At 42.1% G+C, this 144,179-nt stretch overlaps 4 protein-coding genes across 4 annotated transcripts in view; 2 read left to right on the top strand and 2 right to left on the bottom strand.

Annotated features, from left to right (window-relative positions):
- Positions 1-30,077, bottom strand: part of mdn1 (midasin AAA ATPase 1) — a 1,030,807-nt gene extending 1,000,730 nt beyond the window's left edge. The window contains exons 1-36 of the mRNA XM_032542336.1: positions 29,982-30,077; positions 29,536-29,762; positions 28,025-28,249; positions 26,726-26,833; positions 26,340-26,532; positions 26,058-26,267; positions 24,779-24,910; positions 24,414-24,517; positions 23,751-23,865; positions 23,307-23,479; positions 21,482-21,563; positions 18,558-18,653; positions 18,279-18,391; positions 17,118-17,266; positions 16,942-17,002; positions 16,040-16,251; positions 15,833-15,936; positions 15,540-15,684; positions 13,900-14,110; positions 12,051-12,198; positions 11,739-11,846; positions 10,624-10,775; positions 9,257-9,435; positions 8,410-8,618; positions 7,812-7,958; positions 7,584-7,725; positions 7,362-7,496; positions 6,159-6,297; positions 5,864-5,996; positions 5,366-5,496; positions 4,315-4,453; positions 3,978-4,092; positions 1,932-2,192; positions 1,643-1,840; positions 617-825; positions 410-532 (exon numbers count right to left, since the gene is read on the bottom strand). Of these exons, the coding sequence (XP_032398227.1) occupies positions 410-532; positions 617-825; positions 1,643-1,840; positions 1,932-2,192; positions 3,978-4,092; positions 4,315-4,453; positions 5,366-5,496; positions 5,864-5,996; positions 6,159-6,297; positions 7,362-7,496; positions 7,584-7,725; positions 7,812-7,958; positions 8,410-8,618; positions 9,257-9,435; positions 10,624-10,775; positions 11,739-11,846; positions 12,051-12,198; positions 13,900-14,110; positions 15,540-15,684; positions 15,833-15,936; positions 16,040-16,251; positions 16,942-17,002; positions 17,118-17,266; positions 18,279-18,391; positions 18,558-18,653; positions 21,482-21,563; positions 23,307-23,479; positions 23,751-23,865; positions 24,414-24,517; positions 24,779-24,910; positions 26,058-26,267; positions 26,340-26,532; positions 26,726-26,833; positions 28,025-28,249; positions 29,536-29,762; positions 29,982-30,077 (5,424 nt within the window). The remainder of the gene's footprint in view (positions 1-409; positions 533-616; positions 826-1,642; positions 1,841-1,931; positions 2,193-3,977; positions 4,093-4,314; positions 4,454-5,365; positions 5,497-5,863; positions 5,997-6,158; positions 6,298-7,361; positions 7,497-7,583; positions 7,726-7,811; positions 7,959-8,409; positions 8,619-9,256; positions 9,436-10,623; positions 10,776-11,738; positions 11,847-12,050; positions 12,199-13,899; positions 14,111-15,539; positions 15,685-15,832; positions 15,937-16,039; positions 16,252-16,941; positions 17,003-17,117; positions 17,267-18,278; positions 18,392-18,557; positions 18,654-21,481; positions 21,564-23,306; positions 23,480-23,750; positions 23,866-24,413; positions 24,518-24,778; positions 24,911-26,057; positions 26,268-26,339; positions 26,533-26,725; positions 26,834-28,024; positions 28,250-29,535; positions 29,763-29,981) is intronic.
- Positions 30,078-30,275: 198 nt separating this feature from the next.
- casp8ap2 (caspase 8 associated protein 2) lies at positions 30,276-43,422 on the top strand. Its single transcript, XM_032542337.1, has 10 exons — positions 30,276-30,642; positions 31,825-31,897; positions 32,260-32,334; positions 32,458-32,558; positions 33,697-33,771; positions 34,174-34,289; positions 34,534-36,878; positions 39,114-41,838; positions 42,487-42,586; positions 42,669-43,422. The coding sequence occupies exons 2-10, from the start codon at positions 31,864-31,866 to the stop codon at positions 42,729-42,731; spliced, it is 5,634 nt and encodes a 1,877-aa protein (XP_032398228.1). The 5' UTR covers positions 30,276-30,642; positions 31,825-31,863; the 3' UTR covers positions 42,732-43,422.
- Positions 43,423-47,325: 3,903 nt separating this feature from the next.
- Positions 47,326-54,164, top strand: gja10b (gap junction protein alpha 10 b). The gene is made up of 3 exons (XM_032543579.1): positions 47,326-47,476; positions 47,562-48,998; positions 53,587-54,164. The coding sequence occupies exons 2-3, from the start codon at positions 47,595-47,597 to the stop codon at positions 53,623-53,625; spliced, it is 1,443 nt and encodes a 480-aa protein (XP_032399470.1). The 5' UTR covers positions 47,326-47,476; positions 47,562-47,594; the 3' UTR covers positions 53,626-54,164.
- Positions 54,165-64,217: 10,053 nt separating this feature from the next.
- bach2b (BTB and CNC homology 1, basic leucine zipper transcription factor 2b) lies at positions 64,218-133,304 on the bottom strand. Its single transcript, XM_032542924.1, is given in 6 exon segments — positions 64,218-65,991; positions 65,994-66,090; positions 67,527-67,733; positions 75,054-76,562; positions 92,076-92,330; positions 133,213-133,304. Coding segments are annotated over 6 exon segments (2,505 nt in total). The 5' UTR covers positions 133,252-133,304; the 3' UTR covers positions 64,218-65,593.
- Positions 133,305-144,179: the final 10,875 nt, after the last annotated feature.

The following is a 144,179-nucleotide window of genomic DNA, read 5'->3' as shown; positions in this document are numbered from 1 at the left end:
CCAGTTAAGCCCAGTTACACTGTGCGTGAGCACACTGGACCCTAGCTAGTGCCCTGGCCCGCCTCTTTCAAACGTGCCCGGGCATGGCTCGGTTGGGCTCAGTGTGATTGCTGAACATGCCCGGGTCTGGTTCTTACCTTAGAGATAAACGGAAATTGCAGTCAGCGAGTCCTGCAAGGTACAGATGACAGCGTGCTCTGGCCCTAATTGTTTTACTTCACTGTGAGTGCAGACCAGCAGTGGAGTGGGAAGGGGGACCTTCGTGCTCGAACACGGTTCAAGGCAATAGGGCCAAGTTTGAGTACACCCTTAATTCAGCATCATCACATTACAAGTGGCTTTCTTAGGGTTTGCAAACAGAAAACAGGCTTCGAGCCGTTAAAAGTGGTGTACAACCAGTGTTCCTCACCTCGTCTAGGACCACCCAGTGGCCAGCCTTCAGAGCAGCCAGAAGGGGCCCGTCGCGCCACGCAAACTCTCCTCCTTTCCCCCCCTCCACAGGGAGATCTGTTCCAAACAAATCAGTGACATCCTGCCAGAGAGTGCAAGTAATCAGCGTCAGAGCCAGGTGGTATTTGAGTTCATTCAGAAGCATTATTAAATAAAAAAGGCTTACCGTTTGCTCTGAGAGGTTGATTCGGACCAGATGATTCCCAGAAGCTTTGGCCAGCGCTGCCACCAGACTGGTCTTCCCCACGCCCGGGGAGCCCTCCAGCAGCACCGGCCTCTGCAGCTTCAGCGCCCGCAGGAGCCTCTGGGCGTTCACGGCGGTAGTGCCCGCTGCCATGGCGTAGTCCGACAGGTCCCGGCTCTCAGTGTTAGGCCCTGGGTGGATACAGAGACGAAACAGCCGTTAAGGGTTACTGCATGTAAAAATGACTGAAGAACTTACACTTACACTGCTGTGCTAAAATAAAACATTTAAAAAGTGATGGGGGACAAATCTAGAGTCCTCGTTCTGTGCATATATTTATTCCAAAGTGTATCTTAAGTTAATGTGAGGCTTTAATGGTCTAAGTTACACATATCAAGTGAAGTCAGATAAACTTTGACATATGTCTTTGGTCTTTTTGTGGACTTTGTCCCCCATCTCTTACATTGAAATCTCATTAGGACAGGATCTTTTGACGGCCGGGAGGAAGGATTACAGCAAGATTGTTCTGTAAATGTGGGCACAAGACGATTGCTTTAAAACGGGCTTGAAAAAATGTCAACCCATCCACTAAACTAAAAGGAAAGGTAAATAATTTGTTTGGACAATACTTGAGGACGTAGTGGTTTCGATAACAATTGTGTTGATATTTGGAGACAACTGAACAATGTGAGCCTGAGATAATAGGAAAATAATCAGGTAATTTGGAAAAATAGTATCATAAAAAAGTACAAAAAAGAAGGATAAGAATCTGTCGCTGATCAGGTCCCAAAGAACAACAATTTTGTCTTGTTGAGAGTAACAGAAAAAAAAAAAAAAAAACTTTTGTGAAATGGTAAAAAAAAACTTTACCCGACAGATGTAGGCGGGGCATACAGTTTGCCAGTAGATGCAGCTCTATGTTAGGAATGTGTTGATGTAAAACATTCCAACATATAGGACATGAACACACCATCATATGAATCTGTAAGGAATCCGTAAGGTTCCTACCTAAAGCAATGTAGAAGGGGTCAATGCCAAAGAAGTCTTCGCCCCACTGGGGTTCCCGCGGCAGTCTGCTGTCATACACTCTGAGGGCGTCCAGCATCTCCTGGTCCAGCTTGGTCATCTTGCTCAGCCGCTGTTGCAGGTAGCCCAGGCACAGCCTGCGGGCCAGGAGGGCGCTGTCTGCAGATGACACTGTGGTTCCTGCAGGAGAAGGGAACCCAAATCACATTTCCTAAACACCTCCTTTGGGAGACAAACTCTCAGTGGAACTAAACATCAGCTGTCAGCTCACCGGAGCCGATGCCGTCCACGTAGACCAGACATGCAGCGTGGATAAAGGCGGTAACAGTGTCCAGTCTGAGGTCCCACTCTGCCTCTTCTTCGTCGTCCAAGGCTCCCATGGTCATGAAGCCGTCCTCGTCCCGCTCGCACACTGTGTTGAGGAAGAATACCCACGACAGGACGTCTCTGACGCTCAGGATGCAGCGGCGGCCAAAATCCTGCTGGGTCAGCCACTCGATGAAGTCCAGCATCAGCTCGGCGATGTCGCTGCCTGCCACATCAGGAACACCTTTCACATTAGGTAACTATACGTCACGTGCTTTGCATTAAAGTGAATAAAGCAACAACACTGAGGTCTGCAGTGTAGCTAACAACACCAAGCCCCTCTACACATCACTGGTGTTTGGTTTGCGGTGGTGAGGTGATCCATTCTGTTCCTCGGGAGACAGCAATGACTTTAAACTTCAGGGCAGTACTACCTTGGTTGCTGTGCATCACTCAGATCTTATGCCTTACCTTACTGTTGTGCTCTAAGGTCAATCAATTCAACCGTGGCTTTGTTTGGTGTGACTTCTTAATTTGCAACCAATGAGAGGACAACTGTCAAACTGACCTGTGACACTTTGTCCACCTGGGGGCAGTGAAACAAGCTGGAAACACATTGGGCCCTATCTTGTACCCGGTGCAGCGCGGCACAAGTGTCTTTGCTAGTTTAAGACCGACGCAGTTTTCATTTTTCTGTCCCGCACCCGCGTCGTTAAAATAGCAAAATTTACCTGCGCCCACCTTTGTGCCCGTGGGCGTGCTGGTCTTACAGGGAGGTGTGTTCAGGTGCATTCTGGGCGTGCTGGTCTTACAGGGGAGGTGTGTTCAGGTGCATTCTAAGCGTATTGCTATCTTGAGGTAGCGGGAAGGGATCGCGCCATTGACCAACAAAAACCTGGTCTAAAGTTAGTAACGCAGCATTTCATTGTTATTTTAACAGCACATTAGTGAAATGCTCCTAGGCTTGTGCACAGTGCGCACACACTATGCTTGTTACACACACGGGTACACACACTATGCTTGTTCCACACACAGGGACACACACTATGCTTGTTCCACACACAGGGACATGCAGCAGCAAAACGCACATGCAAAAGATTACTAATAAAAATATTAAGTGCAAATCCTCTATCATAACAGCAATAATCCAAGGTCTTGCTGTCTTTTAAAGGGAATGGGAGAGGACCTCTGATTGGTTGATTGAATGTTACGCCCAGAACACACCTATTATTAATGAAGACACTAAGCACAACCCTTTTGAACCATGTACCCAGCGCATGGACCCTTTTTTCTGCCGTCAAACAAAATTTGGACACGGCTCAAACGCACATGCGCTATGCACTTCCTGCAGTCCGCTGCAAACGTTAAAATAGGTCCCATTAAGTTGTTGTGGTGTTGCTGTTAGCAAACAGTTGCCTATACACACATCCAGCAGACAGAGACACGTACACATTCATTTGGAAAAAAATAAATATCTGTCTCTTTAGCTGCTAAATGCTCCACTATGTTCACCAGCTACAGTCTCTAACTGTGTCTGTCTGCTGCTGAGCAGGTAGAGCACAACCCTTAACCCTAGTCCTAACCCCTCCTCTGAGCAAGGCTGCTAGCGTGGCTAAAAACAATTAATTAGAAAAAGAACAGATCAACAGGCCTGACTGCAACAGCCATGAAGACCAACTTGGACTCACTGCATTAGTACTAGAGCTTTGATTTCAGATTGAATTATCTTAATTATCTAGCTTAATAAATTATATTTTAGGAAAAATGTTCGGTCACATTTTGATGATCTACCATTATTTTAACAGAAATAATTTAGACTCTAAAACATAAATGACTATGATGCAACGATTATGTAATAATGGTTACTGGAGAGCAAAGTGTCTCATAACGAGTTAGCCGATCTGTTCAGCAACCAAACTATTTAAATATTGAATGTATCATACAGTATGTATGTGAAGTGTAACTGAGTGACTGTAACTAAAAGGTGTTCCAGCACCATATGCTGGTTTACCATCGAGCGAGAGGCCTGAGCGCAGGTTGTGTTGGATGATCTGGACCAGGTCAGCGCGGCTGTTGCTCTGAGGACACCAGATCTCTGTGAAGCGGTTCCTCAGGGCCGGAGACAGCTGTCCCAAAGCACACAAGCACAGAGTCAGACACCACGCCTACATACAGGTATGGTTGGTTAGTCTGAAAGCACATTCTGACATTTGGAAAAGCAAGGTCAATCCTACCTTCAATCTCAGTGGAATCAATTACAGAAAAATGCAACACTGTCTTTTTAATAAGTCATCAAGTAGGACTTCATCCTAAGACCCACTGACAACACAGTTTGGTTTTTCATCTACCTCCTTCTTGCCAAAGTCTCCTCCAGGATTCATGGTGGCAACCAGCCGGAAATCTGCAGCTGCTCGGATCAGTTCCACATCGTCGTTGTCTCCGCTGCCCTTCTCTGCCAGCACCAGGGACTTCTCCGTCTCCAGAACACTGACAGAAAACACCACGCATGGTCAAGGGCTCTTCTTGGCGTCAACAACATGCAAAATGTCATATGTCATGTCATACCTAGTGTACCTAAAGTACACTTTGAGGCACTACTGGTCACAAGTGTTGTAAATGTGAAATCCGTTTAATATTCGTCTTACTGTCCTCTCGAGGTGCACAAGACGCTTGACAAGGGTCAGCCAATTGCAAGGACTACTTTCTGGAGAGGATTTACGGAACAAGAAGCCAACTTTGAATTGTGGACCTCTTTAAAAATGTAAGACTGCTAAAACCTTGTGGAGAGCATCTTTCCGCTCGTCTTCTGCATATACAGTATGGGTAACATAACGGTTTGCGCATCCACACACACACACACACACACACACACACACACACACACACACACACACACACACACACACACACACACACACACACACACACACACACACACACACACACACACACACACACACACAACCCCTGCCTCCGTGTGCGTGCGTGTGTGTGTGTGTGAGAGAGAGAGTGAGAGTGGTGTGCATGTGTTGGTGAGTATAAAGTTAGCAGTACACTATAGCTGTGAACGTAGCAGTGCAGTCTGTGTTCAGTTTATCTGTCATTGAATAAAATACTACTCCTCAGACCCAAGCCAGGTTCCCGTGTCCTGCTGCAAGCTGCTTAGTCAAGGGATACAGCAACCTCAGCATAGGCTCACTGACTTAAGGTGGGCTGGCTTTAAGGTGGACCAGATATTCTCAATTTATTGACAAGTCGCTCCCCCAAGCTTTGCTTTAGTGATTGCTCCCTCACTACAACCGGCAATAAGTTAATGCTAATAACTGTGCAATGACGTCACCAAAATGCAAATTATGTAATTTGCACCTAAGTGCTCCACAAAACTGTATGAGTGTCTACCTGTTGAGTCTCTCCAGCACAGAGTCGTCTGCCAGGGAGATCTCATCCAGAAGAAACACTCCTCCCTCCTTCATGGCCAGCACCAAGGGACCGTCATGCCACTGAAACAGCCTGCTGTCCTCTCCATCAGTCTGTCAGTCAGTCAGAAAGAACAGGCTCAGCTGATTACAGAATCTTTTTTTCTAAGTTTTCTTAATGGCTCCATTCAAATGTAACAATGGTGTTCCTTGTATTCTTATTCCCTCCAATTATTAAACTTCATCAACATCTCCACTCTACGGAACCTTTGAAGGGGTGAAAGATACTGTTGAGTATTATTAAGAGGTCGTGGTCACCTTACTACTACCTGAACCGGATAGAAATGATTTTGCAATGCATACACACATGCATTCTAATCCAGAAGCGTCTGGTAAGACAGAAATGGAAGTGGGAATGAAAGTGGAATATTAATCAATTAATGGATTTGTAGCATACTAGTTTGTTACGTATCATAGATACCTGATGTGTGTGTCTGACAGGCCGCAGGCCTCCCAGGAAGTCAGACGTCTCCATGTGTAGGTGACAGTTGACTGAGAAAAACTTCTGTGCAGCCAGAGCAGCAAACAGCTGGCAGATTGTAGTCTTTCCACATCTGGGGAGGGAACAGGAGAAGAGCTAAGCAGGATTTAAAGCCCCAGAAACTCATACTTTTCAAGCTGCTTCCATGACTCTGTGGTCATTTTACTAGGGTAGAGTCATAACTCTACCCTTCCTAAAGACAGAATGATTTGGGCCTTCCACATAGGAATCTTACCCAGTGTCTCCTACGAGAAGGACAGACTCCCCAAACCGCAGAGCCCGTCCTACCAGCACAGCCAGTCTTCTCATACTGTGAGTCCACACCACATGGCGAAACTCCTCTGGGACCCCGGCAATGCTGTCGATGAAGGGACCTGCCAATCACAGCACCAAGCCAACATGAGTTTGTGGCCTCTTACTCTCCTCATAGTTTCCTTATGTCCCCTTTTCTTTACCTTTACATCAACATTTAAAAGAGCTCAGAAGCAACCTTCAGGATTATGGAGTTTACCAGGCAACCTTTCACTCAGACGTGATAAATACAAACTGATCAGGAAGGCTGGCTCCGTTAATGGCTGCAAACAGGACACATTTGTAGCTGTGGGGGAGAGGAGGTCACTGATACCCCTGACACCCCCCACCCCGGCCCTACAGAGGAGCACCTTCTCTAAGAGGCTCCGACAACTTTGGCGATGTTTTTTGAATAGTGGTTCTTGTATTTTATGCTACTTATTATTTCTTGTATATTTTGTATGTGTGCTGTGTGTCTAATATTTTACTGCTGTAGCACTGACATTTCCCAATTTGGAATCAATGAAGTCTGTCTAATCTGATCTAATCTAATTTAAAAATCTTTTGATGGGGTAATTCTTTGAAGAAAGACTTTTGCTGAACAGTGGCCATAAAGACACCAAGTGTTACACAATTATGTCCCGTTGGATTTCCTGTACTGATTACTCCTTGTTGGACTTCTGAGTAGAGTCATCCAATCAGTGAGCTGACTCAGTAGTGTCTGTTACACAGTAACACAAACGCATTGCACATGAATTTAACATTATATTTGTAGGAGGAAGAATGTCACTCCTTCTTTCATAAGTGACTTAGTCTGACGTCAAAGTATTGCGCAGGAGAGTGATTCTAAACCGGGTAAGGCACAGATAGACATCAACATGGTGTTCTTAAGGAAAGAAATGTGGATTCTACAATGTACTGTGTATTTTGAGCGCTCACAGTCATCTCTCTACATTTGTATCTGAATAGCATAGGTTGACTCTTTGAGATAATCTAAACCTCTAGTTTGATTAAAACAATGACAGATTTTGATGAAAGACTACATGATGAAAACAGTTAAAATATTCTGCATAGTTCAACCAAACTTCAAGTACAGTGTGACAGCATGAGGTGTCCCTGGACCAGCGTGTGCTAGTGTTCCACTTACTGAACTGGCCTGTGACCTGTTTCTGAGAGAACAGGCTTTCAGGGTTCACCGTCCTCTTGAAGTGCTTCTCCAGGATGGACACAATAGTAGCCTCTTCCTCGGGCTTCCTCACACGTCCTGCCAGCAGCATGTACCCTGGTGAAGACCACAATAACTTTATTTCAGTTTTCAGTGGAACACGGTATCGGTTAGAGACTCAACAGACAGCGTGACGAGCCTCACCATCGTCAGCCAAATGCTGCAGCCAGTCTTGGGAGGTGTCGGCCTGCTCCTCCAGCCTGTAGCGATCTGCCCAACGGAACAGATCTCGGAGGGTGATGAAGCCTTGTTTCCCCGCAAACACAGAAGATCCCCTGCGTAAGGACTGAAAACACATGTCACACATCAACTTAGGATCACCTAGAACAGGTAGGTTCATACATAACACAACATACACGAGTGTCCAGTTACCTGAAGCTCTTGCATGACTTTGACCAGCCGGGTGCAGTAGGACGGAGGCAGACTGCATCTCTGGTGGAGGATGGTCTCCAGCTCTCCACTGGGCAGCTCATCAAAGTGCAGCTCCACAAAGCGATTCCTGAAAGCCCTGGACAGCACCTGGAGATCAGTCAGGAAAGATTACCAAAACAACCTCTAGATTATATTGGACAGGTAGAAGTGGAGTAAGTGTATTAGTCTCCACCCAGAGATGGGGGCTCAAGTTTTAAGACTCAGACTAAGCAAATAATGTATTTTGCATCATATCTCTTGAACCAAACAAGATAACACAGAATATGTGGTGTCTACCCCTATGTTTTGATGGTCAAGGATTACAATGATATCTTACCACTACCCCTACACGTGAACGTGCAAAACAGAGTGGTAGGGCTAAGTGGTAGGGGCAAGGGCCTAGATGAGTCACCAGGACATTAGAATTCATCGTGTGGGGGCCATGAATATCTGTATCAAATTCCATGGCAATCTAACCAGTCGTTATCGAGCGATCTCGATCTGAACCTCACTGTGACCACGTCATCCATAAATCTCTCAGACTTAATGAATGCTATACCTTTCTACCGCCGTAGAGACCAGGGGGATTCTGGGTAGCAAACAGCAGGAATCTAGGGTGCGCCTTGATGACTTCCTGCGTCTCGGCCACAAAGAGCTCTCTGTTGTCGTCCAGCAGCCTGTTGAGAGCCTCCAGGACGTCGGTGGGGGCGAGGTTCAGCTCGTCCAGGATGATCCAGTAGCCTTTCCTCATGGCGTCTATCAGAACACCTGCAACACATAGTGGGTGGCGTTAGTCTGGGGGCGGGTCCTAGCCCAGTCCAGGAAACTGTCCCAGTCCAATGGATACAGTTTCTCTACATAACGCTCAAAAGGCTGATTTCTGAGCCTATGAATGCTGCAATCTTATGCTTTATTACTCAGATTTAGTCCGTCATGAACACTATATCAGAATAAATATTTAAGCTTCACGTCTTTGTTCTGCAAAATATGCCATAGTTTATAAATATAGCTGGTTGCACTTTTGGTTCTATATTTGTTTGAGTACCTTCTTTGAAGTCTGTAACAATAGTTCCTCCATTTTCAATTTGTTTCATTAAAGATAATTTTTGAGGCATTTTAGGCCTTTATTTGTAGGACAGCTGAAGACATGAAAGGGGAGAGAGAGACATGCAGCAAAGGGGCACAGGTCAGACTTGAACCTTAGGCTGCTGCATCGAGGAATGAGCCTCTATGTATGGGCGCACGCTCTACCAACTGTGCTACCCAGGCCCCCAATATTTTCCTCCTTAGACTGAAATTTTCTGGTTGTTACTCTATACTGCTTTTGTGTTAAATCTTGTTTCAGATAATGTACAAATACATGTGAATCTGGGTCTTTTTCAACATGTCAACATGAGTATCCACACCTTCTTTGAACACCAGCATGCCCCGGGCGTCTGATGAGTAGCAGCCTATGTACTCCTGGATGTCAGTGTGCTCGTGGTTGTTGATTCTCAAACACTGGTTGCCCGTGGCTGCAGCCAGCCAGCGGATCAGGCTGGTCTTCCCCACAGACGTCTCTCCCTGGATCAGCACCGGGTGAGTCCTGCGAGGCCCAAACATTTAGAGAGAGAATGATGTGGGGTGGGGGGCTATCGACTGGTGAGGCGGGGCCACTGAGTCATACAGCAGCCACAAATAAAGCCAGAACAATGGGTATGCTAACATTGTGACAAGAGAATTAAATACAATTAAACAATCCATTACTTAAAGCTGCACTATCAATAATTTTATTACTTTATTTTTTTAACACAATAATCACTTACTGCAGCTTTAACTAAAGAGAATACTGTTTGCAGTCATTACAGAATGTTGTTCTAATGTTTTTTCATGCCCCTCTGCTGAGCAAAAAGTGACTATAGATGTATTTTAACATTAAACTGTCGGCCCAAAACACTAACTCAATTAATGCAGCTTTAAGAAATGAATGGCAATCCAAAACCTCAAATTAAATGTCTTCATTTTGTATACCACATTGTAAACTTTTGCAACATTGTGGCTAAGTGGTTAGCACTCCTGCCTCACAGCAAGAAGGTTCCTGGGTCGAATCCAGGTCGTTCCGTGGAGTTTGTGTGTTCTCCCCATGTTTAATTGGGTTGCTTCCCACCAGAAAGACATGTATGATAGGTAGAAAAATAGCCAATTGGTGCATTCACAGAAATTTTGATTAATGTGCATTGTCCTAATCAAATAAATCTATACAGGCAATCAAATAGTATTTTTTTTCCTAATATGTCAACAAACTTCTGTGTAGATTTGGTCTCAACTTGTTTTAGATTAATTGGGACCATTTAGGGGAAAGCTTTATGCTGCACCATGCAATGATGTTCTGCACAAAGCCCGCTCCATTAAGAAATGCTTTTGCCAGTTTGCTGTAGAAGAATTTGACTGAACTGCACAAAGTCCTGACATCATCCCATCCCACACCTTTGTGATGAGCTAGAGCGCTGACTGAGAGCTAGATCTGACCCCCACAGCAGCAGCTTAAATTGTACAAATATTAGTTAGGAGTTCAGGAGGTCGGCTGTCCTTAACACAGGCCACACAGGCAGAAAAGCTGATGGCAGATCACTGACTGTGGGGGAAATTTAGTCCAACCACATTTCCTGATGCACTCTTTTCTTGAAAAGGCCAGAATTAGCTCTGACAAAGTGAACGTCTGGACATTTAGATGAACCCATTGGTTTGGGGGAAATCCGGGGCAAGAAGTCAGGCTGGGAAACAGTTTTCCTACCCTGCAGATACCACTCTGGCGAGGTCGCGGAGGTTGAGTTTGACTGAGGCGGTGAGGATGTAACTGGGGTCCAGAGCCGGCTCCATCTCCCCCTGGGACACCCAGTAGCCCTCCACATCCACGCAGCGGCGATCTGAGGGCGCCGGGATGGGCTGCAGGACACATAAAAAAAAAAACACAAAAAGCTTTGTTCTTCTGTTCACAAATACCCTTTTGTACATAAAGGGCGACATTTAACACGTTTATGAACTATTTATCTAATAGTTCATAAAATTGCTACAGCTAAGGACATATTACACCCAAAACAGTAACTGTTATGTTCGACACCCTTTAGTGAAGTCAAGTAAATTTCCTTCTTACAAAATCAGAAAATTTGTCTATCGTATCACTTAACCCTAGATTTGGAAAAGAAAATAGTCCTAAAAACGTTTGTATCACCCAAAATAGCATGTCTACATAAATATATATACATACATTAATAGAATGTATCCGACTTAAAATGATCACTTGAGTCTTCTTTTCTTACGGTAAATTGTCAAATAGCTTAGCAAAGGAAACAATGGCAGAGTCTATTTTAATAGCAGAAACGTGAATATTGTTGTCTTCACTAATTATTTCTAGTTCTTAAACATGCTGTTAAGCAGCTGTCATTAAAAGCAAGACTTCCTGCACATGTTCCACATTAAAAGCCGGCCTAGTGGTTTAGGGCTCCTGGGATTTGCCCCAGGTTGACTGGCTTGGTTTGAATTGACAAAAAAAGGGTTGAACACGGGTCAGATAACCCCGCTCTACCCCGGGTCATTGGTGAGAGAGAGGTATGAGTGAATGAAAACTGAGAACACCAGAGTGGTGAGTATGCCATCACTCTGCTTTTTTACTGATTAAATTAGTGCTGTGGAAATGTTCATTATGTTGGATTTATCGAAACAGCAGGTAAACACAGAGAAAGTGTTGATTTCCACCGAAAAAAGAAAGGGAAAGGGACAAGGCCGGAAGCTCTCTGCAGCTGACGTAAATAAAGTAGAGTAACTGTTTGAGTGCACTTCACCATCAAACACATACAACACTTAGCATAAACATTTGGAAAGACAGGAACTAGGTGTCTAACGTCTTACTTGTTTGAGACACTTGGTGTTCCCCATCAGGATGTGCTGACACACCAATTTCTGGACCACAGGGTGGGAACTTCTATCCAGCTGAGTGAGAAAGCTCAGGCAGAACCCCTGCAACCAGGAGACAGAAACAAGGTCAACGCCATGCAGCTGATCTAAACTTCCTTCATACACCAGGTGTCACTCACCCCAAACCGCTGGCATGTCTCAGTATCACCAGCAAGACATGAGTAAATGGTTTTCTTTTGAATTTCAGTGAACGGACACTTTACGGAGATCACTGTATTATTGAGATCTTTATGTTCTGGCTCCTACCTCGTAGAGTGAGCGCTGCACACTGTTACAGGGGTTTGCTGCCACGTACTTCAGAGCCCTGCACAGAGTACGCAGACTGTAGTGGGGTCTGTGGCCCGTCCCATCCACCAGATGGGAGGTGGCCTCCTTTCGTACGGACAGGTAAAAACTGCACACAAACACAATTAAGGAGTGAATTAGCTTGAGCCTTCTACAGGATTCTGAAAACTGCAACAAACGGGAGTATAAAGTGAGCAGACACGCCACATTGTTTCCCTGGGGCACAGTTTAGGACACCACTTAAGACAATTGAATGTAAAATTAATGTAACTTTTAAACTAAATAACTTTTCTCAGATCTAATGATTGCAGTCTTCTTGAGTTTTGTCTTTAAGCTTTTAGAGTGTAATTTACTTATATCTGCTCTAGCTTTTCTAAAGTTTTAGACAAAGATATGTTAATAATAATGCTCCAAAATTATGTCCAATTGTTTGTTTGTGTGATTCACATTTCCTTGAGTAGGTGACCCCTAAATATATACAAGAACTTAAATTTTTCAAAAACTTTCTGATTTTATTCTGTAAAATTCTTCACAACCTTTAAAGAGATGATAAAATGCAAAACCGAGTGGACCTTGTCATAGTTGAATAACGACAGATCGGTGGGTAAAATAGGCATACATAGTACCTCAAAATACCATTGACACCTCTGTCCACTGAAAAGCTCACAATTTGAAACCGCCTCTGAAAATGGGGGGATCTCAAGGAGGAGCCACGTAGCTGACGTCAACTTTGTGACTCGTTATTTGGCTATGGTCTCTCGTCTTTGTCACGCCCCAAAATTTTACGTAGGCTACACCACTGATCTGAGACCAGCTAGTCTTCTGAACAGCTTGTGCAGATCTCAGACATTTAATATATTATTTGTCTGCTATTTCATCACTAAATTCACTTCTGAGACTTTTTTTTATGCAATATAACTGTAGAGTACAAATATAGGCTGTTTTACAAGAATTGATGGCTAATGGCAAATTTGGTAAGACTGTGTTGGACTTCAGGATCTCCACAGTCTGACGAGACTGGGCTACTGGACTACCAAATGCTGCTGCCCCGACGGAGCTCCAAATTCAGATCAAAGCTCTGTGGTGCTGCTGTCCCTCTCTTCTTCCTGCTAAATGGGCAATGTGTGTGTGTGTGTGGTGTGTGTGTGTGTGTGTGAGAGCGTGGTCAGTGAGCTTGTGGAGCATTTATGACTTCGAAAAACCACAGGTTCCAGTAAATATAATAATGGATATGTGTGTTGAGTTATTTAAACAAACAATCAGGGTAATAAATGCCTCTTTGATTACAGCAAGGAAGTCTGACACAGACTTACCAAATTTGCAATTAGCCATCATTTTTCATAAAACGGCACATATTTGACCTCTACATAGTTGATTTCTCACATCAAAAAGTCTCAGAAGTGAATTTAGTAAGAAATAGCAAACAACAATGTATAAAATGTCTGTTTAGTGTGTGTGACGTGGTATCCTTGGAGCGACACTGAGGGAATAGGTTGTGTGTGTGTGTGTGTGTGTGTGTGTGTGTGTGTGTGTGTGTGTGTGTGTGTGTGTGTTTCAATCAACCAATCAGTGCACAGCTGATCTAAATATTCATGAACATACCATATTTGGGAGAAAAGCTCTTGTTGCTTCCAGGGCTTATTCACAGGGTAGCATCAGGGCCCATAGAATAGCACCTGGGCCAATACATAACCTTAAGGACCTTAAGAAACAGTGTGAATTACTCTATATAATCATTATATCACCCCTTTAAAATGACCTGTGGGAGCCATTTTAACTGCACCAGATGTAACATTATGTAAAGGCTGACCTGATGATGCCACTGATAACACTCCTGGGGGGCTTCAGGAACCTGAGGTAGTCTGAAACCAAAATCTGCAGGTCCCCCTCATTCTCCAGCTCCTCCACATACAGTTCAGTAAACCTGTTCCTGAGGCCCAGCGGCAGGTTTCTCTTGCCCACATCAGTAGCTGGGTTCATGCAGGCAAAGAGACGGAAGTCTGGGTGGCGGAGCAGAGGCTCTGGGAAAACAAAAACAACTATATTAGCAACAATCCCAGGAATATAGAAAAATCCATGCAAAATGGCTAAATATCTTTGATTCTCCTTTGATTTAGCAGAACTAGTTGATGATTGATAGATTGATAGACTGATTGATCAGTGATTTATTTAGTGCTGTGTTGCCTCACCCCTAGATTTCACCAGAGGCGCCTGGGCTACATTCTGACTACTCAAGACAATGCTCACGGTTCCACCAGCCGTGACGCAGCATGTCGTAGAAGCTTTCCCCAAGCAGCTCTCCGCTCCACTCTGCTAAGAATACGCGCCAGATCTATTTCTGACGGAGCCGGAACGACTAGAACATCCGCTCACTTTTCAAAATAAACTCCCTTTCTATCTCCCTACACTTTTATCATCTCTACACTATTTTAAGCCTCAAATCTTAGCAAAACAACTACATTTGTCAGGTATAACACTGTGCTTCTGAAGACGCTCTCGTTGTAGGACGCACGGCGGAAGACGGAATGAAACAACAGCACAGCGGGAACGCAGCGCATCCACGCAGCTCCGCGGTTAGAAGTAGTATTCTACACCACAGCTTTTTTATATATATATATATATATATATATCTTTAGGGTGCCTCAGTATGGCTGAACTCTCTTCAGTGTGTGTTTGGGAAATGCAGTCTGTCAGTTTCTGGTATAATAAAAACATCAACTCTGAGGCTCTTTCTTATTAACAGCGTACAAAGATTGTTATTTTAAGCCGCTGCTGACCGTTTCTGGGTTAGATGATAAACGTCGGCGGCAACAGATCATATGAGCTGTAGCTGATTAACATTATGGCTGGAAATGAGCAGCTAATGGTTAATGTGGTCTGACATCTGTGCTGTTCCAAAGATCATTGGGTAAAAAACATGACTCTGTTGTGGCCAGGTTGGAACAGTGGTAGAGCAGGCGCACATGTACTTTGAGGTGTATGCCTCGACGTAGAAGTCCAGGGTTCAAATGCGACCTTTGACAATTTCCTGCATGTCTTCCGCCTCTCTACCCTTTCTCACCTAACTGTCCTGTTAAAAACTAAAGGCGGAAAAGCCCAAAAAATAACCTTAAAAGAAAACATCACTCTGTTACAACATTAACCAACCTGTTCAGAGTCAAAATCTCATGACTTTTGGTGCTCATCTCTACAGGTTGTTGTGAACATTTATAAACTGCAACTACAAAAAGAGTTTCTACCAACATAAGGTAAAGAGCTCAACTGAATCTATTTTCTTTTTTTAACTGTGGTTACAAATGTTGAAAGCTGAATCTAAAATGTATTCAATAAGGGATTCAGACATGGATTTCATCAATTCCAGCGGCCTCGGTCGTGTGGCCAATAAACAACCAATTAATCTTTTGATAAAACGCTATGAAGCCCAACCCTATGAGTAGCAGCAGGGCTTACCGGTGTCTCCCCGGTCCAGCAGCACCAGAGATCCGGCGCTGCCCTCCAGCAGTCCACTCAAACACTCAAGAGTCTCGGCCGCCGCCAGGTTGATCTCATCCAGCAGGATCCACTGGCCCTTCTTCACTGCCTGAGCTAATGTTCCCTACACACCAACACAAAAAGGAGGGCCATTCACTTTTGGGGCATTTAGCCGTTATTTGACAGTTGACAGTACAGAGAGTGACAGGACACCAGGGGAGAGAGAGGGCTACCAGGGTTCCCCGATACAAGAAATGTAATACGCTCTTTACCTCTACAAAGGCGAAGACCATGGCTGCCTCACAGGCTCGGATCTGCTGCTGGGTCTGGTTCAGCCTGGCAGCCAACGCTTCCCACTGCTCCTGCAGCAAGGCAGCTGCACGCACACACACACACACACACACACACACGAGAAATGAGTCTTTCATTGTGTACAGTAGCCAGTTTACTAACTTATCATTGTGTATTCCTGTGCACACCGTTTGCTTTCTCTTGCAGCTCCTTAGTGAGCGCAGACTTGCACACGTGGTCCATGAGTTTGAGCAGATCCTGCCAGCGCTTCCCCCTGAAGCAGGTCTGCACATGACCCAGGAAGGTCAGGTTCTGCTTCCTCGAGTAAGTCTGGGAGAACAGGTCCTCAAAGGCCTCCCGCAGAGGGAGCAGGATCTGGTGGTGGTCTACTGGCTTGTACCTGCATTAGACAGAAAAAGAAACAATGTGTGTCATCCACCAGAAATGACACAGAAACCCTTTCTTGTCATTTGGAAAATGAATGCTGGAGTGTGGAGACACAGCTGGTGTTTGGACAGAGGAGGTGAGATCTGGACCTGTTCAGTGCTTTAAGTACACTGTGGAGATTTCATTGAGCCTTTCTCAGCCAATAATGTGTGTTTTCTCAAAACCTAATTTAAGTGTTTAATGAATTTTAATTAGTAGAATAGTGTAAAACTGAGTGACTTGCATGCATTTATACATTTATAAGAGATACAGTTCAATGCTCTTTGCTCTGCTGCTGTCCTTTTTGCGTAGTGTGTGATCCTTTTGCAGGATTAGACGTTGCTCCTGGTTGTCACTGGTTGCTTAGCTCTACACTGTCCCCATGGAGAGACAAAGACTCTGTAATCACAGGACTGCTTCTTATTCAGCAGCTGTTTTCCCTAATTCTCTTGACTGTCAATCTGCTCATTGTTTTAACCCTTTGTTTGAATGTTGATATGTGTTGCTCTGTAACCTCTCAGCTAGTCTGCAGGCGCTCTGCACAAACATCTTCTATCCATCATAACGACAGATGGTACTTGACATTACCAAGACATGGAATGGGTGTGTGTGATGGGAAATGTTATGGTAATGTTATTAAAGGTGCAGTGTGCGTGTCACTCACCCTCCGAGCAGGTCGGCAGTGTCACTCTGCTGGTTCATGTTCACAACCCGCAGCCTGTGTCCTGGATTCAACAAACAATAAGGAAGACTTGAATCAGGAGTGCTGTCAGACCACGTAAAGGTATTTATGGACCCTTTAGCCTGTGGACAGGAGCCGAGCCGGGCTCTCGGGCTCACCTGTGACTCTGGCCAGGTGTTGGACGGTGGAAGTCTTTCCAGTCCCCGTCTCTCCCACCAGGAGAACAGGCTCTGCTTTGGCCACACACACGGCCAGCTGCTCCAGCAGCACAGCAGCGGGACGCGTGGCAGCAAAGGTCTGCACGTCCCTGTTCACAGGGAATACACAACACGCTGAATGATTACATATTCCTTGGTATGCTTTTATGTAGATATACTGGTGTCACAAACCCCTCAGCCATAATATACTTATTTCTTTTCTTTTTTAAATCAGTGTCAACACATTTAATTAACTGAAAGATGACAGATTTTGGAGAATATACAGTGACTATTGTGTTTCCCATCTAATTAAACTTAATTTAGAAACATTTCTAAGGAGGCCTTGTGACACAATTATTGTTGTGAGCCTGTTATCTCGAGATCACAGGTTGCTATTAAAATATTAATCACATTTGCATTTTCACAACATATGTCAAAGATTGTACTTAAAAACTATCCACACACCAGACTATCCACACACCAGACAAGTTTACAACTGTGTGAAAAATGTACAAATAATCAAAGAAACAACAGCATAGAAACACATAAAAATAGGACTTTGGCACTTTAGATTTTAACCAAAGTGCCAAAATTCACATCCTGTCCAGTGTACTAAAGAACAAAAAGTGGCTTAGCCCCCACAAATTACTGCTCATACCAGAGCAAGAGTGCGTCACATTTCTTATGAACTTAACTTTCATTTTGCAAGAGAAATGTGTATTTTCGTTTTTTTAAAGTTACTTCTCACTGGCTTTAAATCCCTCAATCAGATGGAGAAATAAGACAAACGTTTACAATATGTAAAACATCTAAGTCAATCAGATCCTTATATTCCTGTTAATATGGCTTACTGGACACACATATGCCAGTTTCTGCATGCTGCTTGCTTTGTTGTTAAAGTCTGACACCCGGCTTTGGAAAGAATCAATGTGAACATTTGTGCATGTCCTGATGGGTTTGTTTACCATAATGCAGTTTTAAATCAATCCTATTTTTTTTCAATTTACCAGCAGGGGATCTATTTGGCCCTATCAGTAAGGGGATGTTGGCACAGCAACAAGCTGATGCATATTTGGGGTAAACAGAGGTTAAAGGGGGCATCCGGCAGGATGTCCCACTTACACACTCAGCTGCACCGCTTCAGTCTGTTTCCGACTCAGAGTCACTCTGCCCACCGTTGCCTCCAGCTCGCTCAGCGAGATGCCCGGCTGGTACATCTGGCAGAAGTGTTGCGCCTGCATACATACAGCAGCCAGGAGTTAGACTTAGGACATGTTTTATACATTCTGTATACAATGTAGATTATAAATAATACTTGCTTCTTTAACTAATCAACGCTGTAGGGGGGTACTTTGCATAAACCCATTCCTTATGTTTTGCCAAAGACGGCTGGTCACGTACCTTCTCTTTGGAGATGTTGAGCTTGCTTCCGATGATCTCGGCCATTCGCAGTCGACTGTCAGGCCGAGACAGCATGGCTGTGAAGCAGTCCAGAGCCTGGCAACCACAAGCACCACCACAAGGCATCAGTCAGTAAAAGTCATGCAACCTGAATCACCCACCACTTGTTTGATTAGAAGTTGTACACCCTGGCTCCAATCAAAACATATCCCAGTGCAATATAATAATATATCCATCCATCTATCCATCCTTTTCCGCTTATCCGGTATCGTGTCGCGGGAGAAGCAGCTCCAGCAGGGGACCCCAAACTTCCCTTTCCCGAGCCACATTAACCAGCTCCAACTGGGGAATTCCGAAGCTTTCCCAGGCCAGGTTGGAGTTATAATCCCTCCACCTAGTCCTGGGTCTTCCCCCAGGCCTCCTCCCAGCTGGAGGTGTCTGGAACACCCCCCTAGGAGGCATTCTTACCAGATGCTTGAACCACTTCAACTGGCTCCTCTCGACGCAAAGGAGCTGCGGCTCTACTCTGAGCTCCCCACGAATGACTGTGCTTCTCACCCTATCTCTAAGGGAGACGCCAGCCACCTTCCTGAGGAAACCCATTTTGTCCTCTTGTAACCTGGATCTCATTCTTTCGGTCATGACCCAGCTTTCATGACCATAGGTTATACCACACCCGCTGCTTGGGTAAATAAATAAATTCTACAAACAGGATTGGTGACAAAGCGCAGCCCTGGCGGAGGCCAACCCTCACCTGAAACGATTCCGACTTACTGCCGAGAACCCGGACACAGCTCTCGCTTTGGTCATATAGAGATTGGATGGCCCTGAGAAGGGACCCCCTCACCCCATACTCCCGCAGCACCTCCTGGGGGACCCGGTCATACGCCTTCTCCAGAGCCACAAAACACATAGAGTAGACCAGATGGGCATCCTCCCAGGCTCCCTCCTGGATCCTTGCGAGAGTGAAGATCTGATACGTTGTTCCAGGACCAGGACGGAATCCACATCGTTCCTCTTCAGCCTGAGACTTTACCAGTGAGGCTGAAAAGTGTGATATCCCTGTAATTGGCACACACCCTCTGGTCCCCCTTTTTGAAGTGGGACCAGTCTGCCACTCCCTAGGCACCGTCCCAGACCTCTACGCAATTTTGAAACGGCGTGTCAACCAAGACAGCACCTCCACACCCAGAGCTTTCAGAATGTCTGGACGGATCTCATCAATCCCTGGGGCTTTGCCACTGTGGAGTTGCGTAACTACCTCAGCGGCTTCCACCAAGGAAATTAACAATCCCCCATCATCCTCCAGCTCTGCCTCTACCATAGAGGGCGTATTAGCTGGATTTAGGAGTTCTTCAAAATATCCCAGAAAGACTCCTTCAGTCGAACGGCTTTCCTTACCACCGGTGTCCACCAGTGTGTTTGTGGGTTACCGCCTATTGAGGCACCTAAGACCCTGACCACAGCTCTCCACCGCAGCTTTAGCAATGGAAACTTTGAACATTGTCCACTCAGGTTCAATGCCCCCAGCCTCCACAGGGATGCACAAAAAGCTCCGACGTAGGTGTGAGTTGAAAGTCGGTCTGACAGGGGCCTCCTCCAAACGTTCCCAATTTACCCGCACTACCCGTTTGGGCTTACCAACTCTGTCTAGTGTCTTCCCCCACCCGCTGACCCAACTCACCACCAGACGGCTCTGTCCCTCTCTTCACCAGAGTGTCCAAAACATACGGCCTAAGATCAGATGAAACAATTATAAAGCCGATAATTGACCTTCGGCCTAGGGTGCTCTGGTGCCACGTACACTAATGAGCATCCCTATGTTCAAACATGGTGTTTAATTGACAGGACAGATGAAGATATGAAAGGGGAGAGAGAGGGGGAGTGACATGCAGCAAAGGGCCACAGGCCGGACTCAAACCCGGGCCCGCTGCGTTGAGGAGTAAACCTCTATATATGGGCACCCGCTCTACCAACTGAGCTATCTGGGTGCCCCGAACATGGTGTTTGTTATGGACAATCCATGACTAGCACAGAAGTCCAACAACAGACAACCCCTCTGGTTTAGATCAGGGAGGCCGTTCCTCCCAATCACGGCTCTTGATGTATCTCCATCATTGTCCACGTGTGTGTTGAAATCCCCCAGCAGAACTATGGAGTCCACCACTGGAGCCCCAAACAGAACTCAGTTCAAGGTCTCCAAGAAGGCTGAGTACTCCGAACTCTTGTTTGGTGCATATGCAGAGTTTTCCCCCACACCACCCGCAGGAGTAGCGAGGCAACCCGCTTGTCCACCGGAGTAAATTCCAACGTAGCGGCGCTCAGCCGGGGGCTGGTGAGTATCCCCACACCCGCCCGGCGCATCACACCCTGGGCAACTCCAGAGTAGAAGAGAGTCCAGTGGTTCCAGAACCAAGACTGTGGGTAAGGCAAGTCCCACTAGATCTAACTGGTAGCGCTCCATGTCCCGCACAAGTTCCGGCTCCTTCCCCCACAGAGAGGTGACATTTCACGTCCCCAGAGCCAGCCTCTGCCGCCCGGGTTTGGTCTGTCAAGGCCCCTAACCTTCACTGCCACCCATGTGGCAGCACACCCGTCCTCAGCGGTTCCTCCCACAGTTGGTGGGCCCATGGGACGGAGAGATAGGTACCATGTAGCTTTATCGGGCTATGCCAGCCACCAGGCGCTCGCTGACGAGCCCTCCATCTGGGCCTGGCTCCAGACAGGGGCCCCGGACTTCCTCCGGGTAGGGTCACTCTATTTCCCTCTCAATGATTCATGCAGGGTTTTTGAATTATTATTACAACAATTATTATAATAATATAATAATATAAAATAATATGAGCAGCACTCAATACAACTAAACCCAATGCTATTTTCTGGCTGTTTATTTGCTGACTTTTGAAGCAATCAAAACCACTAACCTCTTGGAAGACATGTTGTGCTGTGGCTGAGGATGTGCTGTCAAAGTTAACACTGATCCGCTCACACCACTTCAGCAGGTCCCTGCCAAGTCACAATGAAGAAAACAGAAATAATCATGAATGAGGAACATGAACCCTAATGACCGAGAACAACACATATGATGAGCTTTGCAGTTAATGACACTGATCAATGAAGTCCATTTGTGCTATTGAAGTGCAGATCATGGAAACTAGAGAAACATTGATTTAACGGCTGAACCTCGGCCAGCACATACATCACACTGATGAAACTTCCAAAAGCAGCCGGGCAGATAATGTCTCTAAGTGAGGAGGTGTTACCTAACGGCTAAGCCTTGGTTTGACCAGCAGAATGTGGGATTCCAGCCTAGCGTACAGAGGACAGTCCAATCAATACTCTATCGAACACAGCAGCAGCTAGTGGAAAGCTAATTAAAGACTGGCTGGTGGTTTGGATTTGGGGGGGGGAGGCGGTCTGACAGATAGAAGGCCAAGGGACACAATAAATATCACAATATAGAATCATTTAAAAGGCAACCACGACTACATTGTGCATCTGCCCTATTGCTGATAACGTGGCAGCAGAAACTGTGCCATGGTGGGCCACCACTACCAAATACACATATAGGAAACACTGTGTGTGTGTGTGTGTGTGTGTGTGTGTGTGTGTGTGTGTGTGTGTATAAATATAAATATAATATATATATATATATATATATATATATATACACACACACACATACATATACATACACACACACACTCACTCTATCTCTCTGGGGGCATGGCCTTTTAACCCTTGTGTTGTCTTCCTGTCAAAATTGAAAATCAACAGTTTTGTTGACACTTTTTATTGATGTTTTTAACTTTTTCTCGGGTTTTTGTCTCTTTTACCATCACTTTTGATGCTTTTTTCCCATTTTTGAAGTTTTTAACACTACGTAAGTCTAACTTATTAACTTCAGTTTTACAGTAATTTTTGGAATTTATGGTCAATAAACCTCATTTATAGGAAATTATACCTAATGTTTGAGTTAGAAAAGCAGAAATTAGGAATTATTTAGACCAAAATTAAAGGAAAGTATGTTGATGGATAATAACCACTGGACTGGAATATGTCAATTTTTACTCAATACTTCAAAACCACTTCAATTTGTTTTTCAGATGCTATAAAATTCAATAAGACCCCCAAAATTAATGAAAGTAGAGATTTGTACTTTCCAAAGAGTTTTGTGTGGAATCAATCATGTTATTTTGGGTAATTAAAAAGAATATTGATATAGAAAAAAAGGTCAATTTGACCCGAGGACAACATGAGGGTTATTGGGGGCATTTTCAGAAAGGGAAGTTATACAATTGTCAAGCTAATTATGAGCAAACTTCTCAAATGTTGCAAAAAACGATCGAGCTACAGAGTAGTTTGGTCTGAAGTTATAGAAGCGCCATAGGCTACTGTACTCCTCCAGGAAACCGAGGAGAAGTAGAGGCTGCTAACAGAAAACTAAAGCCTACGAGAGAAACATGGAGAGACATGGAGAAAAGTGAGTGAGTGACTACATCAGAACTTATTCATATTCAATATCCCATTTAGAGCATCAACTCTTCTTCCACAAAGACGAACAACAACAACCTCAAGAGAGCAGGAACACTTTATTGCCCAATTACGAAGGTTTTACTGAGTTTTATTTAATTGTTTCCCTTTTAATGTGAAGATACTTACCAAATACAGATTAGCATCACTTGATTTAATTACATACCAGAAAGTAAGTAAAGGAGGAGCAGAGAAAAGTAGTACGCTGGGCCTCACCTCAGTGACAGTGCCCTCCCCTCCAGCAGGGGGCTGTTGTCCTGCTGGCTGTCCACGGGGGGTTGGAGGCAGCTTGTGTCCAGGTCTGAGTGTTTGTCCCCAGTCAGCTGGCAGAAGATATCCAGGAGACGGTCTGATACCACCGTCAGCTGTGGATACCTGCTAATGAGCACCTACACACAGAGACAGGGCTAAGTTAGTAATGTACGAGGGCCATTCTGGAAGGTTTCTGTCTAATATAAAAAAAATGTGTGAAAAGATTAACCCATTGACCAGAAATATCATGGACTACGATATTAAGTGTCCTATTTTCCATTACTCTGACTGATTAGACCCCTGTCAATTTAAAGTTTGCTGGAGCTATGCAAGGAATTACGTGAAGTCAAGTACTAAACTGTTGGGGGGCTGTAGCGGAGTGGTGGCTCCAAAGCCGTTAACACTCACCTTCTTCAGCTCTTCTCGTGTCATGTTGCCCATTTGCAGCTTGGTCCAGTACTTGTCCAGCAGCGCTGCATGAGAGTTCTGTGGTTTGTGCCAGCTGCCACCACTGAGGTACATTCTGCAACAAGAAGTAACAGCCATACTGATGTCAAATCATGCCCACTGTATGCAGAGACTGGCTGGGTACGTGAAGGTGTTACAGCAGGATGGGTCATTTCTTTTTTTTCTTTTTTTTAAACTACTTCCATCATTGTGTGTGGACAGCTGTGTGCATGCAGGGACTGTTTCATATTCTTATCCTAAACCTCTCTTGAATGTTGCAAGTCGGATTCACAAAACTTTCTTAACTGCAGAAATTGTGTGTGAAACGTGAATTTCTTGTTTCAACTTGATAAATGAGAGCGGTGAGCAGATTTGGATGAACGGTGTGCGCCTTCCCTCCGTGGCATATGCTGCAGACCACGGTGTTTAGGCTACATGGACAGTCAGTGGGAAATCCATGGAGCCAAAAGGTCAAAAGCAGTGTGCACTTTGTTTACATAGGACTTTATGTTCTGACACTGGGACACATCCAAATTGTAAAAGATATTCAGGTTACCACAAAGAAATGATATCAGTACAAGCTGCTGTTCCAAAAGTGCATTTACAACGTAATGACATTGTTACCTTCTTGTTGCAAAAAACTGAAATCCAGGAGCAACATCAATACAATCCTCCCGCCCTGGAATCATCAGCTTTTTATTCTCCATCAAAGGCAGGAGCACAGATATCTGAAAAAGGACATTTCACTTCAGTTATGGGTTGTTGCAATGATACATTTACATTAAGCAGATTATTAAGATTATATGCAGAAAATGTGTAGGCATATTGAATATATGTTTGAACTGACAATATGTGCCCTGTTCCTTTAAGTTGTTTTTTTTTTTAACTTATTTTTTATTTACTTCACATAAAATGACAAGTATACATGTAACAATATATACTTTAGAAACACACATTAGGAGATTGAGTTCCTTCAAGTTTTAACTCACCACATCCAAAGGCGCATGGTCAATGTCTTCCAAGAGGATCCACTGGCCTTTAGATACAGCCTGCGTCAGCGTCCCTGGCTGCCACACAAACTTCCCTGGTATATCAGTACACCGGTACATCCCGAGCAGCATCTGTGAAACAAACAAAAACACATTCGCAAATGCTCAGCCTTTCACCTAACCTGCATTGAAGGGGCACTCCAGGGATTTAGTAGTTAAACTTCCAAAAAGTTAAGGCAAACATAGGAGACATATTTAAATGGTGAAAATCAAAGCAGCAGAGGCCAAGATACCCGGACCTTTTTAGTCCCTTGTATGGGCCTGGCTACAAAAACTAAAAATGATTTTCCATAACGCAACTAATAATAAGAACCTGCCTGCCACCTTAATACCCACTTCTTCCTAACCTCACATATCCAGTTCATCATGCTTTCTGGTGCTTCGTGTCAGCTAGTGTCGCCATTTTGTTTTTTTCCCCAGGTTTATTTATTAATTATAAAATGGCAATACAAAAGCATTTCAGAAATATACATATAAAAGAAGTTTCCTTTTGTGCTTACATATACAAAATAAAATAAGCAACAAATCAAAGCAAACCGAAACACAACAACCCCCCACAGTCAGTAATGAGGATTAAATACAACAATACAGACACATATACGGCATCCAAATTCAGAGAAACAAGATAGGACGTATTGCCAGGTTTAGGCCACTCTAGTCTAAGTCAAGAATATGTGAGAAACTAGTATTCTCAAAATATAGAAAACCGGGCCCCATACCTTCTAACATTTCTGAGAAGAACTCCTCGTAGAAAGTCTAATTTGTTCTAATTGAAGGAGCATGACGGGGGGGGGGGTTCTTAATTTCCTTTTAGTTAAAATTGTCTTCTCGCGAGAGTCGCCATGTTTCATGTACGGAAACAAGACATTATGTGAATATCCAGGAAGGCGCTGACAGGAAACAGCGGATTAGTCCTGGGAATTACGTTCACTGTATGTGTGTGTGTGTGTTTGTGTGTGTGTGTGTGTGTGTGTGTGTGTGTGTGTGTGTGTGTGTGTGTGTGTGTGTGTGTGTGTGTGTGTGTGTGTGTGTGTGTGTGTGTGTGTGTGTGTGTGTGTGTGTGTGTGTGTGTGTGTGTTGGTGTTTCCAGTGTTTCTCCATTTCCAGTTCGTAATGCTTTCTGTTAAGACTACGTAACGTTCAGCCCTCAGAAACTGAATCTTATGTGTAAATTGGTGGCGTGCCCCTTTAAATATAGAATGACTCCATGCACTCTCACCTTGCTGTCAGTTTGATCCCCGAGCTGGACCTTGAGGATCTCTGTAGCTTTTGTATGTCCAGTGACGGCAGCCATGAACTCAACCAGGGCAGTTTTACCGCATCCAATGGGACCCTCCAGCAGAACAGGCGTCTGGGAAGCCACAGCCAACGCCAGTCTTCTCAGATTGCGGCAGGTCGAGTCCACCAGCACCAGATCTTTCTGGTTCCTCTGTAAATTAGGATTGATATTAGGACCCGAAAGATCAACAGCAGACTGTTTGATGGGGCAAGGGGAACATACCTGTTCCGCCTGTCTAGGAACGATCCTGGGTAGGACAACACCACACACTGCTACCACATTCTGGGACAGGTCCTCCGATACCACCATGCCCCTGGTAAACTTATTAGCTTTCTCCTGGCGCCACATCACAGAGCCCTGATTGGCTAGCACCAGGGCCTTTTCTACCTCCAGCTGCTGAGTTTCTTCCAAAGCTCTAAAAGAACCAGGAAAAAGTGAGGACTCTGACATGATACTTCTGTACTTTTAGTGAAATCTTTTGAGTGCAGTACCGTAACCTTTTAGTTAGGATTCAGAATACCTCTTCTACCTCTGATTGAGACTAAACGTGTTCCCCAAAACGTTGACATATTATGACAATAGATTAAGGAAAAACAAAAGGTACATACTTAATTTTCATGTGCAGGATCTCATCACTCGTCAGTACCTTCCTCAGGAAGATGCTTTTCTGATTATCAGTCATATGAGAGACCAGCGCTAAACAATGGGCAGTGTACCTGTTGGAGACAATGAGAAAATACAGTGCTTTTAGTTTGATGAGCACACAGGTAAACACTAAAGACTCTACCGCTGTTGGGAGGCTACAGAAAGGCATACAACAGTATTAACAATATAACTGCTGAATGTAAACAGCTATGGATGAAAATAACTACTGGCGTCATCATTTGGTTTCTGAAGGGATGTTTTGAGCTTGGGCATTGGATCACTGCCCATTACCATCTTGGCAATTAGCAGAGCAAGAAGACCAGAGAAAGACCTGCATGCGATTGAAGCAAATCTCTAAATTCTTTAATCCCTAAAGCGTTCCACATCACGCATGTTGGCTTCCGCATGGAGCAGCGCTAGTTACCGCTTGGACTCAACACACTCTGAATGTGTTGTTAACAGCAGACATTGTGGCCGGTTTTCAGTAGGAAAAGCTGTTACTGATAACGCTGCTTCTGATCTATTCAAGTGTGCAAGTACCATGACACTGAGCCAGCATGAACATGTCATTTTATCATTTACATATGTGCTATTAATATTGTGACATGTCAAAATATCTGTAAAAAAAAAAAAAAGGCCCACTGTAGCAACTTTAATATTTTTTTAAATGATAAATATCATTACTTTGACATGAATTGATTGAATTTGAATGATAAATGTAGACGTAATTTTGTGGATTGTCCTTTTTCAAGTTTCTGTAAGCTGACTTTCAAAACAACATGAAGAAAATACAAAAAGGAGTCTGAGAGCGCAGACCTCCGCCAAGCCATGTCCTCTCACAATGTTAATGCACGGTGAATTTTAACTCACAACTAATTTTTCTAATTATTCTGACACCACACCCTCTCTGACAATGTTAACGAAACAGAAAAATAATTTGTGTGTAATCCTGCTGACAGACAGACAGACAATGGGCAAAGCAAAGCCAAAATATGACCTCCTTGGTGGAGGTAATATTGGTTGAAGGAAACAAGGATGGCATGCTTTGGAAATGCAGTTAGCAGTAACGTGCAGGAAATGAGCTGAACAATCCAAACACACCCACATAGTCTTTTCATTTAGAAATGCTTCAAACATTACTGAGCTGACCTCACAGAGACATCAAGCACACTCATTGGGATTTCAAAAGAAACCAGCTGAGGTTATTTGTCCTAAAAGGCCCATGACGCCTCTTTAGGGCAGAAGAGAAAGCAGGTACATACCCTCGCACCATCACATCACTAGTGAGCAGCTGGGACACGCAGGGACTCCAGTCCCAGAGCATTCGAAACTTGGCACAATCACTCTGGAGGAAACGGAGGGTGGCACCCATGAGGTCACGCAGCTTCATCCTCCTGGGGCCGTACTGAACAGCTGAGGACTCTTCACTGGTGAAGAACAGCCTCTGAAATACTGGAGGGGCATCATTGAAGTACCTCGCAGCAAACCTTATGGAGAGAAGTAGAGCAATGGTCAGGGTGACGTAGCCTGCAGAAAGGCATGCATCAGTGTTTGAGTGCCAGAGGATTCAGCATTTTTGGAGCTTGAGTGCTACTAGGAACTTAAAGCCAGGATATTTCAGACTTCTTTCACTAGTTTATACCATGCTTTTATTTCGGTCTCTGTCAAGTCAAAACACTGTGATGTCCCTCCCCTTCCTCCCTCTGTGTGTTGCCGTTCTCAAACCCCATTCTCTTGGCAAATAACTAACTTTGAGCTAGCGAGCTACACGCTGAAAATGTCAACTTTTGAAGAAGATGTGGACTGTGCAACAAGGTAGGCCCGCTTGATTCTTTCAGGGAATGATTGTACATATTTACAAAGAATATGTATAGGACATCTATCTAAATGGGATGTTTTGGAACTGATTGGTGGGATTACTGTGGACAAAGTACACGCGGAGATACTCTGATAAGAGATAATGAAGTTAAACCATGATTGATTGATTTTATTTGACCACTTACATATGAAATATGAAACAATACTCTGTGTCATACATTAAAATACATAAATAGTCAGGGATGACACAATAAAGCCTTAAGACTTATTTCCATTGTGGTCCTTATTAATCCAGCTAATTTAAATAGCTCACATTACTGTATTGGGTCAACAGTTAACTTCTTTAATATTGGATGTTGTTCCACCAGAACAAGTTCCATCCTGAGACTATTTAGCAGAGCCACAGTCGCTGCATCTGAAGCTTGGCGCCGCCTAAGACCATTGTGATTGGTTTAAAGAAATGTAAACAACCCAGAGTTTTTTTTCCCCCCTTTCCCAGAATGCATCTGTGATGAAGCCAAACATTACTCCACAGCACTGTGGACATAAAACTGGAAATGCCAGACTACATGAGGTGACTACTGATGTGTCCATTTTTGCCCAACTCTGATCAAAGCATGGCGGCTATAGTCAAAGTTGGATTACCAACTTGGCAAAGACCCCAGACCCTCAGGGCCCCTGGAGCCCCAGTTTTACTGTGTCTGGTTCGTACTGGATAATGGTGATATTAACTGAATAAACCTTAAAACTAGGTGTAATACCTTTGATATTTCAAATGATATTGTGCCAAAAGGGTGCAAATACATCTGGTTACTTGAAGGCAACACAATACATGGAGAGAAAAAGAGGTGGTGGAAGGTACCAACAGGGGCCCACGCCTCATTTTTGCCATCTGAGTAAATCCAGCCATGTGTCCTGGTGCAGCCTCTCTAGTGGCTTGTGTGAGAGCACTTACGCCTGAGCATCAGGACTGATGCCGAGGAGCTTGCTGAGGGCGACACACAGGCGCTCGTGGAGGTCATGGTTGATCTTGCCTCCAGCTCTGACCCTCTCTGCGTTGCGCTCCAACAGATCCAGGACCAGCGGCCGCAGGTGGCGAGCAATAAGCAGTGTGTACTCCTTCTCCAACAGCAGCTGAGCCACACACTCCAGAATGCACTGCCTGTCCTGCTGGCTCCATATCTGAGGACAACATGTCATTATGGGACATTTAAATAGTGACTGCTTGACAGCAAAGCCACACAGGTTCAATAAGTCTTCACAATATTTACATCCCAGGGTTTAACATGCAGGACAGTTGTTTTAGTGAAACAAAATACCCTAAAATGATCATTAGTACAGTGACCGGTGCCATGCGAAGGGCCACACAGCCACACATCCTCCAGCACATGTATGTCTCACCTGCTTGGACAGATACTGGCTCAGCTCGCTGTGACTTCTGTCAACATGTCTGGATATGGTGGCCAGTGACGACAGGCTCAGCTCTAAATGCTCCATCTTCTCCCTCCGCAGGGCCGGTCCGCAGCCGAAACCAGCTCGCGCACTCTATGAACAGGTATTTACAGTTTTAAAGCAAACTGTGAGCTTCATCACGCGCTTATCTGTATCACAACACACGCGCACGTTCCCGTCACTGGTGTTAAAATCCTGTCCACATGTGAGTGAAGTACAAATCCTTCCGGGTTGGAGGTTGGACTACTTTGAGTCGCACTGTGATGACGCGTCGGGCAGCATCGCGAGCTGTGTCCAACTCTCTCCCAGCGAGTGGAACAGCTGTCGCTCGAGCCTAAAGTGCTGCTATTTCCCGCTTTGGTTCCAGTGTCAGCGGGCTGTGGGGCAGCGGGAACCCCTGTGGCAGAACCCCGCTGCTCTCCGGTAGTCCTACAGGGGTTCACTGCTGTTTAACCAGAGGCTGTGTTTAACAGGCTTGCTGCGACAACATAGCCACGAAGAAGAAGAGTGACAGACCGCGGGAAAATGATGTCGTTACTTCCTGTGCAATGAAGTCTTGGCGCGACAATACAGTTGTAAACAACAGGAGGACACAACAACACGCAAACACGTAAGTTAACCAACTCCTAGCTATTTAGCTTAAGTTACTGTGATAGCATTTTATGAACGTGTGGCCGGTGCACATTAGCGTCCCTACTGACCCTCTGAGCACTTTCTCCGGCCGGCCGCAGTTACCTTCAGTCCTAGAGAAGGCAGAACTTATACGGCTATAACGTAATGTTACACACCATTACACTGGAAGCAGTGGAGCTAAATATGCAGCCAACAAGATAGCTAATGATGTAATTGGTTATGTTAACCACAATACCATACTCAGCGATGTAAAGTTCTATCTTTTGTATCACCTGATTGAAATGTAACTGTCAAGAGAACTCTTCAAGAGGACGGTCGCAACTCAAGTAATGTTAATGTTAGCCTGAGGTCAGTGTCACATATCAGATTGATGTTCTAAATAAAGCAATACTTAGGCAGAACAGTTAACATTCAGAAGAAACTCTTCACTAACATTAAAAACTAACGTTACCTCTCCCTTATTCTGCCCGATTGTGCTGTTCTTTGCTGCCGTCTGTTGTTTGGCAGTAGAGAACAAAGAGCCATAACGTTAGCTAGACTAGCTAGAGCACTATGTAGATCAGTCTAACAGCCGCAGTTTGTCTTCAGTAACTGATAACTTTATAGTAAATGATCTGAAGGTGTGGGTGAAATGGGTCACTCCTCTATCGCAGTGTTCGTTACATACTTGCATATTGCATTATGGAAATAAATGGTGACATAGTAAGTCATAGTAAATGCTGTGGGGAAATCCATTGAGACATTGTTTAGTGATAGGGCAACCCAACCGAAATGTCTATTTTCGACAAGTCCAGCAATGTGAAGGCCTAATCAAAGTGCTAATTGATTTCAAATGTATATTACATCCACTAATGCATTTCTGCTCATTGATATCCAACACTGCCTACATTTACCCAACGCAAGCAGAGATGATAAAGTGACCTACCAGTAAGGGTATGAACTGTATGTCCCGTTAGTTGATATATAGTCAAATGGCGAGCACACTGACCTTATATGTAACACTTCAGGATTGCTATATAAACTCTAGAATCAATTATTGGATTGATGAAATGTGTCCAACCAGGGGTTTGAGGGTCATCTTCAGCCTGTGTTAGGTGTGTTCTGACTGATATTTGTAGACGGGGAATAACTATTTATCATCCTTTTGCATTGTGGTCAGGAACTCTGTACGGAACTGAGCCACAGAGATACTAGAAGAATGGAGAACATTGACACCAAGGATGCATCTGGTCGTAAGTTAAACATGACATTTACACACACTTACATTTAGATTGATTTAGTGTGTTTTATGAGGAATACTGGTTTGTAGTAAGGCTATTTTATCATATAAAATATAGTACTGTGGATGTCTCTACCAGTACGGGTTCACTTCAATTCTCAGTCTCAGCAATTCCATTCCAGCAATTTTCTTTTCTTAATTCTACGGCCAAGGGAATGCACTAAATTTTATCTTTTAAAAAAATCCCCAAACAGTAGGTATATTTTAGAATTTGTGGCATGCCTAGCATTTGGGGTATAACGTAGGAGTGATTTTGGATACAGCCATAACTTTGGGTAAAGACAAACATTTATAATACATGATAATTATCCACAGTCTTGGTACCTGATGTCAGTGAAGATTCTGTGGATATCTATGAAGGCCTGGATATCGGTTTTAGCAGCGATGCAGGTAAAATTCCTTTCTTTTGAATAGTTTATTCAAGTTTATAGTTTTCTCGTGTTAGGAAAATAGTCCAGCAAAGCAACATTGAGACTTCATAATTGCAGTTTGTCTTATTTTGGTTCATTACAGAGAAGTCATCTCCAAAGGCTTCTCAGCTTAAGGACTCTATGGATCTTTATGAAGAACTAGTCACAGAAGAACAGCAGAGCAAAGAGGCATCGTACTTGGAGGTGAGTTTCTATTCATCCTTTCTTTCTGTTGACCTGTTATTTTTATACACACACACACACACAGTCACACACAGTATAGGATGTTAAGTTTTATTTATTTGAGGCAAGGTGACCTCAGACATGCTTGAAAGGGATCACTTAATTACACCATGGTTTATAATGCTTTATTACACAGCCTTGTTGAATGCTCGATTCTGATTGGTCAATCGGGGCATTCTACAGTCTGTTAAATCTGTATACCAGACTGCTACTATGTTTGCTCTGTTCGCAAACACCTGTCTGCTCTGAACTACATTTTTTATATTTCTTCATTTTTTTTCTCACTTTATTTCCCTTAACCCAGCTGATAAAACACCTATTCACTTTCTATTTACTGCCATTTGCAACATTGTAAAAATCTAAGGATTATGCAAAATGATCAAGATCAGTTTAGGGTTTGGCAATATATTATATTTATATATGAGGCTATATAGCATCTTTTTGGATACCCTAATATGGTAATATGACACAAGTGTTGCCTTTTCCTGGTTTTAGAGGCTGCATTACAGTAAAGTGATGTCATTTTCTGACCTTACCAGACTGTTTTAGCTGTTCTATTATTTCCCTTTACCCACTTAGTCATTATATCCACATTATTGGGGATTATTTATTAAAACTCTGATGTTAATATTTGTGAAAGCACCAAAAGTCAACCCTACTATATCGATATTGCTGTACTTTCTCCAAATCTCTCAGCTTTAGGTAAGCTCAAATAAACCCAATCAGGAGATGATGTCATACTCCCAGTAATGTTTGATTGGATGACGGGGCATTGTGTTGAGCCCACTGATCCCTGCTGAGTCAACGCATTAGCGGCTGTATTTTACAAATGCAGACCTTGTGTTGCAGAGTCTGGCTGTATTGTTTGCTTCCAAAGTGATGTGTGAGGAACTGCAGTGACCAATAGTCTGATGGGAATCGTCAAGTAACCGGGTTAACCTTTGTTGGTTATTCGGCGTCATGCACAGCATTTGTGTGTTAAACTGTGTGTTAACAGTTGCATGCTGTGATGGAGGCTCTGCAGAGATCACCATGCTCTGAGATGCTGCTGTCAGATGACCAAGTCTCTCACAAGCCTTTTCTTGTTGTTTGTGTGCAGTTGAAATCCAGATTCCAGGCAGCTCAACTCCAAATTAAAGAGTTGCGCAGGAGAGTGGAGCAGATGGAGATCCAGGTTTGTTATATTTATTTATAGCTGTTTGTTGTGTATTAAAGTATTTTTATTTTTTATTTTTTTATTTTACTAATATTCAATTTTAGTAGTTAATTACTGTCAATCCCATATTGGTTTTAAAATAATTTTGTGAAGAATTATCGTCAGCCGTAGAGAGTTCTTCTTGTTAGTAGAAATGTTGACCAGCTACAAGCTTCCAAACTGTTTTGTCAGGTCAAAACATAGCTATAAAATATATCTAATGCTGAAAAAGGAAAATGAGTAGAAAGCAGCCCTTAAAGGAGTGTGCCTTTCTGTCCACGGAGAAGAGAGATCCTCCTCAGTGGCAGTAAAACTTGTCAAAACCCAGCGCTAAAGATTCAGCAGTACTAACAGGTTTTTCCCTCTCTCTCTCTCTCACAGAATACAGGGTTGAACACTGAGAACTACCATCTCAAAAAGAACATCTCTGCACTTTTACAAACAGCTCGACAGGAGGTGACTCGAAAAGATGCCGAGATTCAGAGGTTGATCCAACAGTAAGTGCTTTTTTGACGAACTAGTGTCTCATGATGACTGTTTTATCTGTTGACCAATGACCTGTAGGACTGTAGGTTAATGTAATGTATGAAATACTCCATAATGTGATCATCTTACACAGGTAGCTTATTTTTTTATCATTGCCTAACTACTATATGATTATATATCTATGACAAGAAACTACTACTGCTGATTGCATTTATGTTAAATGATTAGTCACATGTAAAACTTTGTTTTCCCCAGGTCACACAAAGGTTTCCACCATCCCCAATCTCACATCAATAATCGGCGGAATCCAAGTTCCTTGAGTCGGATCTCGGCAGGCAGCTCCATGAGTAGGCCACCTCCTCCACCTCCCCCCAGTCTTCCGCTTCCTTCTTTACCATCCAGCCCTCCTCCACCTCGACCGGCTTCGCCTCCCAGGGAGGATGCCCTTCCCAGGGTTCCTCCTCCATCCTCCAAAAGAGAAAGCAATAGTTGCACCTCTCAGCCCAAGGCATCCAGCAGGAAATCCAGCAGCAGTTCATCAACACGACACAGTGAGCCAGGCAAACACAAGTCCACACACAGGGAAGAAAAATATCAAAGTCAAAACCTCTCTGAACCTCCAGATAGAAGACATAGAAGCTGTTCAGATCTTGACATGTCTCACAAAGTTGACAAGGACACAGGACGAAGACATGACTCCAGATCATGTAAAAGCAGGGACTACCTAAATGTTGAGGGGCGCCACAGATCAGACGAGTCAAGAACCCCTCCACCAGAGATTCCACATGCTGCCGTTTTCTTTGATGACAAGAATGGGAGAAGTCGAGAACGGAGACCGGATGCAGCCAAAATGTCCACACCAGACTGTGAACACAGTGCAGCTCACAGCTCTAAACAGAGCCATGGCCGAGATCATAGAAAAATTCAGACTAGTGACAAACATTTTGGGAGGAAAAAGGACGGGAAAGATTCCTCTTCACATCACCGCGCTGAGCGCTGCAGTGAGTCCTCCAAAGAGAGGGGAGGGAAAAGACTGTCAAAGGATTATCAAAGAAAGGAGGATAGACGACGTGAAGAGGACGTCAGCAGAAAGCATAAGAGGAGCACTTTGTCAGAGACGAGCAGAGAACGTGAGAAAGCCAGAGCAAAAGAATCAGACCAGGGTAGAGTGGATGCCAGTAGTAAGGAAAAACAAAAAAAGACACATGAGGCCTCAAAAAGGTCATCTGAAGAACCAAATATCACAGAGAAGAGCTTGGTGGAGGACAATAGTCCAAACAGAAAATTGTGTTTCATGGAAACATTGAATCTAACCCTTTCACCAATTAAGAAGCAAGTGTTGCCTGCCAATACCACCCAGGCTGAGCTACCACCAGTAGACAAGGTAGTGGAAAATTGGGCAGATGATGAAAGTTCACAACCTAACGTTGAGGACATGTGTGTGATTGATGAACTAAACAGCAGTGAATTAGAACCTCTGTTAGAAGATGTTACAGATGCCCCCAAAAAGCCAAGCTCTGAAACGACACACAAGAGTTGTGACGATGGGAAAGATGTCCAGGAGGAAGACAAAACTCCGAGTAAAAGTCCTGCTGCTGATAAGCATTGTGAAGACCGCTCAGTCCAATCTACCTCATCTCACATCCTACACCCAGGTGCTGCAGATAATCCAATGGCTGTGCATCTCACAGCAACATCAGCAGAGATTAGTTCTCTAAAAGCGAGAAATTATGAAGACAAAATCCAGCAGGCCTCAGACAGCCAGGGAAATGATTGTGGATCTATGGAGGCTACAGATGGTGACAGTGACACATCCAGATGCAATTATGAACAGCACACAGGCAATTCTTCACACAAGGTACATCCTAGAAATGATATTGATCAGTCTGTCCCTATTGCAGACCCTGTTATGCTTGATTCAAGTGTAGAACGTAAGTGTACAAATCCTAAACCTGCAGTACAGAAAAGCCTCCCTGTGGATTCAGAAGATGCAGCTGCTTCCCCCTTAGGAGGAAATCCGGTAGCTGAAGATATTACGGACAAGGCCAACCATGAAAGTCCACAAATGTCTACCACTATTCTGCCTCAGGACTGTCAGCAAGGACTCCTGGTTTCCAATTCCATTCACAAGAAAGATGCTGGTCATACGCAAGATGGTCCTAAAGATGCAGTATCCAGTACAATAAGCCTGGAATCCCTTCCACAAGAAGGGCTGAGTCTAGATGAGGCTATTTATGTTTTAACACAGACAAATGAAGACATCAATGACAGGAGTAGCATCTGCACTAAGCCGAGCTCCTCCACTGGCTGCATTGCCGTGTCCAAAGTCAGCAGTACCACCGAGGAGACGGCGCTGCCAGAGAAGTACAGGAACCTAACTTTCACACCAAAGAAGATCTTCACCCCTCGCAAGAGTCATAGCGTTGAGCCTTCCAGTTCTGTGCCTTTACTCCATGATGAGGACTCCATGATGCTCACACTGAGCAATCTGAAGAGAATCCCTGATGCCATAAGCCCTCTGAGGAGCCCCATACGGATAACCAAGAGGAGTCTTCTCCATGTTCACGGCAAGCCAGGTCATGTCAAGAGCCTTCAAAAAGGTAATGTTGGCTTGATTAAAAACCGGTCATATGTAATCTTACGCACACATAGATTCAGAAAACAATTGTGGTTGCTCTTCATTTTTTTAGACATCATTATTTCTTAGAAATACACTCTGTGTTTTTATGGTGCTCCCATTTGTTTTTAAGATGGTTATCCTGGCAAATAGAGGTCTTAACTCTGCTGATTTCATATATCCACAAGTGCTGTCACTTAGCCAGTATTGGAGTGGGCTGAAGACTACACATTTGAAAATGAAAGAAATCTGAAGGTGTGAATTTTGAATAAAAGGTCACAGCCTAAATTTGGATTGTTCAGCATCGGCAGGGAGGGAGATTAGGTATTATGGGATGTTGTGGCTCACTTCAGAAAGGGCACCCTGACTTTTAGCTGCAGGATTGCGGCTATGGTTTAGTGTTAAATGGAATGTGAAGAACAGTTCCAAACACACTCACACACCTAACTGACTAGAGTACAGGGCTTTGTAAAAAGTAAAAAGTAAGTAAAAATTTATTTGTATAGCACTTTTCTCAGATAAAGATCACAAAGTGCTTCACAACAAAAGGAAGCATTAACAACTCTCATACATACAGTGCATTACAAAAAACAAAAACAAAAGAATAACACGTACACATAAGACCAGCCTAACCACCCTACAATCTAGTTAAAAGCCTCTTTAAAAAGCAGAGTTTTCAACTGAGTTTTAAAATTTTCCACACAATCTAAGCAGCGCATGGAAGGAGGCAAAGCGTTCCACAACCTCGGTGCAACAACCTGAAAAGAACGGTCCCCCTAGTTTTAAAATGTGTAAGGGGGCAACTAATAGTCTCTGACCTGTTGATCTCAGACTGCGTGAGGATGTACGCAGCTGTATCAGGTCTGAGATGTATGGGGGGGCCTGTCCTTGTAGGGCTCTAAAAGTTAAGACCAAAATTTGAAGTGCATTCTAAAAATCACTGGTAACCAATGAAGTGAAGCTAAAACTGGAGTAATATGTGCCCTCTTACTCGTGTGGGTTAAAAGCCTAGCAGCAGAATTTTGGACGCTCTGGAGACGACAAAGATCCTTCTTATTAAGGCAAATAAAAAGACTGTTACAATAGTCTAAGCGAGACGAGATAAAAGCATGAATAATCATCTCCAACTCGGCTTTTGACACCAAGGCTCTTATCTTTGAAATGTTCCTTAATTGAAAGAAACAGTTTTTAATAAGTTGTTTCGAGTGTTTCTCCAGAGACATGGCCGCATCGAAAACAACACCTAAGCTCCTGAGACTGGGCTGAACAGACGAGCCTAAGTCACCAATGTGTTTCTTAATCTGAGGGATGCTCTGCTCCGGAGCAATGATTAAAGTTTCAGTCTTGGCTGAGTTCAACATTAAAAAGTTGTCATTTAGCCACTGCTTGATCCTACTCAGACAATTCATTAAATTCATTAAAGATGTGTCCTGAACAACCCCAACAGATGCCTAAACGCTGTTGTTATACGACTGAAAGAGCTGTTCTATGATGTAACTGGCCTCAGTATATACCAGTGCCTCAAATCAATAAATGCAAATAACATCAGGTACTGTCATCAAAGCAATGGCTTCTCACTTAGCAGTAACAGTTAATAGTGTTAAGAGTGCTGCACTTCAGAGATATGAGATGCACATCCTTTACAAGATAGGGACCTTATTCTTTATTCCTGTAACAATTATTGCATAATTGACTAATAGCCAATTATTTTACAAAATCACGGTTTAACTTCAATGAATTGCTACCATCAGCTAAGGTCTTTAAGGCAAATGACTGGTAGTTGTTGATGTTGTTTGTGTATGACAAATTGTAATTATATGTGATTATAGTCAGACTATATATTTTTATTATTTTCACTTGAACCTATAAACGTTCATAGCAACAGAATGACGGTGGGGTACAGTTAAAAACAATGTTTTATGGTAATAAAGAGGCGCTGTTGTACCTGTGTTATCATATTATGTGGATCACATGGCAGTGATATTTAACCAGAAGATCCTGGGATTCATTCAAAACTTTGTTTTAAAAAGTAATACATAGAATAATATTTTTTTATTTGACTGAAAGAGACAATTATATTGTTAAACACAATTATGTCTGAGACAATTAATTGTACACCAACATTTGGAATTGTTCTAGCTCTACTGATAAGATGTTTTAATCGTAGTTATAACATGCTGAATGTCTAACCTTGCTTTGCTTTCCCACTCCTGTGCAGAGTTCTCCACCACAGCTGTTGATGCCAACACAAAGAAGTTGGACGTTAACAAAGAAAACAAATATCCAGGTTCTCCTGCAAACCATGACGCACAACACTTGGTGGATGAGGTATCCGACCTGCCTTCAAGTCTCTCTGACACTGAACTGGAGGAAGGGGAAATTTTCAGCGAAAGTGATGGGGAGGCTGCAGATTCTCCTCTTCCTGCGAACAAGAAGGCCAAGTTAGTACAGCCAATCAAACATAAACCAAGTCCTAAGTCTGTGCTAAAGAGGAAATCTAAAGAAAGGTTGGTTGCATCAAAAGACACTCATGAAACAGCAGGTGTAGCGACACCAAGTCCGAAGAGTCGTTTTAAAACCGTTTGTCCTGCAGCAACCAAAGAGTCCTTTTCCACCATAGAGGAAGTAATGGAGACATTCAAGATGGTTCGTACTGAGATCCGAAAAAAGTACATGAAGCTTCATAAAACCTTTCCTAAGAAGAGCTTCTATGGTGTGATGTTCAATTACCAGGAGTCTTTCTTAGAATTTGTAGACGGTGCTCATTTTGGTCAAATATGCAGTCAGTCAAGGGAGCTGAAATCCACGCTAAAGAAATTGATTGTTTCTGTGTTTGGCAAAGTATCAAATAATGGTATTGTGAAACGCATTTTTGAACAGCAAGCAGTCAATCTGAAGCAAAGGTTGTGGGACTTTGTAGATGTCCAAGTCGACTACTTGTTCAAGGACATTTACACGACACTAAAGAGCCTTTGCAAACCAGCGAGAGCTCAGGCTGAGGATGCCATGCCCCGTGGAAATGAAAAAGTATCCAGACAGCCTTCCGCAAAGAGAACACCGTGTCAAACACCGGATGCACAATCGCCTCCGTCCAGCCTGAAGCAAATCAAGCCATGCGCTGTGGCACCTTACAAAACAGGCCTTGGAAGCAGAGGAAAGGATATCAGAATCACACATGTGGAGAAAGACAGGAGTGTTAATCCGCATCCAACAAGTTGCTCACATACACAAATAGTGGCCAACCACCTTCCTTCAAAAAGTATTCCTTCAACTCCAGAGAAAAGTAACAAATCTTCTTTGGTTGTCCCTCAAAATGTGTCTTTGCTTGAGAAAACGGACTTTGAGCTTCTCACAGAACAGCAAGCTTCCAGTTTAACATTCAACCTGGTGAGAGACACTCAAATGGGAGAAATCTTCAAGTGCCTCCTGCAAGGATCCGACTTGTTAGAAAGCAACGGCATCACTGGAGACAGCACAGCCTGGTCCCTCAGTACACCCAGGAAGGATGGAGAGAGGCTCCTCAGCATTACCACTCCCACTAAATTTAACTCTCCGTCCAAACTGTTCTCGCCAACAAAATTTGCTACACCCTCAAAACTTATCGCGACATGGTCTAGCATTTCCCCTCGCAAGATGGCGTCTCCGCAGACCAAAGATCAGATCCCGCTGAATCCAGCTTTATTCGATGAGAGTTGTTTGTTAGAAGTGCCATCAGAGAGTAGCACAATGCTGCAGTCCAGCTTGGCTTCACAGAGGTCGTATTCCATTCTAGCTGAAGATCTGGCAGTGTCCCTCACCATTCCATCACCTCTCAAGTCCGACGGCCACCTTAGCTTCCTACAGCCGTCGGGCATGCACCACATATCCACGCCAGACAGCGTCATCAGCGCTCACATAAGTGAGGACGCTCTGCTGGACGAGGAAGATGCTTCAGAGCAGGACATTCACCTGGCCCTCGACACCGACAACTCCAGCTGTGGCTCCAGCAGCAGCCAAGTACTCGCCACACCTTTTTTGTTCAAGCCTGACCTGCCCATGCACGCGCTTGTGATGGAGAAGTCCAATGATCATTTCATTGTAAAGATTCGCCAGGCGGCCACAGGAGCAGATGCCAGGCTCACTGCCGAGGAAAGCTCAGGTCAAATACTAACCGAAGAAAATGACGTGGACACTAAAGACAGTCGAGCAAAAGCTGTTTTGTCGGACAAATCGTGGAATGAGACTCCTTTAAATGCTGTACCGTCAGAGAAAAGTATACCTGGGACCAATGCAGACATCCATCTCACTCCGGATGAGAGCTTAACACTAACAAAACATCCATCCCACAAAAAAGATTTGTCAACTCAGCAACATACCTCAAAAGTTTGTTCTCCTAAGGATTCACAGAAACTGTCAGAGTCTCTGAAAACTACTCCTTCAGACAAGAGTTTACCCAACGGTGCTCATTTCTTTGGACAGATCAGCCCGGCAACCAGCAGAGAAGATATCCCAGCCACAGCCGATGAAAAGGCAAGTGAATCACCCCACAGAGCAGAAGAGGGGACGGCTCTTTCTAAAGCTCAGGAAAGGATCAGTTGCTCTGAAACCGTGGTATCAGATACCAGTCCACATCAGCCTGCTGACAGCTCCAAAACTAATCAGAGGAGCCAAGTGTCGGCGTCACATGATTCAGATGAAATGCAGGTGTCAGAGAGAAGTCTCGTCATTGCAGAGGACGCCATTAACAGCACACCAGAGAGAGAGCAAAAGGATTGTGACAAAGGTCGAAAACGGAAGAAGCACCAGAAATCAAAAGCCAAGCGGTTCAGAAAGGAGTATGAGGAGAGTAGAGAAGAGGACGGTGAACGTGAATCCAAATCCTCCCCAGCATCTCTCTCCCCCAACAGTCTCTACGCCAAGAACGTGATCAGGAAGAAGGGCGAGGTGGTGCTGGCGTGGACCAGGTCAGTACTTGGTTCTGTATTCTCCATCCTCTCTGGGTAGATATCATACTGCAGTTATGTAAGTTTGTCTTTGTGTCCAAGTGCTTAACTTTGGTTTCCAAGTCTTAAACAAGTTCTAATGTCCTTTGACATTAGTGTTTGGGATCCAGATTTCAGGACACTCTACAGAGTCACTGCACCCAGCTAATCTGTAAAGAGCATTTCACCTTTCTGTTTCTTTCTGGTTACTGATGTTCTGCATAAATGAAGTGTATAACGGATCAATAAAGTTCAGTGAATTATATTGAGTTAAACATAGCAGATACAGCATGTTCATTGGTACAGGTTGTGTTTGGAGAGAGCCCGGCTAGCTATTAGCCTGTTGGCTGAGCTAGGTTAGTCCAACTACCAGCTTGTAACTGCTGTTGACCTTCCAGCCAACTTCTGCAGAAAGGGTTATCACCTTTTTGTAGTGAAATGTAATAAAGATTCAGTTTTTTGTCTTTTGGAAATGTCCCTGCTTAATCAAAACAAATCTTTAATGGCAGTCTTTGAATATTATTATTTGTGTAGCAAGAAGTGTATGCAGTTACATGTAAAGACCTGGTGATGGTAGTCATGGCAACCCAATGTCCCTAACGCTCAACACCTGTGTTCTGCTTCTTCCAGAGATGAAGATCGAGCTATTCTGATTGACCTGAAGACAAAAGGGGCTTCACGGGACACTTTCTCTGCCTTGTCAGAGAAACTTGATAAGCCGTCAGAGCAGGTGAGTTTATCCCTTCTCTCTTCTTTGTTATGACGTACATGTACTGGCATATTTGAACTCTTAACTGATTTTCTTTGATCAGATTGCTGACAGATTCTACCAGCTGATGAAGCTTTTTAAGAAGCAGGAGAAGATGGACACTTGATCCCTGTGACTGTGTTATTGCAAGTGGTTCTTGTCTTAGAGCATTTCCACACACATGCTGTGGCAGCAACACTAGTATGTTGGCTCCTGTTCATGTGACATGTTGCTGGAAGAAGTGACCGCAGGGTGTCCCCGTGGGTCACAGGATGGAGCCCCGCTCTGCCTATCCAGTTCCCTGAACGGAGCCCTGCATAGTCCAGACAAGACAAATATGAGTGGCCGTTTTAGCCCAGCTTTTTTACTCAACAAAAAGTCGTAAACCCAGTCAATGCCCGCGAAGGTGTTTGGTTCTGGATACTGAGCTGGACCTGTTCATACTGGTCATGTGGAAAATAAGGAAAATAAGGACAATAAGGACATTTTCAGTTCCTAAAAGTAGTGGAGGGAAACAACTGAAAGCAGGAGCCATCAGAGACCATGAGCTCGGCGTCTGATAGGTTGGGCCATTTTAGTAGAATTCTGTGTGAAATATTTTGGATTTTATTTTAATGTATTTCTATGGGGGGGGTGCTTGAAATGTTTGAAGGTTGTTAAAATGTTTACATACCCATTTTATTTACAGGACAGTCCATTTATCTCAAATACAAATGAAATGTATCTGTGGACGTACATGGAATTGATTTATCAAACATAAACAGAATGGAATGCAATATTGTGAATATCTTTACTAAAAATAAAGTTTTATTTATTTATTCTGGTGTCTGTTTCCACTAATCAGCCAAAGATAATAATATGTCACTGTCAATCTCTTTTAAACAAAGCGAGGGGTACTACTGACAGGGACCATTCGCCAGTTAGTGTGATGTGTGTTTGTGATCATGTGAAGAATAAATATGTTTATGGGATTAGATACAACAGAGTAAGAACAGAATACACGTAGAAATGAATTACTAAAACAACTTAGAATACAGTTTAGGGTGAGATTGATACCATCAAAGCGTTTAATACATTCCTGAAATTTAAATCTTATGATGAACACTCCTTGAAAACAATACAACAAAAAGAAAAAGATTATAATAAAAATGATATCAAGGGCATATAAAATGTGTTAAATAATAAGGAATGGATCAATGAATGTAAACTACCCTCAGCATGGCATCATCATGACAGGACTGTACGCAATATGGATGATGTGGTTAAAAGTGTGGCAGAAGAAATGAATAATCCAGTTAGGGTTAGGATTATTGACATTGGCTTGTATAAAGTACTTGAAAGCAAAACTTGAATAAAAGTACAAGTATCTTACCAGGAAATAACTGTGGAAGAAGTTAAAATCACTTTTTAGGATATCACTTCAGAAAGATGTCAGTCATCAGTCTATCAGTCATTATGCTTCCTCCTCTTCTTCTTTAGTTTTGGACTACGGTTGTTTTTTTGCTGCTTAGCAACAAACAGGCATCACGTCACCAACTGGAATGGAGAGTGCATTATCTTCCGTTCTAGGAGAAATGATTGACCAAACTTGTTTTTTTCCAGTGTAACACATTTCTTCAGATTTTAGTTTATAGTAACGAGTAACTAAGATGCTCAGGGGAAATGTAGTGGAGTAAAAGTATACATTTTATTTAGGAACTGTAATAGAATAAAAGTATACATTTCATTTAGGAAATTAAGCAAATGTTGTGGATGCTGGTTATAGTGCATTTCACACTGAAACACTCAGCAAAACCTTTACAACAAGTTACCTGTGTTGCAATCAGAAGAAGGCTATGTGAAGCAAAAATTGTTCTCTTTGGCTCTAGGGGCCACATGCACTAAATTCATGCCACAGTACACTGTGAAGACCGTAAAGCATGGTGGTGCATTAATCATGTTATGGGAATGTTTCTCATACTGTGGTGTTGGGCCTATTTATCTCATACCAGGGATCATGGAACAGTTTCATCCATCCATCATCCATCTTCATCCGCTTATCCGGTATCGGGTCACGGGGGCAGCAGCTCCAGTAGGGGACCCCAAACTTCCCTTTCCCGAGCCACATCAACCAGCTCCGACTGGGGGATCCCGAGGCGTTCCCAGGCCAGGTTGGAGATATAATCTCTCCACCTTGTCCTGGGTCTTCCCCGAGGCCTCCTCCCAGCTGGACGTGCCTGGAACACCTCCCTAGGGAGGCGCCCAGGAGGCATCCTTACCAGATGCCTGAACCACCTCAACTGGCTCCTTTCGACGCAAAGGAGCAGCGGCTCTACTCCGAGCTCCTCTCGGATGACTGTGCTTCTCACCCTATCTCTAAGGGAGACGCCAGTCACCCTCCTGAGGAAACTTATTTCAGCTGCTTGTACCCTGGATCTCGTTCTTTCGGTCATGACCCAGCCTTCAAGACCATAGGTGAGGATAGGATCAGTGGATCATGGATCAGTTTCAATACATCAAAATACTGTATATTGTGTACTGTGTAACACTGTGTTTGTGTGTACCCGTCTTATAATATGTCATGTGTACCTTTTTATCTGGACATTGAGTCTGTAAATAAAGTATATATATATATATATATATATATATATATATATATACTGTATATATATATAATGTAGTGTATAAATAAAATCTACTCTCTCACTTTTCTAAAATATCAGAAAAAGTGTATGCCAATAGATTGGATAATTTATTGAGAAGCATGAATTGTTAGTTGATAGTATGGATTTAGGTTGAAATGATCTACATCCATGGCATTAATGGAGTTAAATAAAGACATTACCAGTTCTATAGCTTAAAAAAAATAGGACTGGACACGCTAAACTCATGTAGATACTTAGAAAGCTTTGAAGGCTGGGTATTGGATCCTAAAAGTCAGTCATAAATAAAGCTACTAGGAGAGGACTTCAATTTGACAGTTTATTCCTACACAACAGACGTTTGGGGCGGCGCCCCTCCTCAGTGTGTGCAACTAATACTCCTCACACAGGTGGTTTAATAATACAACTAATACTCCTGACACGGGTGGTTTAATTATACAACTAATACTCCTCACACAGGTGGTTTAATAATACAACTAATACTCCTCACACAGGTGGTTTAATAATACAACTAATACTCCTCACACAGGTGGTTTAATAATACAACTAATACTCCTCACACAGGTGGTTTAATAATACAACTAACACTCCTCACACAGGTGGTTTAATAATACAACTAATACTCCTCACACAGGTGGTTTAATAATACAACTAATACTCCTCACACAGGTGGTTTAATAATACAACTAATACTCCTCACACAGGTGGTTTAATAATACAACTAATACTCCTCACACAGGTGGTTTAATAATACAACTAACACTCCTCACACAGGTGGGTTTAATTATATACAGCACAGGTGGAGTTAATCATCCACTAGCACATTAATCCCAACAGATGGAGCTACAACCAGTCCAGATCAGGATTAAACATTACACTAATAGGCAGTGAAAAATAATTAAAATCTCATTTTTATTATAGAATTAAGAAATGTCCATTGTGTGGCAATAAACTATCAACTTAGAGTGAAGTCCTACCAGTTCTATAGATACCAAGGAATATACAGTGGTGGTATTTATAGTTTTGAAAAAAGCATTTGACACAATTGATCATCATTAATGAATCAATAAACTAGAAATGTAGGGTATTTGACAGGCTATACTCAACTGGATGAAAAGCTACATACACAGATAGGGGACCACAAAGCAAAGTACCGTACATAAATATCACTTGTGGAGACCACAAGGGGCAATTTTGGGACCAAAATGATTTATTCTTCACATAAATGACATATGACACTAATATTTATAATACATTAAGGTTGTCACAGCAGAAATTAGTTAAAAATGGGGGTTTGACTTAGATAATTTATCTTTCTGTTTAGACAAATCCAAGGCATGTTTTGAATAAGAAAGCACTTTATATTCTGAGTAGTTCACTTGTGATACCGTATATAAATGACAAAAATAAAATCTACATCTACAAAACCACCTTACACCTTATCACTAAGCACACTTAGACACGCCTCAAAGTTTAAAGATCTGGTCGAATTTAGGACTGCACAAACAATTCATAAAGCAAAAAATAAAACATAAAAACTGTTCACAAACAGAGAAGTGAGAAAGGAGAGGGACTGTCTCACTGGTGTTAACAGTGTTTGTTTTTGTTCCGTCACTTTCATTTTATTTATGGTGTCAATTCACAACAAGAGTTATCTCAAGACACTTTACAGATAGCTAAACCACACTATTTATTATTACTTTACAAGAGCTTTATTATTATTAATTTGAAATAGCTGGAACAGTGACTTTCCTCCAGCTCTTCCCAGAGGTGTTGAGCTCAGGGCTTTGTGCAGGCCTCTAATGTTCCTCCACACCAAACTGGGAAAGCCATTCCTCTACAGAGACGGCTGCATGTTGGAAAACAACAAACACAAAGGGTTGATAGAAAGCTGGAAGAATGGTATTTTTCTTTATGAGCAAGGAAAACAAAACCAAATTGTGCATGGTTGTGCATTGACCTCTCATTTGGTGCTATTTTCAGTGCACTGTCCTGTTGAAAGTGTCAGGGTGAAACTAACCTCGGGGCATTATAGGGGCATGAGTTGGATCAATGGCTTCAAACTGGAGTCCTAGTTTGCAACTGCACTGAAATGTGTCAGCTTCACTGGCAGTGGGGTCTCGTCTGTCTTCAACTGAGGACAAAAGAGTCCCGATGCCTCCACAAATGAGTCTGTTCTATTATAAAGGCTTTATGCTGAAGCATTTGAGACAAGGGCCGTAGAAAACATGTAAGTAATACAATTTTTATTGCATTTCTGACTTCCATTTCATGAATAACCTACAAACTACTTGTGCTTTTTTATTCATTGACAGAAAATAATAAAAATAATAATAATGTGACAGAAGATGGGGGATTGGAACTTACTAGGGAGCATTTTAGAAGAAGTCCATATTCATTCCACCATCGTGGGAAAGATCTGGCTCACCATCCTCTTCATTTTCCGCATGCTTGTGCTCGGCGTTGCAACTGAGGACGTCTGGGATGATGAGCAGAGTGAGTTTGTTTGCAACACGGAGCAGCCTGGCTGCAAAAATGTCTGCTATGACCAGGCTTTCCCCATCTCCCTCATCCGCTACTGGGTGCTGCAGATCATCTTCGTATCCTCTCCGTCTCTGGTCTACATGGGGCATGCACTGTACCGTCTGAGGACCCTTGAAAAGGAGAGGCACAAGAAGAAAGCCTGTCTGAAAGCTGAGCTGGAGGGGACAGACCCCGTCCAGGAGGACCACAAGAGAATTGAGCGAGAGCTCAGGAAACTAGATGAACAGAAGAAAGTAAGGAAAGCTCCCCTTAGAGGCTCTTTGCTGCGCACTTATGTTTTCCATATCTTAACTAGATCTGTGGTGGAGGTAGGGTTCATTATAGGCCAGTGTGCTCTGTACGGCATCGGACTGGCTCCTCTGTACAAATGTGAGAGGTTGCCTTGCCCCAACAGTGTTGATTGTTTTGTGTCACGGCCAACAGAGAAGAACATTTTCATGGTTTTCATGTTGGTTATTGCTGGGGTTTCTTTATTCCTCAACCTCCTGGAGATTTTCCATCTGGGAGTGAAGAAGATCAAACAGAGCTTGTATGGATACAAATATGGAGATGATGAGAGTGTGTGCAGGTCAAAGAAGAACTCCATGGTGCAGCAGGTGTGCGTGCTCACTAACTCCTCGCCAGAGAGGTTGATGCAGCTCACACAGATGTCCCGCTCGGCCATGTCGGATGCTCATAGGGAGACGGTGCCTTTGAATTTGGCCCTTGTGTCCCCTCAGAATAAAGAGGGGTCCAACAGCTCCAACCAGCAGCTTGCACAACAGTACCTGCCGAGTCAAGCGGACATCCAGGGTCTCCAGCTGCTGGGGGTGGTGGAGCGCCGCTACACTCTGGACAACAGAAAGCCCTCATGCAGCAGCGAGGAGTCAAATGAACCTCAGGTGTCGGGCCGGCCGCAGTACGCAGGACCTCGGCCTACACTGATGGCCAGCCACATGGAGATCCCAGCTGCCCTGAGGAACCCCCAGAGGATGCAGAGCAGAGTGAGTGTTTGTAAGGAGCTCAGTGACATGAGCGACTCTACAGAGAGTGACCACCACCCCACAGCCAGAAAGTGCAGTTTTATGTCCCGAGAACTGTCAGAGGCCACTCAGTCTGACAGCACTGATTCCCAGAGTGGACCTGACGTCGAGGCCCAGCATCTGAACCAGGGAGAGAGTCCTGCGGTAACCCCGCCGCCTCCAGCAAGCGGGAGGAGGATGTCTATGGTGAGAACAAAAAAATCTGTCTTCTTATGTTTTATCTGGGGCCCCTTAAGCGACACACGTCTGATCGTATGTATGTATAGTTTAACTGAATATACTATTGAAGCAGCACAGCCCATTTAAAGTGTGACTTCACACTGGGCTGAAAATGCCTAAACAAATAAAAAACATCTCCATGTTGTCACATGTATTTCCTTTTGACATATAGCTGCCATCCAGTGTGTCAGTGACACTAAGCCCTGCCAGTTCATTGTTTTTCATTTTGGCATGGACATTTCCTCATAGAAACTACAATGCTTTGCATTTAGTATTGATAGGTCTGTGCTGCCCTCTGCTGGACAGAACTGAAATATATTGATCAGAATCAGAATACTTTATTGATTTCCTCAGGGAAATTATTTAGTTTAACACGTTTTTGTCTGGTAATTTGTAAATTTATGTCACAACGAAAAACTGCATTCAGTTATTTAAGACATTTTAACATGACAGTAAAGTCAAATATAAAAAGGTAATTTTGTTTTTATGATTTATTTTCATTTAGTAATTTTAAAGCTTCCATATTGGCTGAAAACTTTCTGTCTGTTTGATTGGGGGTTATTTTCCATTTCCAAGGGGCGCACACCATTGCTTGGCCAACGCAACGCAGCACCAAATGCCTCTGCACTCATTCAAATAGACCTACAGCCAATCAGAGCAAGCAGGGTGCTTGGTCTGTTTTAAACAAGAAAGAAATGGCTGCCACCCCAAAAACCTTTCTAGTTTTTATGAAAACATTTGATGCAATATACTGTAGGAACAGGATCTTGATTCATGTTTAATGTATTATAGCATATATATTTAATTCAATTTTATTCATAGTATCAAAACATAACGAGTTTTCTCAAGACCCTTTACAGATAGTCTAGACCAGTGGTCCCCAACCTTTTTATCACCGCGGACCGGTCAACGCTTGACAATTTTACTGCGGCCCCCCGCTAAGCTCTACTCCTCTCGACAACTGCCCTAACGCTCTCTGACGCGCTCTGACTCTGGTCGCTATGGTAACGTTTAAACATCCCTTCAAAATAAAATACAGCTACGCAACAAAAACGAATATAAGGAACATTTTATTTTCATGAAAGTTTTAACTCACAATAACGACAAATCAATGGGAGCCCTGAGCTTGTTTCTCTGCAACGAGACGGTCCCATCTGGGAGTGATGGGAGACAACGACACCCGAAGTGTGTTGCTAATGTCCAGTCTGCTCCGTTGTTTGGTTTTGGTTGCTGTCACTGCAGAAAACCCCGCTTCACACAGATAGGATGTCGGAAATGGCAAAAGGGTTTTCAGTGCTGTCGTGGCGATCTCAGGGTATTCTGCCTTGACTTTAATCCAGAACACCGGCAGAGTGGCTGTCTCAAACAGACTTTTAAGGCCGCCGTCATTTGCGATCTCCAGCAGCTGATCTTCTTCTTGTACAGACATGGTAGATTCTCCTGGTTTGTTGACAAATGGGTCGCGGATCCATTCCTTGCCAGTTCGTGGGTCTTTTGTGGTTGGGAAGTAGCGCTCAAACTGCTTTAAAAGCAAAGACAGGTGATCGTGCACCAGCTGGGAGAATGACGGATCAGGCTCCGTCTCACCCAAAATCTCCGCTAATGTTTGAAACATGTCCAATACGCCTCTGTTCACGCGCCGTCCCCACAAATCCAGTTTGGCTTTAAATGCAGCTACTTTATCTGCCAACTTGAAGACAGTTGTCATTTTCCCCTGAAGTGACAGATTGAGTTCATTGAGCAGGTTGAATATGTCGCACAGGTATGCCAGTTTTGCGACCCATTCCTCGTCACTGAAATGTGCTGCCAGCGGGGACTTCTTCTCTGAGAGAAATCTTTGCAGCGGCTCACGTAACTCAAACACTCTGGTCAGCGATTTCCCTCGGGATAACCATCTTATTTCGGTGTATAAGAGGAGGCGTCGGTGCTCTGCGTCCATCTCCTCACAAAGTTGCTCAAACAGGCGCGAGTTAAGGGCGTGTGCTTTGACGTGGTTAATAACTTTAACAACATCATTCAATACACTGTTCAATTCTGGTGGCATTTTTCGGCTTGCCAGCATTTCCCTGTGAATGATACAATGTGTAGATTCACATTCAGGGGCGACTTCTTTAACCCGAGCAGTTAAACCAGACAGCCGTCCGGTCATCGCAGCAGCTCCGTCTGTGCATATGCCGACACAGGAGGACCATTTCAGTTTTCCTGATATGTAACCATCCAGCGACTTGAACAGTTCTGCGGCCGTGGTGTTGGTTGGCAACGACAGTGCACATAACATATCCTCATGCACATCCTCCTGATAAAGATATCGCACATACATAAGTAGTATTGCCTTGTTGTCAACATCTGTAGATTCATCAACCTGGAGTGCGTACCACGGTGATGTGTTAATCCTCTCCAACAATTGTGTCTCAATGTCTTCGGCTATGTCTTCAATGCGCCGAGTCACGGTGCTAGCCGACAGAGGCACCTGAGCGATCTTTTTAACAGCAGCCTCTCCTAGAAGTTCACGGCAGATGTCTTCAGTGGAGGGCAGGATCAGTTCTTCCCCAATAGTGAATGGCTTTTTAGCCTTAGCAATACGGTTAGCCACCAAGTACGATGCTCTCAGCGCATTAGCATTTACTGATGTGGTGGCCCTCAGTGATTTCTTCTGTCCGTCGTGTTCCTGTTTTTTTCTTTCAAAATACTCCAGGGGCTTGTCTTTTAATCCTGGGTGCTTGGTCTCCAAGTGGCGAAGCAGCTTTGAAGGCTTCATCGCCTCATTAGCGAGCCGGTCGCAGCATACTATACAGAGCGGGCTCGGTTTGTGTGAATCACCCACCGGGATAAATCCATATTTCAAATAGGACTCCTGGTATTGTCTGTTAAAAACTTTCTTTTTCTTGGAAGTGGGCTCTTCTCCTGTCTCTTCACTGGGCCTTTTCCCCTTCGCAAAGAAACTTTCCAAAGACATTTGTTTCTTACTCATTTTGTCCGATTGTGGGTTCAATATTGGCGCGAAAGACGTGACCGAGAGAATAAATAAAAGGTTTTTCAAAATAAAAGATCGTTCAGACTCAGACAATACATAAAAAGGAAATATTTAATTACTTATTGTAAGGCCCGGTACCAATTGGTCGGGGTTGGGGACCACTGGTCTAGACCACATTCTATTATTTACAAAGACCCAACAATTCCCCCAAGAGCTGCAGCGCCTAGTTTGGCAGTTTGATCTGAGTTTGGCTGTGCTGGACGAACCAATAGGGGATGATGCTCCTCTGTTAGTCATCCTCTCAAACCCGCCCCATGTGAGATAAACTGTTGTGATTGGTCTGCTAAAGGCCAGGTCAGCTGGAAGTCTGTCTGAATGGGACGGGGCCTGACGTACGTATTTGAACTGGCTCTCAGCCTACCTGTAACTACACCCACGTGAAGTAAAACAAACTATGAGAAATATGTTTCTCTCTTCTCTTTAGTATCCAGCACCATAGACAAATATCCATTCACATTTATTCTATTAGAGTAGAGGCACAAATCTACAGGAGACCTAAAAGCTAAACAATGTGTATGCTAGATTCCCCTCGTGGTAAGGAAGATATGTTTCAATGATTGACATACAGTAGTTGGGCCGACCTCTAGCTGCGCCTTGGCCCCATGCTGGCAGCGCCGTGGGTTCCAGTCATCCCCTATTTCTCCTTACGATCACCTTTCCTGTCTAATTATCTAATAATATATTATATATATAATTTTTTTTTTTTTAACACTGTCATACAGTGTTTTGCCGCCAGTCTTTGTAGACTCCTTGGGCTATCCCTTAATATTCATGACTACATGATCAACAATTTCAAGTTACAAACCACCATTATTTATCTGTTTAATGCCATTTGATCGACAGTGGTCTGGCAACATGAGCAGCCATTGTCATCACATTTTGATTCAAGTATTGCTAAATGGTGATTAGTGCATTGAAGTAGGCTCAGTGACAAAACACGTAAAAGCACACAGACAAAACAAAAATAGAGACATCACCTAATCTGCAGAAAATTTGCTTTGCAATTTCCACTCACTGTATAGGAGTCTATAAGAAAATGAGTCTCAATCGCTGGTTTCAAGTCTTCTTCAATACAGCATGACGCTCATTTGGAAAATGATGGTCCCATTTATTTCAAAATAGAGGATAAAACAGGGGATGCTTTAAGGTGGGGCCACCTTGTGATTGACAGGTATATAGTGTCCTTCAGATCCACCCCTCGTTCCTCCCCTATCATCCAAACATGAACCCCAAGATGGCGACGGCCAATAGCCAAACCCGAGGCTTCCGAACCAATGGGTGACGTCACCCCGGCTAGGTCCACTTCTTTTAGTCTATGGGTGTACCTCTGCTCTAGTTGGGTGCTTTTAGAAGTGTGCTTTGTTGCACCTGTAACCACACCCACCAGTGATGTCATGGGGGGGTGGTGACCACTGTGGAGTACACCTCTACATCCCTGCAGCAAGGGGACAGGTCAGCGCATCTGTACATAATAATAACCATGCATTTTCTTTCTTTCTTTCTTTCTTTCTTTCTTTCCAGAGCATGATTCTGGAGCTGTCTTCAATCATGAAAAAGTAAAAAGGAGCGTTTTGTGACGAGGCTAGATGCATTGGGAGTAGAGAAGGGCCTGAGGGACGCTGTCTCCCAGCTGTAACTTTATATTCTACAGTGTGCTTATTCAGTGGGTGTATGGTACATGAACAAGAGCTTCAGTTCAAAATGTGTTGAGATAAAATTTCAGAGAAAAGACCCTTTTGACAAAAGACAAATTTGCTTCCTGTACTATACAAATGATATCTCCAGGATTTGATTATTTTATATTGATAGTTTGCAAGCCACTTGCTGAATCAAATATGAATCAAAATTACATACGGCTCAAAGCTTATCTGTGACTGCTCATATGAGACCAAAACTGCAGATTGTAATTAAAGATTGTGGATTTGGCAACCACAAAAAAGATGAGTCTATTAAGTGTTTGTAGTTTATTATACGGAATGAGCATTTTTGTTTTGATTGAGAGGAGACTAATATTGTTTATGAATATATCTGACAACTTTAAGATTTGATTGTGAATGTTCTTTTTTAATTTTTATTAAAGAGGTTTCCCTCTTCAGTAGAACAGATGTGTTTTGTCTGCCTCAGCCCAGGTGAAGATGCTCTGCCTCTGTCCTCTGGCCAAAACCTTACCCACAGCAAGACACCTCCACAGCCATTCTGTCCAGATTGTCCCACGACCTGAGATGGCAAAAGTACTCACTTTCCGTACTTAAGTAGAAGTACAGATACTTGTGTTAAAAAATACTCCGGTAAAAGTGGAAGTACTGATTAAACTTCTTTACTTAAGTAAAAGTAGCAAAGTACAGGCTTGGAAATTTACTTAAAGTATGAAAGTAAAAGTAGCCTTGCGAATCTTTTATGCAAAGCTATCTGGAACACTCAAATGTTACTAGAGAGACGCTGAGAAACTTCAGTGGACTTGGAGGACACGTTCTTTATATGGCAAAGGCTACATTTTAAATGGATGTCTGCCAATAGGCCTAAAACATAACATATATGATTATTATGACAGAAACTGCACTCCAGGTTAGTAAGATTCTGACTTATTAGCAAGAAATGAATTCAGTTGTGATTCTGTGAGAATTCACAGATCCAGTTTCTATTTTGAATCTTTCCCCCTAACATGTTCAAGGTTCAAGAGTCTTTATTATCCCCAAGGGGCAATTTGTTGTGCAGCAGCATGTAACACACAGGTTATACAAAACAACAGCCGTACATCTAAAAATAAAATACAAAGACAACAAAAACAAAGACCACACCTCACATTGACTTGTTGAAAAAGCCTATAGCAGCTGGGACAAAAGAGTTTTTATGTCTGTTTGTCCTACATTTAGGCAGACTGAATCTCCGGCCAGACGGCAACAAGATGAAACAGCTGTTCAGGGGGTGACTCGGGTCGGCTAGGACTGACTGGGCCTTCTTGAGGGACCTTGTCTCATAGACAGAGTTTAAATCAGTCAGAGGGTTGAGGGAAATCTTGCCACACACTTTAACTATATATTGAAGCCTGTTCTTGTTTTTAAGTGTGAGGGACCCAAACCAACTCACAATAGCAAAAGAAAGAATAGATTCAATAAAACAACAATAAAACATCCTCATAAAAGTCTTATCAACATTAAAATTGCGAAGCTTACGATAAAAAAACATGCGTTGATGTGACTTCTTACAAACAGCGTCAACCTGTGGCTCGAAGGTGAATTTGTCATCGATTATAATACCGAGGTATTTGTATTGCTTCACCACTTCGATGGCTTGATCGTTAATGAGAGTAGGAGAGAGGGTGGGGGGGTTCTTTCTAAAATCGATTAGCATTTCTTTAGTTTTTGCCACATTAATGTTAATAAAATGCTTCATGTAAATGAATCTACGTGTGTGTGTGTGCTCAAATATGGCTTCTGGAAATAAAATAAAGGATTAAAATATGAATGACTAAACAGACATTAATGAAGAAGTTCCCCAGCACATTGGCCAGGAGTCCTTCTTGATGCCTACTGTCTCAAACATCTCTTTCAGATCAGGTTGAGGATGATGGGAATGTCTTGCTGTTTTCTTCATTTTCAATCATGTCGCCCTCCATGCTACTATGTGCTAACGTTAGCGCAATCCATGCTACTATGTGCTAACGTTAGCGCCATCAAGCCTCAATGATTTGCTGTGAATTAATGCAGAATGCTGAATCTGTTGAGTTTTCTTAGTCGTGCATCAAATGCAACATACAGTAGATATGTTCCCATCCATTTAGATTGAATATGGTATTGATGACGTAAACATTAATAAGGATAACTCCAGTGAAATTATGTGAAACTTGAGGACTAGATTAGGACTGGATTAAAGCTGATTCTGGTGTCCAACTTCACCCCAGGTGTGTCTGTTAAAACACGGACGGAGACAACTTCTGTCCACTTGTCAATTGAATTATGGTATCTAAAGTTCGGTCAAAAAAAAAAAAAACTCATACGAATAAAGTGTTTATGCTTCATTAAGACCGACGTGCAAAGCTAACAGGTGAAGAACACACCAAAATCACTAGCTAACTTACTCTAAATGTGAAGAACTACAGACCATTGACAGGCTTAAGTGAACTGACAACATGAGTTATACGACTTACAGTTCTCAAAGACTCTCACACACAATCTCAGCTGGTTATCCTCCGGACAGCTTGTCTCCTTTTCATTTCTCTCACTTTTTTCTCCGTGTGGCGCGCGCACCCGCTCGCGGTGTGTGGCGCGTGTCCGCGCTCTTTTTCGACATGTCAACGTCTTGTACAAAACGAAAGTAACGAGCCAATTTTGTAAAATGTAAGGAGTAGAAAGTACCGATATTTGTGTTAAAAGGTAAGGAGTAGAAGTAAAAAGTCGCCACAAAAATAAGTAGTAAAGTAAAGTAAAAATATCAGAAAAATTCTACTTGAGTACAGTAACGAAGTATTTGTACTTCGTTATTTCCCATCTCTGTATGTAACAAATTACACAGATCAACAAAAGGAAAAATATCCTCTATATATGGCATCATCAATGGAAAGTTTATGATAAAACATCAACAAAAGGGACATGGGAGAAAGACCTGGGCTGTATCTGTGAGGAGACAGATTGGCGTCATCTAATGGAACACGTGCAGATTGTGCTAACCTCCACAAAACACATGCCAATTCAATTTAAAATATTCCATAGGACACACTGCACCCCCTACAGGTTGCATAAAATAGACAGCAACATCCCCTCCAAATGTCAGAGGTGTAATGTGGCCGATGGTGATCTTACACACATGCAATGGAGTTGCCCAGTGATAGAAGAATTTGGGAAACATGTCATTGAATCAACCTCAAGGTTAAGTTAAGTTGGATCCTGGGGGAAACAAGCTCTATTAATGTGAACTACTACAAGAAATACTTTATCTTACTTGCGAGCACTGCAGTAAAAAATGTATTCTGATCTACTGGAGAAGTCTGAGAATCCACCATCAGGATGACAATGGGTTAATGAGCTTGTGTCTTACTGCACACCTGATAAGATGTTATATAATGTGAGCGGAAAGCATGCAGCCTTTGGAGAAACCCGGGGGCCCTTCACAGCCAGTCTGCCTTCTCTGGACTTGGCTGACCCCGCTAGTGTGAGCCCTCCTGGACCGGCTTCAAATCAGCCCCCTGCAGCCTCGTCTTGTATAACGCCCTCATTGATGCATTTGTTGTGAGTAATGTGTAGACTCATGTACATGTGTATGCATGTATACAGATGGATACATGTATAAATCGTGTACAGATTGTGTAGATACAAAAATGAAAGGAAACTGAGAACCATACAAGAGATGAGGGTGGGGGGGTACTTAGTTTTTTCTTGTTTTCTCTTGATGTTCAAAAATCCAAAATCATCATCCTGGTTTGATGTGTCTGTAAGATCATACATTGTGTATGTTCCTTTTGTAAAACACAACTCAATGCATCAAACTGTGGACCCTTGCTACACACCATTAACATCTTGTAAAAGCTTCTCTTACTTAAAACAAATCTTAAAAATAAGAATGTACAAAAAAAGGTATAATTAAGTCATAGTATAGTGTGCCGAAAAGATTGATAAAAAGTCATAGAATAGTAGGTTGAAAAAAGTCATAGTATAGTGTGTCAAAACAAGTTATAAAATTAATTAATATAGTAATCACATAGAAAGTTGCAAAAAGCCAGACAAAAGTTAGGATGTTGCAAAGAGTCATAGCATAGTATGTCAAAAAAGGGAAAAAAGGTGTTAGTATAGTACGTCAAAAAAAGAAAGAAAAAGTCATAACATATTGTGTCAAAACAATTCTTAAAAAGTCATAGTATGTCGCAAAAAATCCTAAACAGTAGATAGTATGTTGAAAAAAGTCCCAGTATGGTTTGTAGAAAAGGGATAAAGTGTGCCGAAAAAAAACTGATTAAAAAGTCATAGTATAGTATGTCAGAAAAAGTCTTAGTATTCAATGTCAGACAAACTGATAAAAAAGTCATTATATAGTATTTTCTGTGAACTTTGTGTCAGATCGGTAATTGGATGGAAAAGTACTAGAATATTTTCTCGAGTAAAAGTAGTGTTACTTTAAAGACATTATGTTAAAATGACATAGACATAGATTCAATTTTGCACCTATACCAAGATACAACAATGTTAACGTAACCATTCCCTATGATGATGTTTTCCGGCATTTTATTGCGTTGTTGTGCATGTTTCAACATTTTTTTCACACGCCGCTTGGCCCGGCACAGGTGCAACCACAATCCGGACAGAGACGTCGTCTCTCAACACATTTCTCCATACTATAATAATAGTATAATAATAATACAATTATTTATGTGGTTAACACATTTCCAAACGTCAAAGCTGAAACTCTCATCGCCTGGCAAATACGTCACTGTGATCAGCCCTTGTTGTCAGGTTGACAGTTCAAGCCCCAAGTGTCACAAGGGGATTATGGTACATCTAATCAGCTGTTGTGGACCCCTTGTGTTTCTGACATCTGATTCAGATCACAGTTTGGGACAGCCATGTTATTAACTTTACTTCGACATGCTGCACGATGAACTGTCTAACCATACTCTACGTTATTTGTTAATGATTCAAATTGTTAATCTGAATCAAGTGTGTGGATGCAGACACATCTTTAAAATATGCAGGGAATTTGTCCACAGCACAGCTGACTGATTAGATATATGTATGATCATCTTGCAACGCCAGGGGCTCAAACTCAGAACACAGACTAATGAGCTGATCACTCAGACAGGTGTGTAGGTGCTAATACATGTCTAAAATATGCAGGATGAAGTATAAGATGGTCATTTAGTATCCCGGAGGGGTTGAACTTACAACCTTTAGGTCTGATCTCATTGAGCCGTCGGCCACATGGTAATGCTACTAGTAGTTTAACACTATTTTATGGAGGAAAAGGAAAAAGCAACAAATATAGAAGAAAAAAAGGAGAAAAATGGCAAATACATGAGCGTTCTGTCAGCAGAAGTGCCAAACATTCGCCATACTATCATGACTTTTTATTACATAACACACCATTACTTTTTCAAATACTGTACATCTTTCGAATTAATATACAATGACTTTTTTATTACTTTGTATGACATACGTCACTATGCTATGACATTTTTGTCAGACATTCTATACTATTACTTCTCAGAATATCTACAGGTGCTGGGTCGCTGTCAGACTCTACAACGCCTGCACTGCCTGATGATGTTGTAGTTTCTGTTCCTGTTTTCTCCCATCTACACCACACACTTTCTGTTAATCTTATTATCGGTATTTGTATTATTTTATTACAAGTACTTACTTTTCAATATTTATGGTCACAGGTTAATATAATTTATTTTATGCTATCAACTCTTGCTTCATTACTCTAATTACACTTTCAATTTAATTTTAACGTCCCTTACAACGCAATATTGTTTCTTGTATCATGGCAACAGCACTTTAAAATACCTTTTATTTGACGCCATTTTGCTTACTTCCAGTCTACCTTATATTCATTGTCTATTGTTTGCCTGTATTTCTTGTGTGTTTACTTGTTTGTGTGTTCTTGTTTTTTGCTGTTATTGAAGAACATGCTGCTGCTGTAATAAGGAAATTCCCCCCGTTGTGGGATGAATAAAGTATTATCTAATCTAAAAACATCTCCAGATTTAGTAACTGCAGAAATAACAAAGTCTCCTCCGCTGCCCCAGAATGGCCAAACAGACCAGTTAATGCAGCTTTCATACCGACCAACGAGGTTTTTAAAAAAAACATCCACAAAACACAACAATGATATGCATATTTCTTTATTTCATAAAGAGAAATGGTGTCTAGACAAAAGAGTCATTTATTTAACACTATTGAAATGAATGAAAATGGGGTTTGCACAATACCGTATTTACAATGGTTATTAAGTAATTTTAATTAATTAGGGTCATGTAGCATTTAAAAATGATAAAAGGTAAGAACTCTTAGTAGAGAATAAGCAAATAACAGCTATTTCCAATTGACACTATTAACACAAAACAGTCATCTAGAAAAATGAAAGAAAAAAACAACAACTTGAACTACAGGCTTAAGAGCTATTACATTAAAAAGGATGCACCAAAATCTACTAATACAATAATCCATAATCTGTGTAAAAAGCATGTAGAAAAAACACCTGATGCAGTTTGCTGATACAGTCATTGACCAGTTATGAGAGGTATGAAGGATTTCACAGGTAGATAAGTGTGAGAAAGTCCGCACTGGTGACTCAGGGATGGGGGCCCAGGCCCCTGCATACACTCACTTCACTTGAATGTGAACTATGGCCTCTGCAAGTTCTAAGGCAAATATCGGAGGTGCACTTATATCCATGTAATGCTGACCCATCCCAAAAGCTGGATTAAAGACAAGGTGTCTCTTTAAACAACATAAGAACAAGTACAATTGAACCGAGTGATTTTCACATGGCAAAATCTGATCAAACATGACTTGACATCCATTTGTAAACATTTTCCATTTTTTTTAAATTTTACTCAATGATCTAAGCCTGCGCATTCCACCAGGATACCAGATTTCCTTTATCAATAAAGTTGAGCAATCTGTGAGAAAGGCATGTTTTTGTTCATATTTTTTTTCAAAAAGAACAACCTTTGGAGTTGAAAAGCCAGTGTTTGTTTCAGAGAAGCAGCAACAAAAATGTTTAACTGAACAAGACAAATACACAGCAACAAGGTAGGAGCAGTTCCAGCAACAGCAACAACCCAAACCGTAACCCGGAGGAGTCCTCATATCTAAAATCATTTTAGGTGCTCATGCTTATTATTACTCTTACATCACTTAAAGTAATTCTGATCAATATTTTATATGAACACTGTGTGTAATGTTCATCTTTTTAGCCTCGTTTAGCTTATGAAACCAGCAATCTCTGTTCTCGCCAATCTCTTTTCCAGCAGCAGACAGCTGTTTTCAAAAAACAATATTTGTGTGCTAGCTGCTGATGACACATATCCAAAGTTAGAGACTAGCAGGTGAACATAGTGGAACCAAATCAATGATGTTGCTCTGTGTCTGCTCCATGCGCTAACATTGTAACATGATAATACATCAATGTTTTGTTTAATGGTTGTTCTGCAGCTCTAAGTTGTATTATCTAATCATTTTTAAGGGACGTTTGATTTGTCTCTCAAACAAAGCAAGTGAAAAAAAAAATCTGCTTTGGTTGTGATATAGAGAGCAGGTTCAAATGTTTGGGTTGGTTCACCCAAATGGTAAAAGCAATATGTTTTCACTTCCCTTCAGTGGTATCTAGCCATGCACATAGTTTGGGTTTTATTTACCAAAGTTTTGAGATTGTCTAAAAACAAAATACTGTTTACAGCAATGCGATTATCCGAGTAACAGATAAATAAGAATAACAAATAAGTGTTGCATTTCTTTAGTTTCCACCACAAAGGAAATCCTCCACTGTCTAGAGAGGAGAAAACAATCTCAACAGACCTGGACCAATAAAACACAGCTATCTGCATGACTAGATCCCACAAGACACAAGTGAGATTTTTTTTTTTTTTACTTGAACTGACCCCTTAAACAACAATAGAAATGTTGAAGATGCTGACGTGAACTCATCTCTCCTACCCCTACTTACTCTACTCCGACCAAACAGAGAGTCGATAGGTATAAAAACTGCTATGCAAAAACAAGAATGTGATCATTGTGGGATTATTGGGACATCTGAGGAGACACCCAGGGGCCTTTGTAAATCAGTATTACCCATGTGCATACTCTGCTGCAGGAAATATGGAAGAAAGAATGAAAAGAGGATAAAGGGCCGCACAAACATGAAAAACCACACCGGTCTACTGCTGTGTGTTGTATGAATGTGTGTGTATATATATATATATATATTTGTGTGTGTGTGTGTGTGTGTGTGCATGTATGGGTCTATGTACCAGTCTTTTAAAAGTTTAAAGACAGGTTTGTAAAATACACTTACTCTGTCTCATATTTTAAACTACATTTAAAATTTACATCAGTTAAAGTCAGGGAGAGAACATTTCACCAAACTTTAAAGCCCCAATTCCAGACGTATTTGGCCAAAAGTAGATTTTTTTAAGAATTAAAATGTAGCCATCTTAAAAGAGTTAAACACTGTGTTGAAACATGAGCCATATGTCAGGTTCACTGTCACTGTAGATTAAAGAGTATTCACTACAGCACAAAGTACATGGTCTTCATCAAAGGCAATACGGTTAAGTTGCTGGTCTGCATTTGTTTTCCAACACATGCATACATTATTGCAAATGTTATGTGTGATTTTAAATTGTGTTTTTTAAATTTCACATATGGTGGCCGACAGGGGCCAACGCACTGCGACTTAATGAAACTCACGCAAATAGACAAAACACGAGCAAGAAAACTTCTTCATTAATTTGACAACAAATGTGCAGCATTTAGCAAACGCACTGCAAATACACACAACACGACCAAATACAAACAACTCGACCAAATACACCCAACTCAACCAAATACACACAACTCAACCAAATACACCCAACTCAACCAAATACCCAAACGATGCAAAAAGAAAAGCACACAAACTCCGAAAACAAGGGCCACAAAAGCCTCTGCATCTAGAATACACAGCAGAAGTTCTCCAGGCCTCTAGGGGGAGCACTAAGTGGATTTTCTACCCCACGAGGAGAGAAACAGAGGAACAGAACACCTGTAAATATAAAGTCTATGTTTGAGATATGTTTTCTCTTGTTTGGTGGGTGTGTCTCTAGTTTACTGACTCAGGTCCCAGGTGTTACCCAATCAGCAGAGTCTGTAAACCCGTGGTAATAAAAAGGCAGAGTGCTCTCTCCCCGTGGGGGTTAAAATCAAGCTGTTGCACTTAGTGCTCCCCCTAGAGGCCGGGAGAACGTCTGCTGTGTGATCTGGATGCAGCGTTTTTTGTTGCATTTGTTTTCAGAGTTTGTGTGCTTTTCTTTTTGCATCGTTTCTGTATTTGCAGAGTTTTGGGCACTTGTCTGAGTTGTGTGTATTTGGTCGTGTTGTGTGTATTTGCAGTGCGTTTGCTAAATGCTGCTTGTGTTGTCAAATTAATGAAGAAGTTTTCTTGATTAGCTCGTGTTTTGTCTATTTGCGTGAGTTTCAGTAAGTCGCAGTGCGTTGGCCCCTGTCGGCCACCGTATTCACTGAACCGCCCTTAAACATGGCTGTAAGTATTTTGTCAGACTACCTTTAAAGTATGATGTCATCAAAAGGGGTAGGAGCTTTGAAACAGCAGTTCCATTATTAAACCAGGAAGGGGTGTCCAACTCACGTTTTAACCCCCAAAATAACATTTCTTTAACTTTATAATTCCCCATATACTATACGTATGAAAGCCTTTTTTTTAATACAGAAGGGTTTTCTTTTTCATAGCATGTACTGTAGTGAGATGGTAAGCTGCCTACTGGAAACATCAGCTTCAGCTCTTTATTAAGCTAAGAGGGATCTTGGATTGGGGCTTTAAAGAATCAACGAATAAAGCTTCACATTTCAATTAAACTCAACCTTTGTGCTAGAGCTCGACTCTGCCTCTAGTGAGCGTTGAGATAATTCAGCTTGCCTGTTCACACGTACAAAAATATCATTTGAAAATCAGACTGCTCCAGAGAGAACGCTACGAGGAAAACAGAAGCTAAACAAACTAACTTGGCCTAAAGCTGTCGACAGCATGCATGCACATCACAGGAGGATGTTCAAACCGTTAGGGCAAACAGGTTACTATCTTATATGATTGTTACTCAATTATTTGGACAACACAAACACTGCTTTCACGTCAAATGAACTCTGAATTAGCTTATTCAATTCTTAAAGAAATACAAACATAAGGTGTGAACACTCTCAAACAGTAGCTTCTTTTATGTGAAGGTTTCAGATACACTTTCTTCATGGACATATTTGTAATTGTATATTTATATAATCACATCAATGAGATTGTTTTCTCTTTAAGTGCCAATTTAAGTGCTCCAGTCTGAGACATTCGAGGGCTCTGAAGCATGAAGTGCTAAATGGCTTGAGCGCTTGGGGCTGGAAACAAAGAGCCTCATTTAAGTGAATATTTTTTCTTCTTTTTCTCAATATCTGTTAATTGCTTTCAGGATCAATTAGAAAACAAATGAAGGTATCTGTCTCTTATATACGTCGGCTGTGCTTTTTGCTATCTCTGAATACGGAAGAAACCAAAAGCATGTCTGCCACATTGGACACAAATATCATCGTCAAATACTAATATAAAATAGCATTTCCTCCAAAAAAACACAAGGCAGAACTCTTTTTTCACATTTAGAGAGGAGAGAAGCTGGCCTGAGCCTCGCGTTAAAACGCGTCTTGAATGTCTAACTTTTATACATGCATGGGGCTCAATATTTTACACGTGTGTTGACGCATGTGTCTGTATGTACTGTGTGTGTGTTACATGTGTATCGAGCTGATTTCCTGAGTTTAAGAACACTCACTGTGATGGGGAGCATTCGTTAGGCAGGACAGGAAACAGCAAAGCAAAGATTTTCCCTTAGCAAAAAGGTGCTTGATATAACCCCGTCAAAAAGAAACATCTAAGCCTCTACCTGTACAAAATCACTGTTACAGTCATCATGCTCTGTACTATATACATTTTTGCCAAACAAGCACTTGAAAGTCACCTTTACAACATCCAAATACAATGGTATTGCTGATGAGTGGGAAATAAAAATAGCCATTTAACCGCCTGTAAAAACCTTTCTTTCCTTTCAGTTCAGTGCTGAGGAAGGCAAAGGAGGAATGTTTTTCGGTAACAGCCTGTACAAAGTTCTCCTTTACAGAAATACAAATGCCAGACGCTTGAAGACATTTTTTGCATATGAACATTTTACAGTCTAACTGCATCGTAACTTCCCCGTGTACAGAAGCTGTATTCTCATTTTTCATGAATTATGTTGAACATTCAGAGGATTTCTTTTCCTGAGTTTGAACTGCTGTGACGAAAAGGGCCACTGCCATTTAGCGAGAGGAGAACCACAGACAGACAGACAGACAGACAGACAGACAGAGAGTGAGACAGAAAGAGGTAGAGAAGATTGATAGAGACAGAGTGGGAGGAAGAGAAGAGCCAATGTGAGAGGGAAAGGCAGGAACAGAGACACAGAGAGCTGCTGTTTAGGTCCGATGAGGTTCAGCTTGGAGTTGTGATGTGTGACACATGGAGATCAGAGTCTCCAGTGCAGAGGTTGCTGTTGGGGTGAGAATAGCACCATCAAAGTGTTTGGTGTTCCCACTCTGTCATGGTAAGAGGAGAATACCTGGAGAACAGTATTGCTGCTGTTAAGACAACTTTAGTGTCAACCGATCGAAAAAACAAAAAGACATAAATACAAACAAAGCTTGTTTTTCAGTGAACACTGGGGGAGGCTGAACATCTCAGACACCCCGAGGGAGGGTTTGTCAGAAGAGTAACATTAAATAATAAAAAAAAAACAACAACAAGACTACTGAGGACAGTCCTTCCTCGGCTGCTCGTCAGTCGTACATTTGTCAGTCATTTCCTGGCAGAAATCCACCGTTACCGTCTGGTTGGACTTCTCCAGCCCTGACTTTGTGTACAAGCTGGTGTCTTGGCCGTCCATATCTCTGTCTGCCCCGTTCCTGACGGCCGAGTCGGGCTCGCTCTCCGAGGGGCCGGGGGAGCCGTGGAAGCTGGGCTCGGGCGTGGCCGATCCGGAGAGGGCGGTGAGGTCGATGCTGGTGGTGGTGTTAATTGTGGCGGGGCTGGGGGGGGGCCTGGTCTCGTGGTCAGCGGTGATGCTGGCAGTGGAGTTGGGGGGCCGCTGCACGGGGCAGTAGTGGTGTAGAGACTTGACCTGCTCGGGGCTCAGCTGGACGTCCGGCACACCTCCTGGGACAGGCAGGAGAAGTTCTCCCACAGCTCGCCCATACACGCCTTCAGCTGGTTCCTCTCCGTCAGCAGCTTCTCCTTCTCACACACCTGCACACACACACACACACACACACACACACACACACACACACACACACACACACACACACACACACCACACACACACACACACACACACACACACACACACACACACCACACAATTTTTATCACCCATCACTTTGCATTGGGATTGCATCTTTTAAAGGCCAATATAAACGGGGGAATGAATACAGCAGGAAAACTGTTCCAATGTTCATATGGGCACCTGACTGTTGTTCAAGACACAGAAAATATCAATTCATACTTTAATGTCTCTTTCTTAAACTGTGCTGACATCTCATGTTATTATGAAAATGTCAGGTTGGTGCTGATTGTCCTCCTTGTACACAGCTGGAGCCGGCCAGTCCGTGAGGGCTTTTTTGAAATTGTAATTTCTGAAGGCTGACACAACAAATCAAACAATTTAAGTTTCGAACCCATCACAGTTTCCTCCAGATTGAACCTGAGCTTCACCACCCACCACACTGCTCTGTTCACCTAGCATGGCCAGCAGAGGGCACTGTGACGCGTGGCGGTGCTGAGAGAATGGAGCCAGGGTGTTTCATGGTCGATCCTACATCAGAATCCCAGGGAAAACCAATATGAGGCAGAATAATGCAAAACTATAATAACAGAGAAAGGTTATTATAGTTTTGCATTTTTCATTAGTTTTTATTATTTCGTTTTGACTTTTTGTTTTTCAAATTCAGTTTAGTTTGAATTAGTTTTCAAAGCAGGTTTGCTAGTTTATTTTTTATTTTTAGAAAAGGCTTAGTTTTAGTTTAGTTTTTATTAGTTTTAGTCTTTCTTTGTAATATAGGTTATTCAAAAAGGTCAGAAAAAGTATGGTTTAATAATAACAACAAAAACATCATACAATTTTAGAAATATGTATCCACAATGTATTCAACAATAACACCAGTACATAAAATGTAGCCAACATATGGTTATGAATATGTGAACAGTCTACACAAGCCGCAGCAGTGAGTGCGGAATGTGTTTGACGATTGACCAATCGAGCGTCTTCGTAGGGCGGGACTTGGCGTGGCCACAGTGGGATGGTATAGTGGGCCATATGGGAAAAATTTTCAGAAAGATATAACGTTACTTGCTCTATGAAAGACATTGACAAAGACGAAAAATAAGGACATTTACTCAATAATTTTATTTCATTTTAGTTGGTTTTGCAAACAGACGGTTATGGTTTTAGTTCCGTTATCGTTTTTTTTGTAATTCCTCGTTTTTCTTTTTTCTTTCAGTTAACGACAAAGTTTTTTCCCACCTAGTTTTGGTTATTTTGTTCATTTCGTTGACTATTATAACCTCGGCCTCGAGGCCCCTCCTGTGACTTCAACAGGTCTAGCAGATCCAATCTAGCATCCGTGTTTGATGGAGAGACAGGAGACAGCTGGGGGGGGTGTGGGTGAAAACAGCCGACTCACCAGTTTTCTGATCTCACACTCCAGGTTCATGATGCAGTCGAGCTTCCTCTTGCGGCAGCGCTGCGCTGCGATGCGGTTCTTGCTCCGCCGCCTCACGTCATGGATAAACTCCAGCTGCTCCGAGGTCAGTTTGTGCATTTTCACCAACATTTGGAAGTCGTTCCGTGGAAGATTCGTGATTTGATCTACAGGGAAAGGCAGCTTCACCTGGGGCAGGAGGAAAAGAAAACAGACATTATGTATAAAACAAATACATTTCATTTATATTTAACATTAATTAAGGTGGACAAAAGTTGCCCAAAATCTACAAATTGTGTGCCGCTTTTCACGTTTAATCCATTAACTTAATTTATTTCAATTTATAAACACAATTGATCAATTAAGTTAAGGATGCATTGTTGAACTCAAGGAAAAGAAAATGATTACATTTGCCAACTAAATGACACAGAAACGGAAAAAGGCAAATTAACTAAAAGCCTTTGTAAAACCAGTTTTGCCATTTTAAAATGTAAAGGTGTTCCCAGTTATTTTGGCTGGTTAGACCTGTGCTCAGGTTGAAAGAGTGAATCAGAATGATAGGGATGAATGTTGGGTAGAGTCAATCAAACTGCCACACAGACCTGAGGGAGCGGCTAATGTAATATTTTACATTTAAATAAATGACAATGGGTGTGCAAGACAAGGTTTTATCAATTTTATGTTGGGTTTATAAAATCACAATTTAAAGAGCAACTTAACACCCCATCTGTCATTGTGCCGCCTTCAGTAGCTGCCACCCGGTCGTGTTTTGGGAATGTTGTGGAGGTTGCATTATAAATATGCACAGAAATTACACATGGTGGGTTTTCAAGAGATGACTAGGTTATTTTTTAAGACCCAATATACACAGGATTTAGTATTTCTGCAGAGATATAAGTGGATGTGTGGAGAGGTTTTTTTTTAAAACAACGTATGACACTAACAGCATAATGTGTCTGGGTAGGGGCGGAGCCTTGAACTTTGGGGCAGAAATACTGGATTTTCTGTTTTTCAACGAATGTTGCCTGTTGTCATGAACACTACTATACTACTACTACTAATAATAAAGTAAAATAAGGAGAATGTAAATATAATTTACTAAGTCAAAAGAGTGGACTTATTAGTATTCAATCTTAGACTTGTTTTATTAGTTCATTAATTGATCATATTCAAACACTTTGGAAGTCTGGGTTTAATTCTCTATATTTTGGAGCTGCAGTCTCTTTAACATGATTAATATCTTAATTTAAAAAAACACAAGAACAAAAACATCAGTAAATTATCTGACTGGCCCAATAAACATCCCTTGTGTGATTTAATGAGGGAGATTAATGATGAGTTATGGCTAAATCTACCAGGTACACAGAGGAGAATCTACAAGGTGAGTCAATGAATCATGCCTTCTAACTGACTGTAGGGCACTTACTACACTTGACCACTAGATGGCAGAAGAGCCCTGCGTCCCAGCCTCCTAGAGCAGGACTCTGTGAGACTTCAGGGCTCCCCGCCTCCCATTTAACATGTAGCACATTCTCAAGCAGAGGGGAAAAGGTGATCCAAGAGAAGAGTCCCTTTCCATCTGTCCCTTAGTGCCTGGAAAGTAGCCAGTATGACAGATTGAGGGGAACAGTGACTTGTCAACCTGATCCAAATCAGTGTCAGGTGATTTCTGGGGGCATGAATATATACACCGTCTTCACAGGCTGCAGAACAAAAGAATTAGTGGAATAAATGCAGTGGTGATTTGGTGGTGCAGACCAAAATAGAACGAAAGCTGTGTGGCATTTCTTCACTGATGTGACACCATATCAATGGTGAATGTATGTGTTTATTCTCTTGTTCTCAGTTGTTCTCAGAGAGCCTCTCTCCCTCAGGTGATGGCAAACCTTACGATAAGCTCATCATAGGCAGATCCACCCCAGCGGTATCTGTGTGCACCAGGGATCTGTAGCTGTAGGCGGCGAGGGAAGCAGTTCAGGCATAACAAAGAACCAGAGGAAGACAGCCAGCTCTCCTTCTCCCCTCACTTTCCTTTCCTTTCCTTTCCTGTGGCTGCCTCTTAGGAGAGCAGGAAGTCAAACAATGGAGGAAGAGAGGAGAAAGAGAAGCACTTCCACAGTACGGTAGCAGAGGTGGCTCAGCTCTGTTTCCCAGCATCACCTGGTCTGTGACCCCCCCCCCCCCTCTTCTGGGGGATAAAGCAATATGCCTACTCATGACAGAATCAAAATGACTCCTCATTGAAGAGCACATCTACATGTCAATCTATCCTGGAGAGAGAAAATGGCTTGAGTTTCCTCATTAGAAGTGGAGCCCTCTGCGCCGCCAGGAGCCCCGTTTTCATCTCAGCGTGACATCTGCATGCAGACACATGAATAAATAATGAGCCGGGCTTTCAAGGCCACACTTTCGTCTCGCTCCTTTTCCAGGGCATGACAACTCCAGCCTCAAAGAGGAGCAGGAAAGCCATCAAACATCAGTATGAGCTGCCAGTTTGATTTAAAGCAGAGGGAGATGACTCTGTTTGGGATAGATACTTTGTGTACCATCATGCACTGCGCTCACAGAGGTGGGAGCTTTCCCCCGACAGGGTCTGATGGAGTCTTTGTCCAAACCAGGCTAGAAAAACAAGGGGAAGGAGACGCTGCGACCTTGTGATGGTTTCTTTCTCCCCCTCATCCACCAGTAACCAGTACGCAGGGGACGGTTAAATATAGCTGCTTCACCACGAGACCCAGTTCAGCAGCAAGGCTGATGACCGAGTACGCTTCAACACTGGTCATAAATTCAGACCAAAATGTTCTGGATTCACATTTCTTTCTCTCTTCATTCCTCATCTGTATCCTCAGTCACTGTCTTTCTCTGGGTCATTAGGCTGCAGATGGGGGTGAGGGGGAGGGGGGACCAGCACTGTGCTGGACCTCAGCCTTGACACCAACCACTGTTAAAAAATAAAGGATGGATAGAAAGGACAGGGAAAAAGACGGGTGAGATAATCATTTCCTCAGTATTTCCTAAAAGGATAGCTGCTTGACACCTCTGCTCCAGGTCTGTGTAGTTCTAACCCTGAACACTCAGATCCTGATGAAGGTAATGTGGAGAGGTTCAGTAGGAACTGTTGTGCCCCGGGGGTTAGAGTAATAATCTGCAACATTTCCACATAAATAAAAGACTGTTTTACTGCTCTCTTGTTGCGATGATATAGTCACGAATACTATCAATCTGTACTAGGTTCATAAAAAGCTTTCCTTACTGTATGTAAGAAGCATTCAGTGTGATGCAGAGATTGTCATGGAAAAATCATCTGATGCTTGTTACTTTACTGGCTGAAGAAACTGCAGTTTGTTTTGTATATTCACAAGAAGAAATGTGTAGTTGTAAAAAAAACACCAAACCTGTAGTACTGGACGCACTGTTTGAATGCCAAGTTATTTCTGGGAATTTGAGTGCAAAAACACCACAGCACTAGCTGTTGCAAAGACGTTGCCAAAATCAACACAACAAGAATCTTGCATATTACCACTGTAAGGTGGACGCTAAATGTCTCAGTTCTTCCAGGATGGAAGGTCCTCGGGGACTCGTTTCTGAGCTCCAGCTGGCCCTGAGAGCCCGCGTACTGTAACTCCGCTGCAGGAGCATCCTGATCCCCCTACACACTATCCTCTTCTCTGCAGACACGACAAATAAGAGCACAAAAATATCTCCTCTTTGGTCTCTATATTTGTCCCACTCCACTCATCGCTCCAGAACCTGCACTCCAGGGCCGATTTGGGGGGTAATGAAGAGGCACTGTATCTCATTACCTTGATACTACAGTTTTTGGAAATGCATTAAGCTAGATAAATATAGATTTCAAAGTAAAACGCCTGGGTAAACAGAACTCTACTTCTATCCCTCTGCGTACCTAAGGCTAGTAAATAAGGCTTCCTGTAATTCCTACATTTTTAAATTCAATACACTTGTTATATACAGATTAAAGAGGGAAATGAATGAGCAAGCATCTCCTAATGTTAAACTTATGTTACATACATCAGTGTGCTGAAAAGGCTCTCTTGTTCTTTCATTTTTTGTCTTTAACAGCTGCTCCCATTCAGGTACACTGATAACATAATGTATTACTATTAGATTTATTATATTTAAAGAGATTTCTTGTCCAGCTAACACTGATGGATGTTTTCATATTGCTTTAATAAATTACCCATAGTGCCCAGGGATTAAAAAGGCACTTGCTAGGATTACATCTGACATCTTATGCATATACGTTTATCACTCTGAATATGACTAAGACAAGTGCTTCACAGCTAAAATTGTGAATGGCAATTGGGAGTCCAACCACAGCCACGTCATATCTGGAGTAGAGCAAAGGTTCTCTGGCTGTGTGTAAGCCCAGCACAACTGATATTTAGCTCTGAGCACTTCCTGTCACACGTTCTTTCTATTTCATGTTTTGCTGATACAAACAAACAACAACAACAATGTGCTGATGTATCAGAACTACTTCCTCATTCCTCCCACTCGCTCAGAGATCAATATCTTCACGGCTGTGGCCAGAAGATATGCTCGAATGAGCTTGACGCCTCCACTTCAGCCAGGAGCTAGAGCTCTGAGACAGTCAGAGGGACAGATGCTGCTGTGTACAGATGGAGGATGCATTCTCAGCTGTTTGCAAACTCTCCTTCAGCGCTCTCCCATCCAGGTGGGATTGCTAGGGCTGTCCTTGACTAAAGAAATGTACTAAAAGAAGTTACCAAAATAAAGCAAAGCTGCAGTGACAAAATGCCAGAGTGCAATAAATCAGAAAACAGAAATCCTTTTAAGTTAAACTTTATTTTTGGGGTTTATTTTTATTTTTTCCAGAACAAACTTCAAGCTAGCAAGCTACACAATTAAAATGTAAACTAATATAATAATAATAATAATAATAATAAATAGGGTGTTTCCTTTTGCGGGGTGCAAATGTTCCAACAGGACAAGTCTCTTCCTATTTAACAGAACCACCGTCACTGCGTTCGGAGCGTAGCGTTCCGACCGTCACTGATTGGTTTAAAGAAATGTATACAACCCAGAGCGTTTCTTTCTCCTATCCCAGCATGTACCTGTGGTGCAGCCATACCTTACTCCACAGCGCTGTGGAAATAGAGCTGGACATGCAAGACTACTCTTTAGGAGACTGCTTTCTGCTGTGTGAAGCTGCTGATAGTTCTCAGATGGGGCTCATATGAACGCAACAGACCATAACCCCAGAGCAGGACCTGCCCAAGACCTCGAGTGACTCTGGCTACCTTGAATGACCAGGCTTCGGTCGGACTGTCCTGCACTTTAACTACTTCCTTCCTCATCGGGATTCGCTGTGTCCAGTCCGCAGTCCAGGGGTGCAGCTATTTTTACCAAAGCTGCTTCCCCACCCTGCCATTTGCTCTACAAACACAGTGAGGCCAGCCTTCTCCATGTTTGTTTGTATGGCCGCATTACAGAGAGAGAGACAGAGACGGAGAGAGAGAGAGAGAGAAAGAAAACAAGTGGCACCGGAAGCATGAGGTAGACCTTCTTCACCATGTAAAGGCCAAAGAAGAGTAACCTAAGTCTGAGCTGCTTTTTGGAATTACTTCTCTGTGATCACTTCAATACTAGTGCAAAATACTGTAGAGCAGACCGATCTGGGAAACATTCTTTCATGAAGGATCCTATCAACAGCTTCTGATAGTGAGTGGAAAGCTGGCAGATGACCCTGTGTAAGTCAATCGAGATTTGACAGAGGATATTATGTGGAGTAATGGAGCACCAACAATGGCAGACACATACTGTACAGAAACACAGTCGTACCCACACAAAGAACTGAAATGTCTCCCAGTCATTTTGGGCTGCTCTCCCAGTTGATAGCTGAGTGCTGTAAATCAACCCTACATCATTTACAGTGGCACATTCAGCAGGCCCTTCAAAGGCCCATAAATCTAATGGTGATGGGAGTTGTGTGCCATGCTAGGACGGTAATAATTACACATTACTGCTGAGCCTCTTTATCTTGCAGCTCTGTTTCAGCAGTGGAACTGAATTCTTTCCACGGAAAAGCTAAATCCTGTCATGTAACTCAAACCGCCGACTTGCTCTTTGAATTTGATCACCATGGCAACGAACCACTTTCTCTCTCTCTCTCTCTGCTCCCTCTGCACTTAGATAAGCCCTCTCCCCCAAACTCATCAAAAATAATTCTGCCTGCACCTAAAGCAAACATCACTGAATGTAATATCACACAAGTCAAGATGGACTGGTGCTAACATGGAGCTTCCTGGAGTCAAAAGGTTGTGTGTTCAAGCTCTGCAACTACCAAAATGTGATGTCACAGTCTAGAGAAAGTGTCATGTGAAGTCCTCATAACTGATTGTAGTGAGTGATGTGTAATTTATGGTAATAGCATTTCAAATCCCAACCAGGGAAACAGAAAAGAGCTCCTTTTACAAGCTCCTAACAGCATTCAAGAGACATTATGGAGATACAGGCCTGATATGCAGATGGAAATTTGAATCATTAATGTGAGTAAACAGCAGCGCAACAAGGAAGCAAATCTGTTCTCTGTAAATTCATTTTAATGTCTATTTATTTCCCTCAGGTAGGAAATCTGCTCATATTGATGTTATTACACCTGCGCTGTGCTTCAAGTGTGAATTAGAGGGTCCCTAGCTGATCTCTTCCTAGTAAACAACAACAGTGGTCCAGTCTGCAGCTTGCCCGCCTTGCACGTCTGCCCGTGTGGATTAGGGGAGGATGATTAGAGGATTGGCTATTCATCCTTGTCAGCACTGTTGAGCTGTGCTACAGTCCCGCCATGAGACAGGTCTGAACCTCTCGCCCACACACATTAAACTCACAGCAACTGCCGGCCATTGAACCTTTATGGCCATAGAACATCACTGCTGTAATGTTGTAATACCTTTTGCAACGCACTGCACACCTTCACTGTGGCTGGCTTGGCTAGGCTTCACTGAGAATTAGCATTATGCATATTTATAGGGGTGGATTATAGATGTCAGTGTTTCTGCTGGGATAATATGAGCTAGTTAGGGTAGCTGGCACTGACAGGAAGACAGACAGAGTCAGAGGGAATCACTTTAGAGGCCAGTCCTTCCCTGGGAGAATCCTGAGCCTTCAATCGCCTGCAGTGCCTTTCACACATATAAGCCACTCTCAGCTAAGATGATGAACCAATCACAGTCTGAAAAAACAGCACCACAGCCTTCTGCATCGTCGTGGTGCATTTGGGCTCACATATTCAGACTCATTACACAGATCTCCAGCAGTGCATAAAGCAGATTGATAATATCAAAGCACATCTGTGCCCTTTGGTGATGCTGTAAATCTTGTTCTTAACACTCCTGCTTCAATTACATGATGATTAAATGACTGCTAATGCAGACCCTGAGAGCAGGGCACTGCGATATAATTAGCCATGGTGGAATTGAGTGTAATGGCTATATTGCGTGGTACATGTGGAAGACAATGTTTTACACTTACCTCTGGCCCTCTCTCCTGCACATGGCAGGACTCGCTGTCTCCCTCCGAGAAGGAGCCTGACTCATCGCTGGAGTTGGTGACATAGGACTGCTCACATTTGATCTTGGGCCGCACCTGGTTAAAAAGGGCCTCCCCGCCCACACTTCGCTCCTGCTGGTCCACATTGAGGCAGCGCGCCACATTGGAGCATGGAGAGGAAGAGAACTCAAACTGGGGCAGACTGCAGGGGGAGCCTCCGCTGCCGTCCTCCGCATAGGAATACGAAGAGCAGGAGCTGGAAGTCCTGGTGCGTGTCTCACAAGGCGGCGAGCGTGGGCAAACTTTGATTGGCACTGGGCAGCTGGTGTTGGGTCGTGGGCGGCACAGAAGTGGGGGCTCAGTGGAGGTGGTGCTTGGAGAATAGGTCTGAGAGGTTGGGAGGGACTGACTGGCTCCTGCCCACAGGCCCTTTGGCATGTGGTCAGAGAGCTCCATCTCCAAAGAGTTCCCACCAGGGTAGGAATGTGCTGGAGTTCCCAGACTGTTGCAGGCCCCTGAGGAAAATATGACACTACGGCGATCTAGCTCAACTTCCTGTTTGCAGACCCCATCGCAGGAAGCGGATTTGAGGGACAACCCTGCAGGGAAACCATCCACATCCTTTGGGGATGTAACAGAGAGACCCAGCTCCCCTGTTAAAGGCCAGAAGTCATTTTTATGATCTCCCTGAGAGATTCCCTTGTCCTGGGGGCAGACAAGTCTGTTGGTGAATAGCTGCTGTGAAGTGTTGGGCAGACTGGGGAGGTCAACCCCTTTCTTGAAGAAGGCTCGGAGGCAGGATGGGGACTTGGTTCTCTTGGTTCTCTCCACAGATATGGGGCTATCCATCTCCATGGCTGTCACACTGTCCTTATCCCTGACGTCCTGCTCGTCTCCTGATAGGCACAATGAGATGGCCTCTTCCTCTGCCTGTGGTTCAACTTTGATCTGTGCCAAAGGCAGCCTGCCCTGAACCGGCAGTGCCCCGCTAACGCTGTTCTGTTTTAATGTGCTTGGAAAACCTGAGGTACTGGTGTGTGAGGAGATGTCATTGTGCTTGTTGCAAGCCCACTGGTATTTCCTGTACTTGGGGCATCGCGGCAGGTCTGACGCTCCGTGCCGATCAAAGTCCAGCCGGCCATCTGTGAAGTTACTGGGAATAGCTATTGCTAGCCGATCATCGTCAGGGTGTCCAAAGGAGGTGAGAGCGTCAGCACACCGCTGCGCTTTTGGGGAGGTGGGTCTTTCCACCTCTGACTGCATGCTCTCATCCTCAGAGTGGTTCTCCTCCGCCGCCACCTTGCGGCAGAGCAGCAAGCCATCCTCCTCGCTGCGCAGCTGAGCTTCCAGGAAGCGAAAGCATGAGTCCTCGAGGTTGTGCATGCGCAGGAATTCAGCACAGCGGATGACCTCCTGGATGTTTTCTCTGCTGAGTAACAGCTTAGCAGTGTAGGCAAACTGCAACAATGGAGCGAATCCCCTGGCAGTGACCTGCAAAAAACAGGGAAATTGCCAGAATTACCATCAGCACAGCCATTGTTCAGAGCACTTGGAGTGTGGTGAGACAACCCGACAGCTCCAACGACCATAAACAAACACTGTAAAGTACTGGTTAATCTTTTTATCAGGTCAGAACTGAACATTGTACACAGCGGTAAATAAGATCTGGTTCTCTGGGGATGTTGGCACGTTGTGTGTCCAGCCTCATATTCATAATAACAACCTGTTGGACATTCCAGCAGTTGACCACTGTCTGCCCTGTGGTTGGATCATTGGTTTTGCCTACACCCACTCATGTCACTGCTTTACATTTGCAAAACTCGTACTTACTTAAGGTAAGATGCCTAAGCAGTAAGCGCACTAGTGCTGCTTTATATTCCTTCAGTGACATGAATTTATTGTATGTCCAAAATGCTGGATTGCAGGAGGGCCAGGTGATGGTAATTGCTAAATAATAATCAGCAAAGATCTTTGTGACAGTGAATTACACCTAGGTACTTTGTACTGAGGTTTGGTATCAGTTCCAAAAACTTTCAAACTGATACCAAGCTCATGCTTTTCAGAACACCTTTTCATCATTTAACAAAGGAAGGCACAGTTCTTGTTAGTTAAATAATCAGGAAGTATTTGATAAAAAAAAAGTAAACATGATTATGAATCAGACCACACTGATGCCAGCTTTTGCACTTGACAGTAAACAGCTAGGGCGACAAATTAAATATTTAGGTTTGATACCCTGCCCCTATTATAACTGGGACCTTCAGTTAAAAGAGTTTTACTTTCACAACCCTGATTAGATGTGTCCAGCAGTGTACTGTAACCTAAGTGCCCTGTCTACCCCACAGCCTCACTTTCTGTATCCTCAGGTCAAGTGCCTATAAAGCCTAATGGTTTGTAAGACTATGGCTTATGCCTGTTATGGCCATGTGGCGCGGGATGATGGAGGGAAGCCTTCCATTTAGACTTAATACCAGATAATTAGGTAAACCCCTTAGCCTGCAGAAGTCCAGGCCACCCTCTGTTGTTGTTATCACAGAGCACACAGACGAGAGAAAGGAGCCAGAGGAGACGGCTTTAATACGAGGCTTGTCTGCTGTTTGGAGATCAGCGTGAGGTTCACACTAGGTTGCATTCATCACTTTACTCAGGCTCTAGCAACCAATCCCTGCAGCTTTATCCTGGTTCATTCTCTGATGACAAACACATTACTGTTAGTTGCCCGGGGAATGCAATCAAACCATGCACTGAGAAAAGGTGCGCTCACAAACACAATTGCAATGCATTCACATTGAATCTGAGACAGCCGTATTGTTTGCTCTACAAAGCACCTTTTCAGCGACTGATAAGGTACAGTTTTTCTTACAAGACTTAACAGAGGCTCACAGAAGTAGGGGATGATCGGCACAATGTGGTTTTAATGAGCCCACTGTTTACTGATTGTTTTGCTGCCTCTGTTGGGGAAACAAGAAGATGAATTACCTAAGGTGAAACAGTATACACAGTGTGGGCACTGCAGCAGCTTCCAGTGTTCCAGCGGTCGCTGCCAGACACCCCACTAGTAAAACAGGATTTTCCCTCTTTAGTATCAAGCTTCAAAAACCACAGATATTTGCTCTGTGGATTTTTCCGTTTGGAAAAACAACTAGCAGTTTGCACGAGGAAACGCAAATATGTCAGTAAGAAATAGCTTGAGGTCATTGGAGTGAAGCTAGGACCTTTTTAAATCATCTGGCTTTGTGGATCTTTAGGATGAAGATGAATACACATGTGCAATGTCTTGCTGTTTTTTTAAAGGTTTAAAACTAGGAGAGTCCATTTGTTGCTGACTTTTTTCATGTTCACTTTTAAACATTGTATGAAATTAGAGATACTACATGCTAGAGGCTCAGAACTCAACAGCATAATAGAGGATGTGTCTATGTAAATTTGAATGGAACATGGCCCCAAAATACAGACGGGGATTATGTGATTATAGAAGAGATATAATAATTAGAGCTTTTAATTGTAAAATAATCAACTTGGCTTTCAGCTAAACTCAATGATCTCCAAGGTAACAACTGTACTGAACTAAATCTGTGGTGGGATGATACTATCTACGGCTGAACCCAGCACACGCCGACAGTCATGATGCACTTGTTTAAAATGATCTTTAGTGGCACACATGTTGTCTGAGCTTGGGCAGTGTCAGTGCCAGCATTTTAAAATCACTGTCCACAGTCCACAGAGTTACAAATGTAGTTTTGGGGTATTATAAAAGCCCTTTTAACTAAGTTTGTGTATAGAATGTATATAGAAAGTGTTCAAGTTTCCGGAACTCTACAGGTGGGATGAACAGCATTCTTTTAAAATATATTCTCTCATTTGGTGGTATGATGATGGCTCCAACATCTCCCATTGGTGTTTATCTGTTCGATCTGGTGACTGTGAGCATACTGTGAGCATACATACAGATGTGTCATATCAGGATGAATGTATGTACAGTATGCCATCTTGTTTTCATGTCACAGAGCATGATGGCAACTTCTGTGTGTAACTTTCAACATTCATGTATTGTGTTGTCCCTCCAATTCACACTGTTCTCTTCCATGAACCACTGTTGCTTATGATGAGCCACTCCTCACATACAGTCCCTCTTAGAAAATGCTATAATTAAATGTTTCATATTTTAAACTGAAATAAACTGCAATTGTAGTACTGTAAAGTGAAGTTTTTCTTGACAGTCAAATCTTTCAATATTTCTTTCAACTGGCCCATGACAGCTTGACATAGTTCCCAGATGGGTTTATAAGCCACTACATGTGGCCTTATCTACAATCCCAATGTCGTGGTGACCACATTTAATCAACCATGCTATAAAAAGAAATGTAGATTTCCACTTGAATAATTCAATGTGTTTCGGCTTAAATCTTGCACATTTTCTCACATGTGCTGGATGTCTTTGTTGCTGTGACTACAGACAGCCAAATGTTTGAGATGTGAAACATTAAACCAGCACCAGTTTACAGATGTGTGACATGCTATATACACATCTGTTTGCATCCAGTGTCTAATGTTTGATGATATCTCTGTATTTTTGGATTTGCAGAGTGATCTTTAGCTGGGTACGTCCAGTACATGCACTGGCTGTACCCTCCCAGCATGCATCTGCTCTGAAGCAGCCTGCAGTGAGCTCTGGCTAAGTATAGTATCAATAGTATCAATCAGGCTTAATAGACAGTCCAATAGCACCAGGCACATCAGGAAGCTGCTGACTCCATATCTGTGAGGGGGGATGGTGTGTGTGTGTGTGTGTGTGGATGTGTTGTGAGTATGTGCTTGGGTAAGTGGGTGTGAGTGTGTGAGTCTGAGTGTGAAGGATTGGAAGGGAGGTAGCAGCTTTGAGTGGACTATCAGCTCTGCTGATGTGAACAGGTCATCCTCAACACACACACGCACGCACGCACGCACGCACGCACGCGCGCGCGCACACACACACACACACACACACACACACACACACACACACACCTGTATTTGCTACAATAATAAACCCATTAAATCAGACTCTTTCACTGTATTTTCTATTTCTGCGTTGAAGGGCTTCCACAGAGATTTACTATTATGCATCTGTAAAACCCGGTCTTTCAGTCCTAGCCCCCAGTTGGTTTCTCCAAGAAAGTTATTTCCTTAGAAATGACAAAGCCACAGAACAAAATTATACAACGGTTGTCACTTGCCGACTGGTGCTCATCTTGATGTGTTAAAAAGGTGTATTGTCACTTTAAAGAGGCACTTCCTTGTGAGTATATAAAGTGAATAATGCCTATGCATCCTCACAACTTTGTATCTACTTTATTTTGGGTGTTCCTCTTTGAGGGCAAACATGCAAACTTGCACCATGGTACATTTTATGTGAGTTGAAAATGTTTCATATTTGAATAATTCTACCTTAACCTGAGTCTTCATGGTTTTTTCATGATGGTATGGAAAATAGAAGAAAAGGAGAGTAACTGCTGGAAAGTAGCAAAAGGAATTTGAGTCTCCTGGTGAGTTCTGTGTCTGAGCTGTCCCACGACTGACTTCTGTATTTGAAGTAGTTTGAAGATACAATGCATTTTACATTGTATGATTTGTGTATTGAAGATTGACCTGTACATTAAGAGCTATTCTATTCAAATTTACAGCATACACAAAAATTTCAAAACAGCCTAACCTTCTAGCTGCCTGAGTAAGTGTACACTCAAATAACTGCAAGTGGCCTCTCTTCACTTGTGCACCCACGCACACACACTAAGTGAGTCGCTGTAGATGGGGCCACGGCGACTGTAATGGTGAGGCAGTGGTAGCTTAAATGAAGCTGGGTGGCTGCATCCAGGGCTGCTGATAAACATTAAAGCTGCTGAAGGAAAAGTGCTGAGCGTACCAGGGATCTATTTTCAGCTAGCATCAGCAGCTGCTGCCTGCGGGAGCGCATCTTTATGTGCACCCTGCACCATATGTGATTACTCCACTGTTACAACCAGCACAGCAGCCTAATGAAGGAAAGCGTAAAGGGGGGGGGGGGGGGGGGGGTAAATACTGAGGGAGGAAGGATGGACAGGGGAAAATTAGAGAGGAACGGAGACAGTCAGTGCATAGGAAACTGGAGAGGAAGATAAGAAGGATACACAGAGTGTTTCCTGGTCATTAGCTGACTGCCATGATGTTTGAAGCCTTTCAGCTGTTAGCAGCACTTAGTGTATCAGCTAAGACAAAGAGACAAATGTATCAACGTGAATGACTAGGGCCATTTTAGGCTAACACAGCCCTGCTCTGCCACTGGAGAGGACAGGCAATACCATTACAGGGCAGGAAATTATAGTCAATGACCAATCACAGACCAAGACACTTGACATGAGTCGCATGACATTTTTAGGAAGCCTGCCAAAAATCTTTTCATAAACAGGCTGAGCAATACTACACCACACTCCCCTCTCCTCCCTAAATCTCTCTCCCTCTTTCCTCACCAAGTGCTCATGCCTTATGTCGGCCTTTTGCTTCCAAAGAAGAGAGGGCTAATTTATGCAAATGTTCTCCAGTGAATTCCTCAATGGCATGCATGCTAATGAGGACATGGCATGGCATGACAATGGAGTGAAAGTGAAAACCCTCCATCTCCATTGGAGGAAGCAGCCGACGCTTTAACATCAGATCTGCTGAGTAGCCCGACATTTACCTCTGTGTTTGCAGACAAACAATAAGGAGCCTGAGTCACAGCCCTAATGCGAATGAAACATGCGCTGACTGTACTGACGCAATTGTGGGTTAAGATGTTATGCTAAAGGAGATAACAGGAAATGTGCAGGGACAAAGGCCTGCTGCAGAACAGAAAAGCCCTCGGCCAAAGGAAAGTCTTTTATAAAGACAGCTGGAGCAGTCATCCAGTCACTTACTAACCTATCAGACTACAGCTTGCATTAAATATATTATACGGATGACATACTGTATCATTACTAACAGTCAGCATAAATCAACAAGCTACTTGCATTACATTAGAAATCTTAAATAATTTTAAAAAAGTAGAAAGTACATTGTTTTAATCATATTTGAGATTTTGCACATTCACATCATTACAAATCACAATTTTTGCAATGATTTTCAAAACATACCATAGTATCTAAGATTGTTTGATTGCTTCTTCAAGCAGCCATTCATTCCACTCATTTCAGTCTGGTATAAACATTGTCAAAGACTCCAAACTTCCTTCAGTTAGATTATCACAGTGAACATATTTCAAATTCAAAAATCAATGGCTGCCTGGATGGATGGCAAAACTCTTACAATTAAATGTATGGTACAGTATACTTTGCAAAAGGCTCAGATACATGAACTATAGTAAGAATTAAAATATATAAAAACACTGGTATAGTAATGTAAATGAAACCATATGCAGTACCTATGATGGTGGTGCTGACGGATATTGTTTTTCAGATCTATTTTTATTTGTTTACACATTTCACACTGCTGTACACTGTGTTGAGGGGACAGTTTTCTTATGTGCTCCAGGACTTACGTTTGACATTATGTCTGAAGGACAATTTCCAAGCACATATTCTGAGACGGTCCCCCCAATTCTTACCCTAGGTGCCAAAAATGATCTCTTGTTCGCCATTGTTTATCTCAATTAAGTATTAGGTAGAACTTTTAAAACCAATATTTAACTAAAACACGACATAAATAAAAAATCTGATAATGTAATGGAGAACATGAATATTATTAACACAAACATTGAACTAATGTTAGGCCCCTCAGATGTAAAAATTTAGTACTGAGGCACGATTCTTTACAGCAAAATTATTAAATTCTCAATCTAAAATTAAAAAAAAAGTTTGAGTCATTAAAAATCAAAGAAAAAACCCCAATCCATACCCTAACTCCTCTAAGATGGCACCGCAGATGGCCGCCTCTGGACCACGCTCCATTGTGCTTTTCGTGTTTTTGTTTATCGGACTATTAGCACTGGCGACCCCCAGGGGTGTGTGCTCTCCCCACTGCTTTTCTCCCTCTACACCAATGACTGCACCTCAGATGACCCATCTGTTAAACTCCTGAAGTTCGCTGACGACACAACCGTCATCGGCCTCATTCGGGACGGTGATGAGTCAGCCTACAGACGGGAGGTGGATCAGCTGGCTCTCTAGTGCAGTCAGAACAACCTTGAGCTCAACACGCTTAAGACTGTGGAAATGATCGTGGACTTCCGGAAGAGATCACCCAGTCTTCCCCCCATCACCATACTCAACAGCCCTGTGTCTGCTGTGGAATCCTTCCGGTTTCTGGGATCCACTATATCCCAGGACCTGAAGTGGGAGCCCAACTCAGACACCATCATCAAAAAGGCCCAGCAGAGGATGAACTTCCTGCGCCAGCTCAGGAAGCTCAACCTGCCTAAGGAGCTGCTGATCCACTTCTACACAGCCATCGTCCAGTCTGTCCTCTGCACGTTCATCACTGTCTGGTTTGGATCTGCCACCAAAAAGGACAGGAGCAGACTACAACGGACAGTTAGGACTGCAGAAAAGATCATCGGTGCCAACCTGCCCTCCATTCATGACTTATACACTTTCAGAGTCAAGAAACGGGCAGGAACCATCACTGCAGACCCATCTCACCCCAGACACAATCTGTTCCAGCTTCTCCCCTCTGACAGGCGCTACAGAGCACTGTACGCCAAAACCAACCGATTCAGGAACAGTTTCTACCCATAAGCCATCTCTCTGATGAACAGCTGACTTCTTACCGTCAGTGTCAGGTTCAGTTCTGGTCCATAACCCAGTAACACTGTCTCTACAGCACCTGTTTACTGGTTCCACTTATTATTCCACTTATTTAGTATTTAGTATTATTCATCATTCTCATTCTCATATCTCAATTATTATTTACTATTTATTCATCGTTCTCATTTTCTATTTCAGAACTGTCCATAATGTTCATACTGTTCATATTGTAATATAATAACATAATACTATTTATCCCGGTATCCTCGCACTATGCTCCACATTTAAATAATTTTATTGATCTCTTCATTGCACTCATGCCTCTATATTGTTCTGTTTAGAGTATGTCTATATTGTGTGTATATATTAGTGTGTATATTTTTTGTTTTGGTTGTTTTGTATGTGTAAGCACAGTGTGAGCTACAATGCTCCAAAGAAAAATTCCTCGTATGTGTCCTCATACCTGGCAAATAAAGCTGATTCTGATTCTGATTCTATAACCATAAAACACTGAAAACAAATAATCTAAATAGGTTAGATAGGTTAGCAGCCTCTGTAATTTCCTATTTGCATATTTGTCTACAGCATATTTTGATAAGCCAATATCGGCCTGATGTAGGCTATAGTATTTAAGTTCAGTCCAGTAAAGGTACTGAATCTGTATGATAAGGTTTGGTGCACATCTGAATCAGTGTTAACAGTGAAAAGGATACTAATCACAGTGAAGATATTTTCACAAGGAAAGTTTCCTCCTGTGACAGGAGAAGCTCAGAAGAAGCTCTGGTGCTGAGCTGTCCCCCTGACAGTGAATTAAATTAGATAGTGTACGTCCTAATCCGCTCCCAGTGCAGATTACTGTGCAGGCCAGACAGTGGGGAGGATATGACCCCGCCTCTACACCGCTGCACACACTGTGTGTTTCTGACCATAAACATATCAAATCGTTGAATCTGTCCAAGGACTTTGCACAAGCTAGGCTACTCTCAGCTCAGTGCCCATTTACTTTGTCCAACATGCTTGTGCGTCAGGTTTTTTAGCCCAGACTGATGAAAATCTTTCTTTTCATTAGGGGGGTGTTAGCTGCTTAACTATGCCGGGTTTGGAGGTTAAATACAAAGAGGGTCACAACAGGGATCACACAGCAGGCTGTCGCCCGGCAGGCTGGCTGCTCAAGGTGCTCTTCTACCCAGCCTCTCACACTCAGACAGAGATCCTGCATCTTCTCTGTCAGCTTACAACATGCAATGGGTCCTTGTGTTGGTAGAGAAAGAAGGACCCCCTGGGTGGGTGTTAGTGCATCACTCCTCTCTCCACCGCCTCCTCTTCACCGTCCACCACCCAACCCCCCACCTTTAAGGAAGGCAACGCTCTGCTCCCACCATCTGTCTAATTGGCTGTATATCTGTGACAGTGTCCTGGCCAGGCTCTTAGTGTGGGGCCAGTCTGTGTGAGGCCCCCTCAGATTATCCGGCATTGTGCAGGTCGAGCCCTGATCAACTGCTTGACCCGAGGTGGTGGATGGATGCCACTCATCAACCCTCCTAAACCACCACAAGAGTATTAAATTGACCTGTCTCTGGTCTATCTCAAGCTCCGTCTCTATCTCTGAGCAGCCAGACTTTAAAGTTACCTCACAAGAAGCGATAGATCAATAATTCCTCATACCTAAACAACAGAACAAGTCTTTTGGCTTCCAAAATGACCTATATGCATATTCAGATCTATCATAGCTTGTGACCTTCCACCTCTAAGTCTGCTTTATGTAGGTAGCTAGAACTACTGGCTTCAGGTTGGGGCAAGATCATGGTCGTTGTTAATAGAAACCAATGTAGTCAACAGTGTCAAAGTCTGACGCTTTGCCGACTCAACCATTTTTGGACTGATGTAACAACGTCCCCCACTTTAGCCATTGCTTCCAAGAAAGTCCAGTCATTATTGTCACACAGCAAGAGGTGACAGGTCAGGTAAACATATGTCCCTTACACTTGAAAGGGATGCCAGTGCTCATCCCTTGGCCCCACTGACACTCTGTGGTTTAGGGGGTCCTCCTGGCTGACTGGGGGTCCACATGATGCCTGGAGTCTTGAGTGTCATAGCTTTGACTCCAGATTCCAAACTGCCTAACCAATGGTTGGAGCAGCGTAAAGAACCATCAAAGATCTCTTACCCTTACACCTCTAACCACTCAAACTACAAACTACTTTTTGCTGAAAAGGCTAATTTTAAGTCACCAATTAATAACAAATGCATCAGTATTCCATCCAACATTTTCAGAGTGTGTGGTGTACAACACTGCAGTCTTTAGGGGCCACAAGCAACACTTCAGATTTTCAGTCTGGTTAAAGGAAGTTACAGCAAATCTTTTGTGACACTGTAGGTGGATACACTCTTTTTAAAACTGAGGGCAGATATGTATGTTTGTGTGTATATTCTTTCCAGATGATAGATGTGCAGTTCTTCTCTGGCTCATGACTAAGGAAAGAATTGAAAAACAGGAGGTGGTTTGAGGTCTGTGAACCAGCGCTCTGCTGAATCACAGTGCTGTCCTCTCCTTTTTCCGGAATTAAACTCAGAGAGAGCAAAAATGGTAGGCCTGATGACCCTCCACATTCTGGAGCCCTCCACTGTCCCCACGGTGGTCTGGAATCATGCCAGCCAGTAAGAATACTCCAACACCAGATGAAGGCAACATATTCACTGATGTAATTACTGCAATGCATTAGGTTTCTGCTGTTGGGATGCATGGAACTCCAAATATTAACTTGTTCATTTAGGCAACGTTTTAGGTTTACTTTTTACTTCTGTTAATGCAAATGTATTGATTTGATTTAATATATTGTTGTAATGTTTCTTAACCAAGTTGTTTGATAGCCACAGTTAAACCGACACACAGCCTTGCTTGCAACTGACCCCTCCTTTCTTTACCTGGCGGCTCAACGTACACAGATCAACTTTAAACATCTAGACACACACAAGTTAAAAGTAAGCAAACCTCCTAACATACAACCTTTGATTTGACTTGGACATTGAGCATTCTGTGAGAACACTCACGTTTTGCTTCCAAATGTACTCTGTCTAACCCATGTGGCCTTAAAAAAATAAGCAACCATCTTCGATTCGGCCATCTTGTTTTAACCACATGTTTAGCTTCCCATGCATTCATAGCTCCGCCATCTTGTCTTTGTCTTTAACACACGCACGCCGCACGCACGCACGCACGCACGCACATCCTTTTGCTCCTTTTAGCTTAGATATTTTAGTGAGTTAGATATTGTTTCACAATAAATATATATATAGCATTATTCAAAATTGTATATTATTTTTCTAAATAAATATATTTAGAAATATATAATACACCTGTTGTCAACATCATTTGGTACAAAAGTGAATCTTGCCAATCTTTTTTGTGACAAAATTTCCTTCACTTCTGCTAGCTATTGATATGGTAAATTTGGTTAGTTATTCATTTAGTTATTAATCCTAACTCCAAATTGATAGTTTAATATATTTTCTGAGACTTAAGTCACTTAATTGGCCATCTTGATGTTATCAAGTGACAAGAGGCTACTTTAGTTGAAATTTTATCACAGTATATTTTTGATAGCCATTTTAAAGCGCCCATATTATGCTCATTTTCAGGTTCATAATTGTATTTTGAGGTTGTACCAGAATAAGTGTACATAGTTTCATTTTCAAATAACATCATATTTTTGTTGTACTGCACATTGCTGCAGATCCTCTTTTCACCCTGTGTGTTTAGCTCTCTGTTTTAGCTACAGAGACATCTCACTACTATACTATCTTTGTTGGGAGTTGCACATGCTCAGTAGTGAAGTAAGATCCCATCAGCTAGATAACTCTTTCTCCAACTTTGGTCAGTCCAAGGCAGGATTAGCTAGGAGACGTCTTATAAACGAGGGGCACTTGTGGAATACCTGCAGAACAGGGACATGGTAGTGGTTCTTTTGGAGATTATTGTGAACTAGTGTGTGTTGTAGCAGTGTTTTGCCATGGAGAACGAGCTAGCATGCTAGGGTTAGCCACCTCATCTCGGCTAGATTCCGTGCAGCTCAGTCAGGAGACTGAAGGCAGAGGATATTCAGAAACCTGTATCTCACTCAAAACAGAATGGATAGTTTTTTTGTCTGCATGCATGTGAAAGCACCAGAGACAAAAAATAACCCCCCAAATTCCAGAAAGAGTGATACTGTGACTAACATACAGCAGTTGGTATATCAAGCGTGAGGTTCCAACATAATGTGGTACCCCAAAGGCCTGCTCCCAACATTTTGGTGCCTCGGCGTGAGCTTCCCAACAACAATCAATAAATTACCATTTAACATGGTCTCAATGCACTTTACAATAAAAGGAACACATAAATAACAGACAAAAACAAAGCTATTGAACAGCATTAAAGCAGTAATAAGAACAACACCAAACCAGCAACATGAGACACTAAGTGAAAAAGGTTTGTGAAGGACTCAGAAAGGATGCTGCGAAAAAAGTTAACTTCAATATTCCACACATTGAAAACCATAAAACTATAACCAGCTGATTTTTTGTTTACTAGGGGAATGACCAGGCAACCAGCATCAAGGGAGCGGAGAGTGTGTGCCAGTGTATAGGGTATAATAAGCTCAGATAAAAAAGGATAAACTACATCTGCAACTATAACTAAATAAACAACAGTATCAGTATCATCAGATTCTGAACAGCCTCTTGTTTAGGACAACAAAGCCAACATGCTGTGCAAATAACTAGCTGACAGCAGTCTGCTGTGATCATGTCGATGAATGATGAGTCACAGTTTTGCATACAGTTGCACTATGGAGGTCATCTCTCTCCGTCACAGTGATGACTGCTCCTCTCCAGTGGAGGGCTCTCTTTAAAACTCCTCTCCCTGGCTTGTATTTGAGGCACACTGATTCTTATGAATTCCCCTTTGTTCTTACACTAACAATAAATATGATGTAGAGAAACACTGTGTGTGTGTGTGTGTGGTGTGTGTGTGTGTGTGTGTGTGTGTGTGTGTGTGTGACGTCATGCTCTTCTGTTCCTTCCTCCTGCCGGCGGGCCTGGAGGACAGCATCGCTGAGATAAAGCAGGATTGTTTTGTTCCCATGATGTGATGGCCAACAAAGCCCCTTGATGAAACTGGCTCCCTCTCTGCAAGCCCACAATCACATTAGATATAGATGATGTCACTCAGCAGCGCCAGCCCCGGCTACTCCAGGGGCGGTGGGGCCATGAGAGAGGAGTGATGAAGGTGGTGGGGGAGGTGCAGCACCAACCTTCCCCTCTCTCCCCCCATAGCAGCCAAGGCCTTTTTGCCCTTTTTTACACATAGGTGGCAGCCTTCAGTAGCTGCTGAAGGACTTCTCTCTGTGACCCGAGCCATAGCTCCAGGCTGCTGCTCTGAGCAGCCACAGCCCTCCCCATCATCAGAGAGAAGACGCAAGGCAGGGATGCGTCAGCAGGCTTCAGTCGCTGACCGTAAAGCAAATGGTGACAGGGACCTTAAAGGACTTGACCGGCCACAACAATGAAACGACTTTTCTCCTTGATGCAGCTGTGAATTGTCTAGACACAGAGAGATGTACTACCTGCTGAACAGGGCAGTAGAAAGCTATTTAAAGGAAAATTCCACCTTAAATCAAGAAAAAAGCCATAAGCAAAGTAACTTGTATTTCTAAGCCCATTTATTTTTCTCCTGGACTTGAGGGTTTCCATTTTATGCCGGTGTGTACTTCTACTCAATTAAATGTTTTTCACAGCTGTACTGTAATTAATAGTGTATTTACATCATTATTATTATTACATACATTATTAGCATTTTACTTCCAAAAATATTTAGTAATAATAATAATAATACACAGTAGTTAAATGAGCTTACCTGCTTCTTACATGTGAATTTATCAGTCTGGCCCATATTATGTGTACAGTATATATATACTGTATATATATTATGTGTACAGTATATATATACAGTATATATATAAATATATATATATATAAATAGTGAATAGGAAAAAAACAATATATGTATATACATATATTGTTTTTTTCCTATTCACTATTTTCTGACACTGACATTTTTGCATGTGTACACAGTGTATTGGCAGTGTGTTGTTAAATATGATGTAGTTACCTTATGTGGCCATTGTGACAGAATAAAGCCAATGGATTCATTATATGTTGTTTTGTGATTTACATAAAGTGCTAAATATTTGAAATGAGTTGTCAAATTGATCAAGGATGGATAAAGGAAGGATGGATTGGTTAAAACCTCCACGGGAGTAACTCTCTCTCTGGCACATTAAAGAGATGTTACTTTCCTCACTCCATTTCACACCTGAAACACACAGCAGCGTATGCATTATTCATGTGTGAAGTGAGTGAATGAAAGAGATGCTGCGCTGAACATCCAGGAGTTGTTCCCTGCAGTCCTTCTTTGAGTTTAGCATAAAAAAATGATGCTCATTTTATATAAGACTACAATCTGATGCTGGCTTCTTTTTCATTGAGCGCAGTGACAAAGTTGTTTGACAGACGCTACTTTATTAATGCACACTGGCCCCAGCGAGCAGCCACAGCTACACATGGGGGATGTGTCCCAGTTTTTACAGCAGAACATGTATGTTCCCGTGTGTGTGGCTATGTGTGTGTGTGTGTGTGTGTGTGTGTGTGTGTGTGTGTGACATCAATCCGTCAGAGGGTTACTTTCATCATGTGTTCAGAGTAAGAGCTCTGAAAGGGATCATTTGAAAGTGACAGAGTGAGAGCTGAGGTGAGCAAGAGTAAGGAGTGTTGCCTAACCTAATGAGCACTGAGCCAGAGGTGGCGTTAATCTTGCCACCAAACGCTACCTGTCACAGGCAGTGGCGGTGGTGGCAGCTGACAGGTGCTAATTGGCAATCACAGCCTTTTTCGGCTCAATAATGCACTTTCTTACACCTCACTGAGTCGTTGTCATCCAGTGAACGCTACATCAAATTAAAACACTGTTTCACCGTTATTTTCTGTCATGGTAGATAAAGGCAGGGCACACAGAAACAAAAACTAGCTCTTAAAATATACAAAACGCCAACAGCGAAGTTAAAGTTGGGTGATAAAGTGATAATATATTACAAATGCAGCAGATGGAGTTGAAAATTAGACGGTGCCAGTGGGAGAGCCACACAAAATGCAGTTTAACTGGGCAAGTTGTAAGATTATAGATGATTCTGCTAATACAACATACTGGAACTTCTGTAGTGGCTTTAAAACTAGCCAGTCATATTCACCCCTTAACTGATGCACCTACTGTACCAGCGTTAGCTGGAGCTTGCCATCAAAGTTCAAGTACAGAAAGTGTAAAGGAGTAACAGAGGTGTGTATTTACAAAGCAGTAAGCAGTGGCCAATAAAAAGTGAGTCAAACAATTGCAAAAGTCATTTAGTCCCGTCTGCCTGTTCTCCACTATTAGTGCTACACAGTCCCGATTATTAATGCTTATCATCTAGGCATTTTTGTTGTGATCAAATCACCATTTAAAAAAATAAATATTTTTATGTATTTGAGAAACACAAAACACTAACAAACAATTACAAACAATACACTGAGATGGATAATGTGTCCCAGGGCCAAAAGAAATTAAACAAACAACGAGAGGAAAGACGGGAGGGAGGGAGACAAAAAACACACACAAACACACACACACACAAAAATACACACAAACAGACACACAAGGGACCAAACACCTGCGCAAGTTAGAGGTCCGGGCTGTAGCACAAGGCTACGTCATCAGTCATTTTGTGAGCTTTTAGTTACAATGGAGAGGAAAAACATTCTCATGAGGAGCATCCCAAGTTGCTGTCAGTCACCAGAATTCAATTCCTCCTGTGGGTCCATGTAATGCTTATGATGCAGGATGACCGTCACCAAAACTGCCCAGCAAATGAGTTACGTTCATCTTTCCTTCTCTTGGTTCTTTTGTAAAAAGCCAGATTAAATATGAACCGGACCAGAACTAAAAGGCAACAATGTATGTTATCTGCCCTTGGTTCGGACCAAATAAACATACAAGGCTGGTGGATACAAGGCTTTAGTCCAGTGGTCACACATCAGCGTGTGTGTCTATGGATGCTGCAGGAAAGTGGGGAGAGCTGGTTAGTATTGCTTTTTTACTGGTGTCAGTGGGGAGTTTTAGTGTTGCATTGTCTAAAAGTCAATAGCACTTCCAGCCCTGCCTGCTGAAAACTGTCAGGGAAAGAGTGTTTGATGGACGTACCTCTTCCGGAAGGCTAACGACCAAGCCATTCTCAGCCTGGCCCACCAGCGCCTGGAGGAAGTACTGGCTGCAGGCGGCCAGCACGGACCGGTGCCCGCGGAACTCCTTGCCCTCCACCAGGACAGTCACATCGCACAGGATATCCTGCTTCCGCTGGTCGTTGAGGCAGAGGAGGATATTGGTACAATGAACTGTAGACTCATACACATACATGGGGGCTTCAGGCTTCTCATCCACGGACATTCCGCTCACGCCCTGGAAATAGAAGCACAACAGAGGGGGGGTCAGCTTACAGCCGAGCACAGCGAGCGCATTCCACAGGACTGACATCAGCCCGGCACTCTGTTGATGATTCAACACATACAGGTCTGACTGACTGACTGCTGCTCTCTGCTTCACATTCTCACTCCCCCTTTAACATTTAAAAGCCAGCAAATTGGGGTTGTGCGTGCTCCTGCTCAGTGTGGACTCACACAAGATTTCCATTCACATTTCCACATTTCCACTTACACCTTTCCCAGTGCACAAAAAAGGTAACATCGACAAATAAAACACACAGAACACCTTTGATCTAAAAACCACTTGCATCGAAATTTGAGGTAGCCAAGAAAGTCCAGTTCAATTACTGTTCCTTTAGTTTTTACCCTTGCGATCCACATGTGTATGTAATCTAAGGAGACTCGCTGTGAAGGTATGCTGAGCAGCTCCGACACACTCAGCAAGTGAACTGATTAGCTGAAGAAGAGTAAAGTACAGGAACAGGATAAGAACTCAAAACAGCACAGAGGTTGTTTGTAGCCATGAAAGCAGCTTGAGCGTCAGCTTTTAAAAAATTTGATCAAGTCAACCCGACAAAGACACAATCTTCAAGATAAAAGACACAATCTCCAGATCAAACAGCTAGGGGAGCTCCGGGTGAAATGACGTGGATCCACTGCTGCTGCTGCTGTGTCTCAGCGAGCTTGTGATCATTTCAATTTAACACACATGTATTTAAGATAATGGTCCATGTATATCAGCTGAAATACATATATATATATATATATATATATATATATATATATATATATATTGGAACAAATATACATACTGCCGATCTGTTTGCCCCTGTTTCTAGTCTCTGATTCTAGTTCTAATGCTAAACTAACCATAGCTATCCTGGGATTTACAGGAACAGCTTCATAACTGTGTGTAGTGATTACTAACAAACAGAGTGTAAATTGTAATTTCCCCACTGGGGATCAATAAACAGTATAAATTATTATAAAATTATAACACCGGAGGGACCTGTTATCTCAGAGTATCCAGCCACTGCATTTAAAGAACATTGTCACATAACCGAGTCTCACTCACACACACACCACACACACACACACACACACACACACACACACACACACACACACACACACACACCACACACACACACACACACACAACACACACACACAATAGATACACAAGGGACTAAACACCTGCGCAAATTAGAGGTACGGGCTAGCACAAGGCTACATCATCAGTCATTCTTGTGAGCTTTTTGTTACGCTGGAGAGGAAAAACATTCTCATGAGGAGCATACACACACACGCACGCACGCATAATTCTCATCCTGGGATAATGTGTGCTATATTTTAATTATATTTACCATTATATGTTCTGTTGAAATGAATGCCTTGACCTAAAGTGACTTTGTCCGTCTGTCCTCGTTTTACACTATTTACATTTCCTCAGAAACGTTGTTGCTTAGCAAGCTTTGAGAGAAATGTAAGTGAGGTTTTGCAGATGTGACTACACACAGACCCTGTCCACATTCACATTCATGGACCCTTTCTAATGAAATATCTCCTTGTTATGATTGGACAATAATCTATAGTTGGTTTATGTTATGAAGATTGATAAACACATTACTTTTTAACATCCTTGTTGTTAGCAATAGGAAGCTCTCACTGACTCATACTTTTATGTATGAAAACAGCTTAGCAAGAGTATAAGTGGAACTGAAAATGAGGAAGCACAGCTAACATCCTTTAGGTAAATAAAGACAGTGATGAGTTCCATCATCATAACCACATCTGTTCTCTGAGACCTCCAGGATTGTCAGAGCCAGTGGATGTAGTAACAGCACACAGCTCAGGAAAGGTGCTGTGTGTGTGTGTGTGTGTGTGTGTGTGTGTGTGTGTCACTATGACTACTGCAAATGTGAAAATGGAGACTGTCTTTATGTTGCAAATAGAATTACATCCCATCTTGTGAAAAAAGGCCCTCACCGTGTAAATGGGAAGAGCTCTCAACACTGCAGCTGATCAGCTGAGACTGGCTGTGCTGACATGAGAAAACTGTTTCCCTTCAGAAGGCAATACATCCAGTTGAGAAATTCCACAAAAACATATATAGGAGTGCTGAATGAAATCATTGGCCAGTTGTTCGGTTTCCATGTACCACAGTTAACAGGCCTGTTACCTGAATTATAACTTGTCTCACAGCACTTACTGTTAAAAAATGTTGTTTGGAGACACAACGTTATTTAATCATTTAAATGAATAGATATTTTTGTATCGGTGTTGTAGATAATAGACGGTCCTTAAGCACCGCCGGCTGCTGCTAGAGACCAATCTTATTTCTCCAGATTGGAGGACGGCTCGTTTTCATAAAAATGATTTAACATAATTTCGCTATAGAGTAATTTATGGATTATGAATCCATGCGCACAGTTTATTAAACCGAGGGAACAGATTTTATTCTGTGTGCACGGTTTGCTTTTTATTCTCTGCTGTGGACTCTGTATGACTGTGAGCAACTCTAACTAAATAATTTCCCTGAGGAGATCAATAAAGACTTTTGATTCTGATTCTGATCTATATGGTTACAGCCGAGAAATGATGTCTGCCACTAGCAAAAAGTCCACAATGAAGAAAGTGGAAACTGTGGTCTTGCTTTGTGGGGCTACACTAAGCCATTCATTGCACTCCAGTCTTTAAACACCTGGCCATTTGTAGATGCAGGTTGGTAACTGGGACAGAGCTGACTGGAGTGTCTGCTGTGGGTTCTGTTGTGGAAAAACTATGTCAGTCCAGACTTTCCTGTGGTTCTACTAGTCCAACTGTTGTATAGTTTGCTTATTTCTACCAAACATTTCTCAGTTGGCTTCCTACGATAATGACCTGTCTTCCAAGAATAATCTTTCCAGTTTCCATATGTGGTTGCGAGGTTCAGAGCAATCCAAACATGCTATTTCTGCCCTGGAATGCACATTTCGCTTCACTTGGACTTCAGATGGTTTGTCGCAGTGGGAGGAAAATGCAAAGATGTCACAAACACAAGGCACACACACACACACACACACACCACCACACCACACACACACACACACACACACACACACACACACACACACACACACTCATACAAACACCACAAAATAGTGGGTTGTGTGCAAATTCTGATTAGAAGTGCTGATGGATGCCATCGATTTCTTTTCCTTTTTTGTGATTTCCAGGGTCAGTTGTTGAGCTCTTTCTGCCACATTAACCCTGATGCCGCCAACCTTCTGTGTCGATATAAAGCCCAGTATGATGGTGATGAGTAGGCTGCAGCAGCGGTCTGAGCTGACTGCAGGGTCTGCCACTGGCTGCACCTGGTGTGAGCCTGCTGATCTGAGGCAGGCTAATGAACACTAATGTTAGCTCTGCATTACCCGTTGCAGCCGTTCTGTTTGTGGAGCTATGTTGTGGCCAACTGCCATACTGTCCAGAAGGTGCAGAAGAGGAAGCTACTCTTTGCTCTCATTATGTCGACCTGTCACAGCCTTCCCTGTAAATGGAGGCTATGTATGACTGTACCTGGTGCTGCCTCACCGCTGATTCATGCTTACTAACACACAGTTGGATTCTTTAGTTCACAGTATTTACCTAGATTTACTCTGTTGCTTCTTTCTATTTAGTTTGTTAAGTTTAACAGAAGTCATGCTCTCACTGCAGAAATGTTCCCTCTCTGGAACTAGATAGACTTTATTAAAATGTCTGTAGGACTCAAATTGTTGGTTTGAGGTGCTCTTTGGATCCAAGGCACTCTCACTGGAAAAATTAAAAAGGTTTAAGATGAATAAGCCATAAAAATAAAGGTTTTTTGATTTTTTCCAGTGAGAGTGACTTGGAGTTTTGATAGATTTACTACACTTTACTACTACAATGCTACCACTACTACTACTGATAGCTGAATACTGAATAGCTGAAATGTGTCAAACAGACAGTTATTCCAACTGTTCAATCTTCTGCTGGCACAAAACTATCCAAACTTCCAATTGTTCACAAACAAACAGCACATACGGATAATTCCCAAGAACTTGTTCTATACCTTCACGTTAAAGTAATTAACAATGCATTCTGGGGAAATTAAAGATTCTTGTTAAACTAAAAAACATGTGCAGTCCTGCAACTGACTCTGGAAATTGCAAATTCCCGGAGTCCAATGTCACAAAACAGTCCAAAACCCAAAGAAATTCAATTTATAAATTGAATTGAAACAGCAAATCATCACATTGGAGAAGCTGGAACAAGCCAATGTTTTGCATTTTTGCTTAATAAATCTGAAATGTCATCTGAAATGTTTTCAATTAATGTCATGTTGACTAACTGATGAATATATGTATTACTTTTTGCATACAAGAATGATTACCAAAGGCTTACAGGTGCATTAATTCATCTGCAACACAAAACTAAGTGGGAACCATGTTTTTCTATTGGTTATCAGCAGATTCCAGGTGTCCCTGATTGTTACCATGGAAACACAGCTGAGATACCCTAGGGATATGTCAACCCCCCCCCCCCTAGAATCAGTCCATCTTTATTTTCAGTTACATCAGTGAGTTGAACTGGGCACACAGCAGAACGTTTGAGTCAGCGTTGGCCCGACGGGCTCATATAACGGCGTCTGAGTTTGGGGACGTTGAGCAGGAGGGCAGGTTGTGTGTCATAATGTGCTCTCTTTCTCTCCAGGTCTCAGCTGAATAATGTGAAGGGTGTGTGGAAGAAAGAGGAGAGGCATGACGGAATGAAATACAGTGCATTAAGGAGCAAGGGTGGACAGACTTTGAGGGCTGAACTGAGCTCCCAGTGGCAGATTCATGACTGCTCCTATCATAAATAAAACAACATTCACCATTCAGGAAGCTTATATCTTCAACACATTCATCTGAGACATCTACAGCACAATGATGAGCCAAAGAGCAATGCAAGTTCTTTTCCCGTTGTTTATTTCCCCTCGAGTCAAAACCGATGATGATAGATAGATTATGAAGGCTTCCTGCAGGCGATTAGGTATTACACTCCTGTGCATGCTCATGTGCATGCCTCAGTATAGATCTGCTATCTATCTAAAGGTCTACTGTGAGGCGGGCAAAAGCTCCAGAATGAGCCAATCAGTAGACCTTGAGTGGAAATGACAACTTGGGTCTTATCTTTATAGTTTTGGCCATAATTTCTATCAGTCATGACAACATTGTACAATAATACTATACTTAATCAACGTCAGTGCTGACATCATCAGATGCCCCTGATGTCAGCGATGAACTCGGTGGATAGAATGTCATAATTACCAACTGAAACTTGTAATAACAGGGACTATCCTGCCACACTTAAGTCTAAGAAATGCTGTTGTGTGATCAGATCGAATTTTCAGAATCTTTGCTGGAAAGGCAACGTATTGGTAATGTTTTCCATCATTTCCTGACAGATTAGGGCCCAATGCATCCGCATGGAGCAGAATGAGGCCCATGTTGAGAAACACCAGCAGCGTTAAGCTGTTGCAAATAACAAAATCACAGATCGGAGGTCTGAATCACCTCTGTGGGACAATCATTTTACCATCTCTTGAGTTATTGGCTGATTTTGTCAAATTCAACATCTACAAGGCCGGATTATGACACAACACAAAGCACCCCGTGGCTCCTTGTAGTAAACAAGGTTAGTCCCAACTGCTGCTGTTACAGTCTAATAACATTATCCAGTGAGCCAGACCAGTCAGAGGGACAAACACATGAACACTGTGTCACTGTGCACAGTTACGGGGGAGGATTTCTGCCAGGTGACTGTAATTACACTCAGGATGAACATGGTTTTAATTGGAATTATCAAATTAGACCAAGGAAACGAATGCCCTTGGAGCCGTACAAGGCGGCAAATGTCAACATGGATGGTGCTGATGATGATGGGGAGGTAAATGGAAGCCTTATCCCGAGTGTAAATTACCATGTACAGTTCAAATGAAAATCCCTTAGAGGTCTGCTTTATGACAAATGCAAGGAGAAGCATTTTCAGCAACAAAGTTCATTTGTAATGTACTGTCTTTGAATGTAACATGCAGATGATATTTTTGGAGGGGTTTCATTTCCTCCAATGAAACTATCTGCTTCCCCATACCCCACATTCGTTTTTGTGGCATTTTTGGTCAGTGTGTGATAGAACATGTATCCATTAGTCTTTGTGACAGGTTTTAATACTTGGACCAAGATATTGCCATACTGAAATGACATTTTATTCCAAATAGTAGAGAGCAGAGACACAATGGGAAGCACAAAAACTAGATAATTAGATAGATAGATAGATGTAGATGTAGGCCTGCTTGTAAACAATGGATGAAATCAACTGAAATATGTGACATCGGATTTGGGACTCAAATTTGGCACTACCAAATTTATTCAGTATAGTGGATTGGCTCCCAGTTTATAGCTCAATCTCAGAAAATAATACATTTCCCATAATGCAACTATCTTTTTTTAAACCCTGTCTTTCTTTCAAACTTCATGCCACTGGTTTGAATCACAGGCTTCCTGTTAGTGTATACATGTGTGTCTCCAGGCTGAAGGAACACCAGGACTGGCTGTAAAATAAATGAAGGATTTTTAAACACTACTGTACGTTTAAACTTCATGACATGTTCACTTTACAAAGGTTAAAACCTTTGAGTTCATGTTTTAGACGGTACCAACATCTTGAAACATGTATATTGCATTGCAGGGATCATCAGAAACGTGTTAATGCTTCACTACAAGCATCAACAGGGATATTAAACTGGGGACGGTCTATCGAATGCTATTGAGGATGGACCTCCTAATGTTTATCAAATGTCTCCATGGCTATATTGCTAATAAAACACACACACACACACACACACACACACACCACACACACACACACACACACACACACATTGTTTGAGACACCGGGCTATAATAAATTCAATCATCCAGAATTGGTTGTGTAAAAATGTTGTAACCATGGTGAATGGACTGCATTTATATAGCGCCTTTCAACCTTACTGGAAATAGGGCTTTACAATTTGCCTCTCACCCATTCACACACACACGTTCATCCACCGATGACTATAACTCTAAACCAAGGTTTGCTCTTTACAAATGATGGTTATCACTGTTATGTTGAACCTTCAGTAGGATTAAGTGGTTGTCTACACTCTCTCTGACCTCTGTAGCAGTATTCAATGCAAAACCTATTGAATACCAATACATATGCCATGTCATCCAGATTAAAAACCAGGTTGTTCTTGTTCACTCCTGAAATTTGTTAATTACTCATTGTGTTTTTCATCTGCAACGGTTGGTATCCCAGACAAACAGCATGCTGTTCAGGCTCTATCATACACCTAGAGAACAGTATCTATTCAGCAGAAACACTTCAGCCAACACGGTCAAATCACAAAGAAATGTATTATAAAGCAGAGGCCATTCTTAGAGGGAGAAAGGCTGATGTGTCTCTGCATTGCAACAAGTGATGCAGAGACACATCAGCATACACATCACATACTTAGGAAGTAACTGAGGAATGAATTCAACATCTGAAGTGGCTTGAACCATAAAAAGAGAACTAATCTGCCAGTGGGGTGAAATTTTTCCACGTGTTCTAACAAAGTTCAGCTTCAAGAAGTTCCTTCACACCTTAAGGTAAGCATGAGAAATATGAATGTAGATAAGAAACGTCCTGCATTAATTAATAATGAATAATCCCTGAAGTAATTTCCATCATTTAAGATTGAAGCTGAGCCGTTTTTTGAGGCTTTCCACTGTGACCACAGAACGTTCACTAACATCCATGGCAGGAGTCCTCATCTCCACACTGCTAAGGACACAGCCCTTTAGAAGGTCACTGGGTTGCTGATATTGATCCTGATCATAAATGCATGAAAGCCACGTCTGAGACAGGCTGCTGATGCTCACCAGGCTCTGCCGACTTCATGCTGAGGAATGTGGAAGCATAATGAGAGTGTTTGAATTATTTTTGTCTTTACAATTGAATCCAAAATATAGGCCCTAATAAAATACATACACATCCTAAAAAAATGAAGCACGTACAATTAAAAGACAAGGTTCATCACACTGTATGCAAGATGTGAGAGGTACCATTTTACCATAGAAAATGTGCAAGAAAGTTCAACATAGAGGACACAGTCATCGCTGGCTACGGCTGGAGTTATTATGCTCAAGTCCATCTATAAATGGATCAAGTGATTTTTGCTCCAGATAAAAATCTATACTGTCTCTGTGTGCTTCAATCAGTGGACTGAGTATATGCACAATAATCAAATGGACTCTGGAAGAGTTGTCCTGGCTCTAATTGAAATGGTAGACCCCAGGGGAGTCCCATCATGTGATGTCCTTAGCAACACCCAGGTCTACTGTAACCCAGGTTAGGGTGCTGCCGAGCTGTGTCCGTCCTGCAGGGCTCCTGCTGACATGGGACCGGCTATGAGAGCGAGCAAGTGTCCGTCTGCCTGGCCCAGAATGCACAAACCTGCATTTATTGGCAATCGGCCTAATTAACACCTGAGCTACTTCATCACTCAGCAATGGAAAGGTCCAGGCAGTAACCTCCACCATGTGAATCAATACTCAAACCACCGGCAAGCTTTGCCTTTTAAAAGAAACCATTAATGAGGAGCACAAGCTACATAAAACATCAAATACAGCTGGATTACATGCTAAGAAACTCATTATCAGAGCAGCCAGGATCTGCATTAAAAATGCATTGAGGCTTAGTCAAAGGCAACTTATAAACAAAACAAGAGTACGTGGTGAAAGCCTGAGTAAATCCATCCCTGTGATTGACAAAAAGATTACTAAAATGCAGAATGTGGACACACACAGTTAGCATCTTATAGAGCATGTTTGTAAGACATTGTGGTGTCTTGCATCTGTATCACAACAACACTTAAGAAACTATTAATAGATGAATATTTTTAGATTGCTGACTAATCGCTCTTGAAATATCTGCTCACTTTGAAGAACAGATTTAAGACTAACAGCAAAGAACACCAACCAGAGCTCCGGTTCTTTATGTGGCCACATTAGTTTACATACTATAGTATGCTATCGAGGAATAGTTGCATCGCTGAAATGCAATGAAATCTGTTTCACTAAAGCTACCTGTTGCATAAAACCAGTCTTCACTTTTAAATCTCAAGAATGATCTTTGAATTATTCAAAGTCACAGGAAAAAAGAAAAATAATGAAGCCTTGAAATGGTCAGCTGCAAGCGTACATTGGCATTACCTCAGAAAGGCATCAGCAGAGATCCAGTCATCTTGTTATTCCAGCTCTGAAAACTTTCTAATGTCTCTCACTGTATATTACCGACAGCATTGAGCCTATCAGTGCCTGTGGGTGGTGAGTATGACTGAGCAAGTGAGGTATGTGTGAGTGTGTGTGTGTGTGTGTGTGAGTGATAGTTGTGTATGTGTTTGTGCGATGGTATGCCAGTGTATTTTTGGGCCCTGCCTGCTTAAATGCAGCTTGCATGAATCATGACTTCCCACATAGTAGGTTAGTGAGTGGGGTGAGTCATATTGCTGTCTTATATGGTAACATGCTGCACATGTGATAGAAACACTGGTGTTATCTATAGACTGGGCTCACTGTTTCAAATGGATCTCAGCTCTGTGTTGTCTTCAGCTGATATTAGAACTTAAGCTCCTCTTAATCTGACAACAAATTTCTTTGATATTTGTGAATGTGACTTTCTGTTTTGAACAGTCTGCTGTGACTCAACATGTCTCAGAGCCATTTGGTTTTTATTTGACACCGCTTCAGCCCTAAAATGTAAATACCACAGCAGCCAAACGTTACTGCACAATGTGCAGGAGTCACCACAAAGGACAAATATAGACTTTGACAGAACGTATAAGTAATACCAAATGCTTATTGCCTTTTCTACATAAATATTCACACTGACAGTGACAAGGTACACCTGCTCACACAATACTCTGTTTGTCTGAACCTCTTCCTGTGCCATTGGGTGAATCAACAAGGAAACAAGTGAGGTTTCTGCAGACACCTCAATCTGCAAGTACAGAGAACCACCTCACCGAATCACCCCGAAACCATCACCGCCAATGAGGATATGCGGGGTGTTTTCAGCTGCCAGAGAAAGAGCAGGTCTTGTGCTAATTAGGCCAGTGATTGGCAGGCCAACGGGCTGCTAGCATGAGTTTGCCCAAGACAGGATTATGTGCTGCAATATTAATGGGGCCGGTGGGAAATAGTTACAGTAAAGAGTGGGGGGCAAGGCTGAAGTGGAAGCCTTTTATTTCAAACAATAAATTTGTGCATTCAGTTGAAATTCAACCGTCAATTTTGTCAAAAAGCTCTCACTCAATACACTCATGGAAAAAAGGCAAACGGAAAGTCTCCCCACAGGAAGGAGTTGACACAGAGGCATCGCCCACGTCAATACCTTCAAAAACAATGTCTGTACGCGTGTGTGTGTGTGTGTGTGTGTGTGAGTGTGCAAAAACCAAGAGTGTGTGTGATCATGTGTGTATGTGAGGGGGCTGAAAGGTATAACATTGTTGATAAGGTAAAGAAAAGCACTTTTTCACATAATGCTCTTGCGTGTGCAACATCTAAAGTTTGAAGAATACATGCTCTAGTTGTTGTAGCAACATGCATAAATGTGCACAAGCGGAGCAATGGTATCCAGCTGAGATCAAAGGGCCGCAAAGCCAGGCTGTGAGGAAGATGACAGACAACATCTACTGATGGAACTGATTGTAACACACCGTTGACGAGCACAAAGAGACGTCCAACATGTCTGCAAATTCCAACTCTTCCTCGTTTAATTGTGTGTGCTGTTGTCACGTATGTCTGCAGGTGTGACTGCTGTGAAAGACCACACAGGGGAGCAGAAGGCCACGTGAGGAGTTCCTGTCTTTCAGCCATTCACCAACAAGATTGCTTAACAATGCACCTTGCAGTTCTTGTTTTCTTCCTTTACAAAAAGGGTCAAAAGGGCTGACTCTGCATACAGCTGTCATTCATACTGGATGTTAACAATGACACCAGCATCCCGACTATATACATATGACTATAACATGTGATCAGTTAGAAGTCTGAATCGAGGAATGTGTTGCACTCAATGATGGAGGAACACACAGCACCTGAGCTGGACTCTGAAAAACAATCCGAGAGCCGATCTGAAAGAGACTTTAAGAGATTACATGAATATACTGTAGGTTTTCCCCTGTGGAGATTATGACACACCATGTGGTCACAGTTATGTATATTTGGATCTATTCAGGTATTTTTCATAATGACACGCAGACTGGAGAGCTGAAGCAGTACAACAGGACTCTAGCAGACCCAGTTAAGCTGACCCAGCACCATGCTGTCCCTGGTCTGCTCTTAGATGAGAAAAGCAAATCTGTTATTACAATAGAGTACCTAAAGAAGATACTTTTAAATTACATTTTCACGACTGAAAGTTGTTAATTCATGAAAAATTCATTCATGCACCACCTTCCACTTCAGCCTTCCCCTCACAACGGCTCTGCAGCACAAGGACGCCACACATTTTGAATTGAAAAAAAAAAAAACACAGACAGTGAAGCAATCTATGTTTTCTCCACATGAAGTACTAGATGAACGTATTTACTAGGAGATACGCTTAAGCCACCAAGCATCGAGAGTTTGCATGGAATGCTTGGGCAGATTGGGACTCTTGTTTCTATAATCTCTGATCAAATACTTCCTCGTATTTCAACAAAATCCCTGACAGGTTTGATGTTAAATGAAAACAAGATGTTGTGAAACATGTTTAATTGTTCAAAGTAAGATATTAAAAAGAGAATAATGTTTGTGTTGTATAGGTACCAAAACTTAAGTATTCAATTATTGGAATCTCATGTACGTGATTATAGGCAATACTTTGTCAGGTAAGCGTGGATCATTTTTGACGTTTGAAATAATAGTTTGGCAAAGAAAAGACCTAACTCAGTGTTTCTGAACAAGCTTTGTTCTCAGAATGGAGCCATTGACTGTGTGTTACAGTTAAAAGCTCTATTAAAAAGGTAGATAGTGGACCTTGAGATTTGGTTTTGTCCCTAAAATCCCACATGACATCTACGCAACTATCTACTAATTATTACATAGGAGAGTCAAAGTGACAACTGAGATGAATACATATGCAGTGTATGGACTCATCATCTGCCAGACAGCAGGAGTTTCACAGATCAATGTCTGCAGCATCACAAGAACACAGAGTGATATTGGTGCCAGTATATTGTGACATTGTGTTGCAGTATCAATGACCCCGGTGCACACAACCTCAGGAGCTGCGGCGCTTGTCTCTCTCTGTGGTTGCTGTAACCACTGTGCTCATTTCATAGCATTTGGTGAAGCACCACCACCTGACTCGTGTGCAAGGGTTTGCAGGTTTCATAGTTCATTCAGGGCAATCATAAGTCAGCTGATTTCACTGATTCAAACGTAGGTACCTACAAAGGTTCTGTCGGCCTAACGTGACTGAGAGCCACTAAATACTAAATAATTCAGGACTGTTTCATTCAAACACGTGCTTATAGAGGAAACACTCTCCTAATAGACATAATTCATAATATAGTTTGTATTATTTATTTTAACAGGACAATTTCTATGGAAAATCAGAATCTCTTTTACAAGGGAGTCCTGGTCATCCACATGATCTACTATAAAGTATCAGAGCAGAGCATCGTGCTTCATATATTAGTCAGAGATGTCAAAGTACGCCAACACAAGCCCCGACTGCTGAAAATCAAGTCACAGGGTACAGAATGAAAGGTTATGGTTTCAAGTGTGCGTACATGTGACACAGAGTGCGGTTTAGTGGCTTTTGGGCAGCAGTATTGATGACTCAACCTGAGAAGAGAAAGCAGTACTTATTTGTTGGACACCTTCGCACGCTCAAGCATCACAATCAGTCACAGTGGAAATATTCGCAGGGAGGAGGAACTGCATCACCCCTGAACACTTCAAATGTCTGGTTCCAACTGTAAAAACATTCCACAAGGGCCCAAAGGTTAGCACTGTGGCCTCACAGCAACAAGCTTGTGGGTTTGAATCCAGGTCGTTCCGGGTCTTTCTGCGTGGAGTTTGTATGTTCTCCCCATGTTTGCGGGTGCTCTGGTTTCCCCCACCATCAAAAAAAAAGTACCAGGTCAGTGCCCTTGATCAACCTTTCTTGTGTCATAGGCTGGCAGAGAACTTGTTCACACATGGGTGGACCAGCTGTGTCATGCAGCCATTAGAGCATTCTGGTAAACAGTGTAGCAATCTGACTACTAATGAGTGCTGTGGACGTTCACACTGCGACAGTAACAGTCTGGGTGAAGAAACCCAGACGGCTGCATCCTTACACACACCAACACGTCCAAGTGAAAGGCCACTGCTCCAACAAGTCCGTCTCAGTCCCGCCCAGTCAGTCAATACTCAGAAGATCAATATTTATCTCTGGGATTATTGATGTCTTCTTGATTAAAACACTGAAATGTAACACGTTCAAGGAGAAAGAGTACAGAGGGCAGCAGCAGGCCGGTGGTTCTGGAGGGCAGGAACCTGAACTCACAGCTCAGCAAACACACTGGTATGTATAGGGGATGACATTTTTCTGAGTGATGTGTGATTGATTTTTCCATCACAGCTGGAAATGACTAATCCAATAATCAGTTGAAAACACCATATCTATAGGAAACACACAGGCAGCCAGAGCTGCAATGTTCATTCTCACATTTGACCCTCTTCTGATGTGTTTGGGTTGTTCTCACACTACAAAAAGGAGCAATGACTTAAACAGAAACACTCAACAGACTCTTTGTTAAATATCCGATTCATCATCAAGTGCAGTCTTTTTAGTGACTGCAGCTTATGAGTGCCATATGTTGGTGTCATTATGGCTGAGGGCAGGAAGGCTGACTGACGAATCAGATGCCAGACGTCTATCCAACTTCTTATACAGACAAACCGATATTAAAAGCAGAGCACCTTGATATGCCAAAAGCCATTTAGTGTTCATCTGCTGTAAGTCCTTTTCTGCATGTAGGTTTCCGTTTCAGAGCAACCCTGCACAGAATCACTGAGGGACATTTTTATGCTCTGGTTTATTCCAGAGTGAATCATACAGGAATTAACATAACTCATATGCAAATGTACTATTTCAGATTTGGAACCATGCATCTTTCCATCACAGTCAGAGAGGTGTTCTGCTTGCTGCAAAAAGTAACCTTTGTCTTTAATGGATCCCCCAAAGACTGTATTATGTAAAAAAAGTTTTTTCTTAGGGCCCCGGCCCACGAAAACCCCGTTTAGTCTATTTTTCGGGCTGTCATTATTAGCCCCAGGTGGGAAAAAGCGGGTAGGGAAAATTGGCATTTCCAACAAAATCTCCAAATTTTTTAAAAAAAATAAAAATCAAGGAAAACCGTGGCAAAACAAATGGCACTCGACTTTCCCAAGCGGTCGTGGGGCTAAAATTTTTCTTCCTATTTTATATTCTTCAGGCTTCAAACAGTCAATTAATGAACAAATAATCCAATTCACTGATAATGAAAATGATCATTAATTGAAGCCCTAATTTGGTGCTCCAGCTGCTACTGCCAGAAACACTGTGCTCCAAATAAGAACTATTCCAGGAGGAACCTACATGAATGTACTTCTATACTACTTTAGACTCTTCATTGAACAGGTAGCAGAAATAGCCTGTGTCTCAAAGGTCACTCTCCCCTGCCGCTCTCACTCAGCCTTATGCCAAGTGCAGAGCAAATATGAGTGACAGAGGAGGCCAGCCTTCCTCTCAGATCAGCCTGTGGAAACCTCTGGGGAGAATATGCAGACGTAAGCTGCTGCTATTTGCGCATGAGCGGCAGCGTTGGCTGAAATGAAAGGTTGCACGATGGTCTGCGGGAGGACGTTGTTGTTTCTAGTGGCACACATTTCTTGGAAGGCATGATTGATGCACATCTCAGCTTGAGTGTCCTAAGTATTTTAGCTCGTCTGTGGCTGTGCAGCTGCCACACAGTGGACGCGGCCTGTGAGAGTTTCACTCTTAAGCTCTAAACAGGGCTAAATGGCAATTCTTTATCCTGCCGCTGTTTCCTTACCGAGGTCAACCTCTCTGTACACCGCAAATTACTCGCAGAAAGGCTGCCAGAAGGGGCTGTTTGTTTATGGGTCAGACTGTCTGTCATAAGAGACTATTTTTAGCTGCCTAATCCTTCAATGGACTCATAAGGGCCCAAACTGGCCAGATGACAGAATAAACATAAAAAGCTTCACGTCAAAGAGCATACTAGGTTTATGTCTAATCTGTCATTATTCTTGCCCTTTAAATTTCCATTATGCAAAAACACAAATCTCTGCATCATGCAGTTGTGATTATGAAAACAACATATACATATCAGCCTTACTATGGAAGATGAGAACCTTTCTGTAACAGCAACCATGATTATGTATGATAAATTCAAGCTACAGGAGAGAGAGTTTAGCCACCAATGTTAACAACAACAGCTTCTATATGGAGAGTATCAAATGAACTTGTTTTAGGACTGCTGGACATGTCACACAGATCCTGGACATTCTGCTCAGCTAAGCAGTAACTGTGCAGCTAATCTGCTGAGGTGGGAGGGGACAAACATGACCACACAGACTGCATGAACTCCCCCCCTTAAGCTTTTATCAGGAGCAAACTCTACCAACTGTCTGGAATCCTGCAGATGCTAACATGGAGAGGCTGGGCTTGGCCTCAACGTTGTGCTTTAATAACTTTAAAGCATCGCTCTGGGACCTGTTTGTTATTATATTATCATTATCTACCATTGTTAGAATGCACTGCTGTGGCCCAATGGGAAATCCACAACTCTACAACAAAACCACATGATGCATGTTGTTTTCAACATATTTACACATGGTGAAAGATACACTTTCTCAATTAGTCTTTTTTTGTCTTTCAAAGTCTTCTTTTCTGTCTTTATATAAGAACATATTTATAGGTGCTTTAGTAGTTATTTTACTTGATCACACAATTAATTATAATTAAGGAACATATCTGATATTAAAGAATAATTTATGACAAATGTAGTTTTTGTTAGAACTTTCAAAGGCAATTGCTGAGGTCTGGAAACACAGGTACATCGCTATGTCAGAGTCAAGTGTCATGCACATCCAGGCAAGCAAGCTGGAAATAACTTCAAAGAGGAGCAATAGTAAAGATCTTGTCCAAAATGGACTAGTACAGTCAGAGATTACAACAGCTTTAACGATGGTGGCAGTAGCTCAGTCCGTAGGGAGTTGGGTTGGGAACGGAGGGTCACTGGTTCAAGTCCAAGTCCCCGTATGGACCAAAAAGTACGGAGTGTGGATTGGTGGCTGGAGAGATGCCACTTCACCTCCTGGGAACTGTCAGGTGCTGTTGAGCAAGGCACCGTACCCCCCCCCACCCGCTCAGGGCGCTGGTTTGGCTGGCAGCCCACTCACTCTGACATCTCTCCATTAGGGCATGTATAGATCCTGAACGTGTGTGTGTGTGTGTAGTTCAGGACTGTGTGTGTGAACCAACCAAGTGTGGACACAGAGCGTAAAATTGTAATTTCCCCATAGGGGATCAATAAACAAATTAAAATTAAAAACTTAAATTAAATTAAGGGCTAAGCATTGGCAGATGAAGTGGTGGAGAAGAAAAGGGAATATGAGAGAAGAGCACTTCTGGATGATGTGACGGTAGGTGATTTCTTTCCCAGGAGTGCGGTTCCACATGTCAGAAGTAGGTATTTAATCCTAACCAGCGGCTCTCTCTGCCCTCTGTCCATGGTCAAGTCCTACACATGTCTCACTTCCCTGCCCGGTCCAGCTCGCTGCTCATTATGATCTAATGTTAAGCCAGCCAACGACTCACAGGCAACATGAGCTCAATAACTCGGTGACACAAGTCTGCCTCAGCCACTCTGTACAGTGTGAACGTCATCTAGTAAAGTGTCATTTTCTACATCTCATCATGCAGAAGCATTGATCAGGACCACTGATCCATCAGATCCATCAATCCATCAGATCCATCAGAACCACTGATCCATCTGATCCATCAGGACCACTGATCCATCAGATCCATCAAAACCACTGATCCATCAGATCCATCAGAACAACTGATTCAGCAGGTCCATCAGCTATAAGTAACCTTATAAGAATTCATCTAAAATCTAAGATCTACAATTTGAGTAGTGCTGCTTACTAAGACAAACAGAAAAAGTCATCAATCATGGTTGACCACAGTTGACTCGGACTGTCGTCTATAGGTTTTGGGGGTTTATTTGTCTGTTTCTTCAGCATGGTGAGCAAATATTTTTCAAATCTGGCCCTTGGCAGTATGTTGGCTCACTGGTTTAGGTAGAACTGAATTCAATTCAGGGCAAGGTGGACTTTTGTACTCTGGTTGTTGCCATGCTTTCGGCTTTTTGTTGAATTTTGCATTGAGTCGAGGGTCTTAGTCAAACTGAATGAATATGAGAGCATAGCGGTCTGCATTGATCACATTCAGCAGTCACTCCTTCTGAGGGAGGAAGTTAGCCACACACATGGGTGCGTACGTTATTCAGGCTTAAAACGTTAACTGAATCTAGTCATGACACAGGCTTTGGAATAAAATCTGAAATTCAGAGATGCAGGGGAGACTCAAGTTGTACTTAAGGTGAGATAATGAGAGACTTTACTTGAAACTGACTGGAAAGAATTGCTTTTTTTGTAGGTCAAGAGACCAGAGACTTGACTTGGAATTGGTCCAGAAGACTTTAGATTACCTCTTAACTGTTGTCTGAACTCCACAGGATGGGTGTCAAAGTGCTCTGTAGAAATGAACTTTTGGCTTATAATGCTTTCTTATGATTGTAAATAAAAACAAAACTGAAACATATTTTGCTCTCTGCAGCTCAAAAAGATAACTATGCAGATTACAATATTATGGTTTCAGACAAAGTATGAGTCGTTTATGGAGATGTTTGAAGTCATTTATATGAAGCTTGTTTTCCCCTTTCTCTTTGTTAGTTATAACTAGGCAAACATTTGTTAAAATGTTAAAGATTTTAGAAAACCTTTGTTTAAATGTTAAATGAAAATATTTCAACAGTCTGCAAGTGTGCTCTAGTCCCTAGTTTCATAGTGTCTAAGATACCATGGACATATTTCTCTGCATAGCTAAGGAAAGCAGTTCAAAGTGAATTCCTTTATATGCAAAGGCTTAGATACATCTGCCTATAATTCGGATTAGCTTGTATGTATACATTTTATGGCAATTAACTGAAGGAACTGTTGAACTGTAACTCTGCAGATGTCTTAAACGCTGTTCTGAGAGATTACACATTGATTATGAAGTAGTACTGCCAGGAGGACAAGTCTACAGTCCTTAGTTGTGTTTTGGGGCAGCGTCTCTGGGATCTCAGCGCCTGCACACAAGCTTCAGCATGAGCACAGTTTACAAGCGGGGCTCAGCAGAGCTTCTGGTCCTCACTTGCCTCATTTGGTGAACTTTTCTCACCTGCAGCTTGCAGAACTTGTTAAAGCCCCAGCCCAGACTTCACCTGTCAGGACAACAGCCGGAGTGAGTCATGGTCCATTCATCATCCCTCTGCTGACTGGAGGGGATTTGAGGGAAGAGCTGATGTCACATAACTGACGGTTGTTGTTTTGCCTCAAAATTAGTTTTTCCAAAAGATACATTGTGAGCTCCTGCCTTCTTTGCTTGGTAAATTGACAGTCACACGGCCAACAAGATATCATTTGATGGTTCATGTGAGAAGCTGACTGAATTTGAACTCTTTCACATCCTGTTCGTCTGTCGTAATCTTGTTTCTTAACAGTTGCTCAGACTCGTCACAACAAACTGTGTGTGGCGAGGTGACAGGAGGCGGGAGGGACGGGGAGGAGGGTGGGGGAGGTTCTGGGCTACAGAAGAGAATCGTAAACAGCTCACAAAGCACCGGGGTTGGCGTAGGACATGCATCCCCTCCCATTCTTCCACACACACACACACACACACACAACACACACACACACACACACACACACACACACACACACACCACACACACACACCACACACACACACACACACACAGAGCACAAAGTGAGTGGAGGTGGAGGTGGTGGGGGCATTTAGACTCTGTTTCACTTCCCCATTCCCACAGAGGCAGAGCCGTGCAGGGCCACACACATGTAGCAGGGATGTGAGGATTACTCAGTATGAGCAAACATAAAGAGGCCAGTCAGACTTGTTTGCACTGTTTCATTTATCATACATCAATATCAATAATTGGAAAATCTCCTATTATACCATCCATGGTGTTAACCGACATGTTTGGGTTGTAGGGAGGTTGTTTTTGGACTTCATGGTGGTTTTTCCTAATGTCTGTACAATATTTCCTACTGCTATGTATTTTTAACGTTTTGACTTCCTGATTTAATCTATTTTTTTTATTTGTTGTATCAGTGAAGCTTGGAAATACAACAGTGAACTGCATTTTCCAGCCCAGTATCATAGTTATGTAGCTGCCATGCACATGATATAGTAGCAACTTTAGCTTTGGCAGTTTATGACAGAATCTTCTCCCAGTGTACATTTGGATTTATCATTGCAACAAACGCACAGGGGTAATTATTAACATAATGACAGCTGTATCCCATTCTGCAGATGTCCTCTGGCATGGCTTACTGGAATGGATCCATCATTAATGCTAGCAGTTCCACCTGTGCTGCACCTGCTCTGTTAATAACAAGACAGCCTTCCTTTCTTTATGTTGAAAAATTAGCTAACCAAACTGACAAATCCTGTCTTTTCCTTTTATTTAGAAAAAACAAGTGTTTTCGGATCTCATTAATGGATACAACATATTGGTAACGTGGAAGATGCAATAAGATCAGTTGGACCCAAAGTAGTCTGGATCAACAGAAGCACAATTCCAGTATTTAACCTGATGCAGCGGCTGTCGCTTCTCTTCCTCCCTCTGTGTGTTGCCGTTCTCAAACTCCGTTCTCTTCGGGGAAAAACTAACTTTGAGCTAGCGAGCTACACGCTAAAAATGTCAAATTTGAAGATTTGATGTGGACGGTGCAACAAGACAGACCTGCTTGATTCTTTCAGTGAATGATTGTACAGATTGACAAAGTATATTTTGGGGGCATTTTATTTCCTATCCCAGAATGGATCTGTGGTTTAGCCAGACCTTACTCCACAGCGCTGTGAAGACAGAGCTGCCAATGCCTAACTAGGCTCAAAGACACAACCAATTAGATTTACATTTGTATCGTTTTACACATCCTAAGTGTGTGCTAACCTCAGAAGACTTCTATGCCTAATGTGTACTGGCTGGTGACTGGATTAACACTTTCATAAATGCATGCAATCGATAAACACATCTATATTTGATCAATTTAACTTACTTACTTTTAAATGTTCAAATGCTTATTTAACAAAGTCAACCAGATGTACAGTGATTTCTTGGAACAGCCACAGTAATGGGATCACCTAGTGTCAGAAATGTCTCACATTTCTAATCTGATTACATAATTTTAAGAAGACAGTACTGGCCTCTCGCATCTCTCACTCCTGCACACACACACACACACACACACACACACACACACACACACAACACACACACACACCACACACACACACACACACACACACACACACACACACACACACACACGCGCACACACATACACACACACACACTCTTACAAACACTCACAAACACTCACACACGCACACACAGAAGAATGCTCTGAAGTCTGAAACTTTTTTTTCACTGTGCCTCTGAGTCATAATATGAAGGAGGAAGCCGGGCATGAGTCAGAAATGTTCCACAAGCCTAATAGTACATCTGAGTGCTGCATGAATGGCTCTCAGGGACTGTTTGTCTCTTGACACAATAAATAAGTCCAGTGACGAGACTGAACTTGCTGTCTGGTGTCTTTCTTCAATACAAACTACTCTGGATAAACACTGATGGTGCAGAATTTACTGTCGTCAGAAAACAGAGGTTTCCTGAGGTAAACTGCGTGCCTGTGTGACCACCTCTAATGACAGCACATTCTAATTCAAATAGAAAGCACATGCAATGTGTCTGGCAACCCAACGCCATTCTCTGCACAAAAATCTGAAATATATATTTAGGGCTCACTCCACAGCCACTCTTGAAATTCTGCTCCACGCCACAAATTAATTGGCTTTGCAGATGAAAGAGACATACATTGTTACAGTAAGTGCTAAGTGCTGAATTGAGAGGCTTAGTGGAGCAGCGTCACATCAAAGCTCCACCATTTACGTTGGGTATCCCCGCTCCGTTGAGAGGAGCGCAGATCGCCGTGAGGGGGGGGGATGAAAGCCAGATATCAATTCAAGCTTTGACTCAAGTCTCTCTGTCCCTCTCACACTCCACCTAACACATGAGAAAGCGTATTGTTCAGCACCAAATGGATTTATGAGCTAATAATTTCAACTGAACTGCAGGATAATAGACTAAAGCAGCTATTCTTTGGCGCCACACATCAAACTTTATTTCTGCCTCCAGATCAGATCTAGTTCTGAGAAACCTGTCGTCAGACAGAACATTAATATCAAGTTTTCAAAAAAACAATATCATCTATCATGGCAACTTTGATTAGGGTCTGGAAACTAAAACACTTGTGTTACGACTGGGGTCGTGTTTGGTGTGTCGCTGTGTGTGTGTGTGTGTGTGTGTGTGTGTGTGTGTGTGCGCATGTCCTATGTCTCTCTCCCTATGTAAATAGGCTGTGCCGTCGCTCGGTGCTGATTGGTGGGGTCCGCTGAGTCCTACTCGTGATTGGCGGCAGCTGCGCACCACTGTCCATATAAAGGGCCAAGATGGCGACCGTCGGAGAGACACAGAGAGACACAGAGGGAAGCCAGCAGGCCGGCTCCGTTTCTCCTCGCCTCCCAACCTGCCACACTTAGTTTCTTTGATTGTGTAATGTTCAGTTCGTTATTGTATGGGTGGACCTTTTAGTGTGTTTAGTTTTCTCCTGTTTGTTTAAGTTAGGAAGGTAAGTCATTGTTGTTCTTTTGGTTGGTTAGGTTATCTTATTTTTGTTTTCAAGACAGGGTTGTTTTTGTTTGTTGTTTTGATAATAGGCCACCCTACAGTTTAGGTAGTTTTGGTTCTTTGTTCATTTAACCTTATATCTAACAAATCTATTATGATTGCGTCCAATAAAAATACTTGGACCTACATATGTTTTGTGGCTGCTTGGGGGACGGGGATAAATGGGGAAAATTAAATCGCTTTATGTTGCGTCCTAGGCACCCCTAGACTGGGGCGTAACACTTGGTTAGAGCTAGAGAAAGACTGTGGCTATGGTTTCAAAGAAGCAAACTTTAACTTCTGAATTGGTGCACTGCAGCATGTGAAGGAAGGCTGTGCCAAACTTGCCGCGCAACCAAATCATATTATTACAATTAGGATGGATCTCAAAATGAACAAACTAACAGTGCAGTTGTGAGCACCAAATTAATCTATCCTCTCTATGCACAGGTAAACTGACAACCAATCACAGGGCTTTGTTTGGAGTGTGCTGTGGTCCTCCATGTTTCTTTATCTGAGTTGTGGCTGCAGGTTAGAACATTGTTACTACACAGGTCATAAATGGAATAGCAAAACTTTACATTTCAGTCTAATTTGCTTCAAGCAGACACAGATTATAATTGAATTGCATTATTTTTATGGAAGATTAACATTATACATTTGAATATAGTTTTATTTTTTATTGTATAATTAAATTTAAAAGTTCCTTTTTGACCCAACATTGATCATATTAATAAATGTGTCCAAAACAGTTTGAAAGCCGAGGCACAGCTTTTGCCAGAGCTTTCAACTGCATCTTACAGACTTCTTCAGAGGATTGAGTAAATGTGCTGTATTTTATATAGCGCTTTTCTAGTCTTAATGACTTTCAAAGCGCTTTTATACAGTACAGGAACCATTCACCATTAACACACTGTGGCCGACGCTGCCGTACAAGGTGCCACCTGCTCATCAGATAAACACTCACACACATTCACACTTGTTGGCACAACTCGAGGTTCAGTGTCTTGCCCAAGGACACTTCGACATGAACCACCAACCTTCCGATTGGCAGGCAACCGCTCTACCACTGAGCCACAGCCGCCCCTGAGTGTGCAGGTGTGACAGGTATTCTGTTACTGTCAAACACTTGGCCACTAGAAGGTGACACTCCACGCATTACCCCACACCATTACTGTCCTAACAAACAAAGTGTCAGATGACAGGACTCAAAATAATGCAGAAAATGTGCACATCAGCGCAAAACTGAAATTCTTACAGAGACACAGGAGGCTTCATCAGCAGATCAGCAAACTAGGTGCTATCTCAGTCTTTCTCTTGAGGTTAGGCAGTGTGAAGCTGCACCAGCTTAGGCGTTCATCTGAAGAGATGAGCAGCATAGACGGCCAATGGCATCACTCACTCACGCCTACTGTCTGATTCTAGAGAGGAGTAGGATGATTCCTACCTTCTACCTACAGTATTCCGCTGCTGCATGAACCACAGGGGTACTGCAGCCACCCATCAATGACTGCGTAGGGGAAAATAGTAAGATGACAAAGTAACAGAGGGCCTTTGCATCATCAGCGGATGGAGTCAGGGAATTCATGGCAGCTATTCCAAGAGACAAAATCTCCTTAAATTGCTTAATTAGCAGTACACATGTCATCAGTTTTGCAGGTATTTAGTCATAAACTATAGTACTGAATGAACGGAAATGTTGAACTGATGGAAAGGTCACTACACTAGCCTTGAAGGTGTCTGTAAAAGAAGATTTCATGACCATCCATCAGCAGCTGCTGGGATATTTTCACTTAAAACAATGTTAACCTCATGGTGGTACTAGACACATTGGAATACAGATGTTGTGCCAATCCATGATGTGTTAACCCTGAGCTGCTGGTGATCACCAAAGACATCTCAACTAAATGTCATGGCAGTCCATCAGGTATTTGCCATAAAATGTCACTTAAAATTAAAAGTGTCAACGTCATGGTGATGCTAGTGGAAAAGTCAGAGGCTCAGCAGTCATTAGGATTCTTCCTCTGGGGACCACTGATGTCTCAGAATTTCCTCTCAATCCATCCAGTATGTGTCAAGACCAAAGTCGCAAAGCAACCACTAAACAGAGCCATTCCACAGCTACAGAGCTGAGGAGTATAAATCCATTTAGGAGAAAAATCTATTTGTGGTATCCAGGGTGGTGATTTGCAATAAGGTAGTTATGAATTCTAGAAAATATGTGTATAGTATCAGCCTTTTTCTAGTCAATAGTATATTGATTTGGTTTCTAAGCACAGGTGTTACTTTGTTCTTTCATCAAATTGTGCATATTCCATTTGGTAACCAGACACTTGCACACTTCCTCAGTGGGAAAATGAAAGTTGTAGTAAAATCCTGAGGCGTCAGTGAAACACCATCCACATGGAAGACCACTCAATCACCCACATAAACCGTCCCAACAGTGATTTATTTTACAATCCAATAAAAACGCTGTGCACCAGACTGAAATTAGGGCCGTCAGCGCCACAGACCACTAAGACGTGGTCGTATTTAACCACTGATCGAACAGGTCTCCTGGTCCTATCGACCAGCACTTAGATGAGGTGGCCGTGTATAGGAGGCCCAACAATGCACAGAGGTGGCGGGGGGGACCATCAATGAGTTCCTTTCTCCCCGGGGAGCTACTGTTTACTCAGCACAGGGCGAGCTGGAGGGCAGCACAATGGTGTTGCTGGGCCTCTGCGCCTAATATTGATGTCATACTACTCATCTCCACATTATCCCTGCTATTGATTAGTCTGATCTCAGCCTGGAGCGCTGGGGAGCAACAACAAACACAGCTCTTTTCACTCCTCTGTCTTTTTCAACGCACTGACTCCCACATACTGGGAGAGAGAAACCGAGCCCATTCTTTGTTCCAGCCTCCTCCATGAATCCCCTGCACATGGTTCATGGTTTATCGATCAGAACTGGGTCAATGCTACTGAGATTCTAAAGTCCTGAAATGCACAATCACACAGAATGAAGAAAAGTTTTTCAACCCTCATGGCTAAATTGGTTATGCAGCAAAACAATCATTAAGAAGACAGTTTGGTCTTCAAAAAGCATCAAGTTGTACTCATCATTTGTTTACTGAAAGCAGAGTCAGCCGCTCAAGAATATCAATATGTTACTCTATAACTTGTGTCATATGTGATGATGAGTTGTTACAAAGATGTAACAATGTGCAGAACCAGTTTGAAGATTGTGTATCATCATGCTAGCAGAGAACTAATTACTCGCAGAGAACCTTCAGCTGTCACGGGCTTTACACTAAGTGGAAAATGTGAATCACCCACTGTAAAGTTGCAACCCCCCCAAAAGATCAGTGGAAATGTAGGCAGGACCCACAACCCTCATTGTTTCCACATAGGAAAATGAACAGAGGTTTAACATTCATCAAATCAGACTGTATGACATCCCTGAGTGCAGGATATACCATTTGATTTTAAGCATGATGAGTAACTGTATGACATTTAGAAAAGACATTTTGACAAGTTACAAGACACAAGGCAACACAACTTTATGTCAATGATCTGCACTACAAAACATTTTCCACTTCAGTGTTAAAGGGTCATTAATAATTATTACAACCTTGGTCTTATTCACTGCTGTGGCTAGACACCAATGAGGTCAGCTGATCAGACAAAAACATCCAAAAAGTATTTAAACCATCCTTTACTATATCTGCTTGCACTCTTGCTTTACGGCAGTATGAACATAATGAAAGGGTTGTACCAATGTGATATTACAACATAATAACTTGTCAGGCAATTTGTGTATTGCATAAAGCACACAACACTTCAATGTTGTTAAATGTTCTGCAATTGTTTCTCAATGTGAGTGTCCAGAAAATTAAAAGGGTTATATCCTTATATGGGCATTGCAATATAAAATGATACATAGTGTGAAAAAGGATTTCATAGATTCATAGATATTGTGCATGTCATAGCAGCACATTGGCTTTGAATATCAAGCAGAGTTCTGTTTTCTAATCAAGTAAACACAGAACAATAAGCCATACATTGTAGAAAATATCAATTGTAAAAGGTGATTTAGTTCCACATTAGTATTCCATAGCTTGATTTTCAGTGCACTTAATTCCAGTTAAAAGTAACCAATCACACTTACTCAAGTACTATGCTTCAGGTTAATTCTGAGGTACTTGAAAATCTAGTTACCATTGTTGCTACTTTATATGTATACTCCACAATTAGGTGATGTCATAATTCAGCATTTAAATATGGTGCAATATTATTCAGTACATGCAACTGCCCAAATCTGTGTCATCTTGAGCAGCTACAAATGAAATACTTCTTACATGCCAATGCATAATCAATAATAACCCTATAGTATATCATAGCAGTAGTATTCTGTCTCTGAAGCTAATCCTAATGTACCTTTAATTTAAAAAATGTTTGAATGCAGGAGTTTTCACACGCAAAAGAGTATTTTAATGTGTTATTGCTACTTTTACTCAATTGTAGAAAGGTCTTGAAAGGAGCTGATTTGTATTGGAAACCGACTTTATGGCTTGTTTTAATACTATAAATTGATATGTTTGGACTTCATAATAGCGTGGAAGTGTTGTTGTTGTGTTTGCAGTGTGAGATGAAGCTGTGTTGCTGATGCTCTCAGGTGGAACACGGCCCTGGCTCCGCTGGCCCTCCGCCTGGACGCTGTCACTCATTCAGCCCAGCCTCTGACATCAGCACTGCCCGCCGGTATCTAAGGTTTCACATGAAGCAAGGTGTAGTAGAAGGATCATGTGTGCTCTGATGCCTGGCGGGTCACAGTATCTCCCAGAGCTAAAAATACCCGATCGTGTGTCCGCCTTCATATGTATGCAGAGGGAAGCCCGGGGAGGGCCGGCCGAGGCTCATAACCAATGTATTGATGACGGAAAAACAAATTAGAGCCATCTTTGAGCAGCCCAAAGTGTGCCAGTGTAGCTGTCACCTTGGCAGCTTACTTGGAGAATTCCTTGGAGTTCTCTCTATCAGATCATGCCTCCATACGAGTTGCAATGGCTTTATGTGATAATTCACATCAAGCAGATGTACTCCCAGCACACACACAGTGTTGCCTTGTCTCCTCAAATATACACCTGGTTAATTATTCACAGCCCTGAGAGTCTGCAGTCTTGCAGGCTAGCTGCCTGCATAACGGCCTGTCTTTCCTGATTGTATCTCTCAAGATTTCGTTATTCTGGGCACAGAGTCAACGATAGGCACGTCATCAGAATTTCTTTGGTTTCTAGTAAGGGGGGGGAGGATGGGGTCACAGAGCAGTTAAACCGACAAACCTGGCTGATAGAGCAGCTAGGTGAACGAGTATGAACAGCGGGGAAAAGGCTGGCCTAAGGGGCTTGCTAGAAACAGATGTCAAACAGGAACTTGTGTGTTTAACGTCTCCTCTGCAGCAAGCTTCCTGGAGACACAATCTGCCTCGGTGGGTCGGCCAGCAAACTGCTGCCTCATACTTTACCTCGGTCAGCTTGTGACCTACTTTCTGCTGGGACGTGGAGAGTCAAAACAAAAAGTACAAAAAACAAAAGGCACACTCGCTCCCTGGTTGATTTGGAAAGAAGGCTTTGTGGAATGTCTTGGGGGAAGTGTTGGGAAAGTGTCTGTCTTTTCTAGCTGCTCCTAACCCACGGGCAAAATCACAGGCCAAACTTAAACGTCTTCACAGGGAAATATGTGAAAAGTACTTGGAAAGATATTCAGCTGACACAAAAATAAGCATTTTAACATGACCACAGGCAACAGTAACTTTTCACTGAAGAAGAAGAGCAGGGTAAGCCAGAATGAGTGGATAGGGAGAGATGAAGGATCACACTGTTTGAGTGACAGGTGATCTCTGAGGTGCAACAAACCAAAACCATACTATAGTATGAAGTTTTGCAGAGACGTACAGTAGTGCTGTAGGGTTGACTAATAATCCGTCGTAATGTTTCTCAGTATTTGTCTCAGAATGATCCACTGCATATTTACGACTAAAGCAGACCTGTGTGAAAGATATTAATTTCCCGGTAAATCCTATTGGCTCAGACTGGATCTCCTAAACGATAAGAAGACAATTACAAATTTAGCTATGGCTAAAATAATCACTGAATTATTAGATGAGTCCGTTCACTTGTCACTTATGAGAAAACTACCAAACATTTAGTTGTGAGGATTTCAATGACCAAACTATAGCTCCTATAACGCACAACCTAACAACTGATAACTGTACAGAATAACAACAATTAGGGCTGCACGATTATGGCCAAAATGATAATCACGATTATTTTAGATTTGGTAGATTGGCTTTGCAAAAAACCCGGAGCGTTCTATGAAATGACGCTTTAAAAAGAAAAATCGCTCGATTACGCAAATTTGATCGTGGGAAGTCAAAATCGTGATCGCGATTAAAATTCGATTAATTGTGCAGCCCTAATAACAATGTTGTCCAATGAGACAGCTATTAATGATTATCATTATTATTAATGATTATCATTGCAGTATTAATGATTATCATTATAATCATTACCATCAATCACCAGAGATGGGAAGTAACAAAGTACAAATACTTTGTTCCTGTACTCAAGTAGAATTTTCTGATATTTTTACTTTACTATTTATTTTTGTGGCGACTTTTTACTTCTACTCCTTACATTTTAACACAAATATCGGTACTTTCTACTCTATTTAAAGTAAGTTAGCTAGTGGTTTTGGTGTGTTCTTCACCTGTTAGCTAGGCTGCACGTCGGTCTTAATGAAGCATAAACACTTTATTCGTATGAGTTTTTTTTTTTTTTTGACCGAACTTCAGATACTGTAATTCAATTGACAAGTGGATGGAAACTTAGCTAGACAGAAGTTGTCTCCGTCCGTGTTTTAACAGACACACCTGGGGTGAAGTCGGAAACCAGAATCAGCTTTAATCCAGTCCTAATCTAGTCCTCAAGTTTCACATAATTTCACTGGAGTTATCCTTATTAATGTTTACGTCATCAATACCATATTCAATCTAAATGGATGGGAACATATCTACTGTACGTTGCATTTGATGCACGACTAAGAAAACTCAACAGATTCAGCATTCTGCATTAATTCACAGCAAATCATTGAGGCTTGATGGCGCTAACGTTAGCACATAGTAGCATGGATGGCGCTAACGTTAGCACATAGTAGCATGGAGGGCAACATGATTGAAAATGAAGAAAACAGCAAGACATTCCCATCATCCTCAACCTGATCTGAAAGAGATGTTTGAGACAGTAGGCATCAAGAAGGACTCCTGGCCAATGTGCTGGGGAACTTCTTCATTAATGTCTGTTTAATCATTCATATTTTAATCCTTTATTTTATTTCCAGAAGCCATATTTGAGCACACACACACACATGTAGATTCATTTACATGTTAGGGGGAAACATTAAAAATAGAAACAGGATCTGTGAATTCTCACAGAATCACAACTGAATTCATTTCTTGCTAATAAGTCAGAATCTTACTAACCTGGAGTGCAGTTTCTGTCATAATAATCATATATGTTATGTTTTAGGCCTATTGGCAGACATCCATTTAAAATGTAGCCTTTGCCATATAAAGAACGTGTCCTCCATGTCCACTGAAGTTTCTCAGCGTGCTCTCTAGTAACATTTGAGTGTTCCAGATAGCTTTGCATAAAAAAATTGCAAGGCTACTTTTACTTTTATACTTTAAGTAAATTTCCAAGCTTGTACATTGTTACTTTTACTTGAGTAAAGATGTTTAATCAGTACTTCCACTTTTACCGGAGTATTTTTTAACAAAAGTATCTGTACTTCTACTTAAGTACGGAAAGTGAGTACTTTTGCCATCTCTGTCAATCACCTCCTCCCATGATGCTTCTCTCACCAATCCTGTCTCTATCAACATGCTCAGACACGGAATCTGAATATTGCCATAAATGTTTGTTAATGGCTTTATTCAAACATGACAAGGCAATTACGGAAGGAGACAGGACACTCACACATTATTTGGCACCTATAAGGAACTGCTTGGAGAACAGCAATGAGTGGACGGATCCAAATTGATTCGATAATGACCAAAGCGAACGTGAGGGATACTGAAAAATAAGTCTTTATTCTTTAGACCTCCACTAGTGGTACTTGCTTACCTTACTTATTTTTCCTTTTGTAAATAGTCTGATGGCACCCGTAGTTAAAACGTAACACGATATTAGGTTCCATTTAATTTCTGAGTTTGTGTAAATGTAGGATGTGATAGTGATGGCTCAGTCCCACTGACATTTCTGTTATTACTCATGAGCATTTCACCTCAACGCTTGCGGCTGGGGTCAGATGGAGGTTGGATTAGGTCGCTCGGGTGCATAGGCGAAGATGAAGACTCCAGCCAATGAGAAGCCAAGAAGCGGAGTGTCTGTCATAGGATGGGAGGGGAGGGGGGAGCAAACGAGGAGCATTAGGGTAGGTTAAAGAACAAAACAGAGAGGAGTGGGAGGGGGGGCTGGGACAGACGATGGAAGTGGCTGACTAAGGCAGGGTTCACTCAGTTCAGCTAGTAAATAAGTGACTGACTGCTCCAAGTGCATTCCAATGCTCCACCTCACCCTCCCGCCCAGCCTCTTCTTGGGGGGATTCCTGAGGTTTCTGGGGCTGTCAACGTTTCCAGACCCTGCTGCCAGCAGTAAAAGAAGGGCATGGCCCATTCACGTTTAGCTTGTTTGCTGCAGATGAAGAGCCCCCCCCCCCTCATACCCTAACAAAAACATCCTGAGGGTCCCAGTCAATCGGCTTGCCGCGGTAAATGAGCCCGCTCCACCAGAAACCTCACACATTGCTGGAAAAGACAACCCATTCACAGGCAAACATGGCGGCCCGTTGTATCTGCAGATTAATGCACCCCTGAAGCCATGCGGAATCTGGACGTGGCACCATCTGCCTCGGCTTTTATTAATCACCTCAGCCAGATGGGTTAGCAGGTCTTTAGGAAGCTTGTTTTCCTGCTCAATAAAAATGTGTGATATCAGGCCATGGCACAGAAATTGGCACTGCTTTTTATCTAAAAAGGAAAAGTGGTAACATTCAATGGCTTTGAACGATCCCGGGTAATAGGCTACAAGAATGCTAAGCGTTTCAGGTTTGAGAACCTATCCTGCCGACAAAATACCGGAGGGAAATATCTGTGAATGGCAGAAAGGTAATATCACTGCAAAAGAGGGGGGAACCAATCATATTTAGAGCGGCCTGTTCAGTAGGTAGGGCTGAGTTAATGACACATTACACAGCTCGACAATACAAAGAGCATTCTGAACCAGCAGCACTTTTAGTGAAATCAGAGTCTCAGCACATCTGCTCTATATGAAGTCTTCATCTTACTCGTGTTTTTGCCACGTCAGGAAAAAAACGATGTGGTTCTTTAGCTCTGCAGGGCAAATCATTTCATTTCTCTGATCAAAGTTGAAATTGGGGTTCTGCACTGCTACGCTCTGTATGAGTCAATGAAATGAATCGCTATAATTAAATGTATATAAAAAATAGACAAGGTGAAAAATCAGAGGCATGGGAGCCTGACTGGTGGTAGGTTTGCAGGTCACAGCTTGTTTTTTTTAGATTTCAAACCTCAGCTGACAGCAGATGGGTTGTTTTTAAGTCCCTGTGTGGAGACGAGCTATAAGGCCAACATTCCTGAGCCGAGGCCTGAAATCCTAAGAACAGCGCCTGAAGTGAACTAGCTCCGAGACAATGGTGAGAGGTTGAAGGTGAGGAGAGTGGGGCCTTTGCAGCTACTAATATATTCCAAGGAGATTTCTAAAGTGTTCTGCCACCAAATGCCCCGCATAATGGTTTCCATGGAGATGGGTCCTCGGATCCAGGGCTGCGTTACAGAAACGAACCGGCAGAACAATGACCCCAACTTCCACCATGTTACTGAACATTTTTTAGCTGGCTACTTTTCCCGTTCTGTGTCAGAAGGTAAGCAAAAAGAAAATCTGCTTTTGTCCGTGTTCCGTTTCCATCGCTGCTGTTCCCATGGTCCATGGATACAGCCCCACACTTCCTAAAGCTTTTTCGCCAGAGGCATCCTTTCAGCCTACGGTCTTGACAACACAGTAGGAATTTGCATGCATCAATAGTTTGGAACAAAACAACATCCTTAGCAGAATCCACAAGTCTGGAGATCCACATCCCTTTGGAAGGGTCACTTCGATTTCACCAAGAGAAGAATAATTGGGAAATTTACATTATTGATATGAAGCAGCACTCAACCTTCTCTATAGTCTCTTATGAGCTGTTTATGAAGCTTTTTCATCGATAATCCTTTTTGCAATTTTACATTTTCACAGTTAATTAACATTAACATCCCATTTGTAGAACCCTGGTCACAGGCAACAAAGGCTTGATGCCACACAACATCAAACGCTGAGAGGACAATAAATCTAGGTCTAAAGGATAGCAGCAAGAGTAGCAGTATTTATTTCATCCACTCCAGGCCCTTTTCACTTTTCACTGTCTGCAAGGTCTTCTTGTGGAGCTGTGTTTACTCTATTTACTCACTTAAAGTGGATGGTGCAACACAGCTAATGATACCTTCCTCAGTTAGGGACTCTCTGGCTCCTCAATATGTGCAGCTCGAAACGTCACTAGGTAACTCAGCTGGCACAAAGGCTACTTTTACAGTAAGCATTAGAACTCTGCTGTACAGCGATGACACATACAATATCAGAGTTGCGGTTAAGATCTTTTTTTCTTTGTATAAATGGAGCACCTGCTCTCATCCCCTTGTGATCATGCAGAGCAACATGGAACCATATAGCAGAGGCAAAAGTCACACATGCACAGGCGGAGGATATACAGCCTCTTGACAGTTCTAACAGGAGTGGGAAGACAGACTATAATGGAATCTAAATAACACTTGTGAAGTGCTCATTAAAGTTGCCCTGTGTGTTGGTCATTAACTCTCTCCTCTTCTGTCACCTTCATCGCTCGAGGTGGGCTGGAAGGGCTTGCCATTGCGGTGTACAGCCTTGTTTTCAACATGCTTACACAAAGACAGACTGTGCTGATTTATATTCTGTGAGAGTGTTGCCTCTTTTTATAGCCTATAAAAATTATTAACCCACTAAGTGTCCTCTAGTTTAATTGTACAACGGAATATCTGCCATGTAAAAAAGCTGGTGTGTGCAAAGATAATACTGCTGTCAAAGAAGAAAGTTAGTGCAAATTAGAAATGAAATGGCTCTTCTTGGAGTGGATTTAACACCCAGAACGCATTGGGCATCAGTTCCACTGGCTGCCAGCCATCGAGTTACCACTGAAGCTGACAGTAGCATTCTATGCTGGTCCAACTCTAAAGTTAGCTCAGATTCAATTATTGATGCTAGATAGGCATGCTTTCTCTCTCTGTCTTTAGTTGCACAACAAGACAATGGGTCTAAAGCCACGCTAGCGCCTTTGTAATTAGACACAGTTGTGCTGTGAGCCTGAGTCCTCCACCAGAAAAGCTGTGTAATGAGTAATAAATATATTTCTATAAATTCACGTGAACAGGAAGGCTACAGGTATGGATAAAAATAAACTTAATGCAGACGGGCAGTTTTTTTCTGGAGAAATTTGATCTTAATCAGAAATAAGTAGGAAGAATATGTGCAGTAGTCTATTTCTACCATCGAAATCAGCTACTAATGTCAAGCCTAATCAGCCACCAGGATTTATATTTCTTGTGATGGCCTGCGGCATCGAGCGCAGCCAGTGAAAGAAACTGGATTTGTGACTCAAGAACGGAGAACTCAGCTTAAACCAAGGTCTTTGGACCATGTTGTGTTTCTGCCCAGCTCAACTGAGGGCAATTACATGTCAGGATAGCGAGTAGAACATGGGGACTGGTGACTGAATCTGCCAAATAGGCTGTGGTTAACTATGGTTTCAATTGATGTTTCTAAGTTACAATTGTGCAAGTAAAAATAAGGCACTGTGTAGTGTGTTTAATCACGGGTCAGGTCATGTAACATGTAACTCTTACACACAGGTCCGGGCGGCTCAATAATTATGGGGTCGGTTCAGGTACTGAGCTCTGCGGCTGTTTGAAAAACTGGACCCATTGTTCTTTGAGCTACTATGAAAACTAATGTCTTCATGCTAACATGCTAACAATGACAATAATAACATGCTGATGTTAAGTGGGTTATGGTTATCATTTTCACCATCTTAGTTTTAATTGTTAGCATGCTACCATTTACTAATCAGCAATAACTAAAAAGTACAGCTGAGGCTGGTGGGAAAGTCATCCGATTTGCAGTTACTAAGTCATAAAGCAAAGTACGGAACAAATTAAAAATGTGACCCCATGATAGCACTAGATCAAAAATCAAGGGTTCCCCAAAAATGACAATTCATCCTGTGGGGAACATGAATGTCTGAACCACATTTCACAGCAATCCATCCAATAGTTGTTAGGACATCCCAGGACCAAAGTGGACAAATTGACTGACAATTCCATGCCAGAGTTACGCTGCCTGGGTGGCTAAAAAAATAAATGGCACCACAAAACCCTCCCTAACCATTGATCTAGCTGATGCTGAACTATACTGTAGAGGCTGCAGCAACACGTCAGCCAACAGCAGCCCAGCCTGGATTTATGGGATACTACACACACACAAACGAACAGTTTCTTCTTTTTATCCTTACAGCTTTTCAGTTCATTAGAAGACTACAGATTGTAAAAAGAAAACTTCCACTTACTAGCTTTTCCCTGGGCTTTCAACTGCAAGAATGAGCTTTTACACATAATCAATCACTTTTGGGATAATCCACTTATTATCATTTACTTATGTTGAATTCAATTATTATTATATTTATAGATGAAATGATTAATCAATTAACTGAAAAAAGAATCAATAGACTCATTTATTGTGACATAAATGATGAGTCACAGTATCTCATTAGTCAGGTAAGAAATCTTTGTTTGTCTGCCGCTGCTACGGACCATGAGCCAGCAGACTCTCACCTCGCTGCATACTGCATCACTGTCATGCTAAATACAAGACTGACATGGCAAAAGAGCTCCCTGCAGGGCAACTCACTACAAACATGCATCTGTGAGAGGAGCTGGTGGTCCACCGCATGCAGACAGCATGAGGAGAAGCAGTTCTAACAGAAAACAACCAGTGGGATCATGCAGATTCAAAGGTCAAAGTTGGACTCAACTTGCCTCCTTTTTAGTGTTTTTATTCTCCGGTGGTGGGTTTGTCTACTGAAAGGTCCTGTCTTGTCCGAAGTGTGTCAGTGGTCCTGGGACGAGCGTACAGGCTCCACATCCCTCCCCCACTGGCACGACCAGCAGTATTAAAATAAATCTGTGCACACGTCCCACCCCACCATCCTTGCTAGACATTACCTTATACAAGGCCAGCACCCGCGCGATTTTAGCTCCCCTGCTGCCCCTAGCATTAACCCCACCCGCACCATTAATCCCATAACCCCCTCCACCTTAAGCGCCCCCCCCCCGTGTTTCTGTGTATGATCACACATGACTCAACAAAACCCTGGGCCTGGAGCAGGGCTGTCCGGAGCTTTTTCCCAAGAGGGGAGGAAAAGATTGACTTTGTGGAAGGGACCTGGAGCGCTGCCCTCTGCAGCTTGGCTCAGATTGCCACACTTGTCAAGCCTGATGGATTTTGGCTAAAAATAAAAGCAGAAAGGGGCCCTTGACAGGCGGATTAATGAACTCAGCGGTGCTCCTCCTAACCGAGCCACATTGTGCAGAATCTCCGGGTCCCGATGCCTGAAAATCAAGGATGGCGTGCGCGGCCCAGAGAGCGCTGTTTCACAAACAAAACATCCCCTTTTCCATGTGCGGCGGGGGAGATTCAGTAGAGGAGTAGAGCAAATGCAAGATGAGCCAAGCAAGTGGGAATTCCTGCGTCCAGCCCTCCCACTGTTACCCCGCCCTATGCACATTCCCCCACCACATTCATAGCGGCAAAAAATCTGAACAAAACAGAGCAGCAGCAGGCTGGAGACCCAAACAATTACAGCAGTCTCCTGATCACTGACGGACCTCTAAACTCAATAAATGTCAGTTTGAATGGTATAGGCTGTCGTTTGACAACTTTTTATGTGTTCAGCCATCAACCCTTTAAACCTTCAGCTGCTTTTACAGTCTTACAGTTTTCTGACTTTCCAAAACCAACAATCCTACTTTTTTATGTTTATGCAGCGAGTGGCATTATGGGAGCAGATGACAAAGTAAGAGGGGTTGGACCTGCTTGACCTACCGATTATCATAACCTAGTTCACCTGTTCAGGGCACTCTGACATACCTCCAGCTGGCTTTTCCCCCCACCTTTGAGGTAACTGATGTCACTTTATACAAACGCCCCATCCAGAATCTGTATCCCGCCCACATGACACTATCCATTGTAAATGAACAGCTAATACTACAAATACATGGATCATCACTTGTTTACAGAGTGACCCGGGTGCAAGGCTCCTTTAATTGTTCCTTTACTGTCCGCCATATGTGAAGCTCGTACAAGGTCTGCACGGGTGTTCCAGACTGCCATCTGGATCCTATCAGAGACCACAAATACAGATGGAGTGAAAGCGCTTGGAAGCAGTGTGGGCCGCCCAGCCTAATGAATGGGAAGAGCACATTTTCAACCCTTGCAACAGGTCAATGGCAGGCGTGGGCTTTACCTCCCCTCACACACACATCAGGCAGAGGGAAGATCAATTGTCGGGGAGAGGAATAGCCTCACCTCGCCTCCCACGCTACTGAGTGTCCTGAAATATCCCTCCTCGCAGAACAAAAGAACCAAATGGCAAGAGGTGATACGTGATACAGCAGGGTTAAAAATAGACTCTGCATAGAGCTCTTGGTTTACACCCCGAGTAGCTGTGTAAGACTCTTACAACTTAGCTCACCATTAAGAACAAAACATCAGATGCATTTTGGACCACTTATAGATTCAGAAATAGGATCAGGAAGCCTCACTTCTTTTAGGATTTGATGTGGCCTGGACTTGAGAACGGAGAGAATCAAACATTCTCACGCAATCAAAGAAGGCGTTTGTTTAGGGGAATCTAAGGCTCTCATGGTATGTGAAGCATACATGATCTGCCTGAGAGGACAGAGAAGTCCACCTTTTCAGCGGGAGGATATTTCCTTTGTTTGGATGTCACTGCGCATGGCATCCTACACAGAGGATCAAAACATTACATAAAAACATGACATCATGCAGGAAAAATCCATGAGAGAAGCTGCAAGCGTTTCCAACTGTGGTTTGCTGCACATCAATCAAAGTTTGTTGAGAAAAGAAAAGAATTAGAGGGAGAGAAGTCCTGAAAGCCACTTGTTCTCTTGCAAAGTGTTAACAGGCTGCTCGACTCAGAGGATCAGACATGTGGATCAGGCTCTGGAGGTGGTCTCTGCTCCAGACAAGGCTAGAAATGAAAAATGTCTTAACAAGGAAGGAAATTAGCTTAAAACAAGGTGTTGCTGTTGATTTGAAAAGTTTTAATATGGTCTTTCTTCTTCAAATTCCATTTCATACTATACAATACTTAGTTTCCCTTCCTTTCAAAACTTAAGAACATTTGTGATTAAATGACTTTGTAAATCAAAGTCGGCCAAACAGCAGCATTTCTTCATACAGAACGGATTGATTCAGAGACATTCCATGGGGTATAAAGGGAATCATTTCTCCCACTCTGTGTCAGAAGTGCATGCAACATGCCTCTGAGTGACAGGAACAATGGGCTCTTTCACTGCCTTCGCCAGGCTGGAGATGGGAGGTGCATCATGGGAAGCAGACAGGCTCGTACAGTTGAGCGCAGATACTTCAGCGAGGCCTCACACAAACCCCGGCAACAAGCAACGGCACTTAGACTTCCAGATATGGGCCATGTGTGAATTGTGAGCTTGCTTTGTAAAACACACAGCGGAGGAGGCTGGAGGAGAGGGCAGGCAGTTCACAGAGCCAGCACACCGCCTGATCTTACACAGGGAACTATCAAGTAGGACCAGTGGGACGGGATGTTTTCACTCACACAGTTTCGTAGGGATAAATCATATAAAATCAAAATTGCAATTTTAAAACAAATGCAAAAAGCTAATCTTTCAGAGCACAATTCATCAAATGTATAATATTCAGTTGAATGTTTGATGTAACATTTAATTTACCATTTTGTAATCCTCTTTTCATATCTATATTTACTGTCTTTTTCATGAGATAAATGCTGGAATATTACATATATATATATATATATATACATATATATATATATATATATATATAACAGATTGTTTACAGAAACTACATTTTCATTTATTTTTTCTTCCTTTATTTAACATGATCAATTGCAATTTGAATCACGATATCTGGCAGGAGTCAGTCCTGCTTTCTATATTTCATATTTTTACATGTTGTGCCTTATTTCAAGATGCTCATATAACTCACTCACAACTGTGACAGTGTCCATGTAGATCCTAAAAGAAAAATGGCTTAGGTGCATAAAGCATTTGAAAAGAATGTTTTGCTAGTTCTCCTCAAGCCAACACCTCAGAAAATATCCTAAAATATATAAAAGGATTTATTCTTAGGTGCATGTAATGACTATGTATTCCCATAAAGCCTTTATTCTATTGCACAACGTCCTCCACAACAAAAACAAGGGAGCTGTGTTATGAATTTTATATTCATCTCCTTCTAGAGTCAGTGGGCCTGAGCAGGAACAGGAAGTCATGCAGGATTTTTGCCACCCCGTTTCAGACATTTATTACGCCCCTAGGTAGAAAAGTTAAGAAATATTAAACAACAGATATACCACCAATTAAATTACAGCACCTATATCATCAGCCGGCACCAAACCTTCAAACTGAAAGTCTCAAAATAGAGAAAAGCTAATTCAATTTCTTCTTTTTGATAATTACAATATCAACCCTCCTGTTGTCCTTGGGTTGAATATGACCTATTACATAACAACATAACTCTTCTTCTGATCTTAACTGTTAGCCAAAATAATTCCATATTTCTGCTTTTTAACCCTCTGAGTTCTAAGGGCATTTTCACATATCTTCTAAATGTACTTTGAGAATGTTTTTAAGATTATTTTTGGGGGCTTTTCCCTTTATTATATGGTGACAGCGGATAGACATGAAAGGGGGAGAGAGATGGAGGATGACACGCAGCAAAGGGCCGCAGGTCGGATTCAAACCTGCGGCGCTGCAGGACTCAGCCAACATGGGGCGCACACTCCCAATGGGTGAGCCAGACGCCGCCCCCTAAATGTTCCCTTTTAAGGTATTTGATATAACTGAACCCTGTGTGCTTTGTATCAAAATGTTTAGAACAAACTCAGCTTTCTGTAAAGTGACGCCCAAAATCTTTCTACAGTGATGTGTAAAGAGATAATTTGACACTAAAGCTGAAACGTTGAAGTCGGCTTCTTGAAACTCCTCAAATCTCTTTTGAAAACAAACCTTAGCTTACGATGCGTTGTACAAACTGTTTTGGTGTTAGAAAAGGGTATACCAAAGTCTTAGTTATATATGATTAAAATAGTAATTAATGTCTGAAATTTAATTTTGTAATATCGTTTTTTGAGTAGGAGTGTTGGTTGGTGCGGCTTTTGTCCTCAGAGGGTTAAAAAAACGACAGAAATGTAAAAAAGAAAAGTGTTGATTTTCTGAGAGGACAACAACTTCATAAGATAAGATAGACGTTATGGTCGACAGAAGGACAACACAAGAAGATCCATATTGATCTGTCAGCCAAAGTGAACTGTGATTTGAAGAGGCCAGAGCTGCCAGACACCACGTTGAGCTGGTCTCAGGGCGCGGTACACACACGTGCTCTGGGCTACTCTAACAGCTTGTACTCTTACTACAGCGGCTTAAACGCCACTATATACGCTAAGCCACAAACTGGCTATGGGACTAAAAGGCTGTGAGACAAAGAAGGGCTTTTTCTTGGCTCGTAGTCTCGTAATAAAAGCAGGGCTAAGTTCTGACTCCATGTACACGCCAGAGCTGACATCAAGAGATCAGGGAGCAGCATGTCACTTTAGGGTTACACATTTCTTTTAACAAGCACAGACCCAGCGGGATATTTCTCCAAGATCTAATATTAGAGGGAACGGGTTGAAAATCTAGGTTTCCTTTTATTTCTTTTGTTATTTGTGTTTATTGGTCACGAGACTTGTTACACTTGCATAGGAGAGACAGCTGCATCAATTGTCACTGAATATTGGTCTACTACAGCCGCTATTCTAGCACCTGCTGAGGAAGTCAGAAAAGGAAGCTTTATTTCCTTTACAGCACTTAGTTATAAATTAAAATGCACACAGTGTATTAGTTTTATGCGGTTTTGTATTGTTATTCGAGAACACACAGTTATATTCTCTTTAAGAGCCTATAAATTATCGGTTTCATTGGAGAATTGTTATCTACATTTTTTAGTTCAAAACATTAAGGATCCATGAATTATTCTACAGTTAGATAAATGCTTCTAGGATTATAAATGATATATTGAATGCATAAAGACAATAAATAAATCAGACTACAGCGGCGTTTGGATTTTGTTTGTGGGAGTCAGTGTGACAAATGTTTGCCTCGGCTTCACAGTCTCACCACAACAGGAAAAAAATAACACCCGGCCAGCAGAGAGTCATGCTTGACACAGAAAAATAAAAGCTGGAGCGTGTGCAGTGTTAGTGCTACTTACAGACAAGTCCTTCCTCCACTGACGCTGATCACTGATCATTTATCCACGAGCAGCGTACACTCACACTGACACCTCCACATCATATCAGTCAGACAGACGCAAGGACAGGTCGGGGGTGGGGGTGTGTGTGTGTGTGGGGGGGGGGAGCTGCAGCGTGAACACAGAGCCTCCCATCATCCACAATCTGTCATGCCAACACACACCTCATTCACTGCCTACCACCTAGATAAAAGCCTTGCTGATATAGTGCATGTTATTCTGTGTTGTAATGTTACAACGTAAGCAGAATGTTCATATATCTGTACTTTTCTTTGTTATTTATATTTCCGGATACTTTCACTTTTACTCCACTACTTTTCCTAAATCAAATGTATATTTTTACTCCACAACATTTCCCCTCAGCGTCTTCGTTACTCGCTACTTGCAAGAAATGTTTTTGTACATTGGAGTGATGATTCTTCCTCACAAAAACATGAATGTTCTGTTTCTATTTTTCTCTTGGTTGATGTCTGATTTTAAGGTGTGGGAACCCTGAAATATTAAGTTTTGCTATAAGAGAGCCACAACAAAGTTTGTAATCAAAGTGTCTCTTTGTCTTTACTTGTAATAATTAAATACATTCAGTATCAGAAAATTACTTTAGATTTTTTACTTGAATATTTACTTACTATACTATATATTTACTATATATTTGATACTGTAAGAGTTTTTCTTCTGAAAGGTGACTTGAACTTTTACCAAAGTCATTTTCTGCTACATACTTTTACTCAATTACTGCTTTTAAATTCTTAATACAACACTGATGTTGTCCTGTATTTATATTATGTTTTCAGTATTTTAATATATCTGTAGGAAATTCTAGTATATATTTTGTACTGTGTATTATTTCTGTAATATATAAATATACACACACTGTATATATTACAATTACATTTATAGAGCATGCTAGGTATGTTCTTGTATTCTGTATCAAGCTGTTGATTCCATCCATCCATCACTTCATCCATCCATCCATCCATCCATTCATCCATCCATTCATCCATCCATCCATCCATTCATCCATCCATACTGTGAAGCCTTTAACAAGTCATTTATTCTCTTTGAATAAGTGGAAAACTTCTAATAATAGTTATTTCAGGAATGTTCTAAAATCAAGAATCAGAAACAGAACAAGGTGAGATTAATCTAGATATAGAAAATAAATGCTGTCTGCTTTGACGGCGTGGGGGGAGGGGGGGCATGGGGCTGCTGTCAGATGGACTGAGTTAAGACATGAACGTTGGAAGACAAACAGCACAGGAAACCACAGCTAGCTTAGCTTTGTGCTGAGCTTTCACCTGTGCCTCCTCAGTTTGCTCTGAAAAAGCTCCAAAAGTGAATTTAGGATTTTCTCTCATTATATATTTCCAAATCTCCAAGGTGACCCAATCTACCCACTTTATTTCCAGCCAACTTAATGTAAATCACATCCCTGTACCGTAAAGTTACATTTTCCTTTTCAAAAAAAAAAAAAAAAAACCTCCATCCTAATACTGCTGAGAAAGATTTAGAATTTAAGTAATTTTACAAAATACCTCAATAGACTATTTTAATCACTTATTATTTTCCCCCCAAAAATAAAAGCTTTGCTGTTTTTCCCAATGTCAGTATACCAATAGCATTTTGGTACAGTTGGTTGGACAAAATCAACTTTTTGCAATGTTTTTTGGAAATTACAATGGCCATTTGTTAACTTTTCAAACATATTTAAGGCAATATGTATTCTAGTTGACAACAAGAGGATTCGTTGCATCTCACAGTCTTCAATGAATGGAGTTAGCTCAGTTGTCATGAAAACTTCATCCACCGATAAAGACCATGGTCTGTGGTTGAAAGCCCTGGAAGAAGCTAGTAAGTGGCCCTAAAGTTGATATTTTTATTGTCAATCTACATTTCCAAGGTCAAGAATTAACATTCAATTGATGCATTCATTTAAAAAAAAGACATAGGTAACAAAGCTTTATAAATGGATGTTAGGTCATTTCTAATTCACAAACCTCAAACACAACTCATCTAAAGTCGACACGAGATTGCTTTGGTGTCAGTGCAACTGAATGAAAGAATCACTTCAATCTGCTGGATGGTTCACAGTTAAATAGATACATACAGTAGACTGAGACAGCACAGTGTCTCTTCACTTTCAGATTTGAATCAGCTGTCAAATCTCCTTTTTTCCTTCTCTTCTTATTCTGCCACCAGTGTGGACTGATAACAATCACACGGCTCGACCTGAACCAATCACAGCTGCACATTTGTGACACATATCTGATAATGGCTACAGCGGCCCGCTGATGAAGCACATTTTGGGAAAGTTGCCGAGCAGAGTGAGATAGAGGAGCCTGTCTGTGGTCTGTCACTGTGCTCTGGAGGAGAAGATGACTGTGATAGTTGGCTTCAGTGCAGCAGAAATGTTCCTCTCGTACGTCATCCTGACAGAATATACGTGGCTGTGTTCATACAGACGCAGCATGCAGAATGAGAGTGAGTCCCTGAGTGGAATGGAAGGGAAGCTCTTCTCTGGTCATCCATCTGACCGGCCAGCTCCTCCATCCTGATCTCTACTCTCACTAACCCCCCCTGGGTCTGCCTTGGTTGCCACATCTTTCCTCTTCTTTTAGCTTTATAGCCTCTGTTACTGGACTTTAACCCTCTGAGGACAAAGGACGCACCAAAGTCCAAGTGAGGTTTGACAACACTCAAAAAGCGATATCACAAAATTTCATTTCATACGTTTATTTACTATTTTATTCATTACACTACCACCGTGACCCAATACTTTTGTGAACTAATTTCAAGCATCAAAACAATTAAGTGTAGATATGTTTTTAAAAAGCAAACATCAACTTTTCAGCTTTAGCGCCAAATGATCTCTTTACACACTGCACTTACACAATAGACAAATAAAGAAAAGTAGCTCTTCATGAATTTGGTTTAATAAGGCAAATTATTTTCCAGAGCGGTCCGGAGAGTGAGATCTCCACTTTTGAGCAAAATTGAAATTTGAGCATCATCTGCATTCTGGTGATTCTTTCTGCAACAATGTGTGCCTTTTCTGCATCAAGTTATGATGCAAATGTCTTTATTTATGTAAAGGAAATTATGATATGCATTTGGAGGGTTGGACCGGCCAGTTATGATTATTTGGGGGGTTGTAACCCCCCACCTCCCTTGTAAATTACGTCTATGCAAAAAATTGTTCATAACAACAATGCCTTGGTTCATTGTTTATAAAACACACACACACACACACACACACCCGCAGCACACACACACCGCACACACACCACACACACACACACACACACACACACACACACACACACACACCACACACACACACACACACACACACACACACACACACACACACACACACACCACAGAAAACAGGTTGTGATAAGTGGCTTCAAATGCTTCTAAAGTCTAACCACATAGAACCAAATCTAATTTCCAGAAAAAAAAATTCCCTTTTAAAATCCAACAGAATAACTTTGAGTAAATGGTTTAAAAGTCAGAGGCAGGTTGGTGACTAACTGCAGACTCTGCTGACTCACTGCAGGACACAGGGAGACACAGGTGGACACCCACTCAACGGACCATCCCCTCTGATCACACCCCTGGGCTGCTGACTGCAGACTCAGCAGCACACAAACTCACTGCATTTCTTTTCTCTTCTGGATGGAAAAAATCAAACATCACTATATTTTTGAGCAAATACATTAATGTCAATAGTGTGGAGATATAGTATGGTTGACTATTGGTGCTTTCACAAACTGTTAATATAATGAGAGTTTTGATAAATAATCACATATGGATACAGAGACTATGAGAGTAAAGGCAAACAATCAGCTAGAACAGCCGGCTAAGTTCAGAATTTACATCAATTTACTGTAATGCAGCCTTTAAAACATATAACAATATTAGGACATCTAAAATTTAAGACGATATAAATAGTTCATTGATACTAAGATATCAATGAACCAATAATGAGTCTATCGATGCTCCTAATGACCCAGAATGAGGTTGATGTGCACAACAATAATTTCTTTGGTGCCCCCCCCCCCAGCTGAATGGCATAGTTCCCATGTGAGCAACCGAGCCAAACCAACAGGGGTGAACTCTACAGAGAAAGAGTCAACGGCTCCAAACGAGATGGTGTCGACACCCTGGGAGGATTTGGGAACCTTGTATTTGTACAGGCTCATTTTATTGAAATTGCAGCATAAAGCTGGCTATCCACACATATTACTCCCCCACAGGAAGGGCTGTATACATGGACTTAACCCAACACATAGACTTTGTCATGGTTTCCATTCCACATCTGTGAGCAACAAATGGAAAAGCCATCGTGGTAAACGTCATGCTCTCAGTTTTTAATGCTTTCATTTCACAGCTTTTTCTTGCTGTACAATTAATCTTCCTTTTCTTGCTCCTTTTCCTGTGCAATGATTAGAAAAAAACAGCTTAAGGAAATGTACGAGGCACAGTGGGGCACTAGAGTGCACATACAGGATCTCCACCTATGGCTGCCTGCTGTGAGATGGCAGGAAGCCACCGCCGGCAAATCCTGCAGATCTCGCTGTAAGCTCACTGTTTTACAGTACAGCACGGGGGGATCGGTGCAGGAAGTGGGCACATTACTGCACGCCCACAACCTGCCCCTCCCCTCCCCTCCCCTCCTATCACCACTACACCAACCCCCTCCCAACCACCTGTGCTGGTCTCACAGGATGCCCCCCCCCCCCCCCCGCGCCCCCCCTCTCCTCCCTCACACAAACTCCTTTACAGCTGCATATCTTTACCAAACCGCACACTCACACACTTTGTTGTTTTACACTCCACTGCTTCAACGTCAATAAAGATATGATTCGGTTTACTGTAAACTACCTTAAAGAACCCCCCCCCCCAAAAAAAATTAAAAACGAGAAAAAACATCCATTTATGGTATTAAGCCATGCAGACAGTGTTGGTGGGAATTACTTTATACAGAGAAAGGGTAGAGGTTTTCTGTAGTAGTAATAATAATAATATAATAATAATAATAATAATAATAAAATACCCCCCACCAAATAAAATAATAATAATAATAACAATAATAATAATAATTATAATTATAATTATTATTATGATAATTATTATTGTTATTAATAACAATAATAATAGGAACAGTGTTTGTGGAAAGATGTTCTATTAATGTGAAGAGATAAAACACTGGGTCAAATTTCACCCATTTTCAAAAAGTTTGTAAATCAGATATTTTTTCATGTAAAATAAATGATCCGTTCACTGCTTTCATTGAATTTGCTACTTTCATCATTTGGGTGTTTTACTCAATTTAATAGCATTTGAAGAAAAAATGTAACATCGGGAAAAGTGACAAAAACACTGGAAAATAAGTTTTAATTTTAAATTTTGTCCAAAAAAGACAACAAAAAGTGGAAAAAAATGGGAAGACAAAACAAAGTTTATAGGTTTATAACAGTTCTATCTGGGACATTTCAACCACCACCCAACGTCTGGGCTTCACCTTAACTAGTGACAGCTGAGTAATGTGCTGTTGTCAGCCCTTCTAATCTGTGTCCTTTTGGATTTAAAACTGCACTTATTCAAATTGCAATTTTGATATTAAAAACAATCAATCATTAAACTTTAGCTGCATTGTATCTGGGTTTAGGTAGCATGCAGAGGTACCATGAAGGACCAGGGTTTGTTGTACTTTGAGTGATGTCTGTTGTGCAGCTCATGATTTTATGTTATCCTCATCAGGCCACTGAGCATTCCTCATCGTCATGTCAGAGATCATATGGTTGTTCCAATGGTTGGTTCACCACAAAGTCCAGTTTTTTAAATGCATACGAACAGGGCATCAGTCAGTGCTTACAGGATTTCACGATGTCTGTTTCAAAATAGCAACTTTTTATTTGTCTTCTGCAACTTCATTGCAACAAATATCACAACCTTTATCGCAATTCTTTACAAAAGTTCCCGCAAAATCCGGCATTTTGGGCCGCAACAATCTCAAAATAAGGCCGCGAACTCCTTGAGGGAATGATTAGTGAGCTACATAAGGTAACTGCTATCACTGTGGTAGCACTTCACTAAAACAATGATCTCACTCCCGTACCAGGAATCCGCTGATTGTTTGAAATACCTTCCACTATGCTTGAATGACCACTTCTTTTTCCCATCGACCCGGAGGACGTAGAGGGGGGGGGGGGACACAAAATAAGCAAGGCAGGAAACGTCCAGCCCTCCAGCAGGATGGGATTCAATTACAGTCAGTGACTCTCAGTGAGACAACCTCTTTGGACAGCATCAGCAGATTGACCATTTTAATATTAAAAAAAGGCTTTTAAAGAAAACCATATTCATATTTCTGAAATTAAAAACTAAATCAAATAAATAGCTTGAAGACCAGTTCCTAGGACTTTGAATGACACCCAGCCATTATCAAGACATAAGAACATGACCTTGACCATCCGTTCCACCCACGGTCCACTTCCTCAGGACCTCCAACCAAAGCATGGTCTTCAACAGCAGACTTCTAACCCATGTTGGTTTAACAAATGGAACCTTTCAGCCAGAACAAGTAAATATTCAAGTGTCAACCTTTTGAACTTGAATTGAGAAAACCTTGAAATATACAAAAATGCGGCTATTAAAAAATTGCAGTTTACTGATTTGGAATGGCTGTTTGAGTTTCTGCCAACATACACACACCATTAGCAATATATCTGTTGTACTCAAAGATCAGCAGAACGCTCGGGCTCTCAGAAGACTGGACAGAAGGGCTGAACCAGGAAGGCTTTTAGAATCAAGACCGAGATTTGAAGTAACATTTGGCTTTAAAAAATGTATTACTGTATTTATTATTCTTTACTGTTTTTTCAAAAGATAATGCTGGTATTGTGTTACAGATGGTTTACAGAAATGTCCTATTTTCTATGGTTAATTTATTTTGTATAACTTTATTTAACATGGTGGTAGAAGGTGTAATATGCAGATCACATATTTCAGTTCACAGGAAAGAACTGATACTTTTTATTTGAATTGTTTATTAATATAATAACTTTATCTTTTGTGTTTGACTGTTCAGTGTTCCATGTTTATTAAAAGAAAAAACACGTATTGCTGGCAGTCGATATCTATGTTTTCCTCCCTGTGTAAGAATGTAGAACCGTTTTGACGGTGTTGTCTTGGATTGCCATGTATATGCAATATTTGGCAGAAAAATCGCAATATGATTCCCCCCCTAAATGGTTCAGCCATAGACTGGACAGCATGGGTGCAGATGACAGGATTTCAAAGAACTCTGCTCACAAATAATAAGTATACTTTGATATCATGTTGATGTGACAGCCAGCCCTTACTGCAGCATGCAGGAGTCTGTCTGGCTTCGGAGGGTTTTGTAGCCCGCAATGGTTTTCCTCCGCAGCACGGTATGTAGCAGTGGTGTGCACACACAGTGATAACACAGAGAACAGTGAGGACAGCAGAACACTGCCATGTGCACTACGATGTCAGTGAACAGAAGAAAAGGGTGTCACATAAGGATATGAGCTCAAAGGAAGCATCCTGTGTGTCGAAACTAACACCTGAAAACGTAATTTAGACTCTATACGTCCTTATCTTTAGATACACAAATGTTGGTGACCAACAACCTGTAGAATACCTTGGTCCGTCACATGCGCTTCTATCACAAATGTGTCAAGCCCGAAAAGTAGAAAGCACAAATCAGTACGTTTTTTAAAACATGCTACTCTTTGCAGTCTGAGCTAGTTGGAAAGAACTAGGCCGTACGGTAAAATGATGTAATCTATCATCTACAACCTGCTGAGAATTCTTTTCTTATTTTTATTTGAATTGAATATACTTCTAATTATTTATTTTAAATGTTTCTCTATTTTTACTTATTTCTGTCCTTGTGCTGCTGAATCTGCCCTCTGGGGAACAAAACAGGCGTATTTCATCTAATCTTACACTTCCTTTTACGTTACTTCCCTCAAACTATTTGTGCAGATTCATTCGTTTTCAGTCTTAATAAAATCATGTCATTAATGTTATATTACTTTGTTGGTAAATTCGTTTCATTTGAATATTTCCCCTCACTGCATTAACATCTTCACATCTGTCTATATGCATTACATTAACACATTTCTTTTGTACTTTATTTTGTACATTAAATATTCTTTTTATACTTGGACAATGTTCTCCACAAAAATACCACTTCTAAAAACTGCACAGCCCTTTCATTTTAATATTAACATTGATATATTATATTGTACATATTTTTATAGTATTTCTCCATTTACTGTACTGTATGTATGGCCTCTTATTATTAGTTTCTGGATGGCGTCTTATTATTAGTTTCTGGAGTTTTCTGGAGCTATTTGCGTGTATAATAAGCTCAATCTCAATTAAGTTACATTTATGTCTCTGTATTTATTAATATCTCAAAATATTTCATTATACCTTTCTTTCAATATTAAATTTATTCCGAATTACACTATCTGGAACATATTTATATATATTTTTAATTTTTTTAATACTTAGAACATTTTGATAGGTTGGTGGTGGTATGGCAGTATATTTATCTCATAATATATATGAGAGTGCATAACTCCATCCAAATATATATACCGTGTCTACTATGAATAACCTCAGCATTCCCAAGAAAATCCAACCCAACGTGACTATAAGGAGGAGCCGGTATGGATCCGGTCCTGTTAGAAGGTGATTGTCTTTTTAAAAAAGTACAGTAATTCACTTTGCACACCTATCTAAAGATTAGGACGGTTTTTTGATTGTCATCACATTAATAACTGGTGCAATACACATATTAAAGAAAGGCTGCGACATATCGCCAAAGACACTGATTAGTAGAAAACTTGAAAATGGAACTGCCATTCTTTTTATGTTCAATTCAATGTTCAATTAATATTAAATTACAATCCAACGAGCTCTTTGATGTACTTTAGAAGAACACTGAAAGCAGAACTTTAATATCTGTTTATTAATCACAAGTAATATTGTTATGCCATTTTTAACAACGTTATTATATATTTTTCTGATGTCATGCCGCCCTATACAGACACACATCTTTTAAAACTCACATCGTTAGCACACCAGTATTGGTCTATGCACGTTAGATAATAATAATAGAAATAATAACAATAATAAATAATAATAATAAAAATAACAATAATAATTATAATAATTATAGTAATTATAATAATTATTATTATTATTTTTATGCTGATGCTGACATCTTGACATGTAGCTCTGGCATTTGGTTTTGTTGAGCCCCCTCCCTCTCTTATTTTATTTGAATTATTACGAATCTATGATATATAGATATATTACGTTGTGCTCAGTGGCTGTCCTGTCTATGTTTATTCCCCTAACTAGAAATAAAAAGATTTCAAACTGAAATCCAATCGTGATTTTAAAACAATTCCAAGAACATTTGTTAGAACAGTAGAACATTATTAGAGGGAAAAATACTTAACGTCTTAATTCTAAATATTAACGATGGCTCTGAGAGCTCAGCGCTCTCCAAATTAAGAAAGATGCAAAAAGACAGAAACTCAGATACAGAAACTGAGTCCAGGGGACACTAAAAAGTGATGCACACGGCTGGTACACGCTTGTTGTTGTCCGCTATCATTGTCATCATTGGGATCGCATGATTTAGATATTATAATATTAACCAAAAGGCTAATGCTAGGCTAACAGCAGATATGTGCAATAATATCCGAATCATGCCTTCATAATCATCATCATCATTTTTTTAAACTTTTCCTTTTCAACATTTCCCAACACCATTGACTGACTTGTGCATCACTGGTTAGAGTCCCCAGGAAACAGTTGGCGTTGTGTTGAGAGCTTCCTGTTGCTGAGATCTGTATTTGGTGTGTTGTGTCTGTTTCCATGTGTTTTCTTTCGGTTATCTGCAGTACTTTCAGCTCCCAGGGCCAAAGTAGTATTAACCATTGGGTTGTCCTTGGGTCAAATGTGACCTGTTTTCAACGTTTTTTCAGACATATGGGTTCCTTACAACCAAATTGCTCCAAAATAACTTGGATGCATGCATGTATGTTGTCGTGGGTAACATCTATGATTACTTCCATTAAATTCATTAGCATTTACATTTTTTTTTAAACAGTATCCTGACTAAACTTTGACATAACCCAGTTAGTGGCATCAGCATCCTCAGATCTTATCAGTTTTATTAGTTAAATTAATTCATAATTTCTGCTTTTTTAAACAAAAAAAATTGGATATATTGTCATATAAATTAGGTCAATTGAGCATGAAGAAAAAAAGCGTTGAAATAAGTGACAAAAAGGGTTTTAAAAAAAGCAACAAAAAAGCTTGCATGTTTAAACAGAGCAGAGTCCCTTGGCAGTAGCAGCAGAGCTGCCGCCGCCGCGCTACTCCAGCACTAACAGGTCATTACACTGCGCTAAATGTTTTCTCTTTATTCACTGAACTCCACTTCACACACACAGCTCATTCTTCTAAACTGCTTCAATAACTACTAAACCTCCACCCTTCCTATTTTATTTTCCAAAGCTATTAGAACCAGATGTGTATCATTTCATCAGCTCAATATGTTTTGCACGGTTGTAAACGTACGGGTGACCCCAGGATGGGTTCCTAAAGAGGATTAACTCAGAGTTCAGAAGGTGAAGCTCTCGGCTGGAGGGCGTCTGTGAGATCAGCAAGCATCAGGCTGATTTACGTGTCTTGATCATTTCTTACAGGCAACCCAAGACAAAGAAAAAGGACCCAAAACAAACCAGAACAATCAGAAATCTGCTGGTGGTGTTTTAGATTTGATAGCTTCTTGGCAAGTCTCCGCTGAGCCGCAAACACACAGACAGCACTGGCACCATAATGCAATGGGAGTCCACATGGTGAGCAAT

Source organism: Etheostoma spectabile, chromosome 18 (assembly GCF_008692095.1).
Source record: "Etheostoma spectabile isolate EspeVRDwgs_2016 chromosome 18, UIUC_Espe_1.0, whole genome shotgun sequence".
In the NCBI taxonomy this organism is placed as follows: Eukaryota; Metazoa; Chordata; class Actinopteri; order Perciformes; family Percidae; genus Etheostoma; species Etheostoma spectabile.
The sequence above is the reverse complement of the archived record's forward strand: the minus strand, read 5'-3'. Positions and strand labels throughout refer to the sequence as shown.

Excerpts from the sequence above, each read along its gene's own strand:
- gja10b (XM_032543579.1), top strand. The coding sequence starts at position 47,595 with ATGGGGGATTGGAACTTACTAGGGAGCATTTTAGAAGAAGTCCATATT. Across the intron at positions 48,999-53,586 it reads GCGGGAGGAGGATGTCTATG|AGCATGATTCTGGAGCTGTC; the intron begins GTGAGAACAAAA and ends CTTTCTTTCCAG.
- casp8ap2 (XM_032542337.1), top strand. The coding sequence starts at position 31,864 with ATGGAGAACATTGACACCAAGGATGCATCTGGTC. Across the intron at positions 32,559-33,696 it reads AAGAGGCATCGTACTTGGAG|TTGAAATCCAGATTCCAGGC; the intron begins GTGAGTTTCTAT and ends GTTTGTGTGCAG. Across the intron at positions 33,772-34,173 it reads TGGAGCAGATGGAGATCCAG|AATACAGGGTTGAACACTGA; the intron begins GTTTGTTATATT and ends TCTCTCTCACAG.